General features: G+C 38.6%; 11 protein-coding genes and 1 long non-coding RNA gene across 39 annotated transcripts in view; 6 read left to right on the top strand and 6 right to left on the bottom strand.

Moving 5' to 3' along the window:
• LOC103702855 (D-aminoacid aminotransferase-like PLP-dependent enzymes superfamily protein) overlaps positions 1–9,060 on the top strand; it is a 9,832-nt gene extending 772 nt beyond the window's left edge. Inside the window, exons 3-8 of the mRNA XM_008785449.6 lie at positions 105–222; positions 2,214–2,335; positions 4,588–4,673; positions 6,338–6,447; positions 6,530–6,559; positions 8,604–9,060. Coding sequence (XP_008783671.4) covers positions 105–222; positions 2,214–2,335; positions 4,588–4,673; positions 6,338–6,447; positions 6,530–6,559; positions 8,604–8,660 — 523 coding nt within the window. The 3' untranslated portion in view covers positions 8,661–9,060. The remainder of the gene's footprint in view (positions 1–104; positions 223–2,213; positions 2,336–4,587; positions 4,674–6,337; positions 6,448–6,529; positions 6,560–8,603) is intronic.
• Positions 9,061–12,110: 3,050 nt separating this feature from the next.
• On the top strand, positions 12,111–14,836 carry LOC103702856 (dof zinc finger protein DOF2.1). The gene is made up of 2 exons (XM_008785450.5): positions 12,111–12,271; positions 13,743–14,836. The coding sequence occupies exons 1-2, from the start codon at positions 12,245–12,247 to the stop codon at positions 14,604–14,606; spliced, it is 891 nt and encodes a 296-aa protein (XP_008783672.2). The 5' UTR covers positions 12,111–12,244; the 3' UTR covers positions 14,607–14,836.
• A 4,370-nt stretch (positions 14,837–19,206) lies between these two features.
• Positions 19,207–23,845, top strand: LOC103702857 (uncharacterized). The gene is made up of 2 exons (XR_003384814.3): positions 19,207–23,365; positions 23,481–23,845. It is a non-coding gene; the product is annotated as an uncharacterized LOC103702857 (long non-coding RNA).
• Positions 23,846–27,348: 3,503 nt separating this feature from the next.
• On the bottom strand, positions 27,349–37,298 carry LOC103702858 (putative sugar phosphate/phosphate translocator At3g11320). The gene is made up of 4 exons (XM_008785452.5): positions 36,542–37,298; positions 31,035–31,138; positions 30,501–30,729; positions 27,349–27,835 (listed from the first exon to the last, which is right to left on the bottom strand). Exons 1-4 carry the CDS (start codon positions 37,010–37,012, stop codon positions 27,689–27,691), a joined length of 951 nt encoding a protein of 316 aa, XP_008783674.1. The 5' UTR covers positions 37,013–37,298; the 3' UTR covers positions 27,349–27,688.
• Positions 37,299–40,151: 2,853 nt separating this feature from the next.
• On the top strand, positions 40,152–43,838 carry LOC103702859 (small ribosomal subunit protein uS12). Its single transcript, XM_008785453.5, has 4 exons — positions 40,152–40,309; positions 42,995–43,150; positions 43,230–43,356; positions 43,474–43,838. Exons 1-4 carry the CDS (start codon positions 40,305–40,307, stop codon positions 43,612–43,614), a joined length of 429 nt encoding a protein of 142 aa, XP_008783675.1. The 5' UTR covers positions 40,152–40,304; the 3' UTR covers positions 43,615–43,838.
• A 1,168-nt stretch (positions 43,839–45,006) lies between these two features.
• LOC103702860 (uncharacterized) lies at positions 45,007–49,948 on the bottom strand. 4 transcript variants are annotated; one of them, XR_016396304.1, is made up of 7 exons: positions 49,538–49,944; positions 49,174–49,321; positions 48,965–49,085; positions 48,185–48,224; positions 47,840–48,086; positions 45,381–45,567; positions 45,007–45,290 (listed from the first exon to the last, which is right to left on the bottom strand). XR_016396304.1 is itself a non-coding variant. In XM_026802865.4 (6 exons), the coding sequence occupies exons 1-6, from the start codon at positions 49,721–49,723 to the stop codon at positions 45,560–45,562; spliced, it is 747 nt and encodes a 248-aa protein (XP_026658666.4). In that variant the 5' UTR covers positions 49,724–49,948; the 3' UTR covers positions 45,007–45,559. The 4 variants fall into 4 exon arrangements, 2 of the variants coding, with proteins under 2 accessions (XP_026658666.4, XP_008783676.4); XR_015968416.2 differs by having other exon boundaries at positions 45,007–45,263; XM_026802865.4 differs by having other exon boundaries at positions 45,007–45,564; positions 49,538–49,948.
• A 5,678-nt stretch (positions 49,949–55,626) lies between these two features.
• HCF152 (Tetratricopeptide repeat (TPR)-like superfamily protein) lies at positions 55,627–58,547 on the top strand. Its single transcript, XM_008785455.6, has one exon. It carries the CDS (start codon positions 55,857–55,859, stop codon positions 58,056–58,058), a length of 2,202 nt encoding a protein of 733 aa, XP_008783677.2. The 5' UTR covers positions 55,627–55,856; the 3' UTR covers positions 58,059–58,547.
• A 6,789-nt stretch (positions 58,548–65,336) lies between these two features.
• LOC103702862 (E3 ubiquitin-protein ligase UPL4-like) lies at positions 65,337–76,356 on the top strand. 3 transcript variants are annotated; one of them, XM_008785458.6, is made up of 18 exons: positions 65,337–65,568; positions 65,824–66,449; positions 66,524–66,634; positions 66,767–66,883; positions 67,002–67,160; positions 67,271–67,432; positions 70,050–70,205; positions 70,278–70,399; positions 70,488–71,622; positions 72,237–72,306; positions 72,424–73,652; positions 73,753–73,983; positions 74,071–74,175; positions 75,010–75,090; positions 75,176–75,244; positions 75,360–75,488; positions 75,580–75,663; positions 75,851–76,356. In XM_008785458.6, the coding sequence occupies exons 2-18, from the start codon at positions 65,829–65,831 to the stop codon at positions 75,914–75,916; spliced, it is 4,647 nt and encodes a 1,548-aa protein (XP_008783680.3). In that variant the 5' UTR covers positions 65,337–65,568; positions 65,824–65,828; the 3' UTR covers positions 75,917–76,356. The 3 variants fall into 3 exon arrangements, with proteins under 3 accessions (XP_008783680.3, XP_089781238.1, XP_008783679.3); XM_089925112.1 differs by having other exon boundaries at positions 65,347–65,697; XM_008785457.6 differs by having other exon boundaries at positions 65,347–65,750.
• Positions 76,357–77,345: 989 nt separating this feature from the next.
• LOC103702863 (uncharacterized) lies at positions 77,346–87,295 on the bottom strand. Its single transcript, XM_088703545.2, has 11 exons — positions 87,098–87,295; positions 86,091–86,294; positions 85,775–86,019; positions 85,526–85,592; positions 85,218–85,370; positions 84,966–85,111; positions 84,618–84,800; positions 82,927–83,990; positions 82,716–82,827; positions 81,425–81,505; positions 77,346–77,848 (listed from the first exon to the last, which is right to left on the bottom strand). The coding sequence occupies exons 1-11, from the start codon at positions 87,156–87,158 to the stop codon at positions 77,768–77,770; spliced, it is 2,397 nt and encodes a 798-aa protein (XP_088559671.2). The 5' UTR covers positions 87,159–87,295; the 3' UTR covers positions 77,346–77,767.
• Positions 87,296–89,424: 2,129 nt separating this feature from the next.
• On the bottom strand, positions 89,425–100,371 carry LOC103702864 (nuclear transcription factor Y subunit B-like). Of its 6 annotated transcripts, XM_089925111.1 has the most exons (8): positions 100,172–100,371; positions 99,841–100,080; positions 99,571–99,700; positions 99,354–99,359; positions 98,534–98,632; positions 98,390–98,440; positions 96,921–96,988; positions 89,425–89,733 (listed from the first exon to the last, which is right to left on the bottom strand). In XM_089925111.1, the coding sequence occupies exons 2-7, from the start codon at positions 100,065–100,067 to the stop codon at positions 96,962–96,964; spliced, it is 540 nt and encodes a 179-aa protein (XP_089781237.1). In that variant the 5' UTR covers positions 100,068–100,080; positions 100,172–100,371; the 3' UTR covers positions 89,425–89,733; positions 96,921–96,961. The 6 variants fall into 6 exon arrangements, with proteins under 6 accessions (XP_089781237.1, XP_089781236.1, XP_088559659.2 ...); XM_089925110.1 differs by lacking the exon at positions 99,354–99,359 and having other exon boundaries at positions 89,425–89,688; positions 98,387–98,443; positions 98,528–98,632; XM_088703533.2 differs by lacking the exon at positions 99,354–99,359 and having other exon boundaries at positions 89,425–89,688; positions 98,387–98,440.
• Positions 100,372–103,304: 2,933 nt separating this feature from the next.
• LOC103702865 (uncharacterized) lies at positions 103,305–116,231 on the bottom strand. Of its 14 annotated transcripts, none has more exons than XR_016396298.1 (6): positions 116,012–116,223; positions 110,130–115,867; positions 109,905–110,033; positions 106,671–106,750; positions 103,558–104,365; positions 103,305–103,454 (listed from the first exon to the last, which is right to left on the bottom strand). XR_016396298.1 is itself a non-coding variant. In XM_088703522.2 (4 exons), exons 2-3 carry the CDS (start codon positions 115,804–115,806, stop codon positions 109,933–109,935), a joined length of 5,769 nt encoding a protein of 1,922 aa, XP_088559648.2. In that variant the 5' UTR covers positions 115,807–115,867; positions 116,012–116,225; the 3' UTR covers positions 103,305–104,252; positions 109,905–109,932. The 14 variants fall into 14 exon arrangements, 7 of the variants coding, with proteins under 7 accessions (XP_088559648.2, XP_089781231.1, XP_089781232.1 ...); XR_016396299.1 differs by having other exon boundaries at positions 103,305–103,837; positions 103,915–104,365; XR_016396302.1 differs by having other exon boundaries at positions 103,305–104,365; positions 109,905–110,024; positions 116,012–116,225.
• A 728-nt stretch (positions 116,232–116,959) lies between these two features.
• LOC103702866 (V-type proton ATPase subunit a1-like) lies at positions 116,960–141,962 on the bottom strand. Of its 5 annotated transcripts, XM_088703524.2 has the most exons (19): positions 141,537–141,925; positions 140,157–140,282; positions 136,316–136,360; positions 134,740–134,862; positions 134,534–134,641; positions 132,801–132,914; positions 132,549–132,722; positions 132,144–132,281; positions 130,152–130,259; positions 129,834–129,941; positions 129,602–129,750; positions 125,395–125,548; positions 124,696–124,856; positions 119,416–119,622; positions 119,145–119,328; positions 118,983–119,066; positions 118,235–118,428; positions 118,076–118,135; positions 116,960–117,746 (listed from the first exon to the last, which is right to left on the bottom strand). In XM_088703524.2, exons 4-19 carry the CDS (start codon positions 134,842–134,844, stop codon positions 117,542–117,544), a joined length of 2,253 nt encoding a protein of 750 aa, XP_088559650.2. In that variant the 5' UTR covers positions 134,845–134,862; positions 136,316–136,360; positions 140,157–140,282; positions 141,537–141,925; the 3' UTR covers positions 116,960–117,541. The 5 variants fall into 5 exon arrangements, with proteins under 5 accessions (XP_088559650.2, XP_008783707.3, XP_088559649.2 ...); XM_008785485.6 differs by lacking the exon at positions 140,157–140,282 and having other exon boundaries at positions 141,537–141,949; XM_088703523.2 differs by lacking the exons at positions 136,316–136,360; positions 140,157–140,282 and having other exon boundaries at positions 141,537–141,962.
• Between the last annotated feature and the right edge of the window lie 715 nt (positions 141,963–142,677).

Below are 142,677 nucleotides of genomic sequence, written 5' to 3'. Positions count from 1 at the left end.
AGATCTTGAGTATCATTCGGATGGAATGTAGATCGAGTCTTGAGTGGTTTGTTGTCTATTTAAAGCTTTGAGATTTTTAGATGTTCTGCTTTGTTTGATGTCAGGATTAGGAAGGGTATGGAGAAGATGAGGCCTCCTCTAGTGACCGAGCTCTTGTTGACGAACGATGGGGATCGGATTCTGGAAGGCAGCGTGACAAACTTCTTCGTTGTTTGTCGCAAGGCAAGTAGAATTTTAATATTTGCTTCGCCCTTGGTGGAACTGAAGCTTGTGACATGTTTATTCATGGAATTGTTGAAAGTATACATGAAAGAAATGTGGAATGAAGAAATGACAGTGAAATTAGAATTCGGATGGCAAGCGTTCTTCATCATTGGAACCCACCTTAATTTTAATATCATTGTAATGAATAGATTTATATGTTATAAAGCTAGAGGCCATACACCATAGAAACATCATGAGCGTGAACCTGTGAAAAGAACAAATTGATCTGTGACAGTTCTTTGGCACTGCGGTTCATATTTTTAAAACCAATTGGTCATTGAGGATTGCTAGAACATGGCCTGGAAGATATGATGTTAAGTTTTTCAAAACGTTCAACCAGTCCAGTTGGTCTTCGTTTCATTTCCTCAGCTCAAGCCCTCTCCTCCCCCCCAAATCTTTATCTTCTTCAACTCGGTCATCTTCACTATTTTGTGCACCATGCTTGCCTTCCTGTCTATCCGTACACACCTGCTTGTTATGGAACTCCATGATGGGGCATGTGCACACCCCTGGTATGGCCCCATTGAGTTACCCTCGCATGTTATAGCAGCATATGTCCCATGATGATGGGGAAGGTAAACAAGTGGAGCCCATATCTGGCTGTGGAGGTCTTGGACCCTAACAATTGGCAAAGGTGAGAGAGAAACACCACAGCCCGTGGGGTTGGTGAAAAGCAGCCAGGCATGGCTGGCAGCGCTTGTTGGAGTAACAATGGTCGTTCAGTGCCAAGGAGGTTGATGTGTGAGACACTGCATCTGTCTGGTTGGTGTTCTCTAGCCTTGGATCACGCCAACCATAGGAGGGATGGGTGAGAGAGCGAGTGAATGAGTGAGTGAGACAGAGAGAGAGAGCAATGGAAGTTTGGATTGAGTGAAAAGAAGAAGTGGCCAAGAAGAAAACATGGCAGTGGGTTGGAAGGAAAAAGGGTGTCAATGCAATGGAAGGTCAACAAGGTCTCAAGACCAAGGTATCAATGGCTCAACCAATGTTTACATAGATTGTCAACTATGTGGCAGGCCTACAGTGCATGTAGGCAGAGCAGACCTCCACATGCTAGTATGTCTGCGATTTTGGCGAGCAGACTTGCTCATTAGGTGTACCATGTCTCATTGGTCAGTAAATCCTTTTCTGAAATTTTCTGGGGTGTCATTAATGTTATTAATGTTGCTGTGTTCGAATGTGGATAAACTCAGCAGTGAAATAGCTTTGCGTCTTATGAGAGGCTGAAAGACTTATTGAAGATTCAATATGGATTGCTAACTATCAATTGTTAGCAGTCAATACTCTAGGAAGGCATGCTCTAATGTCTGATTTCCCTTTTATCTTTTTTTTTCCCTTTGCCTACTCTCTATCTTTATCCATCTTTCCACGGGTGCCCCAAGTGTTGGTGTGAGTTTTTTTTCCCTCTTATTTTTTTTTGGAAAGTTTTTTCCCTCTTATTTTTTTTGGACTCTCCCCTGTAAAAACTTTAATGAACGAGCCAGCTTGAATAGTTGACCGTCATGTCTTTCAAACTGTTTGAAAGAGGGCTGTCTTTCTTATCCAGACTCCTCAGTTGTCGCACCATATCATAATCTTTTATAACATGTTAGACCGTTGAATGCCTAATGATCATCCAGGAGTTTACTTTATAATTAACAGGAAATAGGAGATAAGAGGAAAGGAATATCATTTTTTATAGTGCTTAACCTGTCCAACGAGCACCTTGCTCATAAGTCTAGCTTGTTAGTTATATTACCATATAAGATATGTAACAAGATTTTCCAATTACCATGTAGATCTTAGAACATGAACTTTCCACTGCAGTATTTGCAATCGTTTAAATAGCAATCCAGTCACATTATTCCTTTTTATTGCAGCTTATGTGTTCTTTTTCTACGACCATTGTTTTTGATCACTGTAATGTCAAATGCTGATTAAAAATTCTCAATTTATTTGCACTAATACAGGTGGTAAATGATATGACAGATGAGGCTCTACATGATCCAGAAAATGCATGTTCATTTGAAGTGCAGACAGCTCCCATAAGTGATGGGGTACTCCCCGGAGTTATACGTCAGCTGGTGATTGAGTAAATTTCTTATCTCTTGTGCAGTTGTCTTTTCCTGGACCTTTTATACGCTAAGTCAAGATATGCTGCTTGAAGATATTTCAAGTTTTCAACAGTCCCAAAAGTTGAGAAATTCAATGCAAATGTTTAGGGAAAGCATATGATATGAATTTTAGATGGAGAGAACAAAAAAGCCATATGAACAAAAAAACCCTTAAATCCAAATAGATCCAGCATATTCTATCCTACGTTATAATGCAAACTCTTGAGTGCAATTCCTGCTTCATCAGATCGCCACTGAAGGATAATTTGGTTATTTTTGTATATGTTTTTTTATAGAAAATGAATGGAGATTGATAACTGACCCTGCTTGTGCTACAGTTGCCTTTTCATGTCTCTTTATCATATTTTGGAAAGGATAGGCATGGAAAATGCAATAACAGAGAGTGGGAATCATATTAGGTCTAAGCTCATCTCCTTAAATACTCTTGTTTTAAATATCTTTCTTGAATTTCTATCTCTATATAATGTTTTCAAGAGTCAAAACAAGTGCATCTACAAAACATGGGAACATGTCTATCAAGGTCCATTAATAAAAAAAATGTACATAAAATCTATTTCAGAGCATATTCACCAACTAGTGAGATAATATATATATATATATATAAATATATATATATATATATATATATATATATATAATACTCTTATATCGAATCAGTCTAGTGGATTTTCTTGTGTCATTTAGTGATTTTTTTGGAAATGTTTCATGTAAAGAGAACAGTTATCCTACAAGAGCTATAAAAGAAAGTCCAATGTTGTCTCCCAAGAGCTAAAGCTTAATCATGATATGGTTTTCTTAGTGATTTCATAGTAGGCACGACAAAACTCTGGTATGATCAAGCTTACCTGAGAAGAAGGCTTCGAATGATCAAACATACTCCACAAATGCGTTAGAAATGATAAGCTTGGTAATTTGGGGTCAGCTAAGCATTAGATCCTCCTCCATCTAATGGATCAAATTGTTTGGCAACTTTTGACCTGATTCTTTCCAATAATTAGGGTAATACCTCCTTGCATTCAGCATTATGTTTTTGAAGAGTTTTTTACTAATGATTTTTCTTGCTTCACTTGGGTTTAGCTTATCTAACAACACCCTGATATTTGTTGCACATATGATGAATTTTAAAATAATGTCCACATTGGCCACCTATTAATCACTACTTTTATGATGATAGGTATTAGAATCTGTCCTTTGAGAGTTGTGGAAGTAGCAATTCTAAAGAACTATATCATAGAATAATAGTGTTATTATCATTTTGCTTCTTGTGCACTAATCATTTTTGCTAGCATACCTGTCAGTTTTGCATCAAAGCCATTTCTTTCTCTACTTATAACATGTTCTATCCACTGTCTCCCCAAAACAAACCCAACTTTCTCTCTACTTTGTTCAGATTCCTTGGAGTTTGACATTATCATCATAGCTTTAACTTTATTGGAGTTTGAGTAAGCAACTAATTATGTATTGGCAAGCCTACTTTTGATGAAGTTTGTTTGACACAAATCCCACTTTTTTTTGTTCATGAGGGATTGGATAATGACGTGCATGACACTGAAGCTTGCATTCAGAGCCGTCTTTTTTATGTTATTATTTCAATGGCTTGTATCTTATGAGATTGATGCAATTGACTGCTAAATGTATGCAGGGTTAGTATAAAACTTGTTAGACTGCACGGGATTGGGCTGAGATATTTTTCTTCAGAATTATAGCTGAAGTACTTACTAGTATTGCTCATTATATTGCTAAATTCTATGCAGATTAAGCTTAACAGTGTGAAACCTAAGTTATCAATCTAGAGTGAGAAGAAAATACCAGTGTTTTACATGGATCATTCACTAATTAATTATATGAATTGATGATTCATTTGTTCTGAAGCTTTAACCTAATAGACTGTTGCTGGCGAATTCATGTTTTACTAATATTAAGCCCTAGCGATGAAAATTTTCATCTTACTTAAAATTTCTCTGTCAAAAAATTCTTCACTTGATTCTGTTCCAAATTAATGGCAAACCACAGTTTTATGTATTTTTCATTATTAATAAAAATATAAGACCATATTTTTTCCGAATCTATATTAAGAAATAAATGGTTGGTTCCTGCCATCTTTCTGGGATATGTCCAATATTTTTAGAACTAATTGTTTCATTGTTAGCAATCTCAGAGATGCAATAATATTTTCATATGCGATTGCTTTTCATTTTCTTTCTTGAAGGATTTGCTCCAGTAACGGAATCCCACTACGAGAAGTTGCACCATCATGGTCAGATCGTGAACTTTGGAAAGAAGCCTTTGTTACAAGTAATATTTATATTTAATTTCTTTAAAATTATTTCTTTCATTATTTTCTGGAGACTGTGCACGGCTAGAAAATTATATAGCTTTAAATTTTGTTATCAAGTAACTTCATGTAGTGACCTTGTTTGTAGAGTGGATAGTTTTGGAACCTCTTGCCGTATAATTGGAGTATAGATGGTTTAGTTCTAATGAGCATTGATATTATGGATTTTTAAAAACCAATAAAATATGATTCCCTTTGACATTTTTACTAACTACTAATAAAGTGGTTAGTAAGTTTTTTGCATCCCATTTACTGCTGTTCTTAGCAGTTTAATATAATGCTTGATCAACTGAGTTGGAGTAAAATTCTTTATTACAAGTTCCTCCTCTGCCATCCTAAATTCCTTTTTTCACCCAGGTTTCTAGGTGTAAAACAGAATAAAAAACACGTAAAATGGGAAAAAAAAAACAGAAGACAGAGAAGCAATTCCATAGGTACAACCATGATCTTGTTTTCATTTTTCCTGGAGCATTTCTTGATCCACTAGCACTGGTTCAGAAGACAATCTTAATGACCCTTTCTTGTTAAAATAATTTTCTGTTTTTGTATCTAGAGAGCTTTAAAATTCTTAGAAATTTATAGAACTGCCAGAGATAAAAATTCTAGTTATCAGAGCTTCATAGGAATTCCTTCTTTTGCTGTTCTGATAGGCCTCTGGAGCTAGACAATGTGAACCCTATTCTTGAGCCCTGAAAAAATTGTTCATGATATGAGGCAATCAGGTTACAGGTAGGGCTGCAAGTGGATTGGATTGACCTGCTTCCATTTGGAACCAATCCAAAAATAATCTGGTCAAACCAGAACCAAAGTTATTTCAATGAGGCTTGGATTCAAAAACATGATCTATTTCAAATATGGATTGGATTTGGATCACTAGATTTCCAATCGGAACCCAAACAGACCCGAACCGATTTCAAACCTTTAGATTCTTGTTTGGATATAAGAAATTGGTTTTGTTTTTGTCATATAGTTAGTGAATAATGTGTTTTTAATTGCACCTATATCCAATAATCAATCAAAACTTATGAAGAATATGTTTTTGATAATGTTTACATGTTGAATACTTTATTATCCTATTGTATAATATGTTTATTTCATAAATAGACAAAATTTATATATGTTTGTTATGGTTTAGGCTAGGATTATTATTGACCTAAGTTGATCCAAAAAATCCGATCAATTGACAAAACTAATATTATACCCGACCCCATCCATCTTGAGGTTTAGGTTCATTTTTTTGGACTTGATTCATATATGGATTGGATTCGGATTATGCCCATCCTCGATCCAACCTGATTTGCTTGCTGCCCTGGACTTGCAAGCCATGATAATTGTAAACGACGGCATGAGGTATGACTTAACGAACTTGCCAACATCTACCACATGCCCCAGATGTCAGGGATTTTTTTTTTTTGTTGTTTGTTTGTTTTTTTGCTGAGGTATGGGGGTTCCCTCCTCGTCTTATAGAAATAATAATAGGTTTAGAAAATGACTAGCTCAGTAGAGGGCTTGCTTATATGGACTTGAAATTTGTGGAATAAGGGAATCTTTTTTGAATTACTTGTCGTATTGAAGGTGCATCATGTGCTCTTTGCTCCCTAAGCAGCTCTAACGTGTCTTTTAGGTAGCTTGAGACTCTTGCAGCATGTTGAGACAATTCAGGCTCCAACTTCATGCAAGGCATTGTACATGAAAACCTGGAAGGACGTACCATGGGAAGTGAAGCGATTCGAGGTCTGTACACTTCTCCAATCACAAGAGCTTTGAGAGGGGGCTATCTTTTTCCATACTGACTCTCTTATGTAATTGAAATCAGGGTGTTGGGCTCATCACAACTGAAATACAGGTATACAATTGTTTGTTTGTATCAATTTTGATTGTTATAAGTATAAAAATGATTTTTTTGGTTGAAGCAATGGAAATTTTTAATACCTTCTTGTGTTGTTATGGATGGCATTTGTGCATTGTCTCAAGTTAAATGTTTGCTGAGTACTCATGTATCATCAATGAACTCCATGCTGATTGATGAGCGCACTTACAAATATTAGTGTTTAGGAAATTTATGTATATATACACCAATTTACGTGGAATGGAATAACAACACTGACACCTCTTGGGCTTGGAAGTAAAATGACTAATTTGGTAAGTCTTGCTGGTTACAATTAAGTGTGCTCTCTATTCTGAAAACTTGTCATTTTCTATTTTCATCTGGAGTCTTTCAAGTCTAGGGGGAGCATTAGAGGATCGCTCATTATAGTCTACATACTAGGATAAACATCGGTAATATTCTGATCTCTTGAGTTTCTCTATCTGGCTTGCGCGAGAAGTCTGGTTATATTCTGTTCTTGATTCTTGATTCAGTGGCTAAGATACAACAGGGTCATTATAGTCTACATACTAGGATAAACATAACTTGTCCTATAAGAATTCACCCATAAGTATAGCTTGGCTCATATCTTATTTTAAACAAGGGCATGACATAACTGGTGTTTGGTGAATATATTAGGCATGACATAACTGGTGTTCGGTAATATTCTGATCTCTTGAGTTTCTCTATCTGGCTTGCGCGAGAAATCTGGTTATATTCTGTTCTTGATTCTTGATTCAGTGGCTAAGATACAACAGGGTCATTATAGTCTACATACTAGGATAAACATTACTTGTCCTATAAGAATTCACCCATAAGTATAGCTTTGGCTCATATCTTATTTAAACAAGGGCATGACATAACTGGTGTTCGGTGAATATCTTAGGCATATAGATCATTGATTGATGTTGACCTGGACACATTTCTTGGTCTGATGAGCAATCAGAATGAGCCTGGCCAGGCTGTGAGATTGGCTTTTTGACTAGCAATATAGCTAACAATTCTGCGATCCTGATCTCTAGTTTTGCAGCCCATGTTAATTTGATATCTGACTTCATTGATTGACTAAGATTGACCTAATGAGTTTTGGATGCTGAAGTAGAGAGGCATAGCAATTATTTATGGTTGGTTATAGGTGTGGGATTGCTCATCAATTGGTACATTTTTGTCCCATTTTAGGATATTACTTTTCTCCTTGGGATTGGGGAATTATTACGAGGCCAGTAGGCAATTTTGTTCAACGATAAGGAAATGGAGAGCAGTAGTAATGAGTTCTTCTCTAAGTTCCCTCTCAAATCCATGTCGATCTCATCAACAGAACGCTGACATACATAGGATAGCTACCAAGTCTTGCATGATTACCTACCAAAAGAAAACGACAAAGTCTTGCATGATTTGTATAGCTTACAAAAACCAAATAGGATAGGTACATGGCTGAATTGGTTTCTTACGACGTGGGATATTTCTATACCCAATTTCAAGTCAACCATGGTGGCTCTGAGTGATTTGACATAAAATTTTGCTGACACAATCTCTACCCATGATACATGCAATTCTGCTGCTAATCACAACCCTTGGTACATAGCTTGGGCTTGATGGCTAGAAAGTTGGCTAAATGGAACAGCATGTGTTCAGCATCCCTAAATCAAGGCTAAAAAATGCCTAGCCTGTTGGTAAAGCCTCTTGGTGATTGCATCATTTACTTGGGATCTAATCCCACCTTTGGAGAGAAAGCTACCCCCAGTTCTTAAGCCCAACATTGCTAAATTTAGATTTAAATTTAGACTAGAATTGTTGCATTGCTGAAGTGCATGATGCATATCTTATTCTTGGAATTATGTTGAGCTTCGTTTTCAAGAAATTCTGTTTTATATATCCTCTTGTTTTTCTTAATTCAGCCAGTTTGGTGACAAAGTAAATCATGCTCGTGTATCTTGTTTCTTCAGCCAAATCTTGTATGATTTTCGCAGCAATATTCTTGGCCATTCTGTTAAGCTGCTTTTTTCCATCCTTTTTTTTTCAGAGGGAAATAGCAAACCGAGCAAGAGTGGATGGATACCAAATAAGTAAATTGTTTTGAAGAATAGCATGCCTGCTTCTTCAGATAAATTTGGCGTCAGGAGTTTTGTTAAAGTTGATGTAAAGATTAACGGGCATGAACTGGAAATCATTTTACTTGGGGAATTTATTCACTTCTATGAGTGAATAAATGTTCATGGCATGTGGGGCAGGATTTTGCTCATGGATTTATTCATCATTGTTCGACAGGGGAACCCTGGTGTCAAAGGGCTCCGGAGGTTCAAAACAAGTTTGCCTAGCGTATATACATTGATTCATAAGTAGGCTTAGTAAATGGTGTCAAACTGTTATGCTTAGAATGCTTATGTTCATTTTCTGAATACTTAGAACTCTCAACCTAATGGTTAAAAGACTGATATAGAGGAGAAGATTAACCTGCTGTGATGCACAATTTTCTCAAAGACTACTCTCAAAGATGGATCATTTAAATATATTTTTGAGATTTATCTCGGGTTCCCAGTGTGTTTTCTATGATGGCTTGATATTTTTACCCCATTATCCATTCACACGCCAACCTTTCATTCTGTTCCCTAGTTTTGGGTCTGTTTGGTTTATTGGAGAAGACCTGCAAAACTGAAGTATTTGAAAGAAAATGAATTTTTGATGGTGGGAAAACTTTAACAAAGTTTAGCTTTTCCTTTTTTCTTGACAGAATTATTTTTGGCAACCAAACAAAACGTGGAAGATGATGCAAGCTTGAGTTCGCAATGAACCATCACTTTATTTCTGCATTTTATCGCAATTCCCAAAATTAAGGGTCTCTTTGGTATCGCTTTTACTTTCTGCTTTCATTTCCAAAAACCAATAAAGAATAATAAGCTATGTGAATGATATGTTTGGCAAAGTATTTGTATTTTTAAGCTGTTAGTAAATTTACAGAAATTTTTGAAGCAAAGATTCTATGCAAGTTCTATCACCAAAATCTATCTTCCTGTACTATTTCACTAATTAGTACATGTACAAAATCAGGAAAAGAACAAGAATATCAAACAGGCCTTAAGCTATTGTCCTCCGCGTGGATAAGACACTCTGAATAAACTAGCTATTCTGGATTCAGAGTAGATAAGCATGGAGTGTTTCTTTTTTCTTTTCTTGTCATTTATGTATGATTAATAGAGTCTTCTGGGATGTGTTCTGATGACCCCAAACATATATCCACCAACCTCATCCACTCGCAGAAGCTTGCACCTAGATTTTTTCCCCCCCTCAGTCGTAGACTTCTCCATGCTGCTGGGGCGTCACTCTGTAGCACTTTCTGAGATGTTCGCCAATTTCTTCTCGCTGTTTGGTGCTGATTTGCCATTTTATGACCATGTTAGCTTGCTTTTTTTTCTTGGGTACTTGTTAGCTTGCTTCAAAAGTAGCTTATATATATAAAATGAAAGTGCGATGAACTATGGGATCATTTTACACGATACGATGGAGGTAAAGAAAAGAAGTGCCAAATGGTTTGGACACCCATGTAGTGACATCACCCTCATGATAACATTTCCACATTTCTGTTATTAATTATACAAGGACAAGAATACTGATAAAGACGAAACCTCATTAAAAATTGAACCATGTAGCCGTCTACGCAATGAACGGAGGTCGCATGCCTCAGTGGTGGGACCAACTGGGATGAAATTTTCTGGTAATTTCTGGTAATTTCTGGTAAGTCAAGTCAGCACAAAAAATAAAATCCTCAATAGATCAAATCAAAAAGACAAAAAAAAAAAAAAAAACCAATCTTATATATTATTTCTAAGTTTCGTATGTAATTTTATTATGTTTTTGTTCCACTAACACACTTCTGATGGAATACTCACCGGTCACCATCCAATTGCACTATTCTAGAGATGTTCACCAATCTATGCAAGCTTATAGCGTGGCGATTGATGAGCAGTGGCAGGCCATGGAACAGATGATGAGACCCACTGCAGCACATGTTGTACCATGCAATCGCCTGATTAGTTACAGATGGCAGCAGTAAAAAAAAAAAAAAAAAAACTTTCACTGTCTGGTAGAAACCATCCAATCCCTGTTAGTTCTGTTCAGTCCGCTGCCAAGTATTCGAAACCCCGTTTAAAGTTGCATGGAAGATCTGCCTCCTGCCTGCGCCAGTGGTTCTGCACGCTAGTTTTGGTCTCGGACCAGAGAGCGGAGGAGACCAGCCAGGGAAGCCAAATGGCCAATGGAGAAGACATGCAGCCGCGCACAACCGCCATCAAGTCCTTCTTGTCCTCTTCCCAAACCAAACCACTGACCGTGGGTCCCTTTCGCCTCGTCAGCCGTCACGCTCCCCACCCGGCTCTTCTCTCTGACCCACCACCCGACAACCGTCCCAACCACCGATACGACACCCATCGCCGTCGTTTTCTACGGCGACGAGGTCTCTCCCCTACCTCGTACGTTACGCTTCCATTCCATTCCTTCCACCGCCCCTAAACCTAACCCGACCCGCTCGCTCACGTATCTTCTGGAACCGGATCCCGTGTACGGACGTCCGCATAGAGATTATGCTTTGCTTGCTCGGAGTGGGGAGGCGCGGGGGGCCCAGCCGAGCGGTCGGCTCGAAAACCGAAATATTCCGTCAGCTTCTCTTCTGGCACTTTGTCCGCCGCGCGGGCATCCCTGGCTCTGCCTTCCCCCACCGACAACCCATTTGGATTGGGTGGCGGCCCCCACCCAGCCTTATTCCTTCCTTCCTCGCCAATTAACCGCCACGTTCCATTCCCGATAGAGATTCCTCGGTAAGCGTACCCAAACGGTGAGCGGACCGTTAAAGTGGAAGGCCCCCCCCCCCCCCCCCCCCCTTCCGTCGACGGTATTGGGACGGTCAGGAAAGCTCGCCAGGCGGCAGCGGCGCGGGTGGCGTGGAAGCGCTCTTCTTGGGGACCATATTTTTAGCCGCCCATGCGATCCACAGCCGACGGATCGGATTCCACCGTCCACTGGATGCGGTCCATCGTTTTGGACAGTACGTTGGGAATTGGGCTCAAGAAAGCGAAAGCCCCCCCTCCCGCTTTAGCCAGCCATCGGACAGGCTCACCCTGGACCGCCGGTCAAACTTTGACTAGTCAACCAGGTCTCCCACCCATCGTTCAAATATTCATAAATTTAGAAAAAAAAAAACATGGGAATTAAACTGGGTGGCTGAGATCTTTTCTGCTGTTGTTCCCTCTGAGGAGGACCATCGGATGGATGGACCACGTAAGGTGGCCGCAATGGGGTCTCGGTCCCCAAGTAAAGAGTGGCGATTAGTTGGGTGGGAGCTGTGGTGGCCGGGGGGCGGTGGGCCCATGTGGCGTTGTTGCGCTCCACGCCAGGGGTTTCCTGGGGCCCGAGTCCGTTGCAGATCGGCTCGAATTTTCCATGCTTTCTCTGCGTGCAAGCCAGGCGCATCGATCGTTTCGTACGGAACGTAATCATTCTACTCTCTCTCACCCCTCCCCCACCTCTATATCTCTTATTTATTAGAAAGAAGGTAGAAGAGCTCATCCTCTCTACCTTGCCTGTGCCTTATTTTCACTGCACTTGTCCTCCGAGTCTCTCTCTCTCTCTCTCACTCAGAATCTTGCTTGATTTCCCTGAGGTTGTGCATGGATGGAGATCTCTAATGCTCATCACCAGGTAAATTATGGTGGCATGCACACGTCTTTGGCTAGGGTTTATACATCTCTATAGTCTATTCTCCTTCCGTTTTTCTTCTCCCCCGACTTCACTAGAGTTTTGAGATCTAGTTTTCTTTTGTTTCTAAGCATGTTTGTCACAAGTTAGCTAGGTTTCATGTCACAATTATAAACATGAGACAGAAGTTCAGAGCTCTTTCTTCTGGGTTTTTTCATTTTTTTTTTGTGTGTGTGTGTGATGTGGGATTTGGTTGGGTAGACGATGTTAGGCATGGAACTTGCCACTTTGTTTCATGGTGGACTGTGTGCTGTCCCAATTCTTGGATCGTGATCTAATATGCTTTTCTTCTAAGATAAGGTTATAAAATCGTCATACTCAATCCATCGTATATCTAAGAACCGATAGTTCGCCTTTAGGGTTAAATAGTGGCCAATTTCATTCTCGTAATAAGATTGAAAGGGTATCGAGATGTCATCGGAACTCTGGTGTTAAGCATGCTTGAGCGAGAGTAGTATTAGGATGAGTAATCTGCAGATGAGTCTGGTGGGTTATTTTCTGCCAAGCTTATATCTGCTGGGTTTTTTTTGTCAATCATTTCCCGAGAAATGATATGGCCAAATGCTTTTGGAGTGCTTTGGTGCCCTGAATTTTTTTCAATTAGTTTGTTGGTTTGTATTCAGCCTCTCGGGTGTCATTTGAATTTATCTTGAACAAAAGTTTCTTCCAATTGTCTTTTTAAACTTTTCCTCGTTTCTTTTTCGGTACAAAGCTGCCATTCTACCATGTGCCAGCTAAGATACTCTCTCTCTCTCTCTCTCTCTCCCTTCTAGGTGAAACTTTAAATCATATGGATTTGGAGTAGAAGGCCATCATTCATGATTTTGAATTCTAAATTTTTGTGAGATGTGAGAGATAATCTTTCTCATCGGTGAGGGGTAACAAACCAAACCCTAAACTGCACTAGAACAACATTACTGATGTTTGAATTACTTTTACTAGCTCGTACGTTCCATTTTACTAGCTCTTTTCCTCATCCTTTACTTTTTGTACATCTGAAGATCAAGAACTAAATCAAAATTTTCATTTCATAACTCACGAGCTGTGGAATTCTGCACCAATTTATCCTTTGATGTGATTGCAGCTCCAAATTTCACGAATATTAACTTTCTGTCACTTCCTTTCCTTATCAGTTAGGACACCTTCTGCAGGTGAAGGACAGGCCTCTTGTAAAACTGGAATAAAACTAGTTGATCCTTGAATTGTGTCTCAGCAGTTCTTAGCTTACATTTCCGTGGTCTTATCAGCTTTTATACTTTGGAACATTAAAAACTTAATCAAATTTTCCAGCTAGAAAGGCCATGTCATCCATGAGTTATGATGAAACTTTCACCCTTTGATGCGATTACAACCCCAAAATTTTTAAGGTTATGTTTTCATTTCTTTTTATGGGTGGTGATGATTCTTCTCACAGGTCATGGCTAGCCATCCACTGGAGGAGGTGCTAGTTTGCTCCAAGCCACAGCAGCCAGGTGAGAGGAAGCAAAGGCCTCATCCAGATCAGGCCCTTAAATGCCCAAGGTGCGACTCCACCAACACCAAGTTCTGCTACTATAACAACTACAGCCTCTCCCAGCCCAGGTACTTCTGCAAGGGCTGCAGGAGGTACTGGACCCAAGGTGGCTCCCTGAGGAATGTCCCAGTTGGAGGTGGCTGCAGGAAGAACAAGAGATCCTCATCATCAGCCTCTTCCTCTTCCTCCTCCTCGAAGAGGCTGATTGCAGACCAAGATCCCACATCCAACTCCAACCCACTACTCCCAGGCCTCATCCCCCCACCCCTTTCATATGATCCAAGTGACCTCACCTTAGCCTTTGCTGGCCTCCACAAGCCACCAACCCCAAAGCAGTTAGGGCTGGAGGACCATGACACTTTTCTTCTAGGGAACCCTAACCCTAACCCTAACCCTAGCACAAGCTCTATTCCCACCGCCCCCGCTAGTGGCTTTCTTGACATACTCAGGCGTGGGTTTGCTGACACCACCAGCCCGAATGGCTTCCACAATCTCTACTATGGCTTTGGTGGCAATGGCAATGTGGAAGGTGGTGTCAGTGGGGAAGAGATGCTGTTGCCATTTGAGGGAGGATTTGGTGGTGCACCAACTACAACCAGCCAAGGGTCCTGCAAAGCTATGGATGGAGGAGAGAACAAAGTGCTGATGGGGCTTCAATGGCCACTAAGTGGGGATCATGGCAATCTGGTTATGGACTCCGGAAGAGATATTTGGAATGGAGTGGGCTCCTCATGGCATGGTCTCATCAACAGCTCCTTGATGTAGAGGGTTTCATAGCTTGTTCCCTATCTTTCAAGGTCCCTGGGATTTCCATATTTTGGAAACTTCTAAATTTTATTTCTTTTCACCGTATTTTCTTTGTTATTAATCTCTCTCTCTCTCTCTCTCTCTCTCTATCTTTTGTTGGAGTGGTGATTTGCAAATTCTATAGTAAAATCAAACATTGAATTTTGTTTCCCAACCTTGAAGAATATGAATGATGGGGCAAGTTATTATGGTGGCGGCATTGCAATTCTGTTTATGGAATGGAAAAGAAATGGGTGGTGTTTTAGGGGAAGGAGTTATTTATTAGATTTCTGATGCATTTCGGAAGAGACGTGTGATGGTGTTCCCAATAAATTCTTTCATGATTACCACTCAGCCAGAATCTTGTTTGGTCTATCTATGGAAAAAACAACGACAAAGAAAGAAAGGAAGGGGGCATAAGCTAAATCCATGCTAGGATTGTGTGATTATGGAATCTAGGTAGGTAGCCTGCACGCCCAACAACAAAATCTTTGTGGAGATATGGTGAATATATTTTGTTGGCATCGGTGTGCTCCCAATATGATACATGAACCTCTTGTGCTGGTTTGTGCGGCCACGGAGGCAAGATAACAAAGATACAACCAACTTGCATGGTGTGCACGCGTCTACATGCACAAAATAGCGTTACCGGATGCTTGTATAAGCTCTGAAGGCCATATTTCTCAGAATACATGTATAATGAGCTATCTATTGATGATTGATTACTTTGAGAAAAAGTTGAGGATAGATCATATAAGTCTGCAACAATTCCTATGCGTACTGTTTGAAGACCAAAGTTACCTGTTTTAAAGTACTATTGGTTATTCGATCGTGGATGATCATCATATGATACATGTGTAAGAATAACTTTTGGAGGAAATCAACTTGTGCTATTCAATAAAACTCGAGGGAAGAGGTGGTCAACTAGGACTCTATGTGTTCTAGTGGTCATGACTTTCTGTGGCCATATTTTACATACATTTGATTGATGTATATGCTATATATGGATCGAAGATTTGCTATCCCATCTCTCTTAATCAATACATGACATGATGCAAAGCTGAGCACTTTTAGAGATAGCATGAGTTAGTAGATCCTTCAAAGAGACATCATTCATCAAACAAACATGGTCCTAAAATACACATAAGGCCATCAATTGTACAAATCGGTGTCTACGCCGCTTTCTCACCTATTATGTATTTACACTTCAATCATAGTTCATATATCATAATCTTTTTTGAGCGAAAAATCGAGGGAGCCAGAAGCTTCCCCCAATATCATACTATCAAAAAGAGATAAATTTACAAATAGGAGGAGGTGCAATGAATGGACAAGGGCAAGAGAGGAGAAAGATATAAGAGACACAAAGTTCATGATAGAGAAGCAAGATTTCTCCACAGTTACCGATGATTCTTCTCTATTTTTACTGACCATATACATTTCCAACTATGAAAAGTATGTAGTGCCTTTTGAAGGATGGAGTAAATGAATCGATTTCTTTTGAGAAATTTTTTTTTTTTTTTTCTATTTGTAAATCTCCTAGCAAAGGGGTGTAGGGAGCTGATCCCCAGTACTTTTTTCCAATAATTTTATGTACCTAGTTCTCCACTTGGTCTATAAATCATGAAAATTTGTAGACTGGCCCTTCAATTTCAACTGTAGTTTGATAGTGGATCAAATGCTTTTGAAGAATGGACATCTTATAAATAAGTGATTAACCGATTCACTATTTTTACCGTATAAAGGTCACCCAGCAAGAACATTTCATCCTTTCTTAGCTAGAGTCTCCCCTATGTGAAGTTTGTTTCTTACTCTCCATATGATTTTGTGATTTGGGCATCTCAATCCTTCTTATTCAAAAAAATTGTAGTAAGCATCAACCGAATATATACCATTTGGGATTAACTTTCATACCAGGACATCAACAAGCCTTGAGGGTCTAAGTAAGGCAAAAAATCTCATTAAGGGCCTCTAGTTGTCTTATCTCTTCCTATGTCAAAGGACCTTGTAGTCTAATGTGCCATGTCGACATTCTCCAACTCCAATGACCGGTCATACGGATGTTGTGCTAAACAACTGTCATATAATTCTGCAAAAAGAGAGCAAAGTAGTATTGAATTAATCATGAATCCTCCCGAAAGCAAATGCCACGTCCATTCTCAAGCTTAAAGGAGATACAATTCCAAGAAGCACCATTATGTGTGCCAATATCTCTCGAAATAGGTGATAGATTAATAAGTTTTTTCTTGATCTTGTTCCAAACATGCACCTCTTGTAGGCACTATTTATCTGATTCCACCAATGGTTCTTAGAGCCTTTAAGAAACTTCCAAGTCAATTTGGCGAGTAGGGCTTGGTTCATTTGATCAATATTTTTTATACCTAATCCTTCCTGCTCTTTTATTCCGTAAACTTTATCCCAATCAAACTGACAATGAAAGCCACTGACACTTTCTCCTCCTCTCAATAGAAAGGCTCTCCTCATTTTATCAATACTATTGATGACCTATTTAGGCAACTTGAAAATCGACATGCAGTATGAAGGTAATGCAGTCAAAATAGAATTAATTAATTTTAGTCCACCACCCCAAGATAAGAGTCTACCTTTCCAAGAGGAGGATTTTGAATTGATCTTCTCAATGAGCGGTGTCCAACACTGTTTAGGCAACTTCCTATCGTAGGGCATACGCAAGTAAGGAGAACGAAAGGACCGTTTCTTACAATTTATCCATTCTACCTACATCGAAGCCTCCTCGTCTTCTATATTTATACATAGAACAAAGCTCTTAGAAAAGTTGATTTTCAATTTTAGACCAGATACCCCTTCAAAAGCTAAGAAGATGGCTTTAGTGGCTACTATGCTCTCCTTCTTCTCCGCATAAAACACCAGTGTATCGTCAGCAAACCGCAAACTTTTGACCATGGCTATTTGCATAAGAACTAGAATAGTCTTTCATAAGAACAGCTGCGCCTACCATGTTTTCTACGACTGGAATACAAGGTCACGCTGCACCTTTTTTGCCACCACAAATCCTACCATCAATCATCATGGCTTACACCCTCAACCATCATCATGACTGTTACTATTCCTCGTCATTTTCTGTGAAGCGATTTTACCACGGCTCCGCCATCATCATTGTTCCCATGGCCTTGCATTATTATCTCAATCATCACTTTCATCATGGTTTTATATGATCTTCGTGGTGCACACCATGGTCGGCAACCCATCACCACCTGGTTACTACGATGATGTTTCACAAACTTTTCCACTTATCTTTCGCACCACAAATTTCTCTATTTCTCTGGTATTCATCCTCTAGAGTCTGGCCATTACGAGCCACACTTTTAAATATTTTCCATTAACTCCTGTTTCTCTTCGATAAAACATTTCCCACATGGAGATATCCATCTCTACTGAGGGGGCAGCATTATCTCTGCCACTGGAATCCATAGCATCCATGGCAATGGATCACATCAGAAGTACAATCACTAGAAAATCCTTGTCTTGCCATATCATAATCCCGTTATTCGTGGTTTCACATCATGATCATGACAGCTGATCCATCACTGTAACGTTCATTATTATTGTCTCTAAGTACTTCTTATCTACAAATGCATTGTTGGTTCCTCTTCCTCCACAGAGATCCATCATGACTGCTCGCCTCTTTGGCATATTCTATTCTTATACATCAGCACATATCCCTTATGGTTTGAATACCCGCTGGTTAATTTGCAAGCGTTGTAAGTTTGATTACTCTCATGGAAATATACAGTATAAAGTGGTTTGCAAAAAGATTTTGCTCAGTTGTGCATAGCCAGGGGACTACTTCCTCTGTTATGGCCTACGAAATGCACATGCAGGCGTGGAACCGGTTTTCCTTCTCCTCGCTCATTTGATGGAGAAGCAATGACACAGAAAAGCTCAAATAGAGGAACTCTATGTGCTGAAATGCATTTTTTTATATTTTTGTTAAACTGAATTTATTGAACCAAACTAGAGTAAATACATCTACAAGCATCAAAAAATAAAAATCTAATAATTCAAAATGAATATATCTTGCAGTTGTTTATAAAGTAGATCTAATGAGATCAGCAATATATTTTGCCATGCAGTCTACAGTACTGTTAAGTTTTTGCTCTCCTTCTCAAACAATCATATCTCAAATGATAAATTCTCTAATGTTATAAAATTCGAAAGCTGTCTAATAATTAATTTTCCGAGTCTCTGTTTGCACTTGTTTAAGAGAGAGCGCTTTCTTATTACGTGAACCTTATGGGTTGCTCCTAATTGTGCAGTGTGGAGACTTGATATGGGCATGAAATGGTAAGTATAAGCTTCAATATTTGAACAGAAGGGAAGAAAACATACTTAGCTCGAATTGATTAGACACCAACGTGAGTGCTTATTTTTTCAGTATATATAACATGAAATTTGTTTATTCTAATTTAATTTTGAAATTATAATTTTGGATTATTTATGTGTATAGAAAGGTTAATGGAATGTCAATTGAACGACTTTTTATATAGCTTATCATTTTAGTGGTGTTATTTGGAATAGACACCTCCTTCGTACTTGCTGCTTCTGATTTTATTGGTGCACTCACATTCATCGTGTGGGATGCCGATGTGTAAAACAAAAATATATATGATTAAAATATTCGTTTATTCCTGGGAGCTAACCGCTTGATGCCCATGTATGATTCTCTCCTCCGTTTTTGCGAGCCCTAAACCCCTTTTGGACTCTCTGTCGATTCCCCTCCCATCTTTCTCTGCTTCACTCCTCTCCGATTCTCGAATCTAAGGATCTCCCTTTCTCATCAGCGTCTCTATGGAGGACTAGGACGATCTCCCTCCTTTCTCTTCTTCCGATGGTTCATACCAATCCGTTATCTTTTTTTTTTTATCCGATGGTTCATACCAGTCCATGATCCCGAGGTCCATGTTGATCTTTTTCCTGGTTCTTGCTGGATTTTCTTTTGTATCATAGCATGGGGTGCCATCATGATTTTTTTTTCCTGACTAATTCCGGTGCATTAGAGTTCCTGGTTTTCTACTTGTTTAATAATTTTTTCTTGCTGGTGACTTCAGGTCAATTAGGATTCTTGGTGTTTCTTTTTTCTTTTTGTTTCTTTTTTGAGAAATGGAACCTTTAAATGACATTTAGGGTTATCTTGATTAATTTTCGTAGTTTATAGGATCTATTTCGATATTTCTTCTGATTAGTTACGTGTTATTGGCATTCCTGGTTTAATATCCCTGACTTTTTTTTTCTTTCCCATCTTTTTGGAAGACAGAGAGCATTTTCTTGTTTTTTAGGGTTCTGCTAGCTAGTTAAAGTTTCTGCATTGTGATCTCCTTATCTTCTCCTTTTGCATGGGTCACCCTGCTAGGTCTATCTCAGAGCTCTGGGTAGAATTTGCTAAATTTCCTTTCATATTATAAATTGTGATCTCCAGTGCAATCAGTTCTTGCAAGTAGGGTTTTTCAAATCCTGCTGCTTTTTTCTCTTATGGAGAAATCGATCTTTATCATGGTTTCTAGGCTTGTGCTAGCTATTATTATAATACTGCTACTTCTTGATCTATCAATCTTTTTTCTATGTTTATTTGTGCGGTATGCTTGCCTTTTCTTGAAAATATGGTGTATGGATTCTTGTTCTTTTGACTGTGTAAAAGAGGCTGATTCTGAAGCTGTTTTGTACTAGTTTCCCCCTCTGTGCATTGGTCACGAAGGTAGTCCCAACTCTTCATGATAATTTGGTTTTGTCAGATATTCATTTATAGAATTTTCCATCTATCATGAAGAAGGGCAGGGAAACAGCACCATATCTTGTCATGTTGGATATCTTAAAGGATGAACATATTTTCTTCTCATTTTCTCTCAATTTTGGCACTAGAACAAAAAACAAATTAAAAGTCTCCACCTAAAAGTCTAATGGTGGATTTGATAATGCTTTGCTGGGGCTTCATTGTGGCAAGAAAGCATAATCAAAGAGCTATATTTGCCAGATATAGTGGCAAGAATACTGTTACATATGGTGTGCATTTTATAAATTTTCGCATATTTTTGTGTTCACTAGTTGATTTTTTCCATCTGAAGTTGATTATGTGACATGTTTCTTCTTCAATTTTACATTCCTTGCTTGTTGTATGGTTTCATCCATGGTCTGCCATACCGGTCCGTACGGGCCGGTACGTACCGGTCCGGCCTGGGACCGGTACCGGATCAGCGTGAAATCCGGTACCGGTAATTTATTGTTGAAGAACCGGTACGGGACCGGTACGGGATCGGTACGGACCGGTACGCCACCGGTACGGATCGGTATGGAACTGGTTTCGTACCGGTCCGGGACGCCACCGGTACGCCGACCGGTACCGGTACGGCGGACCTTGGTTTCATCTGCTTGTTAAAATTAACATTGAGGTTTATGGTAGATATTTTTGCAGCACCAAAGAAGGCTGAACTTTCTTTTAAGAATAAGGTACATTTTCTCGATGATTGCCTTGTTTTTTAGTCTCATCTAAGTGTGGTTGTGGTAAATATCATATGCAAGCTGTACTGGTCCAAAGAGGAACCATATTAGTTGTCAATAGTCTGATGTGACTTCTAAGGCCCCTGATTGTGAACAGGTGGATACACTTGCTTTCTCTAAACCTCTGCATGTCGCTGAACCAATGTTTTCTGCTCATCCTATATAAAGTTATGTGCCATATATCTTTTTATTCTGATTGAAACTTGATCCGATCAGGAATAAGAAAAAAATTACTTCAATCAGCTTAACTTGATTTTTTTAAAACAAATTAGAAAATAGAAAAATTGATGAAAATAGGATTTAGGTCCCCTTTTCTTTTATTTGAATCCTCCAAAACTGAGTGACAAGACCTCTATTCATACTAATAAGATTCTTCATTACACAATCCAAGTTGCATTCATTTTCTAGACACAACTATTGAAAATAACCATGGAAAAGCTAAAATTATATAGGAGTTAGATCTCAACTTCTACATCAATTTTATTTTCAGCTGCTTCTACTCCTAATTCTTCTTGGATTGAGAGATGCGCCTGGTCAAAGCCTGCCTCAAAAGATTTTTTTCTTTTACTTTGATCAATTCATTTTGAGGCTCAAATGATGAATTTTTCTCTTGATTGCTAGGTATAGTAAGCCCTTTAGAAGTTGGCGTAGCTCGTAGATCTTTAAAAGTTGCAATATCTCAAAGTAAAAAAGAACCTCAATTGGACATCGTGGAAGTAACTTTGGTTTTGGAAGTTTGATATACAATTCTTTTTTCTAATATGGCAGATCTCGCACCCAGACCTTGTCTATACCATCAGTGGTCCATGCTAAGTTTGGTGATGCTCCTAGACACCACCACTTAGAACCATAGTCATAAGTTTATGGATTCGAGAACAATTCATCTAGATGTAATGATTCATAATTTGGGAAAAATCTGAAAAATTCCTAAAAATGTTCTGAAAGAGTTTGAATACCAAAAATTAGAAAAGAATAATTTTAATATATGGGCTTTATAAAATATTTGTATATTTATCTACCCAAAAACAAGTATAGAGGTGCAAAATTAACAAATGATAACAAAAAATCACTGTTAGCAAAAATATATAGTATCATTAATTTATAACATATAAAAATTTCTTAAATTAGTCACAAAAAAATTCATGCATAATTTGAGAATAATTAAATAGTTTTGGACCAACTTGTTTTTGAAGAAGAATTCAGAGAATTATTCGGTTAAGAGAAAATTGAGAATAATTCCAGAACTTTTCAATAATTCAGAAAATATTGTGACTATGCCTAGGACCACATCCAAAGCTACTCCCTTGTCCACCATAGTAAGCCTAAAGTCTTCTATGGTTGAGAGCAGCCAGATACTTTACCAAGATGATTTTATCTGGCCAGTAGATCCACTTATTCTACTGTGACATTTCAAATTAGAATGTAAGCAATTGACTGATGTTTTCGGAAAAAGATCATGACTAAATGCTTCGAAGTTTGAAATTACATTCTCTTTAAGGTGTTGTTGCTGGGAATCTTGTTAATTGGAGATCTCTTGTAACCTCCAAGTGAATTGTTTATAGAGATACAAATGATGTTGCTTCTAGGTTCTCTAAGTCATCATGGATATCTTCTTCCAGTTCACACCAAGGCAATAAGGTGTTGTTAAAATCTCCCTGCTTATCATATAGTAGTTTCTGCAGCATGTCAGCTGACTTAACTGGTAAATGTCCCTTGACGGCCTTGATGAAGAAAACTGGCTGCAGAAACTACTTTGTCAGCTGGTTCAGTATTGAAAACCTCACTGAGAGCCTGTAATAGTAAGTTTGGGTTAATAAATGCAAGTAATCTGATCGTATATCAGAAGTCTGCATTGAAGTTCCCTTCATGTGTCTTTCCTGACAGTTTATTTCTTTAGGTTCAGAATCATCTTCAATAACTTCTGCTACAAAGTCCAATAATCGACAAAGAGCTTTGGCATTGGTTGATCTTTACTGTGTTGCTAAGTTTTTTTGACCCTAGTATCCTCAGCCATCAAACTGCTGAAAACTTTTGACAAGCGGACCCTGCATTGGAGCTGAAAAATTCTAGAAACTTTCTAAAAAACCAGCATCAACAGAGCTTTTTGATGAACTCCTCTATCAGCTGAACCATTAGATGTGAATTATTCTGAAGTATCTCTGGTGTGAAATGCCTGACGAGACTATCATGAATTCGAATGCCTCAAGGTTGAATATTTTTATGTGGTTAATAATGCTAAGCTCATAAAAAATTGTACTGGTTATAGTTTGTCCATGTGTTATATGCTTTGCAAATCTTAATGTTTTTTTAAATAATTCCTAGGAGAAATCTCTTGTCTGACATTCTGATACATACTCTCGGATAATTAAATTTGCTGACAAACACCTCTGGATCAAACAACATTGTTATGAAGGCCAGCAAGCTTCACCCTGTGAGACCTGCAACAAAAATTTGACCACGAACATTGACAACATATTGGACTGAAACATATATGGACCTCCAGTAATAGCAGGAAACCTGCATAATTGTATCAAATATTCGATTCTTCTGAACTATGTAGAACTCTGAGGATGAAGGAAATTCTTCACGATTTAACCTGTAAAATTTGTAAGTATTTACTTCCTGTGGTCTGTGATGACAGCCACATAGCAGTTGAAGTCACTGATACAAGTATTTGTGGTTGGTCATCTGAATGAGTCCTAAAGTGCATGCCAATTAGCTTCATAAGCAATTTTATTTGGGTGGGGGGACATAAATAAGCAGGCATCATGGATATCAACATTGAACGTTTCTTTGTTAAAATTTTCCTCGGATCAAGTTGATAGCTCAAGCTTTTTCTATGGAGGTCAAAGTCTGAATATAACAATGGTAAAAGTCATGTTGAAAATGTCTGAACTCATCTGAAAATGACTAAGATTTTGGAGAAGGTGAGGTGATTCTTGCCATTAAATGCTTGATTGCTTGACAGAAAAATGTGATAGCCTCATATAATTGCTTAAGATCATGTGCACTGTTGGTTGTAGCTAGTTTAATGATTCCCCAAGAAACCAATGTATTTGTATATCACTTAAAATCTTGCTCAAAACTCGTAATAGTGCAAGAAACAATGAATATTGCTCCCTGAGATCTGTGTAAATAATGTCAATGTTGATAGATTTTGCAGTCATATGAGAAATGTAAATAAAAATGTTTATCTGTTCGCTGACTTGGTAAAATGCTGTTGCACATAGGAAAGATTGAAGGATGCATTTCTTCTAGCAGTATCTTCCATAAGCCATATTTCATTGTTCAATGCTATTTATGGCTTGACTCCTCCAGCCAAGTGAGTTTTTAGTCACTTTGAGTTAAAATTGAATCTTATGCTTCTAATGAGCCCATTGAACATTGGATTTCACAGTGACAGGATCATCATCACTACAACTAGAATTAAATATTTACATAGAATGTAGTGGTATGAAATGTGTCGGTGAATAGAGATGAATCCTCCAAGATGTTTGGTAATGGAATGAGATTTCTTGCTTCCTAGAATTATTGCCTAATTCATAAATTCATCGAGCAACCCTAAATTTCAGAATGCCCATTTTATTGGAATATGGGTAAGATGGTTTACACCTCCAGTGGATCTTCAAGGGATAGCAATACATGAAATCAAAGCAAAAAAAGAAAAAAAAAAGGATGAGGCCCACTTGCCGGATTGAATAAGCTGGTTGAATGGTGGGAAGTCTTGGAAGAAATAGCATGTTATAGCATGTTTGAAGGAATGTCTGAAGGTCCTTTTAGGCATAGTTTCTTGTTCCCCTCATTTTTGTTACTGAATCAGGTCACAAACATGAAAGCGTCAATTTTGACTTTTTTGGTTGCTCTGTGCTGCTTGTGCAATTGGAAGTGTTTCATGTTCTTTGACCCCTCAGCTGATGTGGGGCTTCAGATAATACTTGAAATGATGTAGCCTGTCTATATGATCACACTCTCCGTTCTATACAGCTGTCGAGATTCCCAGATAGAATATAATCAGTCACTGCTTGCGTCTTGTTCTAGGTTGAGATTATACCTAGGCGCAAAAAAGAAAGGCATATCTAGGGATGTTGGAATGATGCACTAGTATATCATGGAAACCACTAAATTTTGGTTCTTGTTCTTAAGTTGTGCTTTGTCGCGAGTCTTTTGCCAGAAATTTGTCTTTCTGTAGGATTTCCGTCTTTGAACTTTGAAGTTTAGCTTCGACTTTTATCTGTTATGTAAACTGTTGGAGTTGTTTGTTCAAGTTGTTCCCCAGGGAGTTGTTTTGTTTCGATTCATTTATGTGGCTAGCACTGAATGTACTTGAAATGGAATCAACGCTAGCCATGCTTAAGGCTTTTCCCACAAACGCAATCTTATCATCTTTCTTATTTTCTCCAAAATTTGGAGATGCATGTATTCATATTGCTAAGCCACTTTAAAATAAGTTTCTTATATGGCATTGTCTTTCTTGATTAATATTTTACTCAGTTTTAGAGATGCAAATCTCTTGCTAAGAGCTTGAGTTTCATGTAATTGTCGTCCTTGAGTTGGTACATAACATCAAATTCCTCAAAATTTTCATCAAGTTCCAGAGCAAGCTTTAAGGCCTTGGTTTAATCCAAGTTTCGCGGCACATGCACGTGGGTTTATCCATGTCAGCATTGATGCTGTCCGTCATCCCTGTTTCTTTTCTTGCATCTTTGCTGCTGCTTTTTTTTTTTTTTTTTTTTTTTTTTGCTAATACAAAAGGGGTAGGGAGGAAGGGACAAGTCCACCCCCGCGTAGCAGCCCCCACTGGGCCCCCGCCCCGCCAGGAGAGTGTTCGATGCGGGTAGAAATGGCCGTGTGTTGGGCATCCCGATCGGTTTTACTCATATTCTCCCCATCCGTGGGTCCGGCTCAACTACCCCTCTGGGCTCTGGCTCTAGTCCCACGTGTGAGTACGTCACACCTGGCATCATCCCGGCTACTAGCGGTCCTATACTTCAAGTCCAAGCAGTGAGCTTCGGTCCATAATTTAATCGTCGCCGCAGCGATTCGAACTTGGGATCGGTTAGAATTTCTGCCCAGTACCACTAGGCTACCACCTTGGTGGCTTGCTGCTGCTTTTTGAAGGAAATAATCCTGTTAGCTAATGAAACATTGGCAATCTTATTCTTATTATACCTACCCAGTGTAGATATGTACTTATATTTCTAACTGTCATCAGGAGCCCTTAGAGTAGTACGTACAATAGTTGGTAGGCTACCGGATATCTCACTCATGTGTCAGGGTACCCACTCTTTTATTTTATTTTATTTTTCACGCATTAACACTGACAGAAATCTTATCAAGCCTGAGGTCATCTTGTTTCATCCAAAGACAACTTGCCGATTCCTTGCAGACTTTTCGAGCGCCTTCAGTTTTAGGGGATGGGCGACATGATCTGCAGGCAGGACTTGCCGGGTGGTCCTTTTTCGGCCCAATATGAGATTTTGAACCAAGCTGTTCATTCTAGAGAATTAGTTCGGTTCAAGCCCGTTATTAGCCCGGATTATGACACCCTCTCCAGAGAATCCTGGGCTTCAGTTGGGATGGCCCTGTGACATACGGGCTCATTGCATGTGCTATAGATACTGAACACCGGCAAAAATCTGTACTGGCATAGCAGATTGGAACTAAAGTGGCCTGTTCCTCTTGTTGCTGGAAATTCAAAAAGAATTCCAGTGGCCGATGATTGCTGTGAAGCTGCTAGGTCACTGAATGTTTTCATAATTATTGCTCTGCCGGATGGTCAAATGCTAACCGGCACCAATCAGCTTTTGCATCATGCTCGCAAGGGCAGGTGTCGAGATATGGCAGCAAAAGTGGACTGACGAGATTGGAATTTGTCCCTTTCTTGAATGAGGTGGTTTAACTCGCAGTTTTGGTGCGAGATTTTAGAAATGAGAGTGAATTTGTGAAGATTTATAGTTCAAAATGGACCAGCGAGGCATTTGGAAGCAGCAACAAAGAAGCAAAGCGCATCAGACTCGCCAGAGCAGAATTTACTCGATGCGGACGAACACCAAAAATGAATGACACGCATAGCCAACAGCGTGTGGGCGGGCGTGTAGTATCCGATAACACATTGAAGAATAACACATTCAGATCCTCTCCAAATTGAGAACTGGTTGAATATTTAAAAACATATCATAACGAATTAGGATGAGGATTGAAACAATATATGAATAGAGTAAAATCCTGTACGTGTGCAAAGAATTACAAGGATCCTATCCTTCATCAGGATGATCTGGGGAGAGAATGCACCCCAAAAAAGAAAATTAAGGCCAATCTGTTCTTTATTCAAAAATTTCTTTATCCTACTAGCTAACTGGTCTTCATTGTTGATACAGATGGCAACCTTTAGCAGGTTCCCGCAAAAAGAATAGGGCGCAAGACATGCATCAGCCGCATGTACATGCCAAGCAACCTCAGGTTTCTGGTGAAGCTATCGCAACTCTGGGTATAAAACAATGAACATTTGCCCCTCGGTTCTAGAGATGCTCTCACTTGCTACGTTTCTTTGCTTCGCTGTAAAGAATGACCCCAATTACTGTGAGAGTGTAACCAAGCATCCCAGTCACTGATACCGGATTCCTGAATATTAAAATCGAGACTACCACAGCCACAGCACCTTTGGCATTCCCCAGAACCTGGAATTAACAAAAACTCACTTAATAATCAATGCATCCTAAAAGATAAGTTAACAAAATAACACAAAGAATGAAAAATGGGAATGAACTGTGAGAAAAGGGTAACACCTCAGCAGTAACCTGTCAGGAAAAAAAGATTGTAAAATTTTGAACCATATTTTGCCATTTCAACACAAGCAAACTGCCGTATTGAGTCCAAGTCTTTAAATCAGTTTGAAATCATAGGAGAATAGAATGTATTGATCGGAGCACTTTCGCATTCTATGAAGATCTGGACAACAATAAGACATGTCCTATACTTGCAATCCATTTCATATATTTTATCAGAAACATGACAAAATCACTAAATTATTTGCCAGGCAAATAAGTATTCAAAAAAGCTTTTTGTCTTAAACAGGATATAATTATTCAACTTCAGAGGGGATAACCCTTCCAAAAGTCAATGGCTGCTGACCATCAGGTAATGGTTTGGGACTACTAAATCGTTGGAATGTTTGTACATGGAATCATTTCCAGACTAAATTGATGTGTTATATACTGGATGGATGTATCACTCATGTTCATTTCCCAAGAAAAGCTGGTCGTCATGGTGATGCCTACGCTCGGGTCAACGAATACTTCTACCCCAGATAAATTTATTGGACCACCACTTTGAAAATATAACAAGCAATTTTCTACAATCGAATAACAAAGATTATGTTACTTTATTAAAAAACTGAACCAGTCTCGCAAAACCAACAGCTATGCTGGTCTAGAAATCATAATTCACAAAGTGCAACCACTGCTATAAGCAATACCGACTGCAGCATATCTTCTCTCTAGAAGATACAACCCTCTTTGTCTGCTTGGTCATCATCAAACAGTTTCGTAGGGTTAAAGACAATCTATCAACCATTTGCATAAAAGGAAATCCAGTAACAATACAATTGTATATCCTTCTTTAGAATCCTGCCATCTCTGTAAAGGTGGCCAACCACACCATGGACAACACTGCACGGCAGGTCGGGTCTCTGTAGAGCCACTCTATGCTAAAATCCTCCAATTACCAATTAACTTAGAATTTGGTCCTGATGTGCACTTCATGTCAATCACATCAGTCATGAGTATGTATAAAACTGTTTTTACCTAAGAAAAAAATATTTGAAAAAATAGGAACAACTACTATGAAATGTTTTCCTAGGTCGTGATCTATCTGAGTAACTGCATGGAAGTTTATGGTTGCTTAGGAGCTAGAAAACTTGTTACAGACGAATATTGGAAACCAATCTATCAGCCAAATGCATCCTAAATGAATCAAGTAGTTGACTTCAATCTAAAGCTCTGGTTTTCGAAAAATTAAGAAAAGTTTTGTGCTTGATCAAAGTTTTTCAAGGTCAATACAGTCTTTAAGAAACATTTACAGGGAAAAATTTCAGCTCCCAATTGTGTAAGTGGCTTTAGGATATTTAAATCTCCTGTGAAAATGGCAAAAATGGATTTAATCAATCACCCTGATGCATGCTAAACTGATGTAAGTGGACATCTAGGCAGTGCAAGATCGATAAACATCTCCATCACTAATTGACAAGTAGCAATTTACAAAGACCGTAACTTCCATCTTACTTCTACGGCTATGGGTTTACCTATACCTAACTCTAAATTTTCCCAGCAGAAACCAGAGCTGTCATGAGGAACTTACAGCTGCTACAAAGAACAATGACGAACTATATATATTCATGAGTTTGACTGCAGCTGGTTCATATTCAATCAAGAAAGTTATTTTGCTGTTTGGTAGCCCTATTCTATGATATGTATACTGTTGTATTATTCTGACAACATTGATGCTGTAATAATATTCAAGGGAGCCAATCAAGCAACTGATTTTCTTATTGATTGCGCATGTTCAGAGGCAATGCTAATAACAACTTATTAACAGGAGGTGAAGTTAATGGAGAATATGCAAAATGCATAACTAATTCACTTCTCTAACAGCAACATTAAAAGCTCCCTCCCTGGCTCCCCCAAAATGAAAAAGATTAAGAAAAAATTTATTTACTTTGTAGCAAGTTTGTTATTAATATCTTCCTTTAAATTACCTTTTTCTTGAATTTGCATTGGTGCAAACTCATTCTTCAACTCTGTCCCCTTTAAGTACATTTTCAAATATTCTTCTTTATGATACTGTCATTGTTTGTGAGCCCTTTCTTTCATAAGATGTTTGCTTCAAGGCAGACGACAGCTGAACTAACCATGTTGAGAGCTAGCATAAACATTATCATTGGTGCAACCAAGTCCTATACCACATATAATATAACTTGTTTGTGCTATCATATTTCAGAGATGCTTCTAAACCCTCATCCATGCTGCCAATGTTGATTTAAGCAGCAAAGGTTTTGTTATAGAATATTAATCAGAAAACAGATGCAAAATAAAGAGAAAGAGTAAGCCTTAGACAGTAACATCAAAAGACATAAATATCAACAATTCCACACAATAACACCGAGTATTGGTAAATATTTGCAATAGTTCACCCATTTAAGCAAATTACGATCCACAAGCAAAGTATAAGAATATAGATCAAATAAGAATTGCTTTCCTTTTCCTTCTTTCATGTAAAAAAGTTATATGACAATCAATATAAACCATGAGGTATAAAGATGAAAAAGAGATCAAATATGGAGAATACCTGGAGCGTCAAGGCGCTGGTATGTTTGGTCACCAAAAAGTTGGTCAAATTCACAAAATATGCCAGAGAAGAATTAAATAACAGATACCATATAATTCTGATATCTTCTCTAGCAAGTGCTACTGTAATGCCGACAACGTTTTCCTCCATAAAAAGTGTTACTGGGAGTAACAAAATAACTGCTATTGGAGCCATGTATAGAAGGAGATTCATTGAATTCAGTTTTTCCCTGATCACAGATATACATTAGTTAGTAAAGCGTGAATATTCTTATTAATTGAAAAGGTGTGAATATTCTTTACAGATAAACCTGATAAGAATAAGTTAGCACAGTTTTCCAGTTTTTTTAGAAAAAGAACCTAGTCTAAGGATAATCTTCATTATATGATGGCTAGTTGTATCATAAAAGGTCTACACAAGCAGGTTTGCTGATGTTAAGACCTAAGATTTCCGCAGAAGATGAGACAGTATAGCTTCAATGAGCAAAGAAGATCAGCATATGCACAAACACTAGAAGAAAATTGTAGTCATTACCCCTCAGAAGACAACAAAATCCCTTGTAGCACTGACTTTAATGCCCGTGCAGCAGTTGCACCAATGCACATGATAAAACCAAACAAATGGAAACTCGGCTCCCCCTGCATATTAAAAGCCAAGAAAAACAACAATCAATAATCAAAGGATTTCATCTCGTCAAGAATCATGAAGACACATTTAGCGCAGAAAAAGATATGAAGTGATTTACAAAAAGTTCTTAGCATGGCCTAGAGAATGGCTGAAAAACAAACTGGTCGCAAAAGTGTACAAACATGTTCTCTCAAAAAGCTCGTATTCCAGCAAAATATAATTTACCCTGGTTAAACATCATTCAAACTTTCAAAGTAATCCTCTTTCTAAACATCCAAGATCTTCTATAAGGCCAACTGTTCCTCTTAAGACCTTGTCATACCCCCGATGATACAGTAGCCAAAAGAAAATTTCAAGAAACCATGATGATGCTCTAGTCCCCCTCGAAGGCATGGTTAAAGATAACTAATAGATTCAAGAAGCAGCAAAAGAAAATATGCACTGCAACTGCATGCACTATTTATTGGATCATTGTGATTGAAAGAAATGAGCGGAGGTGGCAAGAAAGGTGCTATAATTCTTTTTCCAGGTTGAGGACGACCTGAAGATGATAACCACATAGGTGAACATGCCTGTCTTTGCCATTGCAATTCATAGGGTTGGTTTTGTTTTCACTCAGGAGACTTTGCCAACATGGTTGTGCTGCCCCTATTGCTTCTAAAGCGTGGCCCTTGATACTCCCATTTAGAGTTTAATAAAATTGAGATTTGATAAGATACAGGAATACAAATACCTCGTGCATTGGCCAAGGCCAAGGAAATACTAACTATTAAGATGTCAGTAAGCTGACTTCTCATAAAATTGCACAAACTTTTTATCCACTCTTTTCATGTGTAAATCAATAAATACAACCCTCCAAACCCTACATAAAGCAACTCTAGCTTGTGTGACACTCATCTAGAACTGCCCAAAAGACCGCAATGAAGTTCGAGATTTTTTATTTATATATAGCAGCATGGAGCCACCATAATTGTTTATAAAGTTATTGAAGCAGTGTGTTCCACAATCATGTGTAAGGCTGCAAAAAGGCCGGGCGGACCAAGGCATCTTGACCCAAATATGACTTGATTACATTTTTGGGGCTTGATTTTAGCCCCAAACCCAACCCATTGGCTGATTGGGTCAGACCAGGTCAGGCCTATGAAGAGATATGAGACCTAGCAAGTCATTCGGGTTGGGTCAAGGTCAAGCGTGACCCAATCATAGCCCAAATTTTTGGGTTTGGGTTGGAACAAATCAGGTCGGATCTACAAATTGGGTCAAGCATAAAACTATTCTTTTATAGCTAAAAACATAATAATTAGTAATCAAATATAAAATCACTGAAAATTTTCAAATATAACTAAAGGAATGCCAAATTAAATATGAAATTTCATTCGAAAACCTTTTTGAATTCGAGCCAAGAAAATGAACATTGTTAATGTACAAGATTACATACTATAATTTTAAAAATAAATAATTAGTATACTTGAAAACTCCAAAGAAGAATCCATAGAAACAAGCAATGAATCCTTAAAAATAATTGCGAGGAGGTGGAGTTGCTCGGATGAATAAAGAGGAGCTAGTGATGGTGAACATCTATTTTGGAGTCCATGATGCTAATATTAAAAATATAAAGTACGGATTGGAGTCTATGGATTTGAATGATGGCAAAATGATGAGTTTGTACTATCCTTTGTAGATGTTCTTTTACATGCACGCACACACACACACACACATATATATGATATAGATATGCGTGTCAATGTAGTTATGCAAATATGTATGTACAAAGTGCATATATCTGTCAATGCATCCTAGTTTTGAGATTTTCCATAGCAGCGTATCCATGTCATGCTGTTTTAGTATCCCATATTTGTGTCCACGCTTCATAGGGTCAAATATGGTCCAGGTAGGATTAGGTATATTAGTTGTTGGCCTAAATTAGATCCAGATAACAAACGACCTAGGTTAGGTCAAGTCGGGTCAAAAATTACAAAACCTAGACCTAACCCAATTTTTAGAACAAGTCTAGCCTTTTACCCCTATTTGGTAACAAGTCTTGAAAAAGGATTGACCAGGTTTAATCAAGTCGAGGTTAGGTTCGGTCACAAGTCGATCCAATCATTTGCACCCTAATCATGCAACACTTCCATTTGTTATCCTTGTCAACCACTCTCCCCTTCACCCCATTTATCCCCCACCCCTCTACCTACTAATTCTTAACTTTCCATTAAATCAATGTATAAAAAACTTAATTTTGATATTCCAAATGCACAACAGATCTGAAATGAAATGTTATGTCAATCTTTTCTAAGAGATGCCCTTACAGCAGCTTCCACTCTCGTGATAACTTTACCAACCTTTTCCTAACTACGTCCACCCCCCCTCTCACCCCCCGCCCCCCAAACAAAAAGAAGTTTATAAGCTTCTCACGACACTAGCAATGCGCACAACCATCATCACCTACAGCAACTACAATAGTGGGCAAGGGTTACTCTTTTTGTATTAAATAAATACTTTCCTTTGTTTTTGTTTTCTTAATTCTTAACTTTTTCACTTTCTTAGGTGTTACTTGGACATTTTTCATTGGACCAACTATCTAACCATCATTGAGTGCTGAAAACAACAACCTCTAAAATTTTAGGCATGAAGACACATATGTGTGAATGTTTAGCTAGTCATTTTTTTGATGCTTGTCCAGAAAAAGAAACTGAAAAGGAGGGGATGAGATATACGTTAAGCAACCAAAAAATAATAATAAAATAGCCATGAGTTCATAAGTTGTTTAAGTTATTGTTAGTTCATTTCAGGTTATTTGAGATGGGTTCAGATCATTTTTTGAACATGATGACCTGAACCAACCCATTTTGTGGGCTGTGTCAGGGTTTAATGGTTTGATTGCAGGTTATCATTCAGCTCTCTCAAGCACCCAGCCGACCAGTTCTCTTCTTAGAACTCATATTTCAGAACAAAAGAAAGAGGATGGATTGCACATACTGAAGAGCGGAGGGATTATGACGAACAATAATGGACAACAACGTCTTAACAATACAATGCTCAAGTTCTATTTTTCTTCCTCTCCACCAACAGCCAGCACTGCTCCTGATCCATTTCTTCCTCCTTCCTCATCTCCCGTGAGATGCTCAAAATTCCTCTTCCCCCAAAAGCTGAGGAGATGCATTTGTCTCACTAGCAAAAAGCCATTCAATGTTTTCCCTTTACCTCACAATCCAATGATAGCATCTTCCTCTTCTCCAATAGTGACTTCTCGATCCGCACCAGCTTGGCAACCTCTCTTTAGATGGCCATGATAAAAAAGGAAAGGGAGATCAAGAAGGGTCCAAAGAGAGTGAGATTAAGATAGGGGAAAGTTACTGTTGTCCCCCCCCCCCCCCCCCCCTCCTCCTTTCCTTTCATAGCAGCAACTGAATCAAATGAAACTGTTTTAGCCAAACATTTTGAATTGTTCAAAAGGACTGATCATGACAATCAACCAGTTTGAGTGGTTTTTCAAAAATCGTTAGTTTTATTATGACTTGAGCGACCTCCAATGGTTTGCAGATGAGGGGTTGAACAAGTGAACCCCATCAATCTGTCCAGATTCTAAAACAATAACTGAAAATTAACCATGATAACTTTATATTAAGAATATAATAACCCTGTGCTTAAGGTGCACAAGTAATTGTGATGATTTTTTATTGAAAATAGAATTGCACTTGGTGTCAAGTGTTTAGTACTTGAAAAAATGTGTTCCCAATATCGCACTCTTAAAAGAAATACGCCAAGCTCCAGCACTTTTTATTGACACAAAAAGGATTCTTCAAAATGAAATATGTTGCCATGTCATGTCATGTTGTGCCATATTCAAGTGCCCAAAAGTGTTAACACTTTAAGAAACTTAAAAATAGAGTTTCCATGCACCATAAGTTTTCCCGGCTCCTCAACATCTAAACACTTGACTAAGTGCTAGGTGAATCATGACTGCTTTGCTTATACAATTTTTTAAGACATTATACTTTACCATTTAACACAAAGTCTTAATTTAAAATGTATATAATGGGCCTAAGGATTGATAATTGTGAACGATTTTCAAAAAATGGTTAAAGAAACAAAAGGCTACTTAATGTAATTATAAGCCCATGTACTAAGGCTAATTATAGCATTGACAGATTTCAACCATGTCATCTCAAAAGAGCTACAAGAATGCATCTATTTGTAAGTAAATCCTAGAGTGAGGAGAAAAACATACTCAAGCTACCCATCGAAATTCAACAAGTAACATCGATATGACAAGAAATATTAGAGCATATGTCAGCAAAAAATCTATAAATGACAAGGCAATCTTCGATAAGTAAAATGTGTGGTTTTATGATGAGATTCTTTTGTGTTCATGATAAACAACGGCAAGCTGTATCAATTATTCTCAATCAAGGATCAGGGCTTTTTTTGACCAATTCTTGTTCAAGTCCGGAAAAAATCCGTTCGAGAAAGAAGAAGATCAATTTAAGGTCAAACCAACAACCTGATTGTGATGTTATTCTACACGGAGACAGAAAATCTTCGGTCATACTGAAAGCTGATCGATCAGAAATTCCTATTGCATCCTTAGTTGATTCTCTACTCTCACTGGGATCCTATAAAAGAATCACTTATCCCATTCCAGCAGACGATCCTATACAGTTCCTATATCAATTTTATCATTCCATTACAAAAACAAGTGATGCAAGTTGAAACTTGACATGGCAGAAGGACAATAAAAATGTGCCTTATTAAAAATAGAAGAAGAAGAAAGAAAGTCGACCAATCTACAGTTGGCATAAGTTAGTTACTTTTAGAGCATAAGGAAATAAGCACAAGCAACAACATATACTAAATCTACAAAGAAAGATTCAAACGGAAGGGATGCTGCAAACTAGTAGTAAATATAGTTTTCTCTCCCATGAATTACCACCAACCAAAAAAAGAAAGGAAGAAAGAAAAACAAGAAGAAGTCACATATACTAATATGACTAGATCGGACGACGACTTTCCAAGAGTAGGTTCCATACAATCATTAAGGACCACTCCCTACCCACTGAGAACCATAATACACGAGAAGCAGTTTTGTTTTCCTAACAAGAGCATCTCCACTTGGATCTAAACCCAGAAAAAAAAAAAAAAAGCTCACTGAACATCCGACATTAATAAAAATGGAAAACAAATCCATACAAAATGGTAAATTTTTTGGTAACGAAAAACCGCATAAGTTATAAAGTAAACCTTCATGTCTAATTATACTTCTAGATAAGTTCAAAAGCTCACCAGCCCCAAATTCAGTAAATTGAGATAGATCAGCAAGTAGACATCCCTCAAAAGCCAAATCAAACCCAAAAGTGATAGATACGATACCGAGATAAAAAGGCATAAGGGGGGCAAAGATGAAATCAACTGACCCCACTGGCTATGATGACGCCGGTGACGACGGGGATGAGGGTGATGTACGTGATCCAGGCCTCGCGGCGGACAGTAATGATGTAGGCGAACACCGCCGTGAAGAACGGCGTCGTCGCCCCGACGGCCTGGTTGAAGGACACGGGCAGGTAGCGCAGCGACACGTTGCCGCTGACCACCGATCCACAGAAGACCAGGCTCAGCGCCGCGATCTTCAAGAACTGGAGCCGGGACCGCACGGTCTGCATCGGGACCAGCTTGAGCCAAGCAATGGCGACGTAGCTGAGGAGCGAGCACGCCGTCATGTGGCACATAGTGAGGAAGATCGGAAACTTGAAACCATAGTTGCTGAGAAGGTACTTGTTGAGCAAGAGCACCCCAATGTTGGACGAGTACCACGCCGTCACCAGCCCCACGGTGAACAGCCGCCCCGTCCCCAGGGACGCCGGCAGCGAGTTCCCCTTCCCGTTCATCCCCTCCTCTCGATCCCACAAACTTCTGTCCCAATTCTCGCTACTTCTCGAGAGATTGGGTGGATCTACGGGGATAGGGTTTGAGGGGAGGGATCGATGAGGCGGAATGGCGTTAGGCTCAGGGTTTTGGGGCCGGATCGTGGGGGCATTGGGGGAAAAAAAATGACAGATTTGTCTGAAGCTCGCAGCGAGAAGACTTCGTCCCCGGTGGGGGAGATGAGGCTCCGTTGATTTGGGGATTGGAAGCGGGTATCTCCACCCTTTTTAATCTTTTTCGTTCTTGTTCAGTTATTTATTTATTTATTTATTTATTTATTTATTTATTTATATTTTTTTTGTTATTATTCTCGCCCACCTACCGTTTTCAGTTCCATTCTCGCTGTATTATTCGTTTTGTTTATTTCCGTGGGTTGACTGCCTTCCTTTTTCTCGATCACGTTACTCATTCTATTTTATTTTTCTTTTTATTTTAGCGGGCCGACGGGTAGGCAGGGAGGGGGGTCGGTTTCTTGGTGTGAATGCGACGGCTTTCGCTCTTTGCGTGTTCATTTATTTAACGTATTAATTCGTGCATTGATGTGGATTACTTCATACGGAAATCGTGGGCGATAGGCGGACGGAGGAGGGGTCTCTCGTTTTGACCTCAATTTTGGACCCTACTGATGGCGACTATCATGTGGGCCTAAGGTCCAGATTGATGGATGGCCGTCTTAAATGACCCAATGCTGCTTTGTTTGTGAGCCTATAACCATGAGGGTAGGTTTGTATCAAATTAGTATATTAGTGTGCACATCTAAGTTTGGCGATGTCTCTCGTGCCAGTCTTCGCAGAAGTCACCAAACGATGGTTTTGTGATGTGCTTGGTTGTTGGTGCCAGCTGTGCTTTATAGTTCGTACACAAAGCTAATCAATCAAGAGAACGGAGTTGACAATCTGTTTCCAGTCCCAATAAGTGCTTAACAATGCGTCTTGTGGTTTAGCTTTTATTTTTATTTTTTTATTTCTACATAATTTAGACAATGTAGAACATGCTTAAGTGACATTATTAAATTGTATTCATTGAGGAAGAGTTTGCTTTCATGTTCCATATATTAAGTATTAACTGGAAGTTTGATATAAGGAGGAGGTTATTTTGCCTTTGCATTATGCTAAAGAAAGCTCTTTGAGAATTTCATGAAACTTGAAGCGATGATTGTTTATTTGGACCAAAGCTTGGATGGTTAAATATACTTTAGCTTGCTGGATTCAATTTAGACATTTGCACGTGCTATGTAACTATACCATGTGTCCGATATTAACAATTCCGATCTGACATCAACTTTGGCTCCATTAATGCATTATAATATTAACTAGTAAAGAAAGCTGCAGCTCGAACGTGTAAGCAATTACCATACCAAACCGAATCATCACTTGGATGATGATGTACTGAAGACCTTCTCAAAATGAAGGTGCCTTTTGGCTTACCATAATGATGGTTTAAAATAATTCATAAACTTTTAAGTGATAAGTTTTGGAGATTATAATTGGTTGTCTCCGAGTAGGTCATGCAATTAATCAAATATTGTTTTCTTTATCTTGTAATAAACCAAATTTTTTTTTTGGCTATAGTAGATAAAATGATATCAATGCACTACCAACTTGCTTTTATGAAACCGAAAGTAAGTAGATTTTTGTCCATTTATATCCTTTCCATATATATCAAAGAGAAGCATGCCTCATTATGCAGTTGTGTTGAAAGATTTCTGCTAAAAAGTATGCTAAAAACAAAGGATGGTCCTATCCTTCATTCACCCCTAAATCTCTAAAAAGCGTCATTCGAGCCCAAAATTTTGATGCAACCCCAGTAGATACTATACTAATAAACTAAGTCCATACCTTGCATTTTTTGAGAATGTATGTGTAATGTGGTTTTAGTTATCTTATTTCTCTTTTATGGAATTTAAAGGGGTTTCTCTCATGCATTGTAACATTAAACCTAACGCCACTCCACTGAAAGAAACCCGCGCCCCACGCCAACTCAATCCCTTCAACCAATAAAGGGTTAATGGAACAAGGCAGATTGGATTTGAAGTGGGTACATCATCCATTAAATCCCACACCATTGGTCATTGTGTGCACCTAAATGAATGGCAACAGGGGATTGAATAGAAATCAACAACAAAAAAAGGGGATTAAATAAAACATCTGGTTATTTTAGAAAGAATAAAAGATCCAGATGCATGAAAACACATATTGTCATGTAAGATTAATAAAAGATAAAACACACACCAAGCTGATAGCAGGACTTCTAGGATAGGTCCATCTTTAATTGAGGAGCTGGACTTTGAATCTCAAGTTAATTCAAACCAAGTTGTGTATAGATACGAAAAAAATGGATTCAATCCGTCCGATTTGGCTAAATTTGATCCATGACGCTAACCCAGAAGAGTAAACAAATTAAATTAAATCCAAAGTAACCAAACTCTTAATTGTATCTCACTCGCCAATGATCTTGACATCACATTTTATATCCGCATCACATCCTCGAAGCTTTAAATTGCATGGCCAATGAGTAAAACCTGTATCTAGTAATCATGCCCGGAAAGCAAAAGATCATGACATGCCCGAAATCCCATCATACTGATGAGACATTGTAACCAAAGAAAAGTACGACCAATAAAAATATATATTTTATATTAAATTATAATTTTTAATAATTTTTTATATAATAAAAACTTTATATTTATATGAAAAATATGTGGGATATAAAAAATTACATATTTATAGGCTGAAAATTAAGATAATTTTTTTAAAAAATATTCTTAAACTTTTAAAAAGAATGAAGTACTTTTTTATTAAAAATATAATAAAATTTTACGCAATTTTTCCAAAAAGATAAATTTATGATAAACTAAATATATAAACATTATTTTTTTAAAAATATATATATATATATAAATATCATTTTTGTAATAAAAAAGAATAGTTTAAGTGTGAGGATGTGACCCAAATGAGCGCTAATAAGCAAAATAAGTTCTCATAATTTCGCTGGTGTCAGAACTCAAAGTGCACTTTGCCGAGTTCATCACAACGGGGTCCAAAAAACCAAGAACAAACCACACCCGTCAGATCCTTACATCACATCCGGCCACACACCTAGCCGTGCGTTGCCCTAGACTTGTAATTCCAGCAGCAAGCCGCCGTCCTCCTTCACCTCCTTAAATCCCCCTTTACCCTCCTCTCCAGTTCTCGCTCGGCGACTGATCGAACTCTCTTGTGGGGATAACCACAGAGGCCGCCCTCTCCACTCAAGATGGGGTAAGCGTTCTCTGTTCCCTTTCACCTATTCCATCACCTTGCTCTATTCCTTCGTTTTCCCCAAGTTTTTGGAACCTCTGTAGCGTTAAAGATATTTCTTTTTATTCTAATGCTATATTATCAATCTTTTCGACGGATTATTAGTAGGATTTTGATGGGACATTAAAGTGTTCCGACTTCATACAATGCATTGGAAACTTAGTATAGGATATTTTCCATCAATCTGTTTATATTTCATTGCTGCTTTAATACTGATCATGTAATTTATTTTTTTCTAAATGTTCTTTTCATAGTTTCGAGGATAGTTTTTGTACCTAAAGAAGTTGAACTATAAAGAAGATATATATGCTTATTGACGGTCTAGTGCTGATTCGACTTTTCACCCGTCAGCACTCAACATTATCATAAGCTAAAATAATCATATGCTACCATGTTTACAGGAGCCCTTCAAAAATTTATTTTTGGGGGTATATGTGGTGGTATACATCCAGAAGTTTGCTGCTTTTTCTTTTTTTAACTTTATTTTCTTGTTCATACCTCGCCATGGTTTTGTAATTTATTCATAGTCTCTTTATATTCTTGTTAGTGGCTATAGAAAACCTCTTCTTGATTTTATGAGTAATTTTTAAAGTAATAAGCGGGACTGCTGGATGAACTCCAAGATAAATTGCAACACTTTGGTGGTGGAATTGGACCCAGCTTTATATTTATCCAAGTGGGCTTGTTGCTAAAAATGTTTTTTTTTTTTTTGCTCTAAAAGCAGAGATGATGTTCATATGGACGAAATCCTTGTGTCTCTTTCCTGAGTATATAGGCTTATGGACGGTCCGGTGCTGATTTGAATTTGACACATCAGTGCCTAACATTATCATAAGCTAAAGTAACCATATGCCATCATGTATATTGAAGCCCTTTCTCGAAAATATCAATTTCAGGGGAGATATACTTGTTGGTATATTATTTCTACTTTTGTCCCATTTTAACAGTACGATGATTTGTTATTTTTGATTTTATAATGATCCTATTCTTTATATTGTGTTGTTAAGGGTTTTGAAAGATCACCCTTCTTCTTGATGCTTACTCAATTAAATAAAATTTTCTGCTTCTCAGATGGAAAGACCCACTCTAATAGAAATTGCATTCTTTTAGGTGGGGGCAAACCGGGGGCAAACCCAGGTTGCTAGTGGACGAAAATTCTGAAAATTGTTGCAAACATATAGTGAATATGTTTTTAAAAGAAATTAATCTACAAAACACTCTCACCCCACCTAAGTGTGCTTATTGACGGTCTAGTGCTGATCAGAACTTGACCTTTCAGCACTTAACATTATCATAAGCTAAAGTACCATTTGCCACCATGTATTGAAGTCCTTTCTTCAGATTATTCAATTGTATCAAAGGCATATTTGGTGGTATACATGCTAGAAGTTTAGAAGTCTTTATTTTTTTTTAAGTCCACTTTCAGAGTTTGTGGTTCATGGTTTCCTTAATTTGTCTCTCTCTCCTTATCTTTCTGCTGAGGACTTTAGAAGATGTTCCTTGCTTTCTCTTTTAGTTTCCTTGGATTTTGAATTAATTTTAATTATTTGCACAAATAAAAAAGGATTATCTTTACTGGAAATTGCAATCTTCAGATGGTGAGACTCAATCCAGCTTCTTGATCAGGGGACTTTAGGAAATTATTGTACATATACAATGAGTGTGATTATTATTTCTAAAGGAGGTGAAAAAGCTGAAGATCTCGATCAAACTCTCATCCCCTCATCCACCAATACCTTTCTCGAATTCATGAATATGCTTGTTGATGATCTTGCGCTGATTTGAATGAGAGACATTGACACTTACATTATCATGAAGGACATGTTGGCACCATGTATTTGGAAGCCTCTTGAAATTTTCAATTCAAAGGCAGATAAACTTGGTGTCCTACATTTTGGGTTTAAAAATCCTAATTAAAAGATCATGTTGTTTATGATTCTTTAAGTTCTTTTTATCCTTATCCTCTTGTCAAGTGATTTGCAAGGTACTGTTATCTTCTTGTTTCATTCTCCTCGATGTATTATGAGCGAATCTTCAATTCAGGGTCGCTCATCCACTTCCGAATCTCCTCGGAAGCTCGTCCATTCACCCGCTTTCTATATTTTTTTTTAATTAAAAAATTCTAGATAGTGCAACATTCATGTGGTGGGGCTCAGCCCTGAACATAAGTCAAGAAATCATTGATATGTTCACATTCATGTGTCGACCCAAGGTGAAGCCTTTAATAGGAAATGTGATGTAATATAGGGCTTACTAATGTCAGAATAAGAGTGTTGCTGACTCTAGCAAAGTAATGCTCCAGAAAGGCCAATAACTCCAAGATTACTCATGGATACTGGCAAAAAGAGTATGCATCAACTCACAAGTGTACCCTTCAAATAGATAGATTTGTTTCTAAGATGGCTTGGTGTAGGGACTGTGTTCTATATGGCACCGTTGCTGTGTGGCTGAAAAATAGCACATGGATGTTGCTGATTTTCTTACAGAGGGGTATCTGTTTGTATATGAAGGTGAAGACAGTGAAGATTACCTTGTGTACATAGTCTTACAACAAATTAGGTCCTGCGCTATGCTAGAAAGGAAAAGGTGCCATGTGCCTAATGCTATATTGATAGAATGTTAACAATCTTTAAAACCTTATGGCAGGAAGACTCGTGGTATGGGAGCTGCCCGTAAGCTGAAGACCCACAGAAGGAACCAGAGGTGGGCTGACAAAGCATATAAGAAAAGTCACCTTGGTAATGAATGGAAGAAGCCTTTTGCTGGCTCTTCTCATGCCAAAGGGATTGTTTTGGAGAAAATGTGAGCAAAATTCACATGCCTTCACATTCCTTTCTTCTGAAATCATGGTTTATCACATAACTCACTGCTTTATCTGCAGAGGCATTGAGGCGAAGCAGCCAAATTCTGCCATCCGGAAGTGTGCTCGAGTTCAGTTGATTAAAAATGGGAAGAAGATTGCTGCCTTTGTCCCCAATGATGGTTGCTTAAATTACATTGAGGAAAATGCAAGTTTTCTTCTCTCTCTCCCTCTCTATCTCTATCTCTAAGGTTCTAGTTCAAATTGTGATGAGCTGTCTTATGTGTTCTTTGACCGTTGACAAATGTATTGATTCTGTGTGCAGGATGAAGTGCTCATTGCAGGATTTGGTCGTAAGGGGCATGCAGTTGGAGATATTCCTGGAGTCAGGTTTAAGGTTGTTAAGGTCTCAGGTGTGTCTCTGTTGGCTCTCTTCAAGGAGAAGAAGGAGAAACCTAGATCTTAGGTTACCGGGTCTTGACTATTGACTACACATGCAAGGTGCTAGACGATTTTGGAGAATCATTTGTTGCTTTATTCTTTGTTATTGGAGGCAGTGATGTTTTTTGATCTTGATAATTGCATTGTTAAAGAGAATTTTTGAGCTCTTAGGTTTCTTGTAATCAAAGTGAGATTTTGAACCCATCATGATGTTTTGCTAAGCCACGATTTTACGCTTCTTGATTCAAATAGGCCTCTTATAGTGTTCCAATCCGAATTGGTCCTGGAATATAATCACTTCTAAACAGGTGATTCTAGAAGTACTTCTGTGGAACAAGATGGTTAACCTGGAACAGTGTGGAATTGATGTATCTCCAATTGCTTGCAACCAGTGCTGCATTCTCGGTGGTTTGACTGAGTTGCTATATGTTACAGTTCTCAGGAAGCATTTGCTGGAGTTTGTGTTATCTAATTATTCTGTATGTCTTTAATTGGAGATCTCCGTGCCAGGTGATGTTTGCAGGCTCAAAGTATGAACAGATTATTGATGAATTATCATTTTAAACAAAATTCTGCAGTTAGACTAGAGAAACTCCCATCAAAATTATGTATTTAGTCAAGATAATGCAAATCAAAGTGGATCTCAGTTTATTATATAAACAATGTCCCAATCCAAAGCCTAGAAAGATTGTTATGTCTTATTTTTATATAAACAAGTAATTTCTGAAATGTTCATAGTTCTTGTCAGACTTCTGCTCATTTAATATAAGCCATGTTGAATGAATAGGCTCCCTTTTTTGTGGTTTGTGGGGTGGGAAAGGTATTGGATGATGCGAGGAAAGGAGGGTAATGGAAGAAAAGCCTACCTTTTGGACTCGGTGCTTCCAATTTTGTAGTGGGAGGCTTCCACATCACGATGTGAACATATATTGCTTCTTTGAGAAAGTGTGAATCTATTGTGGGCGGGTGGCTTTGGTGGGCTAATGATCCTTTAACTACAAGTCTGTTTCAACAAAAATTGGGAGAAGTATCAATGCCTTAACAGTAGCAAGTCTGCCGATCACCACATTGTAGGGTGGCTGGGCAGTCCACATAATTTTCAAGATTAGGAAGAGTTGGATCGAATTTAGGTATGCAAGCCTTATAGAGAGTATAATGATGTATAGGATTTCTTGCATTCCTCGAGAAAAACTACATTCAGTGACTCAGCCTATGATCAACTGATACGATCCCATCACCATTTTTATCTTGGACGAGGTGAAGATATGATATTTTCGTTTCCTCTTTCCTTGCTTAATAGGCTGTCTTTAGTCCTTCTAACCTTCTTGTACCAGTATATTTTTTTTCCAATAATAAAATTGGGTGGCTTCTAGCCTCCCCTTCCATAAAAATAGAAAAGCTCCTTCAAACATCACAGTGAAAGAAATTAATTTGATATTAGTTTCTTGACAAAGTAAGACAGCTTATTTTGAGAAACTCTGAGCTTGCTGGTATGTGAGGATGTTAGGTTCACGTTTAGGTAACACCTGCTGCAAACTTCTTGTCCAAAAGAAAACGCTCTTAAATGAAAAAAGAAATCTTCAGAAGAGAATGACAATCTGTGCAAAAACAGTCATCAAGCCATTTGGTTGTTTATCTGTTGGTGTAATCGATGCAATGGCGGGCACAATTTATCTGCAAGTTTAGATATAAAAACCAAGCCTGGTGACCATCAACAACCAATGAAGAATGAAGTTAGGAGGAAAAAGCTGCAACTTTATGGCAGAAGAATGTGATCGTTTGAGAGTGTACAGGTTCTTGCAATAGTTCACTGAAGGCGTAGATATTTCGGTAAGCAGAACAAAGCTTCTTTTGTTACATTTGCGCTTTCTGTGAATCCAGTAGAACCAGGGCTAAAGTACAGCGCTTCAGCGGATGTCATCTGCCACCTAAGCCTCTTGTTCTAAACACTTTCAGCTGCAGCTTGTAACTTATTCTACTGCCAAATACAATGTTTGTTCATTAGTACAATGCATGAGGCCTGATGGATTCTCATTTCTAAGCCATGGTATGTACCTGTTGTTTGGCTTTTACCCTTTTTTTTTTTTTTTAAATGCATGACATATCTGAATGAAAAGAGAACATGAATATATATATATATATATACATTTTAAAGTACAGCATGACTCAGTATCAAAACAGACTAATACGAGCAACATTTTGAATTAAGTAGATCAGTTTTAAGCAATTAATTTTGAAGCTTATTATAGAAAGAAAGAGTTCTACAGCTTTAGCTTCTAAAACTCAAGACTAACGTTTAATATCATCCTCTCTCTCTCTCTCTCTCTCTCTCTCTCTCACACACACACACACACACACACACACACACATACAGAAAAAAGAAAAGAAAAAGAAAGAAAAATGACGCAGTTGAAAAAGTATAAACAAAGAACTGTATCAGCAGGGATATGAACTTGTTCATATCCTGACTTGTTCTCAGCATACTACGAATTTACTGCATGATGAGGATGTTCCCCATACATCTAACACTTGGTTATGCTACTTAGTCATCTTAAAACAGATTAAGATGCAGTTATTCATAAATGATATGCAGCAGTTTGAAATTTTCTGATTGTAAGTATTACAGTAAGTTGCTGCTAGCAGCGTCGAACTTTGGGCTCCCATTGACCATGAATCATTTACCATTGGCAGTTTGATTTTTCTGGAAGCATTTGCAGCAGCCGTCCATATTTCTCTAACTACACTACTTAGTAGAACAGTATATTGAGTAGGAGTTTCATGACATGCTTCGAAATGACAATCATCAAAGGCTGAGAGAATTTAAGTTCCTTCCGGTTCATATTTAGCACGTCTTTTGGATATTTGACATCTTAATATGCTGTTTTTTAGATAATATATTTTTTACTTTCAGATTGCAAAATATGGTGCTTGGTTGTGATACTCGATATCTAGAAATACCAGAAAGAAATGAATAGGAAAATTTAGTCAACAAGAGGCCTATATGTCGGCCATCGTGGCCATTGAACCAAATGAAGGGAGGTTTTTGGTACTCCATTGCAACAAATTACCTAAGCCCAAAACAAACTTAACTGTTAGAGAATGGAACAAGGTTATCACAGCTTTCCTCTTGCTTTATAATCCAAACGTTGGAGCACTTTTTATAAAGGCTAGACTTTGAGATTGAATGAGACACGTCAACTTTAAAAGATTCTTTCTGATATGGAATCAACCAGTTAAACCTCAAGCCTAGTATGGTTATGAAGGGTAATTCAATCTGAGCATGTAAAACCCTAAGATACTCTGTATTTAAGATATCTCGTTGGAACTAGTGCAAGAAATTTTGGCTTTCATATCCAAGTGGGAGATGTCGACAATTGTGGCCGCAAGGCCAAACAAATGGAGAATTTTGATGCTCCATTAAGAAATTACCCAAGTTTTTATATCCGTTGGAGTATGAATGGACTAAGATTATTGCAACTTCTCTCATGCTTCCAAATCCGAATGTTGGAGTGTTTCTATAAAGGCTAGACTTTGAGATCAGATGGGATACATCAATCCAAGAAGATCCTTTCTAATCCCTATCCACGTTCTAGTTAAGCAAGCTAAATCAATCCCGTCTCACAACATTGTTGAGGATCTTATCCTTCCAATTTTGCTGTCATCACTAACCTTGGATCATATATAAAACTTTTGGCATTTCGAGCTATGACAACATCGTAAGCTACAAACTTGTTATCTCTCTAATTTGCTGCAATATATTTTCTTTTATGTGTTTATAAGGCACATGCTCATATAACATAACTAAAATTCACTTGTAAGTAAGCTGCAGCATCATCCACTAGGTTCTTATTATTTCCTTTTATATTGAATTTATGAAACATACAGTCATACAAAAGCTACATTTATATTGTCAATCAGTAAAACAGGAACTACATGCACTCTTCAAATTGATTATCCTGCCTAAACTTTGCCATAGCCCATTGGTACACACAGTTCATGCATGTTTTATGAGAAAAAAAGGCAGTTCGTGAATGTTAATAAGGCTAAACCTTGTTAATAAGACCTTAAGGTGAGTTTGATCAGACTTGACCATAACACACTTAACTCTTTTTACTTTTAACTTCGGGCTTTGGATCTTAAACTTGACCACAACACTCTTAACCAAATTCATGCTATCTTGATGTACCATTAAGTTCGATCTCTATAGGTGCAAGCAACTGCAGTGACCAGGATTAGAGAGGAGAGTGTACCTTTAGTTGTAGGCACTGCAGTGGGCTTGGATATGGTGGTGTCTACTGTGCCGGCTGCTTGCATTGGAGGGAATATGTGGTGGTGGGTGGGAACTCCCATGGTCTGTAATTGCTGGTATTGGAAGTGATACAGTGGGTACATGGGCACGACTGCATTTGGACTCACCATGCCTCCTTGCCCTGGGTATGCTGATTGTTGCAACTGCCCCTGCACGTAGGGCCCCCTCCCGGCCGTGTGGCTTAGCTTCTGGGGTCAATTAAAAGATAAACTAAGTTTTGTACATCAAATTAAGGGTTCTCAGCCATATTAATGAGCCAATATTAATGAGCCAAGTGAGAAGTTACCGGGTTGTAGCCCATTCCTGCCGCATATGAGGGTGGATACCTGATCAACAGAAAAAAAAATTTGCATGTCGCCAAACATCATGAAAGTCCATCATACTATATAATTATAAATCAAAATAGACCTTTTTTTTTTTTTTTTGCTAAAATGGATGATTCATGTATTTGTAGTATGGATATATTCAATAAAATTAGAAAATAAAAAAATTCAGAATGTTTTAGCCATAAATGAAATCACTCAATCTGAGATTCTATTTATGTTTTTAAATACATGTTTAACCTGAAGGCCCACATTGTCCAAATATCCTGTAGCAGAGGGCAAAAATGGACCTTTCCTTTGGGTGCACAATATAGTAGGGCCTCCCGAGAGCACCCATTAGGACAGCCATTATTATGTCCCAAGCGCCCCGGTTTTGAACCATGCCACCGTGGACAGGAGCCGGTCAGAAAACACACGTAATCAGCCAAAAAGCCATGCGGGGCGCCACAACCCTCTCCGGGTTTGTCGGGACCATAGACATGGCACATGCAAGCCCACTCTGCCCCCCCCTCACTCTTCACTCTTCCAGCTTTGGGATCCACGTGCTCCGCCCGACCCCTAGCGTACGGTCTCGACACCAGAGACAGAGAGTGAGAGAGAGGGGGGAAAAGAGAGAGGAGCCAGCGCCCACGGGAAAACTACTACTACTACCATTTAGAACACAGATAACGTGGGAACGCGGTTTTCTTCACCGAATGGAATCGTTTAAAGATATAATAATCGACAGCAGACATGTCTCATACCCGTAGGCGGCGGAGGAGAAGGGAGGGAAGCCGTGGAAGTGGGGGAAGGGAGATGGTGGCGGTGGCGTTCCCGATGAGTAGTACCATCGTGCCGGCGGTCGCGTTGACACCCCCCTCGATCCTTTCCATCAGAAAAATTTAAAGGAAAAGAAGTTAGTCTTAGTTATTTCCAAATAAGAGGAGGGGAAAGGGAGCGAAAGAGTGGACACCCGGCCGGTGGGAGGGGATGGCAGGATGAGAGGACTTGGCGCGGCGGGCTCCGAGCGATGCCAGGTTGCAATTGGCCCGTCGGCCGTTGATCACCGGCGTGGCGTCCTCGCATGCCTTCTTCGCTGCTTCAGCCTCCTTAAATGTCACCTGGTTAACGACATAGCTAACGAACTTATGACCTTAAAGTAAAAGAGAAGATCAAAGATTTTACCTGGAAGAAAGTTACTAAAAAATACGCAAAAAAAAACTCGAAATAACGACAGAGACAGAATGCTAAAACAATCGAAACGAAGCTCGGTAATTAATTATGGTTATCGGTTGCAGCTAGTAGTAGCTTATATGAGATCATAGAATTCAACTTACGAAACCATAGCCCTTCGATCGGCCGGTAACCTTGTCGAAGATGATGACGGCTTCAATGATCTCACCGTACTCGTCAAAGTGAGCCTTGAGGACGTCCTTGCTCGTCTCCCAAGCCAGCCCACCTACGAACACTTTGGTCAGCGCAGTGTCCTCCAACTGCTGCCCCATCTCTTCTCCCTTCTTCATCTCTATCTCTCTTCTCTAAAGATAGGTGCAGAAGATGCAGTATAGGGAGTAAGATCCTGGTTTGCGAGAAGGGAGTGGGGAAGGGATCAGTGAGGCGTGAGCTATATAAGGAGGGAGGGGCTCGGGTCAGAGACAAGGGTGCTATTTTCCCGGCTAAGGAAGCGTACATATAATAATAAAGCAAAAGGGGGCTCTTGATGGAACCAGGAGGGAGGAAAGACAGATGGGAGGGACAGCTGGGCTTTGTCGTTCTTTGTCCTTGTTTATATATTAATCGTGATCTCCTTCTTCTGAATGGTTTAACGGTCGTCATTATGATCTGTGAGGGCCTCGCCAAATGAGTAGTACACCCCTCCTGACATTGCAAAAGGCAATTAAAATGATCTTACGGGTGCTTGATTACGTTAACCTATGTATCCGTAATGAAAATTTTTATGAAGATTACCATCGAGCTGCTAATATGTTGCAACCAATAGCAGCTATAAAATAAACCGATGAATTAATTACTTAAAATAAATATAAATATATTTATAAAAATCAAAAGATAAAAATTAAAATATTACTGTAGAAGCTATAGAGTAGAATTTGATTGTGTAGATCCAATATGATTAGTCATATAGTTTGTCATTCAGCTTACTCTTAATTTTTTTATAGGTATTATTTGATATTGTTGTTATTTATTTGAATGAAATAATATTTTCAATTCAAATTTATGTGAGATTGAAACAGTATTTTCCATCATATATATGGATGGTGACTTGAGTATATAACTGCTGTTATTCTTATTCTTTGTTATAATAACCAATAATGAACTGGCTTTTTATTCTACAAACAGCAGCAAAATCAAATAATGCTGGATGGCAAATGACTGCTTTTTGTTGGAATGTAATAACTTGAAACAACCGTGATAGCAGATAATATTTTACGACCAAATTTCTAATCCCCGGTAGAGATGGGCGAGGAGCAGTGGTTGCATTAATTTATTAAAATAATAATACGTAACGGTTTCGAGGGGGCCGTTATTTCATGATAACAGAGCATGCACTAATTCGTCATTTCCGCTCTTCTAATTTAATAAAAAAGAGCTGAAATCTCGTACCAAAAAATAATTAAGAAAAAGAACTGAATCAACCTCAGATATGAGCACCGATTGCACATTGGACGCTGCGGACACGTGGGGTCAGGTGCGCTGTGTCCGCGTGTTCCGGCGAGCGGTGCAACCATGCCGTACCTACCGGTCCTGCGATCGCCTTGTAGATTTCTTTTATCCTTCGAACGAGGCCTGGGCTTTGGCCGTCTTGGCGGCAGGTGGATAAATCTCCGCCGCTTTTGGTGGCTACCAACGTGGCTTCCAGCCTTTGCCTTTTAAAACGAGGCTCCGTTTGTGGTGGGTACCACTTAGCTGTCTTTTATATCAGACGGATATGAATACATACCATAAAATTTAAAAATAAAATATTTTGAAATACCAGATGTAACTTTTTATCTCCAGCTCACAGAATATTATCCGAATGACTGACTACATAAGCAGCCATCCAGTTTGCGGCCTCATTAGCTTCACTACTTAACGGTTTTAATTCATATTTAAAAGGCTGAATACTATTTTCATATATTTCATCAATGATAAATTTATTTTTTTAATGAAAAGAATATATATTTTTTGTGTTAAAATAAAGTGACACTTTCCTACCATCATTTACTTCAGAATAATTTTTTTTTTTTGCTGAAACAGTTGATTCATACAATAATAGCACGGATACATTCAAAAATGTCAAAAAACAACAAGTTCCAAACGGCATTAGACAACTCCTTCTCTTCAACATAAATGTTATTTTCAGAATGATTGCACACGTATGAGATCACTCTATGGTTTCGTTGGCTTCTCCATATATGTGCTTAGCTGAAATGCCACGTTGCCACAAACTATGGTCTCATCCATCCATAGGTGCCTCTTTAAAACCGGCCAATAACCATAGTTGAGTCATTCTGAAGCAATACATCTCCGGCCTGCAGCCAACACCCCCTAACAATTGCTGAACATCGGCAGCAGGGAGGGGATAATAACGTGACATCACTCCAGGCACACTGTTCAAGGAGAGGCGTGAAAGAACGAGAAGCAAGGACCAACAGCTGGGACTGTGAGTAGGCCACATAGAGACACAACGCAAAACGCCATTAGCTTTTGACGTCTTGCATCCAGCGGTCTTGATGAGACTTCATGATATGCATGGGGCTTTCAAGACCTATGCTTGTAATGCTTCATAATATCCAACTCCGACGCATGCCCCCTTCTAATATCAATCACCGCCTTGTACAAGGGATGGGTAATCGACATGAGAAAACAGCGTGTGGCTACTTCCAATAATGTGGTCTCTCTGTCTTGATCTAGACGTGTTATTTTTGTTGGATGATCATTTGCAGTGTTACGGTACAGGGAGTAGCCAGGAAGCTGGATTGCCATTTGGCTTGGAGAAGTTCATTCAACATTATTTAACACACTCATGGCTTTTCCTCATGAGGAGGCATAACTGTTGGTAATGAAGAGAATAAGAAACACGCCGTATTCATACAACCCCACAGCCTTGCTTCTTCTCAGTTTGTTATGTTAAAAAAAAAAGAAAAAAGACCCTTTTTTGATAAATTTATGCAGGTTCAAACACTTGAGGATGTATCACCCATGCCTTGCCCAGTTTGTATTTCAATAGTTGGTTGATTTGTTAATATCATGTCACAGATGATATAGTGTCAAAGAGAAAAATATTTTTTATTAGGTTTTAAATTTCAATAAAAAAGAAATCTTGTGAGATTGGGCTGGATTTCTGATTGGATCATAGATTATAAGGTCTATTTAAGCAACCCTCATATCAACCAAATCCCTCTCCAGTCCAAATTTTATGGAAAAAAAAAATCTCCATAGTTTATAGATTTTTTTTTTCGCCTACATTCCAAAAGATCCGTAGATGGAATTTCAGCCTAACTGGGCAAATTAATTAGCCTAGTTTCCATAGAAAATCGAACTTAATTCTGCTGGATTTTTCAAACAAGCTCTTAAAATTTGATTAGCCTCTTGATATGTTGTTATGCATTGGTCATGGGAATCTGAGCTAGTAAGAGGACCCATGCCCTTCGAAGGTAAACCACTTGTTCAGAACTAATGCGATTATTAAATAATTGTAACATATATATGTCTTGTTTGTTGATGAGACTAAGATCCATCTTTCAGTTCAAGAACTCCAATTATGAACATTACTACATGTTCATTATTAAGTTATTACCTAACAAAGTTTAATCTGGATGGTGACTAGAACGTTGTTTTCTTTAAACAAGAAGCAGAAACACCGGTACATCATAACTTAACGATTTAGTAAGATGTAATAAACAGTGGGGAAATGGCAATCACTCTTAGGGCTCGTTTGGTTCGCGGAAAAAGAAGGGGAAAGTGTGGTCAACGGGAAAGTAATGAGATGCCTCTTGTTTGGTTGGAGTTTTCAAAGGAGAGAGAAGGGAAAGTTATATTCCCATGGGAATGTGATTCCCACATTTCATGGGAAAGTTACTTTCCCATGAGGCGGGAATCACTCCATTTTTACTTTTTCCCAAAAAGTCCCTTCAGCATTAAAGAAGCATTAAAGAGGCATTAAAAACCTAATTTTTATTAAGGGCATAATAGGAATTATATATAACTTTCCTAGGAAAGTGGATGGCCAACCAAACATAAGCACCTTGGAAATTTGTCACTTTCCCATGGTCAACCAAACATGCCAAAAATACTTTCCTAGGCATTCTCTTCCTAGGAATTTGTTTCCTAGGAATCATATTCCTAGGAAGGAAAATGCTTTCCGCGAACCAAACGAGCCCTTAGTTTCAAAGGCTGACACCAGTTTGTTACTCGGTAAACGATGAACCTGGTGAAGGGAAAACTTCGCGCCGAGAATGCTTCCAAGGATGCTGCAATACGTCGAAACCATTAATCCATTCTACAACAGTCGCTGGTTTCCAATATGCCCGAGATCACGACTTCATTAAGTTCCAAGAGACCGTGAATAAGATGACACGTAAAAATAGGAAGCATCAAGTTCCCAATAGCATCAGACTCCTTAGCGGGATTTGATACGCCGTACCCCCAAGAAATTCACACGAACAAAAATTATATGGGGCGGCCACTAGAAAAAAAAAAAAAGTTGGAGCAGATCGTAGATCCGTTCTATTAATGAAGTTACAAGCAAATTATTTAGCAAGTCAATACACATATTTAGGTAAATTGATACGCAATTTTTAGAATACAGCAACCAATATACAATACATGGTCAGATGATATATAGTCTAATTAGTCATATAGCAATCCAATACATATTTTTAAGTAAATTAATATACAATCTTCAAAATACTATATTCATCAATACACACTATATAGCTGATGATATACACTAATCGATTTTATAATATATACTCCAAACTTATCTGATACGCACCTAGCAGTGATCCAATATCCGTTTTTAGGTAAATCAATATATAGTTTTTTTAGAATATACTTTTAATCAGTACACGTTGACCGATATTACATATCAAGCAATTAATTATCTCATATTTATTTTTTTTAAATTACAAAATTGAGGAACTCTATCAATAGCAGGAGTCTTATTCTTATTTGAACTTTGGATTATTTTTTTTTATGATGGATGCTAGAAAAAATATAGTAAAATAAAAATTCTGTCCTATAAAATATTCTACGGTGCCCACCCCATACAATTTTTATTCATTTCGCACCCTCACCATGATTCCTCCCCTGAGCTTTCTTGCAATCCCATGTAACTCGATATTGCTTCTATATCCCTCTCCCCAACATAATATTGTCCTATACCCGAGTCATGGTAATAGGTGTCTCGATAATGATCGGTGAAACAAGAGCTCGGGGAAACAACGTTTCAGGAAATCGGCAATCCATTCACCGTTACTCTATCTGTAGTGACTGACTGTAGGTCAGGACCCGAGTGCCTCCAAATTGTAGCATATTTTTCACCAGATTTTCCTCCAGATTACAGAGCAATTTGTGAGAACGGAGTAGATATTCCAGTGGCCATCGAACCGATATTTTTTCCTCTCATCATACAAGCTCCTATGTTACTCCAATCCATGATCAATTATTCAGAGGCTTTGTTGAGCAGTGGCTCCCATCAAACACCAATGACCGAAATACCAATCTCCCCTTCCTCTTTGGAGCTTCAAACAGTCGTCCATGATATAGTATATTACTTTCTACCGAGGTCTTCCATGATACGGTATGTAACTTTCTAACATCCATAGTATGAGCCTACATCATTGCCTTCATCATCCAATTGGTCCGGTTTAAAAGGGACGCCAACACCACAGCATCAAAGAGAAGGTAAAAAGGTAAGGAACATATGACTGATTTAATCTGTGCGAATGAATGAATGAAGGTGTTCGAAGTGCTTTAAATTTTGTACCTAGAGCAATCCATCAGCCAATGTCGCTATGGGAGATCAATTATTATTTCGTGCGAAAGATATAACCTGAACCTCGGAGGGAGAACAGAGGTTGTATCTTTCGCATGAAAGAAGGATTCACTATTAATTTATGCAACAGCTGCTTCGAGATCTGTCATCTATGCTGACGAATGAATGAATTCGAAATGCTTTGAAATCTGTGTAGGATGCGGTCTCCTGAAGATAACGTGAACAGGTGAGGAACATAAGACTGACTGAATTAAGTCTCGAGGAAAGGACAACGATCTCGCTTTTGATTAAGCCTATCCTTGAGACGCTGCAAATGGTAGCTCTCATCCGGCCCGGCTTGATGGGAAGGCCCAGATATCAATTCCATCAACCTAAGCGATTCCTTTCAGAGCTGAACCAAGCCCACAGATCAGTAACCGAGCCCACCCGACTTGAAATAACCCAAGACCAAGCAGTGATCCTTTCGAACAAGAGGATCCCATCTCCTCGACGTAGTCAGCCCCATATCCATCCACCCAGCCGAGGCACCACCAATGCTTCCATCCATGGCTTTCTTCCCTCCATCCTCTCTCCCCTATCATCTCCTCCCTCTTATTCACACTCCAGAAAACACTACCTTCTTCAAATTAATGATTCGTCCATAAAGAGCAACTATAACGATGCAACAGCCTTCAATGAGCTCTGCTCCTCTCCATTCTCGAATCCAAGTCATCCCCTCCACTAAACCCTTCGAGCTTCCAAACCATTCCACCAAACCCCTCCATCACCACCATCCTCCCATCCGAGCCCAACCCACCTCCAACCAGGTCTCTTTCCCTATCCTCAACCTCACCCCCGGTGACGGCACCCCAACTTCATCCCACGATATCCACCTCCTCTCTCTCCTCCGCCAGCGGAAGACGGAGGAGGCGTATCAGGCCTACACCCGGTGCCCTCACCTCCCGAGCTCCACCTGCCTCAGCCGCCTCGTCGCCCAGCTCTCCTACCAGAATACTCCCGCCGCTTTCACCCGCGCCCAGGACCTCGTCCGCCGCCTTCGCGACGAGCGCCAGCTCCACCGCCTCGACGCAAACTCTCTCGGCCTCCTCGCCGCCGCCGCCGCCCGCTCCGGCGCCACCCTCTATGCCGTCTCGGTCGTCCGCACCATGCTCCGCTCCGGCTACCTTCCCCACGTCAAGGCCTGGAGCGCCGTCGTCAGCCGCCTCGCAGCCGCCCCCGACGACGGTCCCGCCGAGGCCCTCCGCCTGTTCGACGCCGTCCTCCGCCGCGTCCGTCGCATCCCTGGCGACGCCGCGGCCGACGCCCGCCCCGACACCACCGCCTTCAATGCCGCCCTGAACGCTGCCGCTAACCTGGGGGATGTCCGGAGGTTCGCCCAGCTGTTCGACGGAATGCCCGAGTTCGGCGCTCAGCCCGACGTCCTGACGTACAACGTTCTCATCAAGATGCTCGCCAGAGCCGAGCGAAAGGACCTGCTGGTATTCGCTTTGGAACGCATTATCCAAAGAGCGCTGGTCCCTTGTATCACCACCTTGCATTCCCTCGTTGCAGCCTATGTGGGCTTCGGCGATCTCGAGACTGGCGAGAGGTTGGTGCAGGCGATGCGGGAAGGCCGGCGGGACCTTTGCTCAATACTCAGGGACTCGAATGCTGATGAACCAAGTGATAGAAGCGACAAGGAAGCTCATGCTCTTCTTGAAAAGCTCGTTGCTGTGAACTCAAATTCCGGTGATGCCAATGGCGATGATGATCTCTTGCCGTTGCTTCCCAAGACATACACACCTGACTCCAGAATCTACACTACGTTGATGAAAGGGTATATGAAAGATGGCCGCGTCGATGATGTTGTCCGCATGGTCCAGGCAATGCAGCAGGAGGCAGACCCCTCGAGCCACCCGGACCATGTCACATATACCACCGTTATCTCTGCACTTGTTAAGGTGGGCGCGATGGACCGGGCGCGCAGCGTGCTTGCTGAGATGGCCCGTGCCAGGGTGCCTGCCAACCGTATCACCTACAACGTGCTCCTCAAGGGCTACTGCCAGAAGCTGCAGCTGAACAAGGCGAAGGAGCTTGCACGCGAGATGTCTGAGAAGGCAGGCGTCGAGCCTAACGTTGTCTCATACAACATCCTTATTGATGGGTGCATACTGGTGGATGACAGTGCTGGTGCCCTGGCCTACTTCAATGAGATGCGGGAGCGTGGAATTGCACCTTCCAAGGTCAGCTACACGACTCTAATGAAGGCATTTGCGCTGTCGGGGCAGCCGAAGTTGGCACATAAGGTGTTCGATGAGATGGACAAAGACTCAAGGGTTAAGGTGGATAGGGTGGCTTGGAACATGCTGGTGGAGGGATATTGTAGATTGGGATTCGTAGAGGAAGCTAAGAAGCTTATGGAGAAAATGAAGGAGAGAGGCTGCCAACCTGATGTGGCCACTTATGGAAGCCTTGCTAATGGTATCGCGCTGGCCAGGAAGCCAGGGGAGGCTCTGTTATTGTGGAATGAAGTGAAGGAGAGGTGTAAGGCCTCGCCACCTCTTAGGCCAGATGAAGGGTTGCTGGATGCTTTGGCTGATGTGTGTGTGCGTGCGGCATTCTTCAAAAAGGCTCTGGAGATTGTGGCTTGCATGGAGGAGAATGGGATCTCACCCAACAAGACTAAGTACAAGAGGATATATGTGGAGTTGCATTCCAGGATGTTTACAAGCAAGCATGCTTCTCAGGCAAGGCAGGACAGGAGGAGGGAGAGGAAAAGGGCAGCCGAGGCCTTCAAGTTTTGGCTGGGCCTTCCAAATTCTTACTATGGAAGTGAATGGAGGCTTGAACCAGTTGATGAGGACGACTATGGAATTAGCTAATTCCGTTTCAACTCGGGTGCTGAGGGGCCATATATACATCAAGGAATGAGGACTGCCTCCAAATTTAGTGTTCAACATCTCAAACCTGATGGAATACCATCAAGATTGTCTGTGGTTGACTTCCTTCTCTTGGAAACTGGTTTCTGTGCGATAAGAAAATGCAAGAGAAGAGGAGATGGCGAGTCAATTGGCGACCTGAAAAATAAGACTTTTTTGGTACGTAGGTTGCTTATGTACCTTACTGATTTATGAGTGTATCAAAAAATGGTAATATACGGTACTTGTAGTTGTAATTTATCTGCCCTCTTCTGATAAATTGTCATGCATGAGATAGGGCAATCTTTAACCTGTTAATCTGTCAAGGGTCTGATACATGTGACTGGGTCGGTCTAAATGGTCCTCGGGTTGATGAAACGACCTTATTTTGTTTATGATGATGATGCAAATAAATTTAAATAGCATTAAGAAATCCTTGAATTTTCTTGTACAGTCATCTCTCTTTCTGGAACTACTATGTATGAAAATCTCTCAGTGGAGTCTGTTTACTGATGGCCTATTTGCCAAACTAAATACTTGAGCAGCATAGTGACATGAGAGAATTTATGTTAATCCTCTCAAAAAAGGAAAAGAAATTTTTGTATTTGATAATCCTGGTCCTTAAAATGTAATCTAAACCGGTAGGACTGGTTCTAAGAACTTAGCTGAGGCTTGCGACATAGCAATCCATGAGTGGCAGCTAACTGGATTTAAACTATCCTTCGACTTATCCTTAAGTTTTATTGACACTTTGCTTCTTTGGTTTGAGAAACAATATTCAACATGTATTTTATGATTTTGCATTTTGAAAATTAAAAAGAAAAAAAAGGGGATAGTTTTAGTGATTTTCATTTTTCCCCTCCATCCGTGCATTCAGTAACTATAGACGTTATTCATGCGTCCTGTAGCTCTATTAGTCCTCGAGTACTATAATCATAATTATAATCATCTAGCCTCTTCTCAACTATCTTAGGGTTGACTTTATGGATCCTCGTTCGTCTAGTATTCCTATCTAGGGACAGACACTATTATAGTAGCTCATATATGCCATAATTCCACCATCTATATTACTCTCGTGGCATCGAATCATCAATGCACTAACTTGAGAAGCAATTTTGGATCCTTCATCAAGACTTCTACTCATTCTTTGGGCTCAATTTGTGCCAAAAAAAAGTGGAAAAATAAAAATCCCATAAGTTCTTGTTCTCTATCAACCAAATATGAAATCAATCTAAATATGTCATGGCTAACTCTTGATTGCTTCATTAAACCAGAGTAAATATGTATACACACACGCACACCTGTATGTCTATATATATACATATACATACATGCATGCACGTACATATACATATATTATACATATACATGTACCTAAATACACACACACAGAGACATATATATATATATGTATGTATATATATATATATGTATGTATATATATGTATGTATATATATGTATGTATATATATGTATGTATGTATATATATGTATGTATGTATATATATGTATGTATATATATATATATATGTATGTATATATATGTATATATATATATAGGGGGTTGATAACCTACTCTCTGTTATGGTAGGTTATCAATCTACCCATTTTTCATTAGACAAAAAGTACCCTTACTTTTTATAACTTTTAAGGGCACTTTATGTCTTTTTACAATCTCTCATTTACTCACCCTCTTAACCCCTCCAATTAATGCTCTCTCCCTCTCTCTCTCTCTCTCATACATATACATATAAATATACATACATACATACATATATACATACATACATACATACATATATACATACATACATACATACACATACATACATACATACACATACATACATACATACACACACATACACATACATACATACATACATACACATACATACATACATACACACATATACATACATACATACATACATATATAGACATACATACATACATATACATACATGCATACATATGTATGTACATACATAAATACACACACACACATACACACACACACACACACCGGAGAGAGAGAGAGAGGGAGAAAGCATTAATTGGAGGTTGAGAGGGTGAGTTAAGGTGAGATTATAAAAAGACATAAAGAATCCTTAAGAGTTACAAAAAATAAGGGTATTTTTTGTCCAATGAAAAATGGGTAGATTGATAACCTACCATAACAGAGAGTAGATTATCAATCCCCATATATATATATATATATATGTATGTATATATATATATATGTATATATATATATGTATATATGTATATATGTATGTATATATATGTATATATGTATGTAGATATATGTATGTATATGTATGTATATATATGTACATATATATACGTACGCACACACACATTACAAACATAAGTTGCTTGCCCTTTTTTGTTTGCTGCATAGTTTCTGATCTGTATGTTTATTGTGCTACATAATATGAGTGAACTCTGTACACACCCTGTCTGATATCCTCCTAAATCACTGCTTCTGTAACCTTCTATGTCTGGCTGAGTAACCTAACAAATAGTGCATTTGTGCAGTCATTCCAGTATTAGGACCTCTTGTGCCACATGTACTGAACAGCTAGAATCAATATATTATTTTTTTCTCTCACAATATTCCTAAAGCTGATCTCAGACAGGGATGAAGGCAACAGTTCGGTGTTGGTTTGTTAAATACTAATGAAGCAGAGATGCGATCTGATATGAAATTTTCAATATATTTTGGGGAATCGTGTGGACATTTAAATAAGGTAAGAGATGAGCAAGGGTATCCTCTGAAAACAAGACGCCAATGGTGCTTGTCTTGCATTAAAATTCAAAGTCAGATCGTTTTCGTGCAGATTTCATGGATGTGAAGCTGAATTTTTTAATTAATGTAGGGATACGACCTGACTTGCCCAATAATCTAGATCTAGATTTGTAACACTGTAGTCAACCTCCAATAGTCTGGTTGAACTTCAGTTGACAACAAATATCCTATGTATACTAACTTTAACATTCACATGGCATGTTTAGACAATAAATATACCACCATTAGCAATCTAACATCCCATCATCAACATGTTTGTATCATTTTGATTATTAGCCTGTTTTCACAATCTAGCAACTGAATCAATCAACAAGTGCACCAATATGCCAATTCCTTGAGAGACAGACACAATCTTATCTAATCTGAGATGGGTATATCCGTCAGTATATAACCCATCAAAGTTCTACAATATTTTTTGACAAGCACTCAACCTGACTGTATATAGATCAAGGCATAATCTATGAAAATATGACAATTTTGTGACGACGCTCTAATTGACATTAACCTGTATGAATTGGTTCCATTTTTCTGAACACAGTACAGAGAAGAGAGGATGCTATAATGAAGCTCAAATGGCAGTAAGACCTGTCATGATCATTATATGGTTCAAGTTTAGTGCAATCAAGAAGAAACCTTTCAATGTTCTCAAATGTCGTTTTTTGTTCAAAAAGATAGTACAATATGCACCAAGCACAAGAAATACCATTAGAAAATATGACGACACATACCTCAAGCATGCAGCAGTATTTACAGATCTTTCCCCTGTGATGTTATATATCTGTCTATATCTAACATTGACAAAAATGAAACACTTGCATTATCAAACGTACAGAAAAAAAGTTCTATACGTTCAACCAAATAAGTGGAGTCAGCAGTCTTATATTTGGACCATACAAAAAAAAAGGGAGCAAATTTAGTGAACTGCTCCTGCATTTTGGACCAAACTTTAAGGATGAACAACATATAATTGTGTAAAGACTTTCCAAAATCTCATGTAATCGTTAGCATTTTGACCTTGTTGTCTGATTATGCGAGTAAGATGAAGACAAGACCTGGAAGAGATGGATCTTACTTGTATAGTTGCTACTTGAAAATTTTTCGAGGTAGGATTTTTATTTTTCTCCCAGTATCCATATTAGACTTATATGAATTGCCATGGACAGAGTACAATGCAATAAAAATGACATTTGTTCAATTGTTTGTGACACCATAGAAAGGTGGCAGATGATCCATGTATTATAAGGCTGTTACTGTGAGGCCATATGCCATGCAAGTCCAACGCATCACATGTAACAAATAAAAAATCATGGATATGAAAGAAATAATATTTAGAGTATCCCCTGCTCTTGCCAAGACTTTTTAGTAATTTTTTTTTTTTTTTGACTCACACTAATCGTGCATAAGTACAGCCAATTAGATCAAAAAAGAAAAGATTGTGCATTTCTTATACCTCAAAAGACTATCATTTCAGTTCCTATGAAATGCATTTCTCTTATCCATAAACGTATCTATGTATTGCACTCTCAAGCTGATTCTACCTGCCAAGCTGTGTATCTCCTGATAAAAAAGAAATGTTATGACAATATTCCTCGCCTGAATTTAGATAAGCAAATATCTCTCACATGTTGTGCAATCAGAATAGAGAAATACTAATGGTTTAAGGAGAAGATCACTCCAAAAGCTTATAGTTTTGCAACTTGGTGCCTTCATGAATATCGCAAACTGCAAATATGATTCATATTTTCTTTAAAACTACAATGAATATAAGTAAAGTTTATTAAGCATAGATTGAGTAAGGTCTATTATTAAATCCATTCCTTAAGCACATATAATATCAGGTTAGATTGTGTACATTTGTATTTGACTCATGTTAGACTTAATTCAAAAGAAAGATTACATTAGTCACCCATACCTGACCCATGGATGTACAGGTTTGGGTTAAGTACATGTCTGCAGGTCCTAGTGATGTACTAATCCAACTCGACCAAAAGCACCAAGGTTGAGACTATTGATAATTTCGTTTTTTGCATGGCTCTTAACCTAGCAGGGAATTATGAATTTGGCATATCATGCTACAATCGAGGAATTTTAGGTAATGGTAGAAAGTAGATGGTACACTCGAAAGAGACAACTTTTCTCATTCCTTTCTTTTAATTTGTTTAATTCTTCTTTTGCATCGACCAATTGACCTAACGGTGTGATCTGAGTCATTTGCTCATTGGCACCCAAAACAAAAGAAGCATCTATCCACTCTCTTCAAAGTTAGCAATAAAGGTGAAAATTTTGTCGCCAACGGCTATTAAGTATCAACGCTTGTGGTTCTTTTGCACGTTGAGCATGCTCAAATGTTACTGTCATAATCTTTAATTCTGTATAAGTACCTAAGATCTTCTCGGCAAATAACTAATATGGGACTAAAAGTCTAAAGGTATGCCTGCATGGGTTTCTTCGACGAATAACCGATATAGGACTAAACACACGCCTGCACGGATCCTCACATGCTCCCTTCGTTCAAGTCCCGACATTCTCATCAGGTCAAGCGTTCAAATTCATTCAAATCTAATCACAAACACCACAATAGGCCCAGCTCAGCCATAATGAATCCGTGCTGTAGTGTCCCCTATTCCACATAGGTTATGGGCTAAACTCGCTGTAATATCATTTGTCACAACCCAAAATTTTATCCAAAATAGCTAGTCGGAAAGTATTTTTTGGGTTTCTTAGTCTTGTATAAATACTCAAGATCTCCTCGACGAATAACTGATATGGGACTAAACACAGATCCGCATAGAGAATACTCACCTGCCAATTCAATGACTTAGATTCCAAGCGCGATCCATGTTTGGCTGGTCATATATGGTAGTTGTCGGTCGCAGGAAGGTTGTTAATATTTAATAACTTGTTGTTATTCCAAAGTTTGATGAATAGTCAAAAAGATGCGTGTGTTATACCACAAACCCGGTGAGCATAGAATTATAAGGCTCTCTTTTTTTGTTTCTTTTCTTCTTTTTTTTCTAGGCGTATGCCAAAAGCCGCACCCCCCCTCCCTTTTTTTGGTGAAAAATAGAAGGAAAGGGGGAGGGGCAGAGCCCCACCTGCACAGCAGCCCCCACTGGCCCCCCCTTTCATCAGAGAATGTTCGATGTGGATCGCAAGTTTCCGCGTGCCCTTCCCAATCCGTGGAAAACTCCACTAGGCCATCTACGTGTGAATACGTAACCCAACGCCATCTTAGTACTAATGGAAGGAAAGTATATCCACACAGAGCTATCTGAGCGTGGGACAAGCGGTCCTTTGATTTAATCGATGCCCGCGCATTTCGAACCCGAACAACTCGGATGGAGTCCAAGCTTCCTTACCACGAGGCTACCATCTTGGTGGCAAATCCCCTTTTAATGCACCTTTATTGCTATTGAGAAGGAGAAGAGCTGAGCTTGTAAAATCCATTGTTAAACACACATATGCAGTGGATAGTGTAGGTGACTATCAAAAAGCTCTATGCAATCAATTGGCAAGTTGCTATGTGACATAAAAAAGCAAATTACTCATGGTTAAGGTAGTGGCGTTGCCACATTTGTGGATTTCAAAAGCATACTTGTTGGTCCAAATGTTTGACATTTTTCTAGACAAAAGTCGCTTGCTAACTAAGTAACTATTACTTTCCTCAAGTTGCACCGGACATTTGCCACGCTTACATGTCAACAAATGCAGGCATCATTGATTCAATTGAAGGCATCAACATGATGCCATCATCTTGGTTGGTGCAGGCCACGCATCCATATAAAGTTATCTCCACTTCTTGCAGATTTATAAGTTCTTGGTGTTGGATATGATACTTTAATTTCACTGATCATTTACTTGTTAAATTTTCTTGACATTAGACATTTTATTCTACACACACACACACACACACAAAATCTGCTATAAGACTCATATCGAGGGTAGACAAAGGTACATACAAAGCTATAAGTTGCACCTCATTGATGTGGGTTCCCAATCCAGTTCTTGCGAGCCCATAGACTTTAACAGGGTGAGGTGTGGTTCCTTGCAGCATCTAGTTGACGGAACAACTCTTGCTAGTTTAAGATGTTCCTAGTGACTTGTGAAGCCTAATAAATTAGCAATTTTAGTTGGACATGGACGCATCATTAAAAATGACAAAAAAGCATTGTTCTCAGTGAATGCTTGGGCCATCCATTCACAAATCTGATTAAATATTTAACTCGGAATATTCGACCAATACAATGTTACGTGATCAACTCAATTCAGGAGGTTCTCTTCTTTCTATTTACGTCCTCTCAACTTTCCAAAAGACAAATGGCGACATCTTTGAAGTAAATAGATGAAAACCTTATTTAATAAATGCCCACGAGACAGAGGGCTAGATTGATTGCATGTCTAATATGGAACTACTTTATGAACATTGAGGCGGTCTGAACCGAGCCGGTCCGTGACTCGCTCTAGACTAAGGCGGTGCGGCGTCCACCCCATCCTTACTCAAAAACTCCCTTCCTCCCCTTTCCTGCAACGAAACAAGCAAGGAATCTACCTCCAATTACAACGAAAACAGGGGAATCCAAGTCCGAATCGAAGAGAAGAACGAGAAGAAAGAAAGGAAAAGAAAGTCCCCCTCGATCGTAGACTCGTCGTTGATCTCATCAGGTTTATAGGATTCACAAGGACCCTTTCTTGATCCCTCCCCCTCCCCCGCCCCCCCAAAAAAAACCCCGATCCCCGATGATTCTATCGGCCTAAAAGCAACAATTTCCCTCGATTCTTCTCCCAATTTCGGTATTCGATCGAAGCTGCACTCGGAACCCTTTAATCTAATATATTTTATACAGGTTTTGATTCTTCTTTTTTGGAGTTTTGTTCTTTTCTTTTCTTTGTTTTTGATATTATCATCATCTTTGGAAGGCGCTATGGATCGGGGACGGAAGCGGGCGGAGGCCGGCGAGCAGATGCCGGCCGACAAGCGGGCCTGCAGTTCGGCGGAGTACCGGCCGGGCTCCTCCTCTCTCGCGTCGGCGCCGCCTTCGGCGGCGGGCGCGGCCGCGGTGGCGTCATCCTCCGAACCGGCGGAATGCGACATGGAGTCGTCCTCCTCCGGGCGGTCCGACCGGGCTGGAGACTCGGCGTACGGTTCCTGCGATTCCGACGATGAGCCGGATCACGGCCGCGGAGGGTTCGACGGCCCCTCGCGGTGCGGGGCGAGCAAGGCGAAGTTCCAGAGGATCTTCGCGAGCCTTGAGGACGATGCTGGGCCAGGGGCGCAGCTCGCCGCGCTCACCGAACTTTGCGAGGTCCTGTCCTTCTGCATGGAGGATTCGATCGGTTATTTCCCGATGGAGACGTCGATCCCGGTGCTTGTAAGGCTGGCCGGCCACGAGACCAGCCCCGATGTCATGCTCCTCGCCATCCGGGCGCTCACCTACCTCTGCGATGTGATGCCGAGATCGGCCGATGCTCTTGTTAGGCATGGAGCGCTTCCTGTCCTCTGTGGAAAGTTATTGGCGTTTGACTACTTGGATGTCGCCGAGCAGGTTTGGGTCGATCATGGATTTTTCTTAATGCCGTTTCTTGGCCTTTTGCAATTCTAATTCTTATGTCTATTTAGTGTTTGCAAGCACTGGAGAAGATATCTCGGAAACAACCAGTTCCATGCTTGCAAGCGGGGACAATTATGGCGGTCTTGAGTTACATCGATTTCTTTTCGACAAGCATTCAGGTAAGAATTCTTCCCATCAAGGTGGCGTGGATTAAAGTGGGACAAATAAATCAAATACTGCTTCTCTTCAGTATAGTTTGGACATTTTATGTGACTGATATGTTGGATAATTGTCTCTGTTTTACATAACAGAGAGTTGCACTCTCCACTGTAGCAAACATCTGCAAGAAACTTCCTTTAGATTGCTCTTCTCTTGTCATGGAGTCTGTTCCTACTTTGTGCAATCTTCTTCAATACGAGGACCGGAAGGTATCTATTTTTCATGTCTATTTTTTTTAACAATTTTAAGAATTTTGGCTTTGATTGTTTGTATTTGTTGATCGCTCAGTTATTTCCTCTGACTGTTTGTCGGTTTTGCAAATGGCAGCTCGTGGAAACTGTTGCTACATGCTTGATAAGGATTGCTGATTCTTTCAGCCATTCTCCGGGGTTGCTGGATGAACTGTGCAAACATGGGGTGATTCATAAGTCTGTGCGTTTAATAGCTATTGATGGTCGGATGTCACTGAGTCAATCAACATATACTGTATGTTATGATAAAATTCTCATGCTGCAATCACTTGTTATGGTTGTTACTGTTTTGTTTTCTTTGTGCTTCCTCCAGAAGACGTATTGATTTATCTCCTACACCTGCAGGGCTTGATCAGTCTTCTCACCAAGCTCGCCAGTAGTTCCCTTGTAGCAGTCAGGACTCTATTTGAACTGAATATAAGCAGCACATTGAGGAGCATTCTAATGGCTTCTGACCTCTCGCATGGCACTCCTTACTCACCTTTTGAAGATGTACAATCCAATCAGGTTTTCATGCTTTACCACTTCAACAAGAATCCAAATTTGCTTATTAACAAGATTGCTCAACACTGTTATATGGAGATTCTGGTCACCTAATGCACTTTTGAAAATCCAACAATGACTAGATGTTGAGTAGACCTAAGACCAATTCAAATCTCCTGCTTAAGCTCCCAGTAATTTTATATATCTAATTCAGTTCCATACAAAACAGCTGAAAACTAAAATATGCACCTAGAGATTAAAATTTGAGTATGCTCGGCACAAGAATGAAGTACTTTCTCTTGTCACATTAATATGGAAACTGAAATATATCAATTAGCAATACATGATCTACTAAGAAGTCTAGCAAAGGAATAAATAACCCATGAAATTTTGCGAAGAAACAACAGCATATCTATTCAACATATACTTCTTAATTTAATTAGCAATCATTTCTTGCAAACATGGAATGGAAACAAACAATTTAAAATATGTCAACACTCATCGACAGGTATTAATCTGATAAATAATCTATGTATTCGAGTTTATAATCACCAAAAAATGATGTTCAAAGTATTGGAATTGATTTTGAACTTGTCAGGCCATTGCAACTAAAGTGATGGAGATGGAAATTACACTTATTTCTGAGTTTAGCATTAGCCTTGATTTAACCAGAGAGAGATGGAGAGAGAGAGAGAGAAGGAAAAGGGCAGATGAGGAGCATACATAAAAAACAGAAGAATGGAGAGTACACATGAAAAAAAGGAAATGCTGTAAAGAAAGGGAAGAAAACAAAAAGAAGAAAATCCATAGGATGAAGAAGGGGAAGAATCAGAAGAACTGCACTAGTATATAGGGGAAAAATAGAAAGAGTACATATTTGTTTTGACTAGAAATGAAAAAAGAAAAAGAAAAATGTAAAAGAGGAGAAAATAAATAAGAAAAGTAATAGAATGGAAAAAGGAAAATTTGAAAAAAAATGGGATGCAGTAAAATTTTTTGGGAAGAATGAGATCTGGAGAAGGAAAAGAAAAGTGAAAAAAATACAAGGGCTGAATTTTTCAAAAAGGGAGAAGAAGGTGGTCACCCATTTGGCGAGTCACCCATGAGCTTGCTTGAACCTTCTAGGGTCACTTAATTGGATCAAATACTAAGCTGCCCTTGATGAATGAGCTTGAGCTATTGTTTTTTATGCTTAGTCCAGAGATGGTCAAGTTTAGGTTTTGTTGGCTAGACATGGAAGCTCGGGAAACTGGTTGGTAACCTATTGCATCAATGTATTTTTCATTTTTTAGGGTAGTAAATCCCCTTACCACTCTCTCCCCCTCTCTATGATTGGAGGCTCAAGGATTCTTAAGAGGGATGCTCCTGAAATGCTGAAGACAAATTGTGTGCGCGCGCATGCACATGCATGTGATATTCACAGAGAGTTATGATGGCGATAAAGGAACATGATATAAAAATTATGGGATGATAATCAAGGTGTTCACGGGGGACCAGGCTGTGTAGAATTCTACTTCTGCAACCACGTTTACTTTATAAGCATCATTTTGAAGACATGGACAAGTGAGGAGAGCTTAAAATGTTGTATGCACAACATACATGGAAGTGAGGAGTGTGGCCTACGACATTTATTGGACCTGTGGCGTACATTGATCCTTATGGTTGACATTGGAGGTTGTGATGTTGGAAGACTCTAGAAATTCTTGATCACTTAGTATTCCTGCCTGGTTTCCAGTTAACACTGCAAATGACAGGAATTCTGGACACAGATTTTAAGATAGTCTTCAGGTATAGAGCTGGCTTTTTTTCCTGAAGGAGTAAATTGATGACAATTTATTTATATGCCGTAGTGATGTGCCATGAAGACTGAGGGAGGCCCAGATTAAGAAGGTCGCATGAATGTGTCTAAAAGAGTAGGGTGGGACCAATGAAAACTTTAATGGAAGCAGCTTATACTTGGGATTTGGTGGTTTACTCTAATAGAGGATTTAATCCTAGTAGGAAAACGACAACTTTTATACAGCATATACACTATATGACCACTATATCATTATTATTGTGGTGTCAAACTATGTACACATCTTCATGATTTTCACCTCTTTTGCTTGTGCATGTCAGTCTTTCAATGTCATCCTACTCATGCTAACATTTTGGCTATTTCAATAAGCTGCTTTCATACAATGTTGTTATTTAGTTCAGGAAGGAACACAAACATTTTTTGACCTTATTTTATTTTTTATTTACTAATAAACTTGTTTTATGGGCCTACCATTTAGTCAAAAAAAAATGATTGTATAATATGTGAAATTTGTTTTTTATAAGTATGGAGGGTTCAATTTGTTGAAATTATCAATGTTTAAAAATAGTTTTTTTTGAAATATTAAGAGCATTTGGGTAAGATAATGACCAGAACAGCTTTTATGCATGCTCTAAAATAGGACAAGAAACTACCATTCAGATGCTTTATTGTGACTTTGGTTTAAGCTGTAATGAACCTTTCAATTGCTTCTTTTGTCCTACCATCTTTAGTCCCTTTGTAACTCTCAATAGAAACATCAAAAAAAGTTGCTTGAATTCAGAATATTTTCTTATACATGGGAAGGAGGTATACTCAAAATTATTGAATACATTTCCCCCACAGGTGCACGAAGTTTTGAAGTTACTGAACCAGCTGATCCCTCCTGTGGCAAGAGATGTTGGAGATATTCAAGTAGTGCTAGCCAAGGAAAAGATTTTAGTGGATCAACCTAGTTTTCTGCATCAGTTTTCAATGGATATTCTTCCTGTATCTATCCAGGTGTGTTGATGCAAACAGTTCACACTGTAACCTGCACATTATAATCTAAACTCTCTTCAAAATTTGGTACAGGTGGTCAATTCTGGTGCAAATTTATACATTTCTTATGTCTGTATTTCAATCATAAACAATATTGTTTATTTTAGTACTCCAGAAATGCTTATGGACTTGCTCAAGGTTACAAACATTTCAAGGTAAACAAGACTCACTATTTAATGTTTGTATCCAATTGGGAACTGTGGAATCTGTTTATATAATTTTTTCCAATGGTCTTTGTTACAGCTTTTTAGCTGGTTTGTTGGCCCGAAAAGATCACCATGTGTTGATTTCAACTCTGAAGACTGTTGAGATTCTTATGCAAAAGCTTCCTGGTGTTTTCTTGAGCTCTTTTGTTAAGGAGGGTGTCATTTATGCGATTGACTCACTTCTCATTAAAGAAAACTGCTTGCAATCTGCGCAACAGTCCAGTCACATGCAACACTCAGATAATCAGGTGGCTGCCAGAGATATATCTAGATGCTTGTGCTATGCATTTGATTCATCTAGAGCTTTATCCTCAGAGATGAAAGCATGCAGACTTGGAAAAGATACTGTTCTTATCTTGGCAAGGCATATAAAGACTACCTACTTCCCTAGTGAAGCAGTTAATTCTGAGATGGGTTTGACTGAAATCTTACAGAAGCTCAAAACTTTCTGTGCTGTTCTAAATGATAATGTGGATAGATCTGCAACTAATGATGGTTGTGCACAAAATGAAGAGTATTTATCTCATATATTAGATCAAGTAATGAGGGAGCTTTATGGGGGAGAAACTATGTCCACTTTTGAGTTCATTGAGAGTGGAATCGTAAGATCCTTGGCACATTATTTGTCCAATGGCAAGTACCTCCAAGGAACTTTGTGTGATGGTGACTTATCGAATCACTTTCTTGCTGTACTGAGGAGGTTCCAGACATTTGCCTGTATTTCTTTGTCGAAAATGAACCAGGGATGGGAGAATATGCTTTTGACATTATTAGTACGGAAATTGCAGAATGCATTATCTTCTTTTGATAGTTTTCCTGTTATATCGAGCCATGTTTCCAAGCCTAGAAATATTTATGTTGATATCCCGTTCAGGCGCCCCACCATGCATCCCTGCTTAAAAATACACTTTGTGAGGGAAGAAGGGGAGACAACCTTGCATGACTATGATAATGTGCTAAATGTTGAGCCTTCTTCATCGTTGGATGCTATTGAAGGGTATATATGGCCTAAAGTTAGTGCAAAGAGTAATGAACATCAGATGGAATCTGCAGGAAAGGATATAGTCCGCACAGGTGATATTGCATCAGGGAGTACACATGCTGAAGGGAGGAATCCTGAAGAAATAGTTGCCAAGACCTTGCAGGAACCATCTTTTTCCAGCTTATCAGAGGTACCATTTCTGTTTACAATTTCAATTTTATAAATTAGGTTTATTATTTGTTTGTCAAAGATTAATCTACCTCCGCCCCACAAACACGCATGCACAAAGGAAAAAAAATTGGGAATCCTTTTTGTTAATGGCATGTACTGGTTCCATTGTAAGGACTGCAGGAGTCAGCCTAAGACTCTGGGGTAAGGTTTGCCGGTTGTGGTTGTGGTTTGTGATGCTTTATGGTCTTCTCCTTTAGTGATTCTTAAAATGTAACATGTGAAATACTAGCTTCTTGTAAAGTTGAGCATGCATTTGTAAGCTAACAAACTCCTTTATTTTTATTTTTATTTTTGGATTGAAAAATCAGGGGTCTTCAAGGACGTATCATTTATAATTTGCTAATGTTTAAGGAGTTTAAGGGGGAAAGATAGGTGAAAGGGGAAAAGGTATATCTTTTTGGATAAAAATGATATAACCTGACTTTGACATGTTAGAGATTGCTATCTTTTCAAAACAAGTCATGCACATTTGTATATTCTTTCTGCTAAGAATCTTAAAAAATTGACATTTTTTAATGTTGAAGGTAGACAAGCTTCTTTTCTGTTGTAATTCCTGATTATCTTGTTTTTCAGGGTGTTGCATGTCAGGAAGGACAATCTTTATCAGCAGATCTTAGCCCTAGACAGAGAGATCTAGTAGCTGGTAAGTCCACTCCAGTAAAGATAGAGATTATTCTTTTGTATCTAGTATGCGTCGAGGCTTATGGAATCTCTGTATTTTATGTAAGACTATTGACTTGTTAAATTTGTTCACGTACAGTGACTACCTCCAACCTTTCATCTCTTGGTGAGAGACGAGCTGAAGTCAGAACGGGATCTGCATCTCCAAGCAATGTGTGTGCAGAGCAAAAGTTGAGCTTTTGCTTTGAAGGAAAACAACTTGATCGGTCTGTTACTCTTTATCAAGCAATTCTACAGGAGCTGTTAAGTGCAGAACCTGATGTAATTGTTGGTCCAAAATTCTGGAATGAAATTTACAAAGTAAAATATAAAAGAGCAGAACCAAAATCGAATGATTCTCAAATGCTTTGTGAAGCATCTCTTTTTTGGAACAAAATTGGTTCCTCATGGCAGAAACTATCATTTTTCACCAGTATGGTGCAAGCTGAGCTTCCCTGTAAACTCGATAAGTCCAATCCCTCATATGATATATTGTTTATGCTGAAAATTCTGGAAGGCTTGAACAGGGTTTCATTTCATCTGTTGTCTGATGAAAGGAACCGAGCATTTGCTGAAGGTAGAATAGACAGTTTTGATGATCTGAAAGTGATAATGTCTTCAGTTCCGCAGGCTGAGTTCATGAGCGGTAAGCTGACCGATAAACTGGAGCAGCAAATGCGAGATCCACTGGCACTAAGCTCTGGCAGCATGCCTCTTTGGTGTAGTCAGTTAATGGCTTCGTGCCCTTTCTTATTTTCTTTTGAGGCAAGATGGAAGTACTTCCATTTGACTGCATTTGGTTCTTCAATAACTCAGCTTAATCAAATTCAACATCTGAATAGCAGTGACACCAACTATGTTATTGAAAGACGGCTACAATCAGGTTCATTTTCCCGTACGAAATTCAAAGTTAATCGCAATGATGTTTTGGGTTCTGCTGCAAAAATGATGGAGTTACATGCTCGTGGTAAGGCTGTTCTCGAAGTGGAATACAATGAGGAAGTAGGTACTGGCTTAGGCCCAACAATGGAATTCTATACATTGGTAAGTCACGAATTTCAAAAAGTTGGGTTGGGAATGTGGAGAGAGGATCTGGGTCTTCATGCTGGATCAGGCAAAGTAGTTGGTGAATCTGGATTCGTGCCAGCTCCTTTTGGATTGTTTCCTCAGCCTTGGTCAGCAGCAAACAGTGTCTCAAATGGGATCCAATTTGCAGAAGTAATTAAAAAGTTCTCCCTTCTTGGGCAGCTTGTAGCAAAGGCAATTAAAGATGGGAGAATCCTAGATATACCATTTTCTAAAGCATTTTACAAAGTTATCCTTGAGCAGGTTTTCTGTTAAAACTATATCTAAACTATTGAAAATTTTGTTTATTTATTTTTTCAATCATACAGCCTGATAGTAAAATTTGGCATCCATATTTCTTTAGGAGCTTGGTATGTATGATATCGAATCATTTGATCCCAAACTTGGAAGGACTCTGCAGGAGTTTCAAGCTCTTGTCTATAGGAAAAGATTTTTAGAGTCCATTTCTAAAGAAAATTACAAGTGTGCATCAGATTTAGATTACCGCAATACTAGAATAGAGGATCTTTGTCTTGGTTTCACTCTTCCAGGCTACTCCGATTATGAGCTTACTTCTGAAAGTAACTCGAAAATGGTAATACACAATACTCTTCTTTATGAAATATTCTTCCTTTGACTTTTGAAGTAGCTTAATAAATTATTCTTTTGATTTCTTTTGTAGGTAAATATTTCTAACTTAGAAGAGTATGTTGCACTAGTTGCCGATGCAACTATCAAGAGTGGAATTGCTAGACAAGTGGAAGCTTTCAAATCTGGATTTAACAAGGTCTGTAATAGTGTGACACTGTAGCCTACTTGTTGAGAAGTTACTTAAATTTGTTTTTCCCTGTATTGTTCAGAAAGAAATCATCTAATATACTATAAACATCTTTGATTTAATTTTACATTTATATGACTGAATTGTTCAGAAAGAAATCATCTAATATACTATAAACATCTTTGATTTAATTTTACATTTATATGACTGAACTGAAGAATACAAACATAGTTCATTTTTGCGCAAAACTTTGTGAAATGTGAAAGTTGCTATTGGTAGTAATCATGTTACAACCATCGGATGGCTGTTTATGCTGTACGTTATTTTAGAATAGGGGCAACTGATGTCCTGGAAGAGGACGTGGATGTGATTTTTCAAATACGAACATCTGGAATTGTGACATTAAATATGTCATAGTCGTTAGGTTGCATTGTTAAAATTAAAATGACTACAAAATCGCAGAGGGGATGAAAATGACCTTTATATTGGCAACAAGTATTCTAACAAAATCTGGGCTCATATTCTACCTCTCTGCATATCTGGAGAAAATATTCCATCTTTGTGCATGTGTACGAAGTAGGAGTCATGGCATAATTTTTAGAATTGCAAAGGAGAATGTTAGCTGCTCTTTATTGTTGTCCCCTCTTCATTTAAATGATCCCGATGCTCCATCTATTTTCAGGCAATTCTTTTCTATCACTATATTTTGATTTGTAAGATTCCTATTATTTGTTGTGCATTTCAATCTGTTTAAATGGTAGCGGTTCATGTTGCAAGTATTGGCAATTTAAATGCATGTTTCTGCTGTCCATGTAATTTTGCCCCATATTGTCTATATTTTAGGTGTTTCCGCTGAGAACTCTTCAAATCTTTACTGAAGACGAGCTTGAGCGATTACTTTGTGGAGAACGAGATACTTGGGATGTATGTAGTCCTTAAATCTTTTAGTTACTTGAATGATGCTGGATACTGATGATTATCAGACCTCATGATTTTTGTTTCCTCACAGTTTACTGAGCTTGTGGATCACATCAAGTTTGATCATGGCTACACAGCCAGCAGTCTTCCTGTTGTTAATGTCAGTATTCCTTACAATGTTCTCTCAGCAAGCACCTTCAATTCAAGTGCCTCCTCCTCTTCTTCTTCGCTTCTTCTTTACACTGTACTGAGCACTAATTTCTTGTTTTTTACAGTTATTAGAAATCATACAAGAGTTTGAATGCGATCAGCGTAGAGCTTTCCTGCAATTTGTGACAGGAGCCCGTCGACTGCCTCCAGGTGGCTTGGCCGCACTCAACCCAAAACTGACAGTTGTTCGTAAGGTTTGTCAATTTTTAGTTTATAAGATAACCATCATTTGAATTTACATATCAACTCACAATACATAACCTGCCTTTTGTTTTTGACAAGCAGCATTGTTGCCAAGATGCGGATTTGGACTTGCCAAGTGTGATGACCTGCGCTAATTATCTCAAGCTCCCTCCTTACTCTTCTAAGGTTATCAATCTTCCTTTTTCCATTGCCTGTTGCCATTCTGCAAACTGACTGGCAACATTTGATATGAACCACATTGTCCATCAGAACTAAATACATCTTTCTCTCTATTTTTTTTTAAAAAAAATCAGAATTATGTTCAAGCCTTTTTAAGTTGAATTGTACTGATCATCTTATAATTTGTTTGCAGGAGAGAATGAGACAGAGGATGTTGTATGCAATAACGGAAGGACAAGGGTCCTTCCATCTCTCTTAGTCTGCAAGATTGACTCCGATGTCATTGAACAAGTATATAGACGTATGAAGTTTTAATTATAAAATTTAGGAGGATATTGGTGCAAACAGAGGGGTTGCTTTCCGAAATGGTATATGATGGAGCTGATTGTGGAGAAACAAAAGGAAGCCCATCTTGACCAGTGTACAGAGCAGTAACAAGCAGGTCGCTGATTGATTTATCATGTACAGGGAAACTGTAGATAGGATATGGGAAGTAGTTGGCAGAAACTCTTATTTATTTTGGTTGGGCTTTCATGTGCTTTGTACATAAAGCAGGGTATACAAGGTGGACCTTCAGAGATGGTGCAGCAGTATTCATCTTTTCACTGCCATGTGAGTAACTTAAGTCAAATGGACCTCTTGTTTGCTTTTTTTTTCTTGTTAATAGACATATCCATAAGCACTTCATTTGGACCAGAAGTGATATCTTCAGACTGAAGTGGACTAGTATTAGCTTTTTTAGGTCTCAAGTTTGATGACTTCGATCCAGTAGTTTGCATCCTTTGGTTGTGCTTGGCTCCCAAAGGTCCCACTAGGTAATTGAGCAACACTTGTAGATCCCAAGGCTGCTTTTCCTAGAGCTCTAGGATACACACTGGATTCCACTCAAATCCAGTTGGGTTTAAATTGGACTGGTGGGTTTTACATTGTTGATCCAAATTATTAGATGTGATTTGTTATTTTTAAATTATTTATATATTAGAAATTATGTAATTTAGAAATTTCTAGCATATGCATCAAATGATAAATATATATATATATATATATATATATATATATATATATTTTATTCTTTATTTTTTGTCCGTTAAGGGTTATCAAATTCTATAATTTTGTGTCTAAATAGTCGGTCAAAGCGTCAAACCTATCAGCTTCAGTGTAAAAATCTCTACTTATCGTGGAGAGTAAAGCTAGCTGTTATGCCATCGACATGAAATATCAGCAGCTTGTACTAGTGTGATTTTACCCTAGTTCTGTTGCTGATTAGCATATGTAAACATCACATAAAATAAAAGGGTTTGAATATAACCCTTGTCCATGAAATTCATGGAGCTAACGAAGGATTTGAATATAAAAAGTGAGCCTGGGGGTTTAGAAATAAATGGACGGTTTCAAAGTTAAAAAAGTGACCGTAGATGAGGACAAAATTAAACCCCATTGTCCCTGATCGTAGATGAGGACGAAGTTCATAAAAGTGAGCCCAATTTTTTTGAATTCCCCAGACCATAATGGCGTCTAACACAAAGGCTAGTGGCACTTACCTGGAACAGTTTATCTTCATGTGATTGATTGCCCTACTTGTTTGACGCCAGGTTGCACCTAATTTACAACCTTAGTCTACCAAATAAATCATCATTGCATCCATAGTTGGTTTCTCATTCTCAGAATCAAGCCAGAAGAAGCCGGAGTGCAGGCAAGACGGCTGACACTTTATAATGACCGGGGCCATGAAAGCTGGCACCACACGTGAACCTGGGATGCTATGTATATAAACAATTCAATAATATCAATCATTGGGGGATATATCTCAGATATATCTCCAAGTCCAAGCAAATGTTTGGACTTCATTGACAAAACTGTTGTTTTCTTTTCCAATGGTTAATTGCCTCATGGTCGGGTTCCGGTTTGCTGTTGAAGAACAAAAGAGTTCAATTAGAAGTAGCTCGAGAAGTTATACCATTAGGTGCTCAGCGTGGCAGGCTCAAATAAATGTTTAAAGCCATGAAGAAGAGCTTCCTCGCGTTGTACATGCCGTCACTGCTAAAAAAATGGAAAATCCAAGAGCTGTTGAAAAGCTGAAGTATTGTTGTTGCATTGATGTTTGAACATATTAGTGGGACTTTGAGGTTGACGTGTCTTTCAAATATTTAGTACAGTCATATGGTCCGACGCCTTCAGCTTTCCGTTTCACCTGCAACAATCATCCCCATATATTGCCAACAATAGCACACATAATCAGACAAGCACATATAACCTTAAGCAAAACCAATCAGATGATGAAAACTTTTCTTTCTGCTTATCTAGTTAAACAGACCAACCAGTAATGATGAAAAACTATTCAAGATAAATGTTGACTATTCCAGGTGTTTCTATTTCACAGATATAATTTATCAATCAAGAAAACAATTATCTAGTACTCTTTTGACCACCATCACATGTGTGAAGGATGATTTAGTAACATGCTTTTGCATTGAATCTTTAATACTAGCCATCTTCGTATCTGAGCTTTTGTTTGTATTTAATCAACTTTGGGCAAATCTTGAATCCCCTATGCCATCACCTTTGCCTTCCGCCTTTTCTTATACTTTCTCTTCAGAAAAGTTAGTCAATTTTTTTACTTTGATCCTGTGCTCAGGCTTTTAATTTATTTTTCAGCACACATAGTGATGACAATTGAAAAACTCATATATAGTAAGTTTTCTAATTATTACTGAGTTCTGCTTCCAAGACGATACATGCCTTGGCAACTGGAAACAGCAGACTCAGCCACGCATCAGTTGATCTACTTCATAAAACTCTTCCTTTGCTTGTTTTAATACAAAACTATATCAACCAATCTCTGTAATGAAAATAAGAGTAGAACTAATATATGATACCTAGACAACAACACTAATAAGGTTGGTCTTAACCAAATGACTGGAGAACCCACGGATGAACCATTGGATGTGATCTGTTATCTTTAAATTGCACACTTTAAAAACATGTGATTTAGAGATCCTTAACCCGTACATCTAGTGATAAAAAAAATATACATTTTTTTGTGTCATTTAAAATGCCTGTTTTTAACCACTGGATGCAAAGGCTAGGGATCTCAAAATCATATAATTTTTTGATAGTGAGCAGTTTAAAAATAACAGATTACATTCAATGACTTTGGATATCAGTGCTGGGGACCCCATCTTTAGATTAGGATCGGCCTTTTAGCGCTGTAGGCGCCCACATATTAGCTCCACTCATAAGTAAATACATACATAAATTTTAAACTTAGTGATGTAAGAAGGAAGGTTTCTTCCTGTGATTTAGAAGGGAATGATACAGCAACCATTAATGTATAATGTGAAGTTATTGAGCAGACTGAATGCATAATAAAAGACTCCATTGCCTAATCTTTGTCATAAGCAATTGCGTAGGTTGTTAACCAATCAGCAATGGGAGGAGGTTAGCTGATGGCAGTGAATATACTCATAAGTAGGAGGTGAACAAGGTCAACCTTCTTTCTTAGAATTTGTCTTCCAAAAAGCCTGAAGGAAAGTAAGTGAAGGCAGTATCAACCCGTCACATTTGCTCATGAATTCTCAACCAAAAGAAAACCAGAAAAAGAAATAGGAAATAAGCCGATGAGGAAATCCATTGTGTCAACAAATTTTTTGAAATTTTTGACAACACCAACATTCAGGCAAGTCTTCTGAAGATCTTCTTTAGAATCTGCTAAGAAGCATAAACGTGCAAGGGATTTTTCATGATACTTGGCAGAGATGAGTTGCATTGTTTTGCCTATACCAAGAGATGCAATCACTAGGAAGAGTTGAAAGGTGATAGGCTGAAAATAGCAAAGAACAATCCAACATTTAATAACTCAAACAATCCCAATTCAGGTTTCAAGAAATAGAATTTCATCAATGTACTCAGCAACTCTGAAGACGAAAGTACAGGGATTAAAAGAAGAAGGGATGACAAAAATTCACCTAGATGCCCATAATTATGCTTCTATTTTATGACATGATATCACCCCTACAGAAATAGGCACAACTGGCAGAAGGTACCTGGACCATATAATTGTAATAGGCAAAATTGGTGGTTTAAGTCCTAAAGGACATACCTGGATCCATAATTATAATATTCTGAAATTTCTAAGAAAAAAGGTATAAAGGTATCTCTACATGAACAGCTAGTGTAATACTTGCATAGTCAACTACGAAAGGTCATACATAGAAAGTTACTATGCTCACTTAAATTTCTAATAGAAGGTTATACGCCTTATTGGACAAGTATCTAATTGTCTATCAAGTATGCCAACAAGACTGGCAAACTTAAATACCCATGTTTGCAATATTGTGTTGCATTACCTCTACTTGTACCATAATAGAAACTTCTTAAAATGAACATATAGTGATGGTACATCATCAATATTACAATTTTTTTAGCAACATGAACAACTTTCCAAAGTGTCAACTCGCCTGGGAATGAACTTTGACTTTCCACGTTGTGTAGGCATATCAGGGTTATCCTTTTTCCTTTCTATAAATCATACTGATGAAGCAAAGATGGTTGTTGAAAGTATAAGGTCCCTATGATATGATTTTTCAAATGGGCATTGCTTTACAACACTTCAGATGAAAGATATTTTCATCTGCACACATCCCATAGAGTTTGAAGCTTTCCTGGTGCATGAATGGCATGAAGTAGATTGCACAAGATTTCCTTCGGGCAGAACCGAAGGCAGGTGAGTTCTCCAGTTCATGTCTGGGACACATGCCTACCCGTTGGATGGTGAGCTACCAAACAAAAGGAGATATTCACTGGAATTCTAAAGAAGAAAAGTTCAGGTAGCTAGTGGGCAAAGGGCAAGACATAGTGAGTAATACGATCTTCTTGATATCTTCATTAAGAAAATGTAACAATATAGACAGGAGATTGAGTCTGAAAAGAAGACTAAAGCTACTTGTTCCTAGGACCATAAGGAGCAAGATTATGGGAAGTTATGACTAAATTAAATTGAGGAATGAAGAAAGAAGGTAACTGTAAGAATTCCAATTAATTGGTCATATGATGTAACTATTGTTTGCCTCCTTTATAGTAAACAAGAACTCTTCAAGACCGTTATTGAACCCGAAAAAGTTCCTAAAAAAAATTAGGGATCCATTTAGTCTAAATGATAGGAACAATTAATTCCAATAGTCTGATGAGCCATCATTCTGCTATTTAACTTTTGTTATCATCTAAATTTATCTAACTATTCATTAGAATTTTTTTCCTAAAGATAAACGTCAAACTTAATCATATAGAGAATTTGACGATTAGTTACATTACTTTAAGTTTTATTAGTATCTAAATGTATTAGTTATTATCATTGCACCATAATTGCTCTTTTCATCCTGATTTGAGAGCTCCTCTTTCACACTGTCACACCTATATCCCCTCCTGCACCTACTTCAAAGATTCTGCTTAGTTCCAAAAATCCTCCTGCAAAATACCCATTCTTGCAGCAGCACTAGGATATTACCCAACTATCAATGTGTCAAATTTTATTTTTCATTACACCAAATCCTCCAACTGCATTCCATGTTAAAAGAATCAGTTTTAGCATTATTACTGTCTACTGCGAGTTTGCTTAAAATTAAAACTTCACTTAGAAATACCATGTACAGATGATCCTTCACACAAATTCTGAGATAACAAAGTAAATTGAATACGCTATGTGATGCAAATTTTTGTTAGTAAACTTACAAAATGCATATTGATATGACAAATGAAATGACTACCATACCGGTGACCATGGACCAGGTTCTGGAAGAGCTTTGTCAGGTGGAGAATTTTGCACAGGACCCGTTTTCATTTCCAAAATATCCTGTTAAATCAACAATGTGTGAAGACATGTGATTAAACACAGATAAGAAAAAGAAAAAGAAATGCCAATCATGATGTATATAACCATTATCCTGCATTACATGTAAAAACTAGTAAAGAGCAATTAATATACAGACATCAGCATAGCAATTGCTTCATTTCTAGAATGTAAGTAGAATTCATGAACAATGGCATGATACAGAACTTTAGAAAGCTAGGCACTTGCCAAATTTTTTGTTAAACAGAAAACAAAGAAAAACTACGTGGATTAATATCAGATTTGGGGAAATTACAAAACTTCTCTGAATACAAGTACATATACTAGGTCTTGGGAAGTGCACATAATTAGAAAAAACAAGAATACGATTAGAAATTTAGAACCAATCTAGCACTTGGCAAATAGAACGGAAACATGATTTAGCCCCACAGACAGTAAGGATTTTAGTTTGAGAGAAAAAAAACAAATATAGAAAGGAGAAGAAAAGGAAAAGCGAAAAGGTGAAAGCAAATAGGAAGAAGAAGAAAAGGAAAAAAAATAGAGAGTGATGATATTCCTGCAGAATACACCACATGGTTTTTTCTCCCAATTTAAAAATCAAAATCATGTTGTGATTTTTGAATCTCCCCTGGCCTGATGCAGAATCTTAAAAGGCCCCTAAATAACAAGAAGGAAAAAAAAACAATCCTTTTAAAACCAGAAACCTTATCAATACAATCTATTACAGAAAATATGACTTCTTTGACATATTTCTACTGAATACGATCCAGATCAACCAGACTATTAAGTAATCAAAAGGATTTCCCAACCAAGACTTAAAATCCTAATATTTGATGAGCTTGTACCTAAGATTCTCTGAATATCTTCCTAATTTTCAGTCCTAAACAAATGGAGAAGTAAACAAGTTAAATAAAAAACTAACCTCGAGTCTTATCTATATAATGATGTAAGGAAATCTAAGAAATGAATACTAAAGAACAGTCATATAAAACAATATCAGATCCAAATCAAAGCCAACCACGACCCAATGTAAAAGCAGTAATTGTTTTGATGACTCATAAACCAACTGAACTATTTTCTTGCCGGTAAACTTGTCAACTTATGTAGGTTTGTGCCGCTATTGACATGACGTACATTACTGTAACATGATTGTAGTGAAATGAATCGAGAAACTACAAGGTACTAAAAGAATCTTTTTGAACAATAAACTAACCTCCCCAAAAGCCTCAAGAGCAGCTAGCCATTCATCTGAGAATGGTACAGCATGTAACTGATGTCTAGGTGGAACTAAATCCAGCTTTAGTCTGTCCATTAGTTTACTCTTGCTGCAATAGGAGAGAGTTATGCAGATTCCTAATGCATCATGTATTTATTTATAAAATATTGAGTAAAAAGCAACTTGCTTATGGACATTAAATACATACTCTGGCATCAATTCTCTCTCTTCCATTGAGTCCATTGGTTTCTTCACTTCAGACTGTTCTTGGGAATCTTGAATTTTCCTGTTTTCGGAAAATGTAGATTGAGATTCCTCTGACAAGGTACTGCTGCATCCACCGGCCAGGCGGACACTTCCATGATCTATGACCTGAACATGTGTACCTGTTTTCTGCTCTAAAGAACAATCCAATTCTGTGCTATGAAAAATACTGGCACCTGCCATTTGCTCTTTACTCAATTTTAAAGACGTTTCAGTTTTCAGTGAAGCAGCAAAGTCAGCATTTCTAGCTGTGAAACCAAATCCCTTATTTGAGATAAAATCAGAGCTTCCAGCTGATTGTTTGTCCTTGCTTAAGAGAGAAGAACTCTCATCAACCAGATCTCCTACATGTAGATGCTTTCCCAGATTACCAACTCTTGAATCACCTTCATGTAGTTGCTTTGACTCACTTCCTTGAAGTTTCTTTGGAGAGATTTGTGATGAAAAGTTGGATGATGATAATTTACTTTCACTAGATTCTACAGTAGATGGGTAAGCATCCTTACTATTCTCAGAAATCAATCCACTTTCTTCGACTGAAGATTTGGTGTCAATCCGGAACATGAGGTTATCCTCGTGACGATTGAGTTTTCCTAAAGAGAACACGTGTGGCTGCTTGTCAATGTTGTCATCAACTGAGAAGCAACTGCTTCCTAACTGATCTTGTCCGCTTGTTTGGCAATATGAACTTCCAGAAGTTCGCTTATTCATCATATCCATTTTTTGCATTCCAATCTTCTCTTTTGTAGATGGATATGTATCAACAGTTGCAGTGGAACAAGACAAGGAGTTTGCAGCTGAAGATGTTTGCGAGCTGCCAACAACTGCAGTACTAGCACAAGATTCTGTTGCAACAGGACCCTCTGTACATTCTCGCCCAGTTGAAGGCGCAGGTCTGAGCTCATCTGTCTGTTTTAGACTAATAGGCTTTCTAAGAGGAGGAATACTGGGCATCGGCTGTTGAATATTTCTCAGAGAATGGTTGTCACAGGAAGGAGAAAATTTTCCCTACAAAAAGAAGTAAAAGAGTAGCAAGGAAAACAAGCCATCAATGGCTGTCTAAATTCAAGGGAAGCCAATTTTGTAAGCTCCCATGGATCATATTTTGCATGTCAAAAAAATCAAATTGCCAACTCATCTATATAAACATGGACAATACAAAATAAATGAACAAGTGAATGACAAGACCAAATTTTACACATTTTTTATAAATCATTGTGTATCTGGTACTGTTCTAAAGTTTATGAAAACTTTTAAATGATGCTTAGTCATTCCACATTCCATCCGAACAACATCATTGAAACATAACAAATGTCATCTCATAGTGCTGATGTTGCCGTTTTATATAAAAAAAAGAAATTTCAGGTGCCATGCATGTGACCAGATTGGTAGTTCTTGTCTCCCTTAAAACACCTACTCCATGGATTATTATTGGATTACCCTGCTGCAAGCATGGTTATTGGCATGCTCCTATTTTGACAGCATCTCTTTTATCTAACTCCTCATGCATATGTCTATGAAGCCAAATGACTTCCAATTCTGCCTATTCGATATCTCGAGCTTAATCTTCAAGTTTAGGAATCAACTGTTACCTGCAAATTAAATAATGCATGGATCTAATTTTGGACACCATACCTGGCGAAAAAATCCTAATGACGGTGAAGGCATTCGCAGTGCTGATGGTTTTGCATGGGCTGGCAAAGGAGGCCCTCCGCTAACTTGGTGGGCATTTTGGGGATATGACGAAGATGCCATGCCAGAGCCAGATGGATGTGGATTCATCTTAAAACCAGTAGTACCTTTCTCAGCCAGTGGAGCCTAAAAATGGAAATGGAAGCATTTCAAAAGAATATTACACCTGATCATGTGTAATCATTTCAGCTTGGCCAGAAGAATTCTTAAAAAATAATTGAAGCGCAACTGTTGTTCATGAAAAAGCATAGACAATGTTTTAGATAACTAGAAAAGCTCCTTAGTCCTAACCAGGTGCTTGCCAAGATCATGTGAAGAAGAAGATTTAGTTGATAAGGGTGGACAACCAGATTCCTTTCTTGATAAGGGTGGACAACCAGATTCCTTTCTTGTATTTGAAGAAAATCCCCTTGCACAAATACCATGGTCAACATTAACTGCAACAGAAATAGCTTATTGCAAACATTCAAAAAGGTAGACATGGTTGGCAAATTTAATGAGAAATATATTGACAGAAAAGCAATTCACATTAAGAAACAGTACCTCTAGCTGTAGGGTTAGACTTGAAGCTCTTTGGAGTTGAAATGACATTTCTAGAAGTCATGGGTAGAGAAGCAGCATGTGACTTTGTAGGCACAAATTTTGGAAGTTTTGATGTTGGATTTGTTGCATTTGTACTTGCAACCCTTTTCTGTGTACAATAGGGTTAAGAACAATAACTCCTCAAATTGACAAAATAACCAGTTAGAAAAATTTCTCATGCAACAGAAAATTTTGGTCGCTGTCAAACTTCCTCATCGAATAAATACTGTACATTTTCCATCCTAAAAGAAAGTAACAAAAAGGATATGAAATTGAAGCTGGTGATCGTGGCACAATTTTGGCAATGCTTTTGGAAGACTGCATCTTTCCAGAGGCCTGGAGAAGGCAAATAATGATAAGAACAAATCGAATTCTACCTTCTGCTGCAACTTTTGTTCACAATATGACAGGTTATTCAGTATATATAAGATAGAAATCTGAAAATTGCCTCCAAAATTTCCATCTTTACATTAGGAACCAGAAAAGAATGTTGGATCCAACTTGAACTGAGTAATTACATGTAGTCGTTGCTCCTCTTTGATTAAAGCTTCTGAATTTGAAAATAATTTCCCATCCTTGAAATCTTTGGTTTTAGATTTTGTTTGAGATTTATTATTTATGTTTACTTCAACATCATTCCTATCACTAGATCTCTGGTACTCCATCAGTGGTGACATCTGCTCATTGATCCCAGAGAGAAAGCTCCCACTCGACTTAGTAACAGAACCGCTCAGCATGGATAGTTCTAGTGGATTCAGGACACCTGCTCAAAGTGGTAAAATGTTGAGATCTTGGAGTTAGAAGCTTGTACAAATACCATAGCTAATTTAATACCTTCTTCCATAAAGAAAGCTTGGTTCCAGGCTAAGCTTTTCCTCAAGTTATATCCTCCACCCTTTTTAGCCCCCTTTGTCTGCATTAGGGTCTTTTTAGAAGAGGCCAGCACATCCAAATTATCCTCTTGAACAGTGCATATGTTCTCCTTGTTGCCCACGTCTTTAGATGACGAACACGAGTGTTTTGGACCAACATTATCATCTAAAAACCACACAAAAAACACAAACTCAATGCTTGAACAAATGATTATTTCAGCAACATCAACAGCCATCTGGAAAACAAAAGCCAAAGGTTCATCATGCCTTATATTATATAGTGAATAATAATCACGGCTCCAAGATCTATATATGGAATCCAGTGCACCATAAACACCAGTTTGTTCATTTTGGTGACTGGGTACCACTTCCACGACAACAATAATCCAGAAAATCAGAGAAAAACCATCAGAATCCGGAATTATTCCAAAATAAGGACAATAGAAGTCAAGGAAATCAGGATATGGGAAGGAAATAAGCCAGAAAATGTCAAAAAAATAGGGGAAATTTTCAAATTGATTTAATCAATCAAACCCTTACAGTAAAAGACATCAAACATCAGGAATGGTGGCACCCTAACGCATCAAATGAATTCTTTTTCACACTATGAAAAATCACCTGCAAGTTAAAGTTCATCATTTACATCAGACCCGGGTATAAAAATAGGGTTTCTCTTTCCCGGCAATGAAAAACCAAAAATATCTATCAACAATCATGCAAATCCGGAGCCAACCTAATATCACGGTAAGTAAGACGAAAGACAACAAATTATGCAAGAAATTTGTAAAACAAGGAGAAATTTCAAAGACATCATTCCAGATCTTTCAAATCATAACCAATGCCCCATATCTGGAGCTGTAATAGGTTGTATAGATACATTCCGACTGATGTCTCAAGCAACCCTAAATTCCGGATGACCCGAATCAGGGGAAAACCCCTAAACGAGAGAAGGAAGGGGGCAGTCCTCACCAGGCCGGGCGTCCTCCTCCATTGGCGATTGCGGCATCCAGACCTTCGCTTCTTCGGCCATTCGGATTAGAGAGGGAGAGATCGGGAGGAGGACAAGATCCAAAAATTTTTTCTCAAGTCTAAAATCGTCGAGCAGTCTTCTTATCGATTCCTTCTTGATCTCTCTCGTAGATATATTTTATTCGTTTGAAAATTTTGAAGCGCCTGCGAGCGGGATGTGCTGTGGGGTCCACTTAGATTATCGGCTGCGTGTACGAGGGGTTAACGTGGCAGGGCTTGAATGGGGAGGCGACGTCTTCCGTGTACCAGGTGGTCCAGCTGTCTAATGGGGATCGACAGCTAAGCCTCGTAACATCCATCCGCCTGGTGGCGTTTGACAGGGGCAAATGAAAAAATAGTATTACAAGCAAAGCCATGCCGGATAGCATAACCATGCTGAATATATATGCCTTATTCTTGCCAAAATATTTAGAATAAAAATAAAATTAAAAATATTTTTAAAATAATAACAAAATTATATATAAAAAAATAATATATCATATAGTACTACTAGTTTAAAATAATATAATTTATACTAGTACTATATAATACGCGTAAATAGTATAGTACGATTATGTAGTACTATTATAATTTATAAGAAAATGTATGTAAATAACAAATTTATGAAAATATACGTATTATGCTAGATATTTATAAAAATATATATTAAAAAAAATCTAAAACAAATAATATTTTATACTAGTAGTCCTATAATACGCACGTATATAAATACACACACACACACACACACATATATATATATATATATCAATAACCTTTATATAATATTTATGTAACATAAAATTAATTTCAGATGTATAATCTAAAGGGGTGAAACGAGTACAAAGAATAGGAGTAAGCCTATTCCAAGCTGCACATGGGACTGCCTATATCGGCAGAAATGGGAATGGTTTGACGGAGCATGGTATATTTCAAGTCTACATTCATCATGCTAAAGGTGTTTGGCTAGCATAATATCCTATCTCAAGTCTTCTGCTCCAACCGAACACCACAATAAAGTTTGAGGACCCAATGATCTAGGAGTATTAGACTTTCAACTGGCCGAACAGGCTCGAATGTGTTTGAGTTCAATCAGAGCTGCTGCGTTAGCATTATTCCACTACATCTGTGTTATTCCACTATAGTAGACCTCTATTGAAACCATTATTAGTCACCATTACAGTTATAATGGGTTGGATGCAGATCCAAGATCAAGATCCAAATACGAAAATTGGTTGAGTTAAGATCAAGCCTGCCCCAGTCCCACCCTATTCGTTTGCAGCTCCATTTGTGGTTTGGCAATAATCCAAAGAAAACTCCTGGCGGCCCAAAGAAGACGACAAAGACGGAAGAAAGGAGTGGGGTCAGGCTAGAAATCAAACCCTTAGCCCTATTAATTCAGTACCTTGTTTTCTTCTTGTACATATATATATATATATATATATATATATATATATATATATATATATATATATATATATATATATATATATATATTTTCAAGAAAACCCTTACCCAGACCTCCGCCCAGCATGCAAACCACTCTCCTATGCCTCAAGAAAGGAAAGGGTTTTCATTTTTAATTTAATTTTCTTTTTTATTTATATTAATAATATTTTCATTAATATTTAATATTAAAAATTACTATTAATATTTTAATAATTTAACACGATATTTATTATCATTTCTTGCAGGTCTTGCGAAAGTCAAGAGTTTAGAATCCTCTATCCGTCTCCCTCAAGCAATTTTCAAAGTAAACTGATCAATTTTCTATCAAATAAGTTAAGTCACTCGAAACCCATCGGCCAATTAAGCTTGCAGCAGACGAACTTCTTCAACTGCATTCATTTTTCGGGTTTCATTCGGCATCTATGGCAACCTAAACGCTTCCTTACAAGAACTTGGATCTGTCAAGTGCCAAGGAACTCTTTGGCTGCACTTCTTGGCTACAAGACACCGTCTTCTCATCAAGGCTGATCACCAAGACAGCCAACTACCGACCAGCCAGCCTTCCCCTCGACGTTCCTACATACAAACAAAAGCTAACATCATGAAGAACAACATTGAGAAGATGCTCAACAAAATGTTCCGACCCAAAAATAATACAGGGGACCGGCAGCCTCCATCTTGCTTTAAGAGTATCATGCAAAGCCATTGACCTGTTGTTGTGATGGTAGTGGCAGCACTTATTTCACAGATTGAGACTACTTAAATCCGTTAAGGATACTAGGATAGCAACATCCTCTCTCAGCTTCTGCACAGACACAGTAATATTGACTAAAGCAATATGACCATCAAATATTTATTTTAGCTAAAGGAAACCAACAAACAGTAAATATGACATCCGTATGTGCGCAACAAAGAAGACAAATATGGAGCATGATTCTGAACACCGCCCAAAGTATAGATTATTTTATTCAAATTAATTTACAAACCAAAAGAAGATGGTACTAGTATGCTTCAGACGATCTGTCATCAGTTTTAGCAGAGATATAGCCTGTAGACCCAGCAAGTCAGTTCTTTCCATGAAGACTTTGATTCCTTGCCAATTACTGCACCATTTCAAGAACCATCATCAGAATCCATGTCATCTTTTCCTACCAAGGAAACAGGTCTGCATTATCTACGAATATTTCTTGCCGAACAGAACATGCATATGAATGAGCGAAACTAGGGGAATGAAAACAAAGGAAGAAGATGACAAGTAATATATAATGAGAAGCAAATATAGGATAACAGAGGAATATTATAGTCAAGGCAGTTTGGATGTTACTTGATGGCACTAAAGAAAACTACTCACGGGATCAAAGAATTTCAGCAAGATGTCACAACCTCACAAAGGAGTCCAAGAATTCACTAAAATCCTAGAGGACTCGAGAAGCTTTCAGAGTTCATAAGGACTATGGAGATATTTCAGCCATATTCTGGATATTTCTTAGATATTTTGGTGGCATGTAAATATCTTGTATTTAGAAAGTTCTAATCTATAGATGAAGGATAAGTGGTGGTGATTCTAGTCCCTTTGGATCCTAGCTTCAGTCTATGTAAAGAGGAGAGATCTTCATCTGCAACCCAACTCCTCAAAGTAGAGAGCTCCCCTAAGAGAGGAAACTCCCCAAGTATTTTGTACTCTTCCCACTCTCTTGCAACTTCAGTTGAGGGCTGTGCCCAAGAGAAAGTAAAGGCTTACTCTGCTACCCTGAGGTAATCTAGGCACCTCACGGGCTTTAATAAGGGCAAATTCCATAAGTTCGTGATAGTTGGTACCAAAGTAGGACGAGATAAAGGGCAAGAGCATGTCGACATCCAAGACAATTATCGATGTGCCTGCAACAAAGAAAAAAGGCAAGATGGGCAAAAGGCAAGAGCTTTCAAGGGATAATACCGAGGAGCATGGTACTCCCACTGATTGGATGAGTACATCGGGGCAATTGAGGAGAATGTCCATATTGCCATGGACATATTCTAGGCCTAACTCAAGAAGTTCATCTTGTTCGGCAACAGGAGAAACTCAAGAGCTATGAGGAGGAGATTGAGTTGAAAACTAAGGCCACTTTCCTTGAGAAGGCCGTTGCCAATGGTGTGCCACAATGAGGGAAGCACCCAAGCTTAAGGTCTCAGAGTTTAATTGCTTCAATGGGACAAGGGATGCCACGGAAGTTGAGAACTTGTGGAACATTGATCGTTAGTTCAAGGCACTCAAGATCAAGGACAAGGAGGAGAAGGTTAAAATAGCCTCCACATATCTCACGGGTAATGTTATGCTTTGGTAGAGATGCCAGAGCTCGAAGATGGAAAAAGATCTCTGCACCATCAACTCGTGGGAGGACTAGAAAAGGGAGGTAAAGGCCTGATTCTTCCTTGAGAACGTAGAGTTCTTGGCGTGCAAGAGCCAACAACATCTCAAGCACAAGGGGTTTATCGAGATCATGTCAAGGAATTCGCGAGGCTAATGCTAGGCATCACTAATATGTATGAGGCGGAATGACTCTTCTATTTATTGGACGGCTTGCAACCATGGGTTGCACAAGAGCTAAGACATCAGGGAATCTAGGACCTTAAGCTGCAATTGTTGTTGTTGAGAAGATAATAGAGTTCAAGCAAACTTATACCCCTGAGGTGAAGATGCCAAAGCCCAAGAAATTCAAAAGTGGGGGACTTCCAATGCCATGTTAAAGGGCACTTCCAATGCAAGAAGCGTTTAGTGTGCTACATGTGTGTTCGCGACCACTGAGCATGGGATTGCTCCAAGAAGAAGGCTTTTAGCACGGTCAGTGCAAAGGAGGGCGAGGAGAAAAAAGAATCTCAAATGGAAGCCTTATGAGTGGTAAACATCATGAAAGGGCAAGCTAGTGAAAGCAAGTCCCTAAACAAAGAGCATATGCATGTTGATGTGTAAATCAATGGCAAGGCCACCAAGGCCATGATTGACACCGGCCATCTACAATTTCATTGCCAACTTGGAGGCAAAACATATGTATCTAAAGCTAGAAAAGGACTCGAGCAAGATGAAGGTAGCTAACTCTGAGGCAAAGCCCGTGTTAGGAGTGGCCAAAAGAGCGCATATAGTTCAGTGGAAGGGAACCACCAACCTAATGGCCGCGCCGATGGATGATTTTCATGTGATCCTGGGCATGGACTTCTTCACTATGGTAAAAGCAATTCCCATACAATAGCACGAAGTCATATGTATTACAGAGGAAAATACCCCTTGTATGATCCATGCTATTCGCAGGAAGCGATTCAGGATACAAACACCTTCAACCATGCAACATTGCAAAAGGGTCAAGCGAGGTGATGTGAAATACCCCGCCGCACTCAAGAGAACTCCGCAAAGAAGGTCCCTCCACTCATGCAACTGTCCTTGAATAGTTCAAAGACATCATGCCTTAAGAGCTACCAACGAGGCTTCCACCTAGGAGGGGGTGAATCATGCAATTGAGCTAGAGCCAGGAGTAAAGCCACTTGCCATGGCGCCCCATCGAATGATGCCTTAACAACTTAAACAACTAAGGAGGAAACTCAATGAACTCTTGGATGCTGATTTTATTCGGCCACCCTAGTTTTTTTTGAGAAAAAGAGTAATGGGAGCCTTCGTCCTTGCACTAACTAACAAGGTGACCATCAAAGATAAGTATCCATCCTACTGGTGGCACATCTTTTCGATCAACTTGGCGAGGCCTGGTTCTTTACTAATCTTGGCCAACAATCGAGGTATGATCAGGTATGGATCATGAAAGGGGATGAGACTAAGACAACTTGTGCCACGAGATATGACTCTTATGAGTTCCTGTTATGCTATTTGGCTTGATGAATGCTCCAACGGCCTTTTGCACCCTCATAAACAAGCTCTTCCAGCTCTACCTTGATCAATTTGTGATAGTGTACCTTGACAACATAGTGATATATAGCCGCACAATGGAAGAGCATGTGAAGCACCTAAAGTGGTTTTCTGCATGTTAAGAGAAAACCAACTTTATATGAAGAAGGAAAAGTGCTTCTTTGCCATAGATGTATGCTTTTAGGTCATTGGATAGGCCAATGGAAACATCTGGATGGATAGAAAGAAGGTCCAAGACTCCAAGTCATTGTGGACTAGAAGAGTCCTACAATTGTCACAGAGTTACAATCATTTCATGGACTAGTGAACTACTACTGATGATTCATGAAAGGATATTCAACCAAAGTAGCACCCCTAACTGACCTCCTGAGAAAGCATCAACTATGATAGTGAACGCCCCACATGCAATGAGGCATTTGCGGAGTTAAAAAGGGTCGTGATAGAGGAGCCAATTTTGCACCTACCAAACTACTCTAAGCCTTTCAAAGTCCAAACTGATGCATCTGATTTTGCCATTGGAGGAGCATTGGTACAGGAGAGACATCCCATTGCATATGAAAGCCAAAAGCTAAATGACACGAAGGCGCTATACCGTCAACGAAAAGTAGATGAGTCAATGGTGCACTACTTAAGGGCAAAGAGATATTATCTTCTTGGCTCCAAATTGGTTGTTCGAATTAATAAAGTGGCTACAAGTTACTTCCAAACCCAAAAGAGACTAGCTAAAGTAGGCCCACTGGCAAGATTTCCTAGCTAAATTTGATATATAGACGGAATATAAGCCCAATAATCAGATAGCCAATGTACTTAGTCGAAAAGTGCAGCTAGCTTCAGTATATCAAGTCAAAAAAAACTTTCTTAATCAAATCCGTATCAACACTGCACAAGACCCTGCGGCTCAGGTGCTTCTAAGGTTGGCCAATGAAGGAAAGCCACGAAGATTTTTGGGAACGTGATGAGGTTCTTTACACTAAGTGAAACAAGTGTTTGAACCTAAGTGGGATAATGTAAGAAAGAAAATACTTAGACAATGTCATGATACCAAATGGCCAGGAAATCTTAGACAAACAAGGGCACAGGCATTTCTTGAGATAGTTTATCATTGGCCAAAGATGTATGAAGATGTAGAGGATTATGTTCGTGCTTGCCTGGTTTGCCCACAAAACAAAGCAGAACACCAGAAATCATGAGGTCTTCTTAAGCCTTACCAATGCCAAGCCGTCTATGGGAGAGGGTGTCCGTGGACTTCATTTATGTTCTACCTAAAGTTGGAGAACTTGGGTCCATCATGATTGTTGTAGACCATCTCTCCAAATATGGTACTTTCATTGATGCACCTGCAAATTGCACTACAGAAGAGGCTGCAAGGTTGTTCATCTCCAACATGGTGAAGTATTGGGGGGATTCTAGAAAACATAGCAAGTGATTAAGACCCACATTTACCGGCAAGCTCAGGATGGAAGTCTTTAAAACCCCATGGGTCCCAACAAATCTTCTACACAAGTTTCCACCCCTAGATAGATAAGCAGATGAACATGCAAATGCATTATCGAGGAAATATCTGCAACATTCGTGAATACTAGTCAAAGGGAATGGGTGCATCACTTGGATGTCGCCTAGTTTTACTACAACCTCCAAAAGAACAAGTCAACATGCTAAATCCCATTAGAGGTAGCGATCGGTTGTCAACCCCTTGCATCAGATACTCTTATTGCAAGAGAGAAAAGCAAGAGCCCTTTGGCCCAATAGTTCGCGGCAAACATAAAAGAGAAGACAAACATTGCAAAAAGCATTCTTAGAGAAAGTTGTCAAATGGATGAAGAAGTGGGCCGACCAATAACGAAGGCCCTTGGAGTTCAAGGGTATATGGTCCTAGTTAAGTGGACAGGACTTCCACATGGTGAAGCTAACTAGGAATGCGTGGAGGCACAATGTCAATATAACCTCTAATCCCCGATAACGATAATGTCACCGAGGAGAGTCAAATCGAATGTCATTTATTTGATCAAGTGAACCCAGCAGCAGTCTTCCATGCCATCAGCACATCCATCGCTCCAGACAGAGGCCAAACACGCCCTCACGCAACCGAAAACACATGCTACACAAGAGCCCAACTCCACTCGCCACCTAAGGCAAGTGAAGGAATGCACAGACAAAGTACCGCTTGGTGGAGTCCCGAGGAGAATACAGACGATCTATCAACAAGTTTCACAACGGCATGATGAGGATATCTATGCAATAGGTGGGGGAGAACGTCATGGCCTCACCAAAGGACTATAAGAACTCCCTCAGACCCTAGGAGACTCTAGAAGCTTCCAGGGTTCCTCGGAACTCTGAAGATATTTCAACCATATTCTAGATATTTCTTAGATATTTTAGTGGCTTGAAAATATCTTGTATCCAAAAAGTTCTAATCTACATATGAAGGACAAGTTCTAATCTACATATGAAGGACAAGTGGCACGGTCCTGGCCACTTTGGATCCTAGCTTAGGTCCATATAAAGGGGAGAGGACCTCATCTGCAACCCAACTCCTCAGAGTAGAGAGTTCCTCTAAGAGAGGAAACATCCCAAGTATTTTGTACTCTTCTTATTTGTAATATAAATCTTCTTCTTACTCTCTGCTCACTCTCTCTTGCAGCTTCAATGGAAGGTCTGCCTAAAAGGAAGTAAAGGCTTACTCAGCCACACGGAGATAGTCCGAGCACTACACAGGCTTTGATAGGGCAAATTCTATTGGTCCGTGACAAAAAGATCAAGAAGAAGTTGCTCTGCAAAAGAACCTACTTTCGAAATAATAATATGCTACTCTATTCTTCAGCAACAAAACTTTTAAAGGCAATGGAGATGATCATTTTTATCAGCTATCTAAACTTTTGTCCACCAAACTTGGCATCAGTGATAAATCTACCTCCCTTTTATGCATCTTCATAAAAATTTATGCAAAATATAATATGGGCGAGCCAATTAAAAAATTTCCCCACAAAGTTTGAATACTTTATGAACTCAATTCTTCAAAAATTTGAGAATGATTCTTCCTCTTGCAAAGGTAGCAACCATGAAAAATTTTAGCTAAATTATCTGAATTGTCTAATATATTCACATCAAGATCTTAGCAAATAAGGATTCATAAAGCTGATCCCAAATAGTTAGGAAAAGCCTTGATGGTTATGCTTATGGTAAATTCCTAGAAGGCAATTGGTAGGGTCAAGTAGGGTTTCATGCTAGCCCTCTTAAACAAACAAATTTGCAGTGGGTGAAAGTCTGCAATGCAAGTCTAAAGGCAAAAGGCAATTATAGCAGTCAGTAATAATGGCTCGAGTAAAGGTGGTTTTGATAGAATAAAAACCATAATTGGTCAATAATGAAGTAACGAGTTCGTAAACCCACTATGTATTTTTGTAAGAAGCAACCTCTTTTTATTTTTTTTTTCCTTTTTCCTTTTTTCCTTTTTTTCGCAGGGGAAGGGGGAGGTGGCATGGTGAGAAGGATAGTAGGATGTTTGGCTCTGGCCAGACATGACTTGACTTAACAGAATCCTACCAGAATTGGTACTGCCTATTCTGACTATTTACAACAAAGTCACAAAAACAAGTCAATGCTGTAACTAAACTCAAATCAGAATGCTAGACCCTAACTAAATTACACAGTCAAAACTGAGTTCAGATTGGTCTGAGACTCAGAGTTAGGTTAGCCTATTGTACCAGGTCAGCTTATTCAAAACCTACATCGCCAGTTTAGTTTCTTTATCAGGCATAAATCAAAGCAAGTGAATTTTATTTCTCACTGCACTTCACTGCCTGATCATACTGAGTGATACTGACCCTGATCATACTGAGTGATAATGACATGTATTAATTTCTTTTACTGTTCTTGTCAAATTGATCATTCCTCTTATCAAGGTTTGAAGCTTTTGCCAGAGTATTTGTCACTGTAAAAACTATAGTGCAAGTAACCCATTCAGCCATTTTTTCACAAATAAATGAAACCTTAAAATTACAGAAGATTATAACCAGAATAAAAGGTCTTATCCTGCCTATCTGGGGCTAGTTTTGAATAAACCACTGGAGAGTTTATTTCCTTACATTTTTCCACATATCAAAGATTTCCTTCAGATAGGTAAGGAAACCTCTTTGGTCACAACCAACATTATTTGGTTTCTTGAGCTATCCAAACCCGAAGCAAAGCAATTCTTTTGATTTATTTGCATATGTCATAGAACAGGCTGTTGACTCCATGACATATTTCTTCTACTCCTGTGGTTCATTTTCTTAAATGATCTATAATGTACTCATTGCAGCACCATTCTAAGCACTGGATGAGAAGTGCTCATGTATAGTGGCACAATACAAATGCTGATCAGCAAGAACTAATTCCTGGATGAGAAAAGATATTCAAAGAACCTCCACATAATGCAGAGGTCCAACCAGGAAGAGTTATTACCTGAAATAGAGAACAGCTAGCAGAAATAGGCCAATAATCATTCAGCTTGAGATATCCCCATTATGGATCTGGAAAAGAGAAATATCCACACTAATATCAGCGGACTGACAAACTCATAGGAAACCAGATGAATTATGTGTATTGAAAAGATGGAGAAAAGTGCTGCCTCTCGCAAAATAAGGATCTTTAGAAGATAAACAACTATTTATTGGGGGAATATGATCAACAGTTTCGTGACCATTCAATATATACATAGTTAACTAAGAATAGAAATGGAACTCACATATATCTAAAGGTTAAACAAATTTCTGTATGGAAGGCTGATTATATCGACATAGAGGTTGCTTTATAACATACAAGCCCAACCACATTGAGAACTATTGATAGAAATAGCATAAAAAAATCAATGTAGCAGCAGAAAGATTACCTTCTTTAATGATCAAGTTTATATTACAATTTCCCAAGGCATATCTACGATCAATTTAGTGGATACGGCAGTTTATGCAAGAAATGCATCTACACATCCTAATAGCAATTCAAGACTAAAAAAATAATAAAGAACATCTTCTAAATGATAATTTTTTTTAACAAGGATGTATCTAAAGAATACCAGATCAACACTACTACATAGAATAACGTGAGGAATCCTACTTCAGAGAAGCTCGAGTAGAATGGCTATAATCGATTGAACATGGAGTTTACAAAAATAGCAAACATGAGGGAGTGAGGTGTTGAAGGCGGTAATGAAGTTGCGGGAGGAAAAATTAACTGATGGTCAAGTACAGAGCCAGAATTGGTTATTTCTAGTACTACCAAATATAACAATTCAGAGGAATCCCTCCTACTTAAATCAGACTATTATGAGTGTGATTATAGCAAGCTTTAGACGTAAGCTTAGAAGCTATTAGATTTGCTTCATCCAGTGTAAAGTTTAAACTGCAATGGATATGAACCTACCACCAATTATATACAGACCACAACATTGTTCATACTAGCATAGCTCTTGTAATTACAATGCTCCCTAGTTCTTTATCTTCATTGACCTCTGGCACACCTTTTCTTAAAAGAAATTCCAAAATAGACAAATTTATGAGACTTATCTGAAGTCCCACGATCACAGGACTCATATGTTTGACACTCCTGTCACAATACATCATTTTTTCCATGTAACACATATCCCATCAACTTCATGACTATCCATTTTCCTCTCCTACTTGTGCGAGATACACTGTCAAGAAACAAATTTTATTCATGTGAAAGTATTCAAAAAACTGAAAATTATTCAGAAAACTTAATTATCAGCATATTATCTACAACAGAAGCACAAGGTTAACATCTTATTCTTACCCTTATTATGGCTCCATAATATTAATGTAAGTTGTCTACAAATATTTATAAGTTGCAGAATGCAAGATTATCTAGGGCTTCCACCATAGAATTAATGAAGAGAAAGAATTAATACAGAATACCTGAGGTTGCATATAGTTCATTCCTTGAGTAAAAGATCCTTGTTGACCCATCTGCTGATTTCACATACAAGTCAAATTTGAGAAGTATCAAATGAAGATAATGAAATCTTCCAGAAAGTAAGGAATTCAGAGAATAACTGATACCCCTTGGGTACTTGTACCAGGTTGATTTCCAGCTTGAGGGCCTGCTGCATCTGTCCTAGCAGAGCTGTCTCCACCTTTTGCAGATAACTTACTATCACCCTGTCAAAATTACTCAAAATTATCTCATGTTCAAATATAGACCCCTATAAAGGATACATATGATAGTCCTAACTGCCTACATTGAAGCAAATTCTGACACAAATAATCATTGAAATTGATATCCATTTCTGGTATAAATAGATACGAAACCTTAGCAATACTAAGTGACCAACCAACCAACCAGGTTATATCAACCAAGTGAGAATGTTTGGAAGATGAAGCTGGAAGGCTCAGAGGGTGTAGGGATTCTGCATCCCAATTTTCATGGTATCACTAAAACCTTTATAAATGGAAACCTGATTGCAAAAAGAGTTGGGAAGTAATTGCCTCCTTGAACCCCTCCCACTTTTCTTTACTTAGCAACTCCCAGCCTCCCACATGCACAGATAACATCACATGGATAGGATGACACCTTCACGTTTGATGTGAACATATGTGTACAAGAATCAAATACAAGCTTGCAGAAGAAAAAAAAGATGAAAAGATCAACTCGTAGCTCATCAATTTGATAAAACCAATCTGGAAAATCAGATATATAGGCTTGAGTCCGTGTTGGATAAAAAAACAATGAATTTTTAGCCATTGGCATCAGAAAAGATTAATAGAAATATACATTTAAAGTATATGAATTCAGATTTCGTTTTATACCTTCAAAAACATTCTAATGGAATAAAGTAAACAGACAAATGGCATATGAATCAGAAAAAGAGAAAGTTATTACCTCCATCTAGAATATCATATCCGCCCCCAAATCCATGCAACAAGAACAGAAAACAAACAAAGCCTTTATTAGCCCAACGAAGATCAAATAGAGCACTAGAAACCCAACGAAACCTCACAAATCTTGGCTGATAATGAACCTAGATATTTCCTAAACGAAATTATCAACAAAAATATTACCCAAAAAAAAAGAGAGAAAATCATAATCAAAGAAATACCTCTCTATATTTCTGTAGGTACAACTTCAGCGGCTCGATGTAATCTTCGAATCCCAACGTCGCCATCGCCCAGAGCAAATCATCGCCATTGATCGTCTTCCTCTTCTCCCTCTGGCACTTATCGCTCGCTCTGCATCACCCAATCATTTAATCAATACAAAAACAAACAAACAAAAAATTAATTGCAAGAAATTATAGCATATGAGAGACATATAGAAAGAGGAAGAGGTGGGTCTGTGTGTGTGTTGGGGGGGGAAGAAAGATCTGAACTCGCTGGTAATGAAGCTGATGAACTCGGAGACGCACTCCTGGACGGTCTCCTTGGCGTCCTTGGCGATCTTGGCGTTGGCGGGGAGGGCCTTCTTCATGATGCGGCTGATGTTGGCGATGGGGAGGAAGCGATCCTGCTCGCGGACGGTGGATCGGGGGCTCTGCTCGCCGCCGCTATCGTGGCTTCCTCCACCGCCGCCGCCGGGGCTCGCCGGTGCCTCCGCCATCGGCCGGAAAACCCTGGATCCATGGTCCACATCGCCGCAGATCACCGTCAACCCTACCAGCCGGAGAAACCCTAAAGAAATAGGAGGGAGGCGTCGTTCGTTACCTGAGATCCGAGCGTTTGGATTGGTTGGGGGAGATTTGTATTTGGCGCGCGCGCAGCGCGGAAAGAGAGAGAGCGAGAGAGATGGGATGGGATTTGGGGGAGGGCTGGAGAGAGGTGAAAAGGGGATCGGACGCTGGAGAAGAGAGGAAGGAGGAGACGACTGGGATGAAAAGAGGAGAGAGACGTTTGGTTATCTGAACCGTCCGTTTGGCTCCGGTCCGACCCGGTTGTCTAAACGGCTCTCCTCCGCCGCCCTATGGCGGCTCCTTTAATAAGTAATAATTATTCTCGCCTCCTTATTTTCTTTTTTCTTTTTTTTTCTCGCCCTGCCCTTTTTAATTTAATTTATCCCTTTAATATAAATATGATTTATATTAATTTTATATCTGATGATATCGACTAAATTTTTTATTTTTAGAACCATTTAAATGCAACGATATCAAATTATATTCTATATTTTAAAATTGATAGGTTCAAAGGCTCCATTTGTCAAACTAAATATACAAGCTAATTATCACCACTCCACTTCTCATTGCTGCGGTGATATCTAACAATCTAGAACGGTTGATCCCAGCGGACACTCACCTACGTCTTTAAATTGCACCAGTCTCAAATGCCACATAGGACAAGAAAAGAAGCTCCAATAGAGCCGACCAGTGATGGATCCTTGTCATGGAGAAATAGACCTTCCTTTCCAACAAGTAGTAATCATGAACCTCCTCATGTGATGCTCATTTGCAGCTCGGACTCCCGGAGTGTGTTTGCTTCAGCTTCCAACGTGGTTTATGGATACAGTTGCATCTAGAATCCAAGCTGTGGTCCTGCACGAGATCGATTAAAATCGGCTAATACCTAGGTGGAAAGTAGGACGGCCTAAAATCGATAAAAGACTTTAGGATGCTGAAAAGCTATCGACATATTTTCAAAATGCGAGCTTGACCTATAAAGAAATTTATTTGCCAGAAGATTTTCGATGAAGGACTCTCCAAAGCTTAAGTCAATAAAATTTTAAAACGACAATGAAAGAATGAGAGAGAATAAAAGTGGCAGAAAGTTCAAGTGTGCTTATCTGAGAATCTTTCCGGTCATTTGTATATAGGATAAGGTCATAGAAGTGCAATAATTGCATGACAACAACTGATATCGCCTGTTAATTGCATAATAATAGCTCCTTGTGATGTGCACATGGCAATAATTGTGTCGATTGTGTATTTACGGCTGAGTTGGCGTAATCATTGCTGAGATCATAACTGTAGCTTATTTAGTGATTCTTAGTGTTACTCTATGGTTGGCCCGACTATAATAACATCCTAGCCAATATTGAGGTCATTCACCTCGGACAAAACTAAAGTCAGGAACCTCAAGACAATCCAAGATCAAGATGGCCAATATTCTCCCCATTAGATGGCTAACTATTTTTTTTTCCACAACCATACCAAACCAACATCGATCCATAATAGTTGATTTACAATGTTATGCATGGCTGTTGTTGTCATCAAATGATACTGGGTTACGTTTGAATATTAGGCAAGCACTTGAAAAGTAAAGTTGGAAATCTCTCAACAACACTCTACTATGATGAATTAGTAATAATTAATAAAGTATTTCATGCATTCGCTTGATACCTTATTTAGAAGTAGAAAATAATATTTTAGAAAGTAAAATAGATAAAAGTAGACACTATTGGGAAATGCTTTTTGATCATGTGGTTTCACATAAACCCACTAAGTGTCGGCCGCCTCGTAGGGCCCGTGGTTGGTGGACCTCAACTAAATTTGTTTTTGAGTCTGCAAAAACTAGCACAATAATTCAAGGCCCATGTGCATATTTTTCACTTACATGGGACGTACATTTATTATCACCTTAAACATTTCGCCCTAGTTCACAATCAGCAATGTTGGTTTTATTTTCTGTTAGAGATATAAAATCAGTTTTGAGCAGTTCTAATTCCAAGAGTTTTTTTTTTTTTAATCTAGCCTGCCACAAAAAAAAAAAAAAATTTATATCCGGCAATAACTCAACTTAATTCAACTAAGACTTGATCACAAACTAGTTAAGGTTGATTTTATGAATCTTTTTTTTCTCTGTTCTGCTTTGTTTAGGATCATGTAGAGATGTTAAATCCTTTCCGACTATTTATTTTACATGACATTCAGTCTATTCTACTTCTCTTTATATATATATATATATAATTATTTCTTCATGTTAGTGCATTCCTTAATCTATATTGTACATTTTCGAACCACGTCTCTCTTAATTATCATCTATTAGTGTTATTTCTATTTTCTTACGAAATAATTTTTTTTATATTCTATTACTTGTCGTATTATAATACATCTATCTCACCAATCTCATTTGGGCTACATTTATTATTTTTATAAAATTTTTACTTTTAACCTTGTAGGTATAAGCTACGTGCTTCCTCTTGTGGACTCCCTTTATGGTGCGTGTTTGTTTGCGTCAAGTTAAAGCAACATTCATTATTGGCGCATGAAACCAAGGTTGTGCTCGTCGACATGAATGAAATCGCCACGTGTTTGTTGAAAAGAGTTGAAAAGAGTTGCCCAATCGCCACGTGTTTGTTGACTCATTTGAAAGCCATTAATGGAATTCGAAAAATGGTTTATCCCAGGGATTCCAGGTTCCATCAAAAACATCGACCACCCACAGTCCAATCTATCCGCTGATTGGCGATTTAAATTTAGAAATCAGCATCATGCTCAGGTCCATCTGAAGCATAAGCATTTACAACATTTACGCTGCGATCAAAGTACTATGCCACCATGAAACATCATCCTTCGCTCCAGGATGAGGTAAAGTACACCTAGATGCTCTCCACCCAAACTTTGTTGAAATGGGACAAGGAAGTCCCCTTGAAGTTCAAATAACCCATGAAAAAGAACCAAGCCATCCATGAGTAGCTCGGAGCCTCGGGCTCAGCTGAGCTCGTTTGCTTGAAAATAAGCTGAGCACAAGCAGCGTAGGTTTAAAAAAGAGAACCGTGACCTATGGTTTAAAAAAAAAGAGAAGTCGACTTGGAAAAAGCAAGTATAGGAACACACCCCTTCAATATAACCCGGCCGCACCGATCCAAGCCTGAACAGCCAGAGAAATTTGTAAAAGAACTAGCTGATTTTAAAACCAACACACAAGAGTTGAAATTACTCCTCTGAACTGAGATCTAGAATCTCGAAATTTACAACCTGAAAATTGGACATAAAAAGCTTATGTGCAAGCAATAGCCTGCCAAAACCTTACTCTTGAGGCATCAATATCTGGTTTCCTGGCAAGGAGATTAGGAAACTAGAACAATAAGAATTTTCATTTTGATTTAAGCAAATCCTCTGATGTCATAATTTGTCAAGAATTTCCTTTAACTTGCTTACCACTTTGCCACAGAGGGGGATGGCTATAGCTGTGGGTCTCAAGACCGAAATCGTCAGAACATTGCAGTGTCATGACCAGATTCTGAGCCAAGTCACCATGAAGCGTGCTGCATAACACTGCCAGATTCTCACTTCTTTGTGACGATGGAGTCTTTTAAGAGTTGGCTCTTCATCCAGACAGGCTCCTGGTTCTTCTCAGCGTCGGGGTCTTGCACCCCCTCAACCACCTTTCCTCTTCCTGCCATTGCCCAACTTTATGATTGGCAATGAACAAATATAACTGCAAGATTTTGGGTCAAAATCCAGCTTACCAGAAATCATTTTGACAACAATAATCATCCCAGTACATTCACATACCATTCAAGAAAGCCTATATCCAGTAGATCTCCCTCTTTCCTTAATAATACAGCAAAGGGCAAGCAAATGGTGACCAGTCTATCAACTTCTTTTACCATGTTAGCGAGCAAAAGAGAGGCACAAACTCGACAAAGCAACTTTTACCATGCATACTTCACCAACGATGCTCGTATATTGTGCGCCATTTTTAGGATGCTAAAATAGTATGAAGAGTACCTTCTTTTTTAAATTTCTCACCATTTTCACCCAAATCTTGATTGATCTCTCTGTCATCTTTCCCATCGAAATTCTGTGTATCGCTCTCTCACTGAAGTCATCCAGAATGTACTTGCAGATATCTTAAGAACATAATTATCTGTTAGTGCTACATACACCCTTCACCTAAAAAATATATCTCTCTCTATATATCTTTTCTAGTTCACTGCAAGCTGACCTCAACATATACTGACTTCTACACATTTGAAAGAGGAAAGCATATGAATTAATGCATGAATAAATGGTCATAACAATGATCGAGTTGATAAGCAACACACAAGAGAAGGTTCAGCATATACATTCTCATTAGCAATTACAGCAATTCTGTTCTCCCAGATTTTCAAATCAAAGCAACAAAAAGAATGTTACACAAGGATCTACAAATTCTCTGTAACTCTATTTTTCCAACCTATAAATCTTCAAATCAATGATAATTAAAGCATATGATTCAACATAGCACCAACAATCAATGGGATGAATTATTGCATCTCTTATCTCATGACTGCAGTTCCACTATCAAATTAAAGCCTAAATCACAAAACAAAGGTCTTTCAAACTCCATGATATTCATCATTTGGCATTTAATCCTATCAAAAAGCAATGAATTCACAAAGGTGTTTCTAAAGGAGGAAATAAATACGCAACACATCATTACGAAGTTGGATATACTTATGCTGCTTTTCTACAAAGGAGCATGGCTGCATGGATCATGCAAAATCATTACTACTAAATAAACTCATCCGGGACAACCTAATGTTGACCGATGTCATCCAAATATTGACAAATGCGGGATAACAAGGATTCAGCTGCTGGTGACACCAGGCATGCCGGCGCAAGTGCCATATTTCGAGACAAAAGAATTTTGAAAAAAATACTAAAAATATTACAAAATAACAGCTGTCATGCTGATACTTGCAGAATGTGGCGCATGCCAACTAGCAGAAGTTGGAACTTGAAACCATGCATAATCCACAAATTTTTATATATCGGTAACCCCATTACATAAAATATAAATAAATGCACTTAAAATCTACATGGAATGCTGTGAATATTACAACCAATGGGGGAAAGCTTACCCCTCAATTCTAACTACATCATCAACTTAAAGCAAACTGAAGTTGCATTCCAAATACTATGTTTTGGCCTGGCCAATTTCCAAACGTTAATTGTTTAAAATTTTCATTATTCCATTTAGATAAATTTGTATCTGAAATCATGACATCATGTTACAATAGCCGCAAAAAAAGAAAATTACAGTAAGGGGACTTGTCCCAAAGATTAATTATTAATATGATGGCATTTTCCCAACAGCTACTCTAAAATATCATTGGATTGATGTTGTTTTACAAGGTCCATACCTTGTTTGACACACAGTAAAACATTTAGAATTAATTGTAAGGTGAGAAGGCATACGGAATTATGTAAGGGGATATATATCCAGCTCAGTGAGAATACTCTGTCCGTGATCCTAAGGTGCTGTTTGGTTGAAAGTTTTATAAAAATTGTTTTCAGAAAACTAGAATTTGTAAAAACATGATTTTTAAGAAAGTGGGAGATCCCATTTTGCGAAAAACGTGGAACACCATGTCTCTTAAAAAACCTATCTTTCTGGATTTGCGAAATATCTGGATTGGCTAAAACTGTTAAAATATTTTTCCCAAACAGGAAGTTTCATAAAATTCAGCAGACATCAGTATTGGAGAACATTTTACCGACCCATCCTATCCAAACCACGCCTAAGAGTCACAGAATCTCAGAAACATGAATAAGGCACTCATAGGCAAGTGAGTTGAGACTCTGGACATTTCTGCAAGAATAAGATGATCAAAGGTGGATACCATGAAATGATACAATTAGTAGTAGCACAATGTCAAGAATTTGGAAGGACACCCTAAGAATGCAAATTTTAGGAGGGAGTTATGAGCATGCCCTGGGAGAGAGGACATACGCATACCAGCAAATCTTATGCAATAGAGTGATAGCAGGGCAGAAGGGAGTTATATTATGGACATAACAGCCCTTTTTTTTGATGTTTCTTTTGCATGTGTGCGTGTTTCTTTCTTTTCTTTTCTTTTCCTTTTCTTTTGTTGAGGAGGGGATATCAATATGTTCTCCAGAAAATCTTATTCACTAGAGTAATTGCAGGGCAGGAGGTTGTTATGTCATGAACATTGGAATTCATTTTTTTGATTTTCCTGCAACTGTCTCTGGGTTTTTTTTTTGTGGGGTGGGGGAGGAAGGACAAAGACTAGGTATTGGAGGAAGTCAAATCTTTTTTATTTTTTCCATTCTGCTGAAACGTTTGCCCATGATACCCTATAACAAGATCTTCTAGAAGCAAGAGACACTGCAGAAATTGCCAGAAAGCATCTCAATGGTTAATTATATCCCTAAATAATATGGTTTAAGTCATTCAAAACACTTGCACAACCATTTCCTCTCCATCTCTAGATAAATTTTTAAATGGAATATGCTATTGAATCTTAGAGGAGAGACTAAACCTTTAATTGGAAGTCAGTAGTTCCTCGTGCAGCCAGTTCGGTTATTGGTGAAAGCTGAGTTGGAGAATTTCTGGGCAGACCTGAACAGAGACAATGGGGATGATGCAAATCAAGGTGCTAACTACTAAGTCATAGTTAATGAGCAATATTATGGTACACAGTATGAGCAACCATTCATGCATTCTGTCCACTAGTAAGCAAAAGGAAGACATCCCCAAATAAAATTCATGTTAGACCTAAAACCAGGGCATCGGCATCTGCAAAGAGCACTCCAAACACCCAGAACTATTCAAAACACATTTCGTCAATAGAAATAAGTTTGAAATATTAACAAGTGCTTAGAACTAGGCCACCTACTTTAGCAGCATCAAACATAATACACAATGTCGACAAGATTGATTTTAGTGGCAAAACCCAATTATAAAGCTCCTTAAGGGCACTGATACAAGTCTTATAGCATTTAGTATAATTGCTTAGTTCTAATGGCGGAGACTGTCTTTTCAGTCCAATGATCTAGATTTGTCTCAGGATTTCATCTTTCTTCTTCAAGTAACCTCAGCATATCAAGCACATATAGTGACTTGATGTTGGAATTAATTTGAGTGCAGAAAGATTTGAAGCTTGTGATCAAGGAGTCTACATCATCTCTTGCATTTGAAGATTCCCAGACACATTTCCTCCCTTCATTCTTCTTCCCCTTCCATATCCTTTACATTTTGTCTTTTCTCAAATCTACTTACCAACCTATTGAAAGCTCTATTTTATACCCTATGGGGGGAAAAAAAGTATCAGGGTTTTCGATCAACTGATGATAGCTCGAGTACTGGCTTACAGAAGAATGGCGATCAGCTGATCACTGACATGTGGAACTTCTGGGGCTGCTGTGTTGTTTAGCTTGTCTATATCTGAAGACTCTTGGGGTTCCTCTGTTACTCTTGGTTGTTTTTGTGGAATATGATGGATTCCCAAGGATCTGGGGTAGGAGGTACTTGATCTGTTTTTATGTTTTAAAAGGTAAAGTCATCCACTCCATTGCATAGCAAGTGGTTCTAAGTATACGAATAAAATTTTTGATGTGGTTATAACCATGTAGCCCCCCCTTAAATAATAATGGTATCAATATTATGACATTATATTCAATAATATAAACAAGTCATCTTCAGTTCACTGGACCATACACCCAATTTTTTAAGCAGAGCAGGTTGTGCAATGGGGCCAATAAATCAACAAGGCCATCCTATTTCTATAAAGTAATGCATACCATAGTAGAGCCATGGTTTTGGCCTAGTTCATGGTGTAGGAAGAATACATCTGAATTCAACAAGAATAACAAGAAGTGAGATTGGAATTTAGTCAGGTCAGCATTGAGCTAACCCTTAATGCAGCCTATATATAGTCATGCTGAAGTTGGCAGACTGAGACATACGCCCAGTTTTTTTTTTGCAAATTTGAAACAACCATCAACCTGATTATTTAAGAACATGAAAGGCATGAGAAAGAGAGGGTGGGTTCACTCCACAATATTATGAGAGAGAGAGAGAGAAGAGGGCAGCCGACCGTCTTAGAGAACGGAGGATGGAGACCAACATCATACAAAACAGATATAGCTTTTTGTTATCTTTGCTACCTTTTATCCCCTACCAAAAGCTACTCAAAACCATAAGTGCACAGCACAATTTACTCTTGCTATTTTCTTCCATCCCTTGCCTGCTTCTTACGTTTTCCCTGTCCACTCTGTCTCTTCACCCCCCGAATTCCACAAATCCTCCAAAAAGCCCCTTCTCCAGCCATTTGGGGCATAAGAGGTTGCGGAAGGAAGATGACTGTCTTTGAGATGCGAGGAGGGTGATTGATGTGGTGGAGTCTGTGACAGGGTAAGATGGTTCCTAGAGTTTGTTGCAGCTCCCTCTTAAACCCTTTCATTCAGTCTTTAAGTGTCGAAGGCAATCCACTTTGCTTGCCCCTAGAGTTATGACTCAACTCACATATTGAGAACAGCAAGAAATTCTTGGACTGCCCCCTTGTGACTTTGCAGGACAAAAACAAGCCTGGACCTAATTATATATAATCTGGACAACTTTTAGCAAGGCAAACTTCAACCTAACCTGATCATGAAAAATCCTCCACCTTAACCTGATTATTTTGGTGGATTGTCAGGTGCTGGTCAGGTATTGCCCGATGCAGCTTCTATAGCTAAAACTGGACAAAGCTATAGTCATTCACACCCATTCTCGCTCTTGCACAATTCAGTTGCGACTTATACACTGGTTTCATCAATTCCAAATGGCATGTGTAAAATATAAAATACATCAACAATGATAAGGCATTTAATCTTAAATAAAATGCTCAAATCATTTTAATAATGAGCAAATAAATAGTCTGTTCAACACTAAACTGGAGCATAAAATCCTAACAGCTCACCATACAAAAGTGTTTGGACATACGATGCTGCCTAGGACCCTAAGTTTATGGCTTCAAAAGATAATGGTCCCGTGTCCAATCTCTTGAACAAGCACACCTAAAGCTCCTTGGTGCATTAAACGGCACTTTTTTACATAATCATATAGAAGATGCATATGTGCTCAAGTTGCTTCACAAGCTTTGAGATTTAGCCCCTCATACTTGTTACGTATTTTAAAGAACCAAGATTTCAGTAAACAACCATAAATAGTTTATACGGTCGTGTAAAGTTGAAGAAGAACAACCAGTAACTATAAGCACTCATATAAAAGCCATAATAAATTCATGGATCAAAAGCTCCTATTTCCTGATAATAATTTCTTGTAATATTACCTGCAAAAGACTGACTATATGGCTTGCACTTGGTCTAAAAAGTACAGAGCAAGAACTTACATGGTATCTTTACAAGTAGTCATTAATGCCATGATTTAAGATAAAAGCATAAACCAGTGTCAGCCTGTAGCCTCGGACTCAATCAAGAAATTTCAGTTTCGGAACAAAACCTGCTCACTATAATTCTGACATCTTAAACGATCAAGACTAACTATAATTCTGACATCTTAAACGATCAAGACATAGTTGTCAGATGTTCTTAAGTAAACTTTCACAACCTCAATAGAATCACTGAAGTTAGCCTAAAAGCTTTAAAACAGATTACCATTTCAGCAAGGATATTTCTTTCTTGATGAGGTCAGCTTACAACTTCTATACAACACACATTTGAATTGCCCTAAAATATATTTTCAGCACAGAAAATGGGCAAAGTGGAATTACCTCACAGGAAAAACGAAGATAATAATACTTAACTAGCCTGACTATCCACCTGAACAACCCCTTCAACCGACCCTCTGTCCACAAGTTCCACTTGCACAACATCTGATGCAACACCAATTTCTGCTTTACCTAAAAAAAACCAATGGTTTGATGAGCCAGAATAATTCAAAAGCAGCATAATTTTTACCTACTAAAAACAAGGAATGAGATGATAAAAAATAACACCTTCAACAAGTGCTGCATCATTTTGGTCTTGTGTGGTAGTATTTGGATAAGTGTTGCCTGGAATCTCTACGCTGCTATCTTCAAGTAAAGCTGCATCATTTTTGTCTTGTGCGGTAGTACTTGGAGAAGTATAACCTGGAACCTCTAAGCTGTCATCTTTGATTACTGCTAAATCATTATTATCTTGTGGGGTAATATTTGCAGAAGTATTTCCTGGAATCTCCGAGATGCCATCTTTGATTGGTGCTGCATCCTTTTCGTCTTGCATGACATTTGCATAAGTATCATCTGGAACCTCTATGTTGCCCCATTCAGCGGGTACTGCATCATCGTTATCTAATTGTTTAGCTTTTGGAAAAGTACTACCTGGAATCTCTAAGTTGCCACCTTCAATGTGTACTGCATCATTTTCATTTTGGGGTGTAATATTTGGAGCCATACAGCCTGGAACCTCTAAATTGCCACCTTCGGTGGGTGCTGCATCATTTTTGTCTTGTGGTATGGTATTTGGAGAAGCATCAGGAACCTCTAAGTTGCCATCTTTGATGAGTGCTGCATCGTTTTTGACTTGTGTGGTACTCAGAGAAGCATCACCTGGAACTTCTGTGTTGCCACCTTCAACAGGTACTGCATCATTTTTGCCTTCTGGTGTGGTATTTGGGGAAGCATCATCTGGAACCTCTGAGTTGCTGCCTTCAATGGGTATTGCATCATTTTTGCCTTGTGACAGAGTATTTGGAGAAGCATCATCTGGAACCTCTAACTTGCCACCTTCAATGGATCCTGCATCATTTTTGCTTTGTGGTGGGGTGTCTGGAGAAGCATTAGGTGTTGATGGCAAGTATCTAAGACAATAACTAAGAAGTGCTGGCCCAAAAATACTATACTTTCCTGCACTACTGAAAGCTATTTCAGCATCAGCACGTTTCTTGAAGACTACTTTGACACGATTGGTCTTGCTTTGAACTTCTGTCTCCGCTTCCTTCAGAGGTCCATAACGACTGAAAATCCTAATGAGATCCGTTTGAGAAGGAAGAGAACTTGATCCATTAAAGCTCAAAACCAGTGCAGTTGGCGTGCACTCATCAACAATTTTTTCTTCCAAACTGATTACTGATCTTTCTGTTGTCAATGCTTGTTTTATTTTAGGACTGATGGTTCCAACCTGCAGATGTCGTGCGGTACCAGATATACGGCCTAATGACAAAGAGAGCGATGTTTCCCCTCCAGATTTCCTCCTTTTCCTTAGGCTCCGCATATGAGCATCTCCTTTCCTTTTAAGATCATTTGTTGAGCTGTTATGGTATATCATGTCAGACCAATAAGAATCCTGCATATGATCAGGGGTCGACATATCAGAAGAGGGTGACTGAGAATTGACAGTTCTTTTCCTTCCCCTTTTACCTCCAATTTTCTGAACATTCTTCTTTTCCTTAGAAGAACTTGAGGCACAAAAATTTCTGAAATCAGTAAAGAAACTAACTATAGTTGACAGAAAACTGTATCCCTTCATAGGATCCCTTGCGGCTAAGCACAGCTGAGACAGCATTTCATCCAGGGAGGTATCCCCTGATATGCCTATCTTTATTCTTGGGTTCTCTACACCGGCGTGAGTAGAAGCCTCAGTATCGACAACATCAAATCTTCTATGCTCAGCCTTGGAAATGCTCTTCTGGAATGTTTCACCATGGCACCTAAGGATAGGTGGAGAACCAGTCAACTGGCTTGCAACTCGACGGATGCATTCTCCAACCTTGAATGAACTACTAGGAGTTGGAGATGGTGACTTGGTAACCAAATCTCCTAAAGAATCAAGCCTTTTTTTCTTAGTTCTCTCTGAGTAATCAGAATCAAAATCAATGACCTTGCGTTTCTTTTCAGAAGAAAGTGACATCGAATCGTCATCAATTTTTACTGCAGATCCAATTTTGCCATCATTTGCCAGAGGAGAGACAATGTTTTCTTCCATTAGCTCAGATAAGTTCTTTTGTTTTTTAGCATCCTCCAACATCTGTTTTTCTTTATTGGAGGGCCTCCCTCTGCCTCTCTTGCGCTTCCCAAGATTTAGTTCCATGGGAGTAGGCGTTGAGTGTTCCATGGTATCTTTCCCAAATAATTTACTACCAGAGGGTGAGACCTCAGAATCATTCTCCATCAATCCTCCACCACTTAGGAAAACAGGAAGTTCAGGATACCCCTTTGATCGATAAAAGGCCTTCAGCTGAGCCTGAGCTGTCACGAGCTCAAGTCTGTTAGCCCCTCCAGTTGGTAACTGGGCTAAGGCTTGAATATATTTAAGAAGTCTGCCAGGCTCAAAATAATCCACAACCAGAGACCTGTCAAAAACAGATCTACTAATCCCTTCTCGTATACCAGCATTCTCAACTGTTTGGTACTTAATGTTAGCATAAGTTACTTCAGGCAAACAAAAACAGGTCATTCCCAATTCTGTCCGCCTAGAGACTTCATCTAGTGCATCATTAACAGCAGTTACAAATGCATCTGAACTGCTCTGCTTTTCCATCTGTGAGAAATATGTCTCGAAAGGCTTCAGCTGAGGTTCTTCACACCATGCAAAAGTTTTATCTCCAAAATATGCGACAAGGAGGTTATCCTTCTTCTGATATTTCATTGCCAAATCCGATGCATCTGAAGGATCAAAAATTTGGCCAGGCCACCAAGGATGGCTCTTTACTTTACCCCAGACCAGATCAGAAATAGAGAAAGCATCCTTGTCTTGAAGAGGCAAGAAGTAACTAGCATGCTGATCCTTTCCAGCGGTGGAAGTTCGAGGCCTTATGCCAACACGTTTCACAACTTGCTTCTCAGCTATTTTTGAATGTCCTTGTTCATCAACCTGCACATTCTGCTCAGTAGTACCACCTGCACCAATAACAATATTTGCCACACTATCCACCAGCAAAGGGCTCTTCTTATCAGATTCTGCAACTTGAGCAGAATCTTCTTTTTCATGACACGCCTCAGGCAGAGAAGTTTCATCCTTGAGAACCCTGGATTCCATGTCCATGTTTTGACATATGCCCGGTGAAGATTCTGCTTCATGAACAATCGAGTCATCACTCCTCTCAACCAGCAAACCATTGAACTGGGGTTCTCTCTCTTGATTCTTTCCAGATACAGATAGCTCTGAGGCCATTAGCAAACCAGGAGTGACAGATGACTTTGAATCATTCAGAACAGAAGCAAGTGGACATGTTCCTACAAACTTTGATTCTAAATCTGGGCATGAATTAGCCATAGTATTATCTCCTTTACCACTTGTATTCTCATCAACTGGCTGCCTTCCTTTGCTTTCTAATTCCATAATTGTGCCAACCAAAACTGAGTTCCCATCTGCTGTAGTAATATCTAATTTGTCCCTCGCATTCTCATCAGAAGGATATTTATCTGCACGCACTGCTGCATCAACAACACTTTCAGCCAAGCCTGCTTCTGATTGTGCAGTCACAATTGGTCCACTGCCCACTAGGTCATCAATAACATGAGAATCTGGGTTGTTTACCTCTACACCTGAATCAGCCAGGTCTGAATCCTTTACAACATGATCTCCTTGCTCAATTATAGCATCATCAACAGGCAGTGAATCCACCTCCTTTGTTTCTTCCCTATGAATAGCATTGCTTACTTCCTGGTTATTCTGATCTGTGTTTACCACAGATGTTTGAGAAACAGAAGCTTCATGATCTCTGTCTTGATCACCACTCACCAGTGACCCTTCAACCGCCTCAATTCCGCGTCCTGCTGAGCAGATCTGTGTGTCTTGATTACTACCCAAAAAGAGCCCCTCTTCCATGTCTTTATTTCCACCAGTACTCTCCGCAAATACAGATTGGTTCTGACTGCCGTCTCCTTCTGAAGCTTGCCCATGCGCATCAGCCAAATCATGACCTCCCTTCTCAGTCACCATGTTCTGGTTCTTCTGTGGACAAGACACAGCTTGCCCGGTGAGATCAGTTCCATTACTAGTCTCTGGAACCTTATGCTGTGCTTGTCCCAATTCTGGCGTACTCTCCAATCTCTCAGCTTCCTCCCCTCCAAGATAATTTGAAGGCTCTGATAGACATCCTACCTCCAGCACACCTGGTTCAGGGTTCTGGTCACCATCCAAAATATTATCTGTTTCCAACAGTTTAGGAACAAGTGTTCCTTCTGCAGCCTGAAGGTCCGTTACCTCACCAACCAAACTCTTATCCTCCTCTGGACAAGATAAAACTCCCTCGGGGAGTTCAGTTCCATTGCTAAACTCTGCAACCCCAACCTGTATTTGTCCCGGACCTGCTACACCCTCTGACCTATCAGCTTCCACCCTTGCAAAAGCAACCGCAGCCTGGGTTTTGACAGTCCCCACTCCGGATCCTGCATCACCAACACTGGCTTCCAGCTTCTCATCACCACCCAATTTATTTTCTGTTTCCAATGCCATGGAACCCACATCTCCCTCAGGAGCTTGCAGGTGTTCATCAACCAAATCTTGGCCCCTCACTTTGCAATCCAAGTTCTGGTTTGTGATCTGTTTCTTCATGAGTTCAGTTCCTTTCTCACACTCCACATTTTCTCCATCCACCACATTAATTTCTAACTTCTGTTTACTACCAAATCCATCTTCCATTTCCAAACCGTTAGGACCTAGAATGCCCTCTTTAGCTTTAAGCTGCTTGTCCACCAAATCATGACCCTTCACATCATTTGCTTTGCTCTGCTCTTTCTCTATGTAAGGTTCATCTTCTTTGAGGAATTCAGTTTTATTCCCTGTCTCCACGACATCAACCTTCCCTTCACTAGCTGGTTCACCCTCCAAGCCATCAACTTCAACTGCTCCACCTGTACCTGTGGCTGCTGCTTCTGCAACCCCCATCACACTTTCTGCCTCCTTGACGTCTAATTTCAGCTTCTGATCACCACCCAATTCATCTCCCGGCACCAACTCACTCGGACATACATTGCTTTCAATGACTTCGGCCTTCCTGTCAACCCAATCACCACTCGTCACATCATTCATTGCGCTTGCTCTCTTCTCTGGACAGGATTCCTTTTCCTTCATGGGTTCGGTTCCCTTTCTGATCTCCACAACATCCTCCACATTTCCTCCCAGATCTGCCACACTCTCCAAGCCTTCAGCTTTAGCCTCTTTAAGAGCAATTCTCCCAATGTTCCCGGTCTCCAGCGCATCTGCTATCAACTCTTGATCGCCATTGCATCCATCCCCCATCTCCTGCCCTCTGGAGCCCAGATTGCCAACCTCCGTATCTTGAAAGCACTCATCAACCAAATCATGCTCCTTCACTTCGTTAGGCACAACACCCTGCCCTTTTTCTTTGAAAGCTGCAACGTTTTCCTTCAAAAGCTCGACACCAGTCCCGTTGCGACTCTCCCCACCCTCAGCCCCTTCAGGAACAACTGCGCCCGATACTTCATCAGCCCCCGCCGCATCTCTTTCCTCCCCGACATTCAATTCCGGCTTCTCAGCTGAATCAGCACCACCGGAATCAACAAGTCCTCGTCGGTTTTCCTCTAGGGTTTCTACCATTGATTCCCCTCCCGTTTCCTCACCTCCTCCGGGATCCGACGCGGGCATAGACGTACTGCCTCCTTCTTGGCCACCTCCGTTGCTCGAATAGAGGGCCGCGGCCTCATCTACGGAAGGGCTCGCAGACATGGAGAGAGGGTGAATGAAACCCTACAAACGAATTCTTTTTCCCGGACTTGTTATATGGTGTCTGTGGTACGAAACGAGAAACCCTAAGTCCTCCATACAAACAAAAGGGGAAGAAGAAACCAAACCCTAGACTAGAATGGAGCTCAAAAAGAAGGGATATATAGCGACCAGAAGAGCAGAAGGAGAAGGTTTCACGCCGGCGTACCTGGACTTGGCTCGTAGCTTCGCCGACCGAGTCGAATTGGAATCGAATCAGGGGAGAAGAGAAGTCGGGTTTTGGTAAGCGGGTACCCAAGAGGCGGAGGGAGAGGGGGGAGAGGAGGTTCGTCCCATCGAGGAGAAACGTTTCCAGGTGTCAACTCGCTTGTCCCTTTCGGCCATCGCTGCAGCAGCAGAATATAGGACGCAAGATCTGACCACCAGGAGGTACGTTTACCTCCAGTAGCTTGTTGCTTTTAAATGCAATTGGGGCAGGAACCTTCCTCTAATTTATTAATGAAAAATAAAGATATAAAGCGATTGAGAGGGAGACACAAGGAAATAGAGTTAGGAGGACTGCATGGAGTCTCAGGAGGGTAAGTTGCTCCACCTTCCTTTTCTCATGGCAAAGATTAGACCACACCTGAAAATTCGACAAAGCCTTCGGAAGCACGGACATAACCTTCACTTCACCTCGCTGCCTTTCACTGTACAGAAACATTATGATGAATCAGTTTTGCTCCTGGACTGCCGACAGCTTCATGCGACGAGCTTGATATTATTGTTTTATATTAGTTTTGAATAAGATGACTAAAAGTAATTCCGAATATTGACTAATTGGCGCTAATCCGATCATCCAGGAACAATTTTAGGAACTATTGTAAACGGAGAGAGAAAAAGGATAGCAATCCGATCATTTGGAGCCAATTTTTTATCAACTTCTTTCCTGTCACGTATATTTATGCCTGGTAAAGATCCTGATACCAAATTGCAGTATCTAGCATACTCTGCATTGTGAATATACTAGAGTTAAAAAGAAAGACGCATCCACATTTTGAGCTTTCTATTTGAGGTTTCATTCATACCATTCTGCCAATTACAGCCTCCATACCCAAAAAGCAGCAACCAATTTGCATTTTATCAAAGTCCACCATGATATCCAGAATACATGTTCTAGAAGAGGGGGGGAAATTCTCTACACCAAGTTCATATTCATTATGAATTACAAAAGCAACACAGTGATACAAGGCTGGCATGAAAGCCAACTCCAGATGTCTTATCAAAAGAAAGCTTTTCCTTAATGGAGTATTAGAAGAAGTTGACAAACAGAGAGCATGAAGGGAAAGGACCCAGTTGTCAAAAAAAAAAACAAAAAACAAAACAAAAACTCTACATTGTCTATTTGAGTTAAATAAAAAAAAAATAGAATCAGCGTCCCCTAGATGACACATGATTTTAAGAGTTAAACTGTATTAAGAAGCACTGCTCTGTTCTAAGAAGTAAATTTCATAGCCTGTAACTTTACAAAATATCTCTCAGTTGTTTGTTCTCTCCGAACTAAGCTAGGCGATGGAACAAGAAGAGGTTTTACACTGTTAATTAAAGTGCAAATGGTGCACTTAGATCAACTTCTATCAGTTTTCATCTGATCATGGCACTGCAAAGTAACAATTTCCATCTTTCACCTGTTTATTCTTTTACTCTTTTCCTGTATTTCTGATCTGTAAGAATCAAGGTTTCTAAAGGAATGCACTGATCAATATTCCTCATCTGCTAGGGAGGCAAATGAAAAGGGTCTGAACTTGTAACCATCACCATGATAGAACTTGCTCATAAATTCAACCCAATGTAGACGCAAAGCATGAAGAAAGGCACTTAGTGTCTCCATCATGAGCAATATGAATGCTGTTGCAAAAGCAAAAACTGTGAGCCCAGCTATCCGGATGATAGGGTTGTCATACCTGCAGACAATAATCTTATTAGATTGAATTTCACGCTAAATATTAGAGCACTAGAGAGTTCATGATCCAGTTTTCCAAGAAGTGTGTTAGTGGCCTTTCTGAGTGTATTTTATGTAATTGCTGATCAGAAGTTCAAGAGATGGACATATAGTCTAGCAGAAAAATCTACACATTGTGTGGAAAACTCATTGAAAACTAAAGATCCTCCTAAAAAGTAATTCTCATAAGGGAAGATCCTGTTAAAAAAAATAACACAGAAATTGTACATCCTATAAAACTAGAAACAGTACCAAATAATTAAGATAAGAAGATATTGAAGTTAAACTCACCCCCAAGCTAGGAGTAGTATTTTCTCATAGAAAACGGTTGACAACTCTGAATGTGCAAGGCTGAACATTAGAAAAAACCAACAAAAATGGTAAATAATATATATTAGATTAGATGCAAGCAATATATGATGTGGTATTCAAAAGCCTGACGTAACATACCTGAGAGCCCAAAGTCGAAGATATGATGCAGTGTTTGAGACTGCACCAAGAACAAACTCGATGGAATGAATCATCTGATGCACAAATACCTCACTGAAATTAAAATCATCATGACGTTGCCTTGCAGAATCAGGTTCATGATCAAGATCCATCTCGGATGTCCCTAGGATGCCATAGGTACGGCCTTGAAATCTCTGCATAACATTTTATAAAAAGCATAAATATGTGTCGCACAATCTTCAAAGGTACATGTCCTTGATTTTTCTTTTTTCCCAATTTTCATTGATTATAGCTGTTCTGGAGTAGTTTGTTACCATACAAGCATACCTACTAGGTCAAGGACTAAGAAAATTTAACATTTGAATATGGAAAAAAGCAACGCATCACACTCAAAATTTACCACAAGCGATGTGCCTGAGTTAATTTGCAGGCAAGAACACTAGAAGAAAATGTAACTATAACATGTAAATAATCAAGGCTTTGTATAAGGATATGTGAAAAGAAAAGGATATCTGATGATACACATTAAGCAAAGAGTATTTAGCTGCAGTTAATTTCCAACGGAAGTTGCTCAAGAACCATAAACATCAAGCCTTGTCCCAACTATTCAGCATCAGCTCAAGATTTTCTAAATGTTTTCTCAATGTATTACCTTACACATTTAGTTGCAAGTTCTTTTTTTAAGATGAATTCAAATGTAATAACTATCAAGCAGCAACAAAGATTTCAAAGGAAGCAACCAATATACCTCCGTATTGAGCTTTCTTAGGATGAAAGGCTTTGGAAAGAGCATCCAAGGAACTGCCACAATAGCCAGAAGCAATAACAAAATCTGCAAGAAACTGGCCAAGTTTAATGAAAAAGGCAGAGCAATATTTGCACGTAAAAGAGATCGGAGTAATGAATAAACCTGCAGTGGTTTCTGACCCCAAAACAACCGATTTTCACCAAGATCACCTGTTGGGTCCAGGAACATATAAATCATCACATGATATAAATCAGCTTGAGATCCTGTGCACCACTTGATGAGAATGAGGAGTGAAAGGTAACCAAAGAGACTGTTGAGAAAGATCATCTGTGGTATAAACTGATACCTAACAAAAGTAACATGGAACTATTGTTCAGTCTTTTGTAAGTAGGCAACATCACAGACAGAACTTGCAAGCATAATTGAAGCATACCTTATATCAAGGGAGCTTCCATGGAACTTTGCATCAAAGTAACTTAATATGATACCTAAATTCATCTGAGACACACCAAGCAATATGGACATCTTCATTTTGAGGGAGTTCAGAAAGGGTAGCTCAGAACGACTCCCACGCCATCTTGGATCCACCCCAAATGCATATGGATCACGGTACTTTACAAGACCAGCAGTGCGTGCATCACTGAAGGACACTGAATCAGTTTTAGATATTCAAATGATGATTTTTAGTAGGAAACCTAAATTTCAAACATCTAAGAGCATACAGGAACAAAGTTTCAGATTATTTAAATTACTCGCTATATATCAGATTTCTTTTCAAGGGGGATAGATTTAAACTTTTGAAAGAAATCAAAACCAAACTGTAACATGGCAGAAATATAAGAGAGAATCATTAAAAAGATGTAGAACAATAGATAGGAAAAGAAAAAAGGCAGGTAATGGGTAGGTGAAATAGACAACAAATAAACGTATGATATTAGAACTGTGAAAAAAAGCTTGGAAGAATGAAATTATCTAAAAGAAAACAGAAGCATCCCAACATAAAGTAGAAGAAATGGGAGTGGTAGAGAGAAAGAAAGATCTCAGACAATTCAAGTTATAACAATATGCACTTAAAAAATGCTGTGACATCTACTGATCTTGAATCATGTGGAGAGCAGTTGAATTCTTACTTCCACAATAGTCTATTGAGACCTTCTAGAACATCACCTGCTATATTTCAAAAACAGACGCTCCATATTTCTCTGTCCCCAATGTGGTCATATCAAGGTCTACCAGACCGATTGTACCGACATACTGGTGGGCACCGGTACCGGTACCGAATTGGCCAACAGAGCAGACGCGCATACGGACGCAAAAAAAAAAAGTCCTTGGAGGCTGCCAGCTTGTGTGGTGAACCGCGTGCAGGCGCGATTCCCTGCTAGGGAACCGGCCGCAGCCGCGGTTCCTTGAGCGGGAAATCGCTCGGAGCTAGGCGCGGGATTCCCCGCTCGCGTGTCGGCACGCGGACATGTTAAATGCCAGAGTGGCATTGGCATTAAATGGCCCACGCGGGCTGCTAGCCTGTGTAGGCGCTCTTCCCCGCGTGCCGCGCTTGGGCCGGTGCGAACCGACCTAGTTCGCACTGGTACACAGCGAAAAATGGCTGGTTCCACCCCTATAGGGCCGGAACCATTTTTACAGTCGAACCGTACCGGTTGGGGCCAGTACCGGTACGCGTTGAACCGGCCGGTTTAGGCCAATTCGGCAGACCTTGGGTCATATTCAAATCTCAAGAAAATCTTCTTATTCGCATCCCTCAGTTCAAGAGATGACATTGGTAAAATAGTTGCTAACAATGTTCAGAATTTATTGCAAAGGCTGCAAATAATGCTAATAATATGCAGCATATAAATACAAGAATATTCTAATGGATTCTCTAGGAGCATTTGTTAAGGAGATTGCTTGCATTAATCAACAATCATGCATTTTATATTAATTTTCTCCATCAAATTTTCTAAAATCTCTCCATCTCAATCATCAACCTACCCACCTATTCCAATAGTTCACCAAGATATTAGTGGACAAGATTTATTTTAGCCGAGCATAAATAGTAAATCTCTACTTGTTAATGCTAGGAAATAAGACTGTAAATTATTTTTGCTAGGATTTGTCAGCTGCTGTATGAGAACTTATAGTGCTGCTACAGATCATACCTCCAATCACCACTTAGATCACCAGCCCAATTTGGCAATTAGGGATTAGCATGCTACACCAGGTGTAGGTGGTCTCAGGTGGGCCCGGGATACCATTCTGCAAATCATCTACTACCACATAGAATCGGTGAACTGAGCAATGATATGAAGTATGACCATCAGCATTTTTCAAAAAGTTCGAATGTTTAATTCCTCACTACCCAGTTGACCTCCAATCAGACATTGGCGCACCATTTAAGATAATGAGGTTGATGGATGCCTTGGGAGTTCAGCTCAAGTGTTGATCCCACTAACAAATTAAAGATTAAAGGCTGGATATAAAATGTGTACATGTACTAACGATGGATAGAAATGATTAACAGGACCCATAAGTAAAAAATGAATTAAAGAAGATTGGTAAATCATTATATGTAAACTTCAAGAGATTAGACTACTATAATTAGTACAACACAGAGTTAACATCATAATTAAAATCAAAAGCAATTCTTACTTGGCCTATATGGATAATTTAAATGATAAGCAACTATAAGATGTGAGTAATGCTACTCAGCACCCACACAGCCTCTCGAAAAGCTCAAAGCCATGTCTGAGATCTGGTTTGCAAGGGCGTAGTGGGTTGGTGTTTTTATGAAAGAAAATTCCTATTTTGCCATCATTAGCTTAGGGTGGACCCATTTTAAACTTTTTAAAATTCTCGGTGATGTTTTTGAGGACCCATATGTTTTTGCCAAAGATACATGAGGCATGTAGCTTTGGCGGTTTGAACCTACTAACCCACACCCAAGCCACTATGTTGTACCCATTTTCTGAAAATAGAAGCTGGTTGGACAAGCGAACTCAAAGGACAGAGGGTTCAGGACATTCCGTGAGGTGGGGGGTTGGGGTGATAGTAGAGTTCAAAATCGATAGCGCTGCGCTTGCAGGGATTAGTATCATCAAAATAAGCAGCCAGTATGTCTAGACAAGGAGATGACGTGGAATCCAAGTGGCAAATCAGACTAGACAAAGTTAGATTGGAATTCTGCAAAGACTAGAGGAAAAAAACTACCGTACACATAGGTGGTATGAATCAAGCTAGAGAAGCCCCCTGATTGTTGAGTTATACATCTCCTTCGTGGACCTAAGTCACAACCTCATGTTTCCCAGGCAAAACTTACAGCATCAATATTTCCTAGTCATGATATCTCTGTTGCTATCAATTGACAAGAAAGAGGAGGAAGAAAATGATGCATACATAAAATGAGATATTGATGGAAAGGAGAACATTTATAGACAAAAGAAGTGCATATTTTTTGATATTAATGGACAGCTGTAATTCCAATTTAAACAGTTACGGTAAGATAAGATGTAACCCAATTCAATAATGATAAAGGAGAGGTGTCTGTATGCATTGTAAGATGAGATGATTAAAAGAATCTTGACTATTTTTAGGCATGCTAATTTCTTTATTCTCCTAATTTTTTAATGTCTTTGAGATGAGGAGAGAAAAAGGCTAGAGAGGGACTCAGTAGGATTTTTTGTTAAGATTAGTTTGGGAAAGAAAGTGAAAGAATCCAAAATACAAAACTTGCATTCTTTAATACATTAATGAATCCAATCTTGACCTTGTGAAACATTGCAAGACTTCCGTGTGTGTGGTGAGAGTGAGAGCAAGATCGAGCAAGCGAGCGAGCGAGCGAGCGAGAGAGAGAGAGAGAGAGAGAGAGAGAGAGAGAGAATTCACTCAAGACTCAACATGTGTATGCTTTCAGTGCATGTCATCCTTCCCCTCCTACCATATGACAATGACATGGCAATTCAACTATCTGTAACCTAACCCAGCTATATATGGGTTGATTGAGCTTGACCAATAGACAACCCACATTGCACATAAACCATCAGACTTCTAACAGGTTGAATTCGACCAGGCTCACAGGTACAAACCATCTATAACATTAGGCCAACACATATACTTATTTGCTCTTTCATATGAATCAGCTGGAATTAAATATATTTCATTATTATGCCAAATAACTGTTGATAAATCATGCTAAGCATATACCCACTCTGCCAATGATCCTGCAAGTTGTTTAATCTACAAAAACTTTCACACGCTGATGAAGCCTGATTCTTTCATTTGCAATTATGATTCTGAACATTCTCATCATAGTCATGCAATTTTATATACAACAATCTCCCAACTTTCTAACCAGTATGCCCAACAAAAAGAGAGCTCTCCATTTAGTTTGATGATTTTATAGATGGAACTAAACAGTCCTATAAAATATTCATCAAGTCTAATTACCTCAAGTCTGATTAGCACACAACAATCCTAAGCCATTGTAGAGATGCTTCTCCACTTAAATCACGCTGCCTTAATTTTATTGCAAATATTTCTCTTGTATTCCCCCCTTACAGGTACTATAAAGCCAAGATACCAAAAAATACAGTTGGAACCTTGTGGTCATCATATATACTGTCAGTCCTAAAAGTGCCATTCTTTGGGGTACATCTCTAGGCAGATCACAGACACCTCAATCCTGTGACTTCACTATGCTGAACAACTTTGTGTATACAGAAATTCTAGTACTGGGTGGTGCAATTTTTTTCTATTTGAGGATAAGAACAAATTACTGATTTTTGTGTGACATTGATGCAACAAATTAATACATATCTAATAGTAATTGTGTTAGTTTTAGAATTACAAAAAGGTAACTTATCGGTATCACCCAAGGTCCGCCGTACCGGGTCCGGTAGGCGTACCGGTTGCCTACCGGACCGGTACGGGCCGGTTCGTACCGTGCTCCGGGCGGTACGAACCGGGAAGCTCTTCCCCGCCGGAACCGGGGAAGAAGAAGAGAACCAGAGAGAGCGCGGGGAAGAGAGGGAGGGAGCCCACCTTCGGCCGCCATCGGAGAGCCGCGGAGGGGCGTCGGAGGCCGGTGGGGGGCGGCGGAGCCCGCCCCCCACCGGCCTCCGACGCCCCTCCGCGGCTCTCCGATGGCGGCCGAAGGTGGGCTCCCTCCCTCTCTTCCCCGTGCTCTCTCTTTTTCTCCTCCTCTTCTTCGTCTCCGGCAAGGAACCGGCCTGTACCGGTTTCCACAGCTCCGGCGTACCGGTAGCTGGCCGGACCGGTTTGTACCGGCCCGTACCGGCCGGTTCGGCATACGCTGGTATCACCAAATATATTTTCAGTTGAAAGTATTTAAATGATGTGTAGCAGTCTGTTAAATATTGACTTAATTCTACTAGGAACAAGGATTATTCTGCTCATTGTTGTGTTATTGCAATGACTGGTACTAGAATACCTCAGGTTTATGTTGCTAATTAAACGGCGGGCTAGAGCAGCACAATGGCATAGGATGCATTTATGGCATTTCGAGTCCATCTTATAAAAAATGACCCCATGAAAATATTGAGAATTTTTTTGAAAGAAATAGAAGCTATAGGCTTGGTATTAAAATCATAAGGCAGATAAGAAGTCTATAATAAATACTACTAAGCTTGCAACTAAATATTTAGTTTTAAATACTGAACTATACCATATAAAGATGGGAAACATTCAACAGAGATTATCGTACCTGCAAGTGGTATCCCGACATTTATAAGCAGATTCACCAAAGATGCGAAATGGGACAGAGAAAAATTCGTTATATATTAATCCACAATAGATAGAGAACAGTGCCATCAAAAGGAGTACATAGCGCCCTCCAAATGCCATCTCCATAAAGCTGCCAAGTTTCTGAGAAACAATTCACATACAACTTATCGAGTGAGAATTGTAAACATTACCCAGTTAAAGGAGTAGGTAAAAGCACTTGCCAAATTTTCCACATATTTTAACATGAAACTAAATAGATAAACAGAACAGAGAGAAATAATTGCTACATGGATTATGAACAACATCTTTCAATTTTCAAATGCGCACTGTAAATAGTAAGTATCCACTAGTTATAGAAATAAAAAATTGGGAATAATTGGAACTAATATTGTTAGTCATTGTTTATTTATTTTTACCATTAAGAGTTATAAGATTACCAATGAGTTTTAAAGAAACAGAAAATTACAAAACCTTATTTTAGGTTTTGTAAAACTGGAAATCAGATTTTACAATCATATGCAGTGCACTGTATTTCTCCATTTCATAATATAAGTTTCTGCAATAACTACTACAGCTTTAGAATACTTCCAAAAGGACTACAACTACAAGCATGAATTCATGTAGAATGTAAGGTCTCTTTTGAGTAATTTAATGAAGAAAAATGCATGTCCATACACACCTGAGAACCAAACTTTTTCTCACGAACAATAAGGAAAAATGATCCCAACAACAAACATATTCCATGGCCCCAGTCTCCAAACATGACAGCAAAAAGAAAAGGAAATGTAATGACAGAATACACGGCAGGATTTGCTTCTTGATATCTAGCAACACTGCACAAAACATAGTTGAATTAGTAACTCAGAAACTTGTTTCCCTAACAAAAGACAGAGCAAGCAGAATTCACACTACAAACATAGTTGAATTGCTTAAGCAAGAGTAGGTCATTGTAATTTTTTCTACAGTTCATGCAAATGCTATTTAAACTAAGCATTATCACAGGACCAAGATAGTTTCACTTGGCCATATAAAAGATTTCTTTCTCTAGCATGTTAGATATTTTCTACTTTAATTTATCAGAGAGAAGCAGGCAAGTGTTCTTACAGAGTAAGACAGGCAAGTTCTAACACAATGAATTCCTAATTTACCAATTTCAGCTTTGAAGCAGGACCAATCAACAATTCAACATTAGCTAGATCAGGCATCGACATAAAATACTGGAACATATCAACAGTATCCAGATTGCACTAGCAAAATATCTTGTTAGTAATTAAATAGCAATTTCCCTTAAAACACTACTTCAATTTAGCCATGCTGGATATGAAATCCATGGGATAAAATAGGTTGTATAAAGTGAACTATTAAATAACCGAACAGTGTTTTAATTGAATAAATACAAATATAATAGTAGAATAATGCATCTTAGCTAGTTGATAATAAGTAATCCCTCAACCTCAACAGCATAATGCGGGAAAACAAGGGGGAAGGGGGAGCAGAAGCCAGTGTAGAGATGGGAAGATGTCCATTTACAAAAACTCAAGTGCTTGAAGCACCTAAGAAGGAAGAAATAGTCATATGAAATACATATTTGTTTTGTTTGTGTACAAAAAAACATTAAATAATATACTAAAAGGTGATCCATAAGTGGATATAATCACAGTATTAACTTAACATTTATCATATCTTGCTTGTATCCATGTTGTATAAATTGTACCCATTATAAGATACAAAATGAATGGCATAGATTACTAAGGATTAAAGTTATGAGTTGTCAAGGTGCAAGCAGTCTAACAAGTTGCCGTCCTTGTAGGATCACATTCATGCAGTCCTCACCAAACATGCACACATGCTTACTATAAAGTCATATAAAAAGGCAGAATGTACAAATTTGAGACTCCATAATATTTGGGAGGAACATGTTCCCGTGTTCTTGGGAACACATTACCTAATAAGTGTGGCCTGAAGCTTCCTGCATAGGAGTGAAAAATAGTTTTCTCAAAAGCAGAAGCAATGGGAATTTACCTAAAATTATGAGATTGCCCCAAAATAGTATAGGTCCTCAACCAATGTGATTGCAATTTCCTATACTGAATTAAAAAGATGGTACTAAATATTAAATATTATTCTACATTTTTCTGTTCTCAACTTTTTGGACAAAAGATCCCTTTAGTCATAAATTACCTACATGGTGTTTTAAAACGCAGTTATGATATGTGCGCAATCAAGCAACCACAAAGCAGATATACAGTGTGCAGGCAGAATATGCAGATGCACACACTACTAATATCTTCTAACTTTTTAAATACATAAAATATGTTAAATATAACAAAGAAAAACAATAATGATAAATATATTTTTGGATAAATAATAGCAATATTAATGATAATACAATAAACAATGTATGCTTAATCTTTACCTAATAAAATAGTTATAACACAAGTAAACTATTAACATTATTAATATTTGTATCGGGTTCATCCGAAAACCACATCCAACCAATCTATCAGCTTTAACCCCCTCCATCTGCACTGGCCCATATAAGTGTTCGCGGATATGTTGCCCCACACTGCTAAGTGGAGTGCTTAATTAAATATTTCTCGCACCCATGTATCTAAGTTGCAATCAATTAGTACCCTTCTCCCAAGAAATCAGTCATTCCTATCCACATGGGTAAAGAAGGAACAAGTTCTATACCCTTTCCTTTTCTATGGTCCCAATTTTTGATTTTCTATTATCTTGCAAAAATAAATAACTGAAAAAGATTTAATATCTTGCAACTTTAAAGATAGATCATGATCAGAGCCTGTATTTTAATACAAAACCTTCCATCTCCATCCCTCATACATTCCCTTTATATTTAATTAATATTTTTTAATATATACATTCCATGCGCCAGGTTGCTAGTAAAGATGAAGGGAATCCTATATGCCTTCTAGAACATGCATGGAACAGAAAATAATATTTCTTGGAAATGTTATTTACTTGAGATATTGACAATAATGCAAAATAAGAATCATCAATTGAACCTAACCTTGACTAATGACGTGGAAGTACAAAGGGAATACCAAGAATTAGATGTAGTCAAAAATTCTCGAGCCAAAAAGCAGAATTTGGACAAGTTTTTGGCTCAGGTTTGGCTTAGAAGGATGTGCCAGCAATATACAAAGTTTATTCAGTTCCCAATTGTGGCACCACTATCAAACATTAACAACTTCACTCATTGACAAGTACACTCAAGACACTTTACCAGGCCATGATGATAGAACCAAGCAAAAGAGGTGATAACTATGGTGGTCATGAAGCTCTGCTTGAGGAAGGCTGAGCTAAACGCTGTAAACCACATATTTACTCATTGTGGTTTCACAAACTGTTAATACTTGTCAGCCTCTTCCTGTAAATTTATCATGAGCTGATCAAGTATAACTGCAATGATAATGCACATAATGACCAAATCCTTTTCAAAAACCATGCAAGACTGTTAAAGAAGTATGCCAAGATAAACAATCTTCTATAGAGCCAGCCATCAGCAACTATTGTTCCTTCACCAGGCCATGATGATAGAACCAAGCAAAAGAGGTGATAACTATGGTGGTCATGAAGCTCTGCCTGAGGAAGGCTGAGCTAAAGGCTGCAAACCACATATTTACTCATTGTGGTTTCACAAACTGTTAATACTTGTCAGCATCTTCCTGTAAATTTATCATGAGCTGATCAAGTATAACTGCAATGATAATGCACATAACGACCAAATCCTTTTCAAAAACCATGCAATACTGTTGAAGAAGTATGCCAAGATAAACAATCTTCTATAAAGCCAGCCATCAGCAACTATTGTTCCTGCATCTATGACAAGATATGCTCTTCTCCATTCAAGTGTTATGATTCATTTAACTTGCAATTGGTTGCTTAAGTAATCGACACTGCAGTCTTGACCATACACCTAGTGAATCAGGCAGTATATTCTTCTTTCAGATCACATAGTTCCGAAAAAGATTATCATCATGGTTGATGGCACACCCTCCAAATCCAATTAACATGGCTTGGACATTGCCCATCCATGTTTTTCCATGTCTCTTTTGTTAATGTTTATATGTGAAGAAATTCCAAGAAGCATTTGAGTTGGTTAGTCAACTATTTGAGTTATTAAACTGTTGATGTGACATTCTGTTTATTGCACTATCTTTTGGAATGCAAGGACAGAAAGATGATGGAACCCTTAATGGCATGCAATCTGCAAATAGTAGCAAATCCACAGAAAAGAAAAATGAAAATCCATAATTCTCCATAAAAGCAAAGGATTGTTATTCTTCTGATGGTATATAAATCAAAATGGATGGTTTGATTTTAAACTCACTTTAAAACTCTTTCCAGAACTTCTTCAATACTCTTTCCATTTATGAGAGTGGAAGTGAATTAAATGAAGATGCATAAATGATAAAATTATTGTATTGTCATTTATACAAGCAGATATTAAAGGGTTACATCAAAAAATATTAACAATGATAAATAATGTATATAATTGTCTCAAGGCAGGTGAAGTTGGACACAGCAAAACTGAGGTAGCATAAGGAAAAAAATTTCACATCAGCAACACAAATTCTGAAGCAGGTATTATGACTTAGCGAGTAAAATGTATGATAACAAGTCTTGAAAGAATAAAAGTATAAGATGCAGGACAGCAAAATGTACTTTATATATATCTAAAGACATCAATAAAGCACTTCACTATGTCAAGATGCAGTAGTGCATTGACACAGTCTTCACTGAAATAAGCATTAATTCTTGTGGAATCAAATCATTCAAGAATTTTGCAATTTACTGAGATGTATTTCCAGAACAAAAATACATATGCAAAATAATCTTCTCCTATGGTTTCAAAGACAAACCCGTATGCATCAATAATTTCCTGAAATGCATGTGTAAACCGATTAGTTCTGAAATATGTAGGCGGTGATTCTATTGCATTCATCACATGAAATATAATCCCCACTTGTGAATTGCTATCGATTGTTGCACGCTGCAAGGCATCTTGGATCTGTAGCAACAGAAACAAATTGGAGAAAAGTGTCATCTGATTTCTAAACAAATATGAAAATACTAGAGTGGCAGAAGTATGACCTGAGGTTTTGCAAATACAGGGCACCAGCCTTCTCCAACAAGACATTTTTTTGTCACATCGAAATTGAGCCTGTTTAATGTATCATATACAGCTTTCTCCTTTCTTACCTGAAAAGGATGTCTTGAAAATTACAAATGCATGTTTCACTCAAATAACAGGCAGGGAGGGTGCAGGGTGGGTGGTCACAGATGATTCACTAAATGGTTATACAGTCCTTGGAACTCTAAAATGAACAAAATTCAACTATCATGTAGTAAACCAACAGAAGAAGAGGATGCAGTACAAGAAGAATAAATGTCTAAGAGTAATCTGATTACCATGATAGTCCACTTCCATAGTTGAGACCCAATGGAAGCTAGAGCATTATTTCTATGACGGATTCCAGCATCCAGAGTGGCTTCTAATTCAGAGAGACGTGATGACACCTAGGAAAAATCATAGAAAGTTATGCTAGGCAACTTATTCTTTGTAACGTAAAACATTATCTACAAAATATATAGGGACTCATCATGAGGGAAAAATGTTAACAGTTCGTTCTGTTACTGTGCCTTGTAATGTTTGGATCCCCGTGCTTCTAAAATATAGGTAAAGGAAAAGCATATGTAAGTCAAATGCATTTGATTATTTGGTCGTTGGAGCGGAAAATGTATTCAACATGGTCTCACTAACAATGAAAAAACCATTGTCCTATACATTTTCTGCAGTTGTCATGTCACAAGTATAAGTGCAAATCATGCACTAAATGTTGCAGCACTTCACTTTGAGCAGCAACAATAGCCTTCTGCTAGGTAAATAGAGCACACTGGCAGCTATTAATTTGATATAATTTGTTTAAAGCATGTTTTCTGAGACACATTCTCACAGACAGATTAAAGTAAAAGCTTCTATCAACAAATGCATGCAAGCTTGCAAAAAGTGCTCAATCCTTCCCTCATACAAAGATACACAAAAATCAATTTGATATAACCTTTCAGGAACAGAACAAAGCAAGCAGCAGGGCACCTGAAAAACCAAGCAATCTAATCATTGTCCAATATGATTGAATAAGCACTTGGACAATACTTGACTAATATATCTCTTTGGAGTTTGGACAGCAAATTGTGTGCGATGTCATGATTCTTCTCTTCAATCAACACCAGAAAATAAGTGATTGTCAGTGATACCTTTTTAGTCACAATGTCTTGAGGACCTAAAGGTGGCACACTGGAGGCCATAGCGCAGCCAAGAGTTGGGGTGATAGGTAGGTGCAAGGATGGCGGAACCATCCCGAACCGAAGGATTCCGGCCGTTCCGATCCGTACCCGTAGCTCACCGGTACGGTTTCGGCAACAAAAACGAAATCCGTTACCGGAGCCGAAGAAGGAGAAGCAAAGAGTGAGCAGGGGAGGGACGGAAAGAAAGAGGGTGGGATGCCGGAGGAGGCCCCAGGAGGCACGGACGTAGTCAGACCCTTGTTTCAAGGCACGACCGCGGCTGGTTCCCTTGTTTCGAACGAAACAGGAGTCCGGCCATGGCCGTGCCTCCCGCAGCCTCCTCCGGCCTCCGCCACCCTCCATTGGCCTCCCTCCATCTCTCCCCCTTCTCTCTCTCTCTCTCTTTTCTCTCTCCCACGATACCGTACCCCCTCCTCGGTCGGTATAGGCCCGGCACGGCCCATACCGACTCATGCCGCCGGAAAACTGGTACGGTGCCCGGTACCGGTTCCGCCGATCTTGAGCAGGTGCATGGGCAGGCATCAAAGCCGCTAAAAAATTATATTCAATCGAAAATAATCTATACATATAGTTACAATCTGAAAATAAAAAATAGCTTACTACATAATGTGTGCTAAAGTCGATAGGAAGTGTACAAACTTAAAAACACTCAATCCTAATTTATAAATCAGTCTGATTGTCCATACTCAAACAGAAGGCAAAACATTAAGGAGGGCATCTAAGCAGCCTCGCCTAGGCAGTCAATGTGGCTAGCTCTAAAAACAGTTTATAAACAAAATCAAGAAATTCACTATTACATAGCAAAAAGAAGCAGAAAAGTACGCTACCTTTAGCATTTAACTCACTGAGCAGAACACCGCATGTTCCAGAATCTCAATGAATCTTGTTGGCGAAAACCATTATCTTAGAGCAGTTTCAGTCTAATGATATTAGATAACAAGCATCCATTCTAAACTAACCATTACATTATTTCTATAATATTTTATGATTCAAACAGAAATCCATGTCACACATCATTAATTGCTGAATAGGAATTCAGGCCCCTAATAAATGGTCCATGATGTCTAAAATGGTTGGCCTCATAAACTAGAATACCTCGCGAGTCATTTGCCTCTGCTTGCTAGTATCCTCGGGAACTGGATAGCAATTTGCTCCAAAAGCTTCACAAATTTTAAGTATTTTTGTTTTAGCCTGCTCTCCAGAAAAGAAAACTACAAAGATAATTTTTTCTACCTGCATAAGACAAACAAGAAAAGAGTTGGAGCGATCATGACTAGGAACTTATAAATTGTTACAGCCATCGGCATGAAGAAATATGAAAAGACTTAAAACTAAATATTTGTTACATGCATCAAAAATAGCATCCAAGTTATATCAACACTTAAAGGCAATGAGGATGCTGAGGTAAAAGGGTGGGCAATGGATGCAGTTTCAAAGCCTCCAGCTTTATGGAAGTGTAATCAAAGTACAGAGATTAAGAAAAGGCAGGAGTTATCAAACCATTTCTCCTGACACTGGATCCATGACATGTTCCCCCGCAGGTGCCTGATTAAAAAACATATTGCCCCTTGTAGTTCGGAAGAGCATCCTCTCAAATCTTAGTGCTTTTGATTTACATATAATCCCGCTAATAAATCTCAAACCAGCTTTGTTCAACATCTCAGGCGGTGTTTCCTTTAAAGACATATGTTTAGATTAAATAACAAGAATAATATTACCAAAATAAATGGTATTAGACTAAAAGAAGAAAACCTGATCAAGTAAGGATAGGCTCTCCCGATCCCTCTCTTTAGAATATATATTTTCATCTAATTCTCTCTCAGCTGGAACTGCATGATTTTGACTTGAAACAAGGAAGCTACCTGCCTGGATTAAAAAATATGAGATGGTAGAACTCCCTAAAAAATAAGGTCTATGTGAAAATACATATGGGTAAATACTACTATAAACATCACTAAACTGAAGTTGTATGGAACATTGCATCGCAGTCAAAAAACAAAAATCTCATATTGTTTACAGATAAGTATGCCATACAAATAGCACCCCTGATGATATTGTAGTTCTGTAGGACCAGTATAACAGCTACAAACAGCTGCAGATCCAAAGGGTGCATCAGCAGAAAAACAGCTTACATTGCTCATTAGCAATTGACAAATGTTTTTCTTTCTTAATAAACCACTATAGATCATCCAAACTTCAAGTATGAAATACCCAATCGAATTGTATCGAGGTCAAACATATCAGATGAGATACAGTTTTGCTGTTGCAGGCATGCATTCAGAATTTGGACAAGAGATTACCTGTCCAACATATTCAATCCTACTCCTCTTTGCCGAGGCCTCTACAAGAGAAGCACTGAAATATCATATATTCATGATAATGAAGGTCCACTGAAGATACCAAGAAAGATGCACAAAATTAAATTATATTGTCTCAGTATTCGGTTTTCATAGGAACTTTATTTAAAATTTAGCCTCTTCAGAAGGTCTAACAGCGTCATATATGACGGTAAGAGTAAAAATTACAGGCTCACTATAAAGTATACAAGCCTCTTTCTAATAGATTACAGAAATGAACAGTCACCTTCAGGTTGAGGCACTTCCTGTGTGTTCCTACAATAAACTAGACAATAAATAGGAAGAGACCAGTTACTCTATGTTTATTCTATATGCAAAGCAGAAAACTCCTGAAACACCCAAATGGCTCGGTCGTTTTCCAGAGTTTCAGAAACCCTTCTATACAGAAAGCTAAAGAACAGCCTATCTTCGCAAGGATCAAAAGCATTGTGCAGGCAATCAATTACAGCAAAGCAACCCATAACTAGAACTCAACTCCCACAAAAGGAAAATCTTAGAGGTAGTGATAAGGAGAAAATGAACAGGGTCATTTCTCCTTATCAGAAGGTCTAACAGCGTCACATATGACGGTAAGAGTAAAAATTACAGGCTCACTATAAAGTATACAAGCCTCTCTCTAATAGATTACAGAAATGAACAGTCACCTTCAGGTTGAGGCACTTCCTGTGTGTTCCTACAATAAACTAGACAATAAATAGGAAGAGAACAGTTACTCTATGTTTATTCTATATGCAAAGCAGAAAACTCCTGAAACACCCAAATGGCTCCGTTGTTTTCCAGAGTTTCAGAAACCCTTCTATACAGAAAGCTAAAGAACAGCCTATCTTGGCAAGGATCAAAAGCATTGTGCAGGCAATCAATTACAGCAAAGCAACCCATAACTAGAACTCAACTCCCACAAAAGGAAAATCTTAGAGGTAGTGATAAGGAGAAAATGGTTGAGACATAAAATGTCTAAGAATTTGATAACCCTCTAACAATGGGGCAGAGTAAGAAGAGAAGAATTCTCTTCCCAACATCAGTAGCAAAACTAGCTATACACAATAATGATTACTAGAGATAGGTGAAGCTGTGTGAGTAACACAGTAAGGAGCATACGGCAAGTAATTAGTAATGACAAGAAAGTACCTTCAACAAAACTAACTTAAATTCAAGGAGCTCATTAGATGCCTGTCGCAATTTCTCATTATTCATATTCATTTCAAGAAGTTCAGCCTCATGTTCGGCCAATCGTACCTAAAAAAAGGGTATCTATATTAACGTCTAATAGTTTAACTCAATGAGAATGAAAGAAGCTATTGAAAGAGTTGGAGGAGAGAACATGAACAATTTACCTCTAGCTCTTCCAAGCTAATATCTGGTTGCATAGCAGGACGACCTGCAGATGTGATACAGGCCTTGCTAATCTGATCACTAAAAAATCTTAATTTACGTGCCATCTCCCCACATCGCTTCACCTGTTAGATAAGCATCAGGAAGAACATGTGTTAAGATCACAATAATATAAATTCATCCAAACATATTGCATGGAATAAAGGAGGCAGTTAAAAAATAACCAAAAGTAAAAAACGATAAGGCCATAGAAAAAGAACGATATCAATATAACCATCATTCCATTTTGTTTCCGAAAAATAAGACTCAAATTCATAATTCATATATTATAACAGCGATTCCATTATGAAGTTCTGTCTAAAGAGAATAAGATAAAAAGTTGATCTAGGCGAGTACAAGCTATGATGTGACCTAATGAGTAGATTCTCGAAGATCAATAGATTGTCAAACTTAATATGCAAGCGGGAAACAAAAGAAAACACTTTTTTCCCTGAGTATTCCTTAAAGTAATAGACAAGTTTGCTGGTGTAGCTACCCTGCAGATGAAGCAACAAATAAAAATCCTAAACCAACCAAATCACAGGGTTGGCATCTAAGTAACCAAGTAAGTAGTCTTATATTTACCAAGATATTATCGAACCATATCCCAACATGGACCAAGCTCCTACGACACACCATGCTTAACTCTGATCCAATATATTTTGCAGCAATATCCATTATCTAGCATGATTAAACTTATTAAGCAAAGTTGTGGATTTCAAGGTCCGCTTTCAAATGAGTAATAAATGCCTTAACAGACACTTTAAACAGAACATAATTGATTTCATGCAAAATTTAAATGAAACAAATCTGACCTTGACCGAATACAATGAATTGAGCCAGAAAAGGAACGAATGAATTCTACTACTCCATGTCAGTTGAACCAAAAGGAAAAATGAGAAAAAGGAAAAGTACAAACTTAGGCTCAAGTAAATTGCCTCATATGGCAGATGACTTGTCAGGAAAATATTTGAGAATATACTTAACGGTGAGTAAAGTTTGAAATGAAACTGATATATTTGTTAGTAATTGAGTCTCTTTTCTGATGCGTTCTCCGCCAAAATAGTTCCGATGGGGACAAGGAGATATCCTATTATTAAATTAATCGACCAGTCCCGGATTCTTAAATTATTTTGCTAGCCATGCTTACATTTCAGAACTTGTTGTACCTCTGGTTCGCTCTGATATAACCTATCCTTTCATGAGTAGTTACAAAAAATGAGAGGTGACAGTGAACAAACTGCAGCTACAGGGATATCTATAATCTTAGACATCTCTATATATAGTCAATCACAATCACAAGCAAAAAGTATAGGAAAAAATTTATAAATCAGGTGAGTTCAACAATTAGAAGGGGCAGGTGCAAAATCAAAAAATTACTGAATAAAGTGCACTACTGACTTTAATACCAAAAGTAAAACCACATCAGTGATTATAGAAATTTTGAAATGGTCATAATGAGCATGCTGCACGGCTTTTTCATAAATAAATTTAATGTTAAATTAAAAAGAAGTTAAAGAAATCAAAGAAAGTAAATACCTGATTGACAAATGTTCGCTGAAAAGGACTCTTATCGTCATTTAACTGCCAAAAATATGGTAAAAGAGGCAACAGCATCTGAGATATCTCATTTAATGATAAACTGCATAATTTGGTGAATAAAGCACCATAAATATCAAGATTTTAAAACAGGTGTCGCCAACACATCAATAAGAGGAGGTATTGTCATCCAAAAAATACTATTTTACATGGGGGCACACAATCTACCCATCCACTTTTTCCTCGTGTCTTGCTGCTGCACAGCCATAAGAGTATAATTGCTTGCCTTGGAAAATCTAGTTTTCCATCTGTATATTTTAAAAAATAACAAATTTGGAAAGCTTATTACCGTATATCTGAAAAACTTTCTTTCCATGGAAAAGTTCTACTTTTTCTTTCCAGCTAGAGCTAGAAATTGGCCTTGTCCCGATGCCCGTCAAGCTAGGCCAGCATCAATGGCAAGGCCTGTTTGGTCTCTCCCATGAGATCTCCCTCTCCCCTCTCCCCCCTCTCTCCACACTTCACTCTCTCCTCTCTCCTCTCTCTCCCATTCTCTCTCTCTTCTCCACCAATCCCTCTTCCCTCTCCTCTCGCTATCCCCTCTATGCTCTCTCTCCTCTTCACTCTCTCCTTCCTGATCTCTCTCTCCTTCCTAATCTCTCTCACACCTGATCTCTCTTCCCCCTCTCTCCTCTCTCTTCCCTAGTCCCTCTCGATCTCATCTTGCCCTCCTGATCTCTCTCTGCTCTCCCTCCCTCCAAATCTCTCCCTCTTTCGATCTCCTCTCTCCCTTCCAATCTTTCTCTCCCCCTCTCTCCCTCCTATCTCTCTCCCCCTCTCTCCCTCCTGATCCCTCCTATCTCTCTCCCTCTCTCTCCCTCTTGATCCCTCCTCTCTCTTTCTTCTCCCCCAATGTTCTCTCTCTTCCTCTCTTTCTCTCTCATTGTGAGTTGGAGCATGGAGAAGCTCGAGCCTAGATCCGGGTCAGCACAATCGGGTCTCGGGCCAATCTTGGATTCGGCCTTGAGCCAGAATTTTAAAGAAATTGCAGACCTCAGCCCGACATAAAGCCTGAAATTTTTTCAGACCAGACCCGGGTTGCACAGAGGCCCAACCGACCCAGCCCGATTCCAACCCTATTTTTAGTGTATTGAAAAGTAGATGGGTAGATAGCAGCGTTCTGCATGCATCTATCCATAAGATAGCAAGCTTGCCTAATCCTGTTGCCTGTTGGTGTTTTCGAGTACTTAAAATACATCCAAGTTGCAATTTTCATTGATATCAAAGTCATACAAAGCACTTACCACTTATCATCCATATGCACAAGAATAGAAACTAAACCTTCCAAGAGAATAAAAAAAATACAAAATGTTCAAGAGCAAGAAATATCAATACAAACACGAGAAATTCATAGATTATGTTCTGATATTTCTTAGAGTGTGTTTGGTATTCCTTAAGAAATGTACTTTTATGATTTTTAAAGCAAAAGAAACACTTTTAAGATTTGTAGCATTGTTCGAGAAGTGCATACACTAGAAGAAAACGCCAGAAATTGCTTCTAGGAAAAAAATAAACCTAGCTTACAGCTTCTCCTTATTTTCTTACAAAGTGGAAGCAACACCTAGCTTGCCCTTATACTACTTTATGGTTTGTGATAAAATGCTAATCACCTCCTATACTTTTCTAGATCAACATTACTAGGCAAAGTACATTTTAAATTTGACAAAAAAAAAAAACAAAATCAAACTAGACATGAAGAAATTTTCTTTTAGCTTCAATATGTATCCAAAATATACAAAAGCAAAGTTAATCATATCATTATAGCATGTTCCAGTTTGATCTTTGATGGGGATCATGTGGCAGAGCCTTTCTAGAATTGTCTCTTAACTATTATCAAGAAAACTTAAGCCATGATAAGAGGATTGATATTCGAGCTAAAAAAGGGAGGGGAAGCAACATAAGATTTTTTTTATTACTTTTTGAAAAATAATAGTATCATCAATAGGAACAGAATAAAAGGTAGGAGCATTTGAATGGATGAGAACAACGGTAAGAGGCATTAATATACATACATACATACATACATATATATATATAAAGGAGTAACCATCCACCAAGCGTGATCAAGTAGTTGTAAGTACGAGAAATTTCTCAAGTAAAAAAAAAAAAGAATAATCATTTCCAGCAATATGAACAATCATCCATGTTAACATCACGAAGGAATCCTCGAATCAGTCTTTCCAAGTTTTCTCCTAACACAAGACATTAAATCACTTTATTTACTTCCAAGTTTCAACAAATTTTTGTATCATTTCTTATAACTCAAGTACAAAGCAAATATATCAGGGGCAAAAGATTCAACTAGAAGTCTCGTAAGAGTCTCACTTTATCGGGTAATTGACGTAAACTTAGAGCCTGCTTTGCAGCACTCAGCTGTTAAGTATCTTTTTCCATGTAAAAAATTGATGAAATATGGTGACTAGACCCTTTCTCCATAAATCTAACTCAAATCACATCTTCTAAAGAGACTTATCCTCACTACAACTCCAGCGGAAATGCGCTTGCTTATGAAGTTGGTGCTCATATTTGTCAAACAATTCAACCTTGCATTATCCTACCTTCTTGTTTTATTCATTATTCTTGGTTCACCAAATGTTACCCACCCTACCCACAACATTATACCGTTTCTGAAGTAAAAAATGCTGCATCTTCTTCATTAGGTTGGCAAAGAATGAAAGTAAATGGACATTTTACAATAAAAAAATGAAGCACGACATACTCCCAAAAATTATAACTTCACATTCCATCCCTCTAGTATCTTTATTAATTTATCAAATATGTTTACCATAGCATCCCAATCCCACTTCCTAAGATTGTAATGCACATCAAAGTAGAAAGACAATAAAGAAAAGGGATGCCCAGCTGTCTGTGGAAACTTTATCTCCTATGAATTTTTTGGGTGCTTACTTCAACATTTTATTTTAATTTTTTGTTGTCTTAGTTCTAAATGACTTGACATATGACTATGCGATGATCTGGTTTTTACAGTTCTTTTGTATCCTTCAACAAGGCAGGAACGCTTGCAATTTCAAGGAAGCGGAAAGTTTAGAAACACTTTTAGTAAGTAACTGCTTGGGAAGCATGTATGGGTTCAAGATTTCGGGAAGATTCTAAAACAGACGTCTTAATGTAGATAAAGATTCTGGCTACCAAGTTTTCACCTAATATTGTCTAAATCATCATCTAGATTGTGAAATAATTACCCAAATCATCAAATGCACTGAGGTTGTATGAAGTTCTCTCGCTCATCAATGTTATTATTGTATCTTAGGTTGGGTTGGTCATGGTTATACGTATCGATGCGAAGTTCTAAAACATTCTAAAAGAAATCCAATGGAATGATTAGCTCTTCCAAAAAATACCAGGGTTGGTTAACATGAATGCTAATATGAGTGATGTAGATGCCAAGATGAAAAGAATCTTGCTCATGCCTATGGAGCAAATTGTGGTTGCGCATGATGAAGAGCGTCATTCATTCTGCACCAAAGTAATCACTGATAACATGGTTTGCAACTTTGCATTAGCATGGCATATTAGTATGCGATCACAATGTCAATGATCCTGATTAGGCAAACCTAAGTAGTTACACAGAGCAATAATATGATTGTCCACATCATAAGGCAACACCCTAACCCTTCATCTTCATAAATCCCATTTAACGGTAGCTCTAAACAACTCATACCCAACCTGTGTATTTAAATTTTTGAAACAAAAAGGAGGGAAAAAATCTTGTTATTTGAATTTTAATGGATTTCAGGGGTTTAGCAAAATTCTCACCAACCTTATAGTCTGTAACAACCTTAGAAGACCTTGGAGATATCAGTCAAACCATTTCTTCCATATCAGCAAAAACCTAAAATGCATCAGTAGTCCCTCGCTTGATTACTTATGGAAACCAAAGGGAGCCCTGATTATATAGCAAAGACACCCAAATCAGGGCCAAGATATTGAACTACTGAGCAATAACATCATTCCCATAAATCACCATAAGCCTTCATAAGAGCACTTCTGAAAGATTGATTGAAAGGCAAAATCATTCAAAACAGTTATACAAGAATTTCATGTTCCTCAATTAAGTCATCATCCCATAAATGAAAGTCATGATCATACTAAAGGCAGGTCATAGCAGTAATAGTTCTGCTACCATGGAATCCATGTATAGAGGAACGTCTCATGTCCCTTGGACTAAAACCATTGAACTCCTTATGGGTCAACCTGAACACGAAATGAATGAAGAAAACTATCTAAAGTTACTACCAAAAGAACCACTAATGAGCACGGATAAGAATGCAGACGAACATCAATTTTGAATCCATCTCAGCAATCTTGGCCCTGGCAAAGTCTTGTTATGATAAATGAGTCCTACCTGATCCATGATGTTGTGCACTTTCTCTGAATTAATACCATGCAATGATTTAGCCTTGTTTCTAGCCTCAATATATACATGAGAAACAGTGCTAACTTCCTAAATGAGAATCTTGCCCAGAAAAGCGACCTAGTCAGAAAATTATGTTACACTGCCTTTTCTCAGACAAAAAGGCAATGATAGAAGTCGTGATTCTGTAAACTACCTACTTATCTGCAGGTATAAATAAATCTCTATGATAATTTCTGGATGCAAACCCATGATCACCTGCTTCACTATCTAAAATCTAGGGAAAAAAGTCAAAATCAACGCACACTCTCCTAAGAAAGAATCATAACCTAAAGATAAGATACGCCTTGGCCAGAATCGATACTTCCACCCCCATTCTTGACAATGAGGAAGTCATATTTAGCGGCAAACTATGGCATCAACAGTCCAATGCAAATAAGAGCATTCTTTATCCAAATTCTACTGCAACCCAACCAAGATCCCAACTAAATTACATTTGATTGGCAGCATAAAGCCCTAAAATCTACACAGATTCAATCAATCCCACCTATGACAATCCAGTTAACATCCAGACCGACAAAGAAAAACAAGAAAAACGCAAAAAAAAAAAAAAGAAAGATCACAAAACACTATCCAAGAATCAATACAACATGGATGGAAGATTATGTTTTTGAGATCAAGAACTGAATAAAGCGAGCTTAGAAGAAACATGATAAACGGATATATGAAGATCTACACCAGAAATCCAAAGAATCAGGATCAGATCTACGAGGAAAGGTTCGTTACATCTTTGAATTGGAGCATGCCGAGCTCGCCGAGGTAGGTGATCGACCGGTGGGCGGACTCGACGGGGATGATAAGCTGGACGAAGCTCATCTTCTCGGATCGCAGGTGATCCATGGGCGGCAAGTTATCGAAGAACTTCATCATCTTTCCAAGAATCGACAAGCGACCGAGGGAAGGGAGAGAGATCCCCGAGGTTGGCGAATGGCGGAGAGAATTCGCGGCGGGGCTTCAGATCTGGGGAGAGGGGACTGGGACTCGCTCTCCCGTTACGCGATTCGCAACTGCCACTTGAAACAAGAAGTTCCGTGTCCCCCCTTTCAAGAGGCCTCGGTGCGGGGCAAGAGGGAATGGGGCCGGCGTGGGACTCTGGGTGCGCGAGGGGAGGGATTATAAAGTCATGGTCTTGTGCTTGTTTGGTAACCAGAACAGTCTGTCTTCTAACGGAAAAAGTGAACTCAAGGGCCAGACGAGGAACGTCCGAGTGGGAAAACTGGACCCGTACCCGATAACCCGATAGCCCGGATAAATTGTTAGCTGATCAGTGATGTCCGAGTGGGAATAGCCGGACTTTTACCCGATAACCTGCTAACCCGGGATCAGCGTAAAGGGGGTCAAATTTCAATAATTAGAAATGGCAATTTTTGATCAGAACCTGCCGACAAGGCAAAATCATATGAAATAAATCGGTTTGAGAGGAGGTTTCCCTTTCTGTAATTGGTTGTATGTGGGTTCACTGGTATCAACCTGATTATAAATAAATATGGATTTGGTTCTCTCAATATAATCGATCACCATAGGTTGGAAAAATCTTTAACATTCATCTTCAGACCCTTAAAATTATTGTAGTTATATAATACAGTGTAGTTGAAAATTGATTCAGATGTTAAAAAATTGCAAAACTAATAATTGAGAGAAATTAAAAGGTAAAAAGAAAATTAGAAATAATAGCATATTAATGATTAGTAAAATATTTTTTTCTTTTTTTGCATTTTCACTTTTATTTCGATGCCAGCCCGGCTTTATTTTTACACATTGTCATCTTGGTCAATCGAGCATAGTTCGTTGAAAAAGGAGCATTATTGGATTTCTATGTTAATTAAAATAAGTTTCTATACATTTGACAAATATATTTGTTCAATTT

The sequence above is a fragment of the Phoenix dactylifera genome, chromosome 8 (genome assembly GCF_051530095.1).
Source record: "Phoenix dactylifera cultivar Ajwa chromosome 8, Ajwa_hap1_PhDact_Kaust_v1.1, whole genome shotgun sequence".
NCBI classification, from domain to species: Eukaryota; Viridiplantae; Streptophyta; class Magnoliopsida; order Arecales; family Arecaceae; genus Phoenix; species Phoenix dactylifera.
This window is presented reverse-complemented; position numbering and strand designations above follow the sequence as displayed.

Excerpts from the sequence above, each read along its gene's own strand:
- LOC103702859 (XM_008785453.5), top strand. Across the intron at positions 43,151-43,229 it reads GGGATTGTTTTGGAGAAAAT|AGGCATTGAGGCGAAGCAGC; the intron begins GTGAGCAAAATT and ends CTTTATCTGCAG. Across the intron at positions 43,357-43,473 it reads TAAATTACATTGAGGAAAAT|GATGAAGTGCTCATTGCAGG; the intron begins GCAAGTTTTCTT and ends TTCTGTGTGCAG.
- LOC103702865 (XM_008785481.5), bottom strand. The coding sequence starts at position 115,806 with ATGTCTGCGAGCCCTTCCGTAGATGAGGCCGCGGCCCTCTATTCGAGC. Across the intron at positions 110,034-110,129 it reads TGATGCAGCACTTGTTGAAG|GTAAAGCAGAAATTGGTGTT; the intron begins GTGTTATTTTTT and ends GGTTTTTTTTAG.
- LOC103702866 (XM_008785485.6), bottom strand. The coding sequence starts at position 141,680 with ATGATGAAGTTCTTCGATAACTTGCCGCCCATGGATCACCTGCGATCC. Across the intron at positions 136,361-141,536 it reads GCATGCTCCAATTCAAAGAT|TTAAATGACGATAAGAGTCC; the intron begins GTAACGAACCTT and ends TATTTTTGGCAG. Across the intron at positions 129,942-130,151 it reads TATGGAAGTGGACTATCATG|GTAAGAAAGGAGAAAGCTGT; the intron begins GTAATCAGATTA and ends CATCCTTTTCAG.
- LOC103702856 (XM_008785450.5), top strand. The coding sequence starts at position 12,245 with ATGGAGATCTCTAATGCTCATCACCAG. Across the intron at positions 12,272-13,742 it reads TCTCTAATGCTCATCACCAG|GTCATGGCTAGCCATCCACT; the intron begins GTAAATTATGGT and ends TTCTTCTCACAG.
- HCF152 (XM_008785455.6), top strand. The coding sequence starts at position 55,857 with ATGCAACAGCCTTCAATGAGCTCTGCTCCTCTCCATTCTCGAATCCAA.
- LOC103702860 (XM_008785454.5), bottom strand. The coding sequence starts at position 49,723 with ATGAAGAAGGGAGAAGAGATGGGGCAGCAGTTGGAGGACACTGCGCTG. Across the intron at positions 49,086-49,173 it reads CATCCCCTCCCACCGGCCGG|GATCGAGGGGGGTGTCAACG; the intron begins GTGTCCACTCTT and ends TCTGATGGAAAG. Across the intron at positions 48,225-48,964 it reads TTCTCCTCCGCCGCCTACGG|GTATCCACCCTCATATGCGG; the intron begins GTATGAGACATG and ends TCTGTTGATCAG.
- LOC103702858 (XM_008785452.5), bottom strand. The coding sequence starts at position 37,012 with ATGAACGGGAAGGGGAACTCGCTGCCGGCGTCCCTGGGGACGGGGCGG. Across the intron at positions 31,139-36,541 it reads GCGTCATCATAGCCAGTGGG|GGGGAGCCGAGTTTCCATTT; the intron begins GTCAGTTGATTT and ends TTTAATATGCAG. Across the intron at positions 27,836-30,500 it reads CCAGCGCCTTGACGCTCCAG|GTTCTGGGGAATGCCAAAGG; the intron begins GTATTCTCCATA and ends TGTTAATTCCAG.
- LOC103702864 (XM_088703526.2), bottom strand. The coding sequence starts at position 100,067 with ATGGCGGAGGCACCGGCGAGCCCCGGCGGCGGCGGTGGAGGAAGCCAC. Across the intron at positions 99,701-99,840 it reads ATCAGCTTCATTACCAGCGA|AGCGAGCGATAAGTGCCAGA; the intron begins GTTCAGATCTTT and ends TGGGTGATGCAG. Across the intron at positions 98,633-99,570 it reads ACCTACAGAAATATAGAGAG|GGTGATAGTAAGTTATCTGC; the intron begins GTATTTCTTTGA and ends TAATTTTGACAG.
- LOC103702863 (XM_088703545.2), bottom strand. The coding sequence starts at position 87,158 with ATGGCCGAAGAAGCGAAGGTCTGGATGCCGCAATCGCCAATGGAGGAG. Across the intron at positions 85,593-85,774 it reads AAGAGGAGCAACGACTACAT|GCCTCTGGAAAGATGCAGTC; the intron begins GTAATTACTCAG and ends TGCCTTCTCCAG. Across the intron at positions 84,801-84,965 it reads ATGATCTTGGCAAGCACCTG|GCTCCACTGGCTGAGAAAGG; the intron begins GTTAGGACTAAG and ends TTCCATTTTTAG.
- LOC103702862 (XM_008785458.6), top strand. The coding sequence starts at position 65,829 with ATGGATCGGGGACGGAAGCGGGCGGAGGCCGGCGAGCAGATGCCGGCC. Across the intron at positions 72,307-72,423 it reads ACAGAGAGATCTAGTAGCTG|TGACTACCTCCAACCTTTCA; the intron begins GTAAGTCCACTC and ends GTTCACGTACAG. Across the intron at positions 75,664-75,850 it reads TCCCTCCTTACTCTTCTAAG|GAGAGAATGAGACAGAGGAT; the intron begins GTTATCAATCTT and ends ATTTGTTTGCAG.